At 37.0% G+C, this 121896-nt stretch overlaps 3 protein-coding genes across 5 annotated transcripts; 2 read left to right on the forward strand and 1 right to left on the reverse strand.

Moving 5' to 3' along the window:
• Positions 1 to 11397: 11397 nt before the first annotated feature.
• LOC121377034 (FAS-associated factor 2-like) lies at positions 11398 to 38897 on the forward strand. Its single transcript, XM_041504876.1, has 14 exons — positions 11398 to 11485; positions 13865 to 13933; positions 17857 to 17960; positions 21301 to 21416; positions 22250 to 22279; positions 24668 to 24768; positions 25837 to 25922; positions 27440 to 27531; positions 31286 to 31384; positions 32007 to 32088; positions 32937 to 33018; positions 34063 to 34152; positions 35620 to 35763; positions 38148 to 38897. The coding sequence occupies exons 1-14, from the start codon at positions 11426 to 11428 to the stop codon at positions 38325 to 38327; spliced, it is 1335 nt and encodes a 444-aa protein (XP_041360810.1). The 5' UTR covers positions 11398 to 11425; the 3' UTR covers positions 38328 to 38897.
• An 11945-nt stretch (positions 38898 to 50842) lies between these two features.
• Positions 50843 to 121315, forward strand: LOC121377638. 3 transcript variants are annotated; one of them, XM_041505706.1, is made up of 19 exons: positions 50850 to 50945; positions 58619 to 58665; positions 69341 to 69418; positions 70365 to 70673; positions 75804 to 75824; positions 81679 to 81699; positions 89591 to 89632; positions 93726 to 93773; positions 94681 to 94716; positions 95568 to 95600; positions 97676 to 97723; positions 99753 to 99797; positions 101053 to 101088; positions 103073 to 103120; positions 106808 to 107119; positions 109959 to 110327; positions 112776 to 112793; positions 118351 to 118405; positions 119924 to 121315. In XM_041505706.1, the coding sequence occupies exons 2-19, from the start codon at positions 58662 to 58664 to the stop codon at positions 119970 to 119972; spliced, it is 1572 nt and encodes a 523-aa protein (XP_041361640.1). In that variant the 5' UTR covers positions 50850 to 50945; positions 58619 to 58661; the 3' UTR covers positions 119973 to 121315. The 3 variants fall into 3 exon arrangements, with proteins under 3 accessions (XP_041361641.1, XP_041361640.1, XP_041361642.1); XM_041505707.1 differs by lacking the exon at positions 58619 to 58665 and having other exon boundaries at positions 50843 to 50945; XM_041505708.1 differs by lacking the exon at positions 93726 to 93773.
• Positions 63675 to 66457, reverse strand: LOC121377639 (zinc finger MYM-type protein 2-like). The gene is made up of 4 exons (XM_041505709.1): positions 65525 to 66457; positions 64887 to 65136; positions 64338 to 64573; positions 63675 to 64165 (listed from the first exon to the last, which is right to left on the reverse strand). The coding sequence occupies exons 1-3, from the start codon at positions 66219 to 66221 to the stop codon at positions 64504 to 64506; spliced, it is 1017 nt and encodes a 338-aa protein (XP_041361643.1). The 5' UTR covers positions 66222 to 66457; the 3' UTR covers positions 63675 to 64165; positions 64338 to 64503.
• Positions 121316 to 121896: the final 581 nt, after the last annotated feature.

Consider the following 121896-nt stretch of genomic DNA (forward strand, 5'->3'; position numbering starts at 1 on the left):
TACCGCACACGAGAGCTATCAGCTGAGCAAAAAGTTACTTGAGACTTTTTGCTCAGCTAATAGCTCTCGTGTGCGGGCAATTTTGCTGAGTTTTTCGACTCTCGTGGTCGTGAGGAAAATATCTATCGTGTCTGATATTTTTGGCCACCCGTGGCAAAAATCTCACCGTGTACGGGCTACGTGAGCTATGAGCTGAGCTGAGCTGATTTACTAACTGACCAATGAAAACACGAACATTGCGTTAGAGTGACGTCATCGCTGAGTCGCAAGCAAAGTAGCTCAGTACTTAGCCCATCGTGTGCGGTGAAATTGTTCAGAGCTATCAGCTGAGCAAAAAGTCTCAAGTAACTTTTTGCTCAGCTGACAGCTCTCGTCTGCGGTAGGCTTAAAGGTAATCATCTTGGTTTAAATGTGACCATCTTGGTTTAAAGGTAAGTATGTTTTAAAGGTAATTATAATAATCATCATGATTTAAAAGAAATCATCTACATTTAAAAGTAATCTAGTTCATTTAAATGTAATCATGTTCTAAAAGTCATCATCTTGGTTTAAAGGTAATCATCTTGGTTTAAAGGTAACCATCTTGGTTTAAAAGTAATCATCTTGGTTTAAAGGTAACCATCTTGGATTAAAAGTAATCATCTTGGTTTAAAGGTAAACATTGTGATTTAAAGATATCAAACTAATCATCTTGATTTAAAGGTAATCATCATGTTTCGAAGGTAACCACCTTGTGAAGGTAATCATCTTGGTTTAAAGGTAATCATCATGGTTTAAAGGTAATCATCATGTTTCAAAGGTAACCACCTTGTGAAGGTAATCATCTTGGTTTAAAGGTAATCATCATGTTTCAAAGATAACCACCTTGTAACGGTAATCATCTTGGTTTAAAGATAATCATTTTGGTTTAAAGGTAATCATCATGTTTCAAAGGTAACCATCTTGTAACGGTAATCATCTTGGTTTAAAGATAATCATCTTGATTTAAAGATAATCATCTTGGTTTAAAGGTAACCATCTTGGTTTAAAAGTAATCATCTTGGTTTAAAGGTAAACATCGTGATTTAAAGATATCAAACTAATCATCTTGATTTAAAGGTAATTATCATGTTTCAAAGGTAACCACCTTGTAAAGGTAATCATCTTGGTTTAAAGATAATCATCTTGGTTTAAAGGTAATCATCATGTTTCAAAGGTAACCACCTTGTGAAGGTAATCATCTTGGTTTAGAGGTAATCGTCATGTTTCAAAGGTAACCACCTTGTAAAGGTAATCATCTTGGTTTAAAGATAATCATCTTGGTTTAAAGGTAATCATCCTGGTTTAAAGGTAACCATTTTGTTTTAAATGTAATCATCTTGGTTTAAAAGTAATCATCTTGGTTTAAAGGTAACCATCTTGGATTAAAAGTAATCATCTTGGTTTAAAGGTAAACATTGTGATTTAAAGATATCAAACTAATCATCTTGATTTAAAGGTAATCATCATGTTTCAAAGGTAACCACCTTGTAAAGGTAATCATCTTGGTTTAAAGATAATCATCTTGGTTTAAAGGTAATCATCATGTTTCAAAGGTAACCACCTTGTGAAGGTAATCATCTTGGTTTAAAGGTAATCATCATGTTTCAAAGATAACCACCTTGTAACGGTAATCATCTTGGTTTAAAGATAATCATCTTGATTTAAAGGTAATCATCTTGGTTTAAAGGTAACCATCTTGGTTTAAAAGTAATCATCTTGGTTTAAAGATAATCATCTTGGTTTAAAGGTAATCATCTTGGTTTAAAGGTAACCATCTTGGTTTAAAAGTAATCATCTTGGTTTAAAAGTAATCATCTTGGTTTAAAGGTAAACATCGTGATTTAAAGATATCAAACTAATCATCTTGATTTAAAGGTAATTATCATGTTTCAAAGGTAACCACCTTGTAAAGGTAATCATCTTGGTTTAAAGATAATCATCTTGGTTTAAAGGTAACCATTTTGGTTTAAATGTAATCATCTTGGTTTAAAGGTAATCATCTTGGTTCAAAGGTAACCACCTTGTGAAGGTAATCATCTTGGTTTAAAGGTAATCATCATGTTTCAAAGGTAACCACATTGTAAAGGTAATCATCTTGGTTTAATCATCATGTTTCAAAGGTAACCACATTGTAAAGGTAATCATCTTGGTTTAAAGGTAATCATCTTGGTTTAAAGGTAATCATCTTGGTTTAAAGGTAATCATCTTGGTTTAAAGGTAATCATCTTGGTTTAAAGGTAACCATCTTGGTTTAAAGGTAACCATCTTGGTTTAAAAGTAATCATCTTGGTTTAAAGGTAAACATCGTGATTTAAAGATATCAAACTAATCATATTGATTTAAAGGTAATTATCATGTTTCAAAGGTAACCACCTTGTAAAGGTAATCATCTTGGTTTAAAGATAATCATCTTGGTTTAAAGGTAATCATCATGTTTCAAAGGTAACCACCTTGTGAAGGTAATCATCTTGGTTTAGAGGTAATCATCATGTTTCAAATCATCTTGGTTTAGAGGTAATCATCATGTTTCAAAGGTAACCACCTTGTAAAGGTAATCATCTTGGTTTAAAGATAATCATCTTGGTTTAAAGGTAACCATTTTGGTTTAAATGTAATCATCTTGGTTTAAAGGTAGCCATCTTGGTTTAAAGGTAGCCACTTTGGTTTAAAGGTAACCATCTTGGTTTAAAGGTAACCATTTTGGTTTAAAAGTAATCATCTGTTTCAGATGATATCGGTTATATCGACGATGAAGGTTTTCTGTTTATCGTCGACAGGATCAAGGAACTCATCAAATATAAAGCCTTTCAGGTATAACACAAATTCTACACAGACTGGGTAACCACAAATACTATTAATATTTGTTTAGGTGGTACTCTACTAAATATAGCGATCGCCTAATAGATGTTCGGTCTTGGATTGATACCTGGTGGTGGGTTAATTAGGATATATCTCGTTCCAGCCAGTGCACCACAACTGGTATATCGAAAGCCGTGGTATGTCCTGTCCTTCTTGTTGGATAGTGCATGTAAAATGCTACTAATGGAAATATGTAACAGGTGTCCACTCTAAGACTATGTCAGAATATCAAACGTTTGACATCATTAACCAGACCGGCCTCGGTGGCGTCGTGGCAGGCCATCTGTCTACAGGCTGGTAGGTACTGGGTTCGGATCCCAGTCGAGGCATGGGATTTTTAATCCAGATACTGACTCCAAACCCTGAGTGAGTGCTCCGCAAGGCTCAATGGGTAGGTGTAAACCACTTGCACCGACCAGTGATCCATAACTGGTTCAACAAAGGCCATGGTTTGTGCTATCCTGCATGTGGGAAGCGCAAATAAAAGATCCCTTGCTGCTAATCGGAAGAGTAGCCCATGTAGTGGCGACAGCGGGTTTCCTCTCAACATCTGTGTGGTCCTTAACCATATGTCTGACGCCATATAACCGTCTGTCAACTTTTATTTTGAAGTCTATCTTCTACAGTTTTGATTGAATTGTTCTAAAACATGGTACAATGATCCTCAAGGGAACCCTCACAAAGTAATATTTCCGAAATTTTGAATTTTTTGAAGAAATTTTTTTAAAATTTAAATTTAAATTTAAAAGTCTATATTCTCGCAGAGTTTTTTAATGGGATAGTTCTGAAATTGAGTACCATGATTATCTGGAGCAGTCTTCACAAACTAATAGAGAGATATTGTGAATTTATAAATTTTTATTAAATTAAACATTTAAAAACAAATTTAACATTAAAAAGTTAAAGGACTCCTAGAGTTTAAATCGGATAGTTCTGAAACTTGGTACAAGGATTTTCTGTGGCAGTCTTCACAAACTAATACTATAGAGAGATATTTTGAAATGTTTTATTTTCAAATTTAGTATAAACATTCTCTACAGTACATTTCTAAATTAATTAATTTCCCTTTATTTAAAAAAAAAAAAAAAACTTTAAAATTAAAACCTAACAATAAAAAAATTAAGTCTGTCTCCTGATGTTTTTTTTTATTATTCTGTACTTCTGAAGTGTAGAACATCCATTCTGTGTGGCAGCTTCCACCAACTAATAACTTTCTTTAAAAAAAAAAAAATATGAAGTGAATAAAAGATTGACCATGTCTCAAAATAGGTCTCATACAATTTTAATTCGACAATTCTTAAACGTGACACATGGATATTCTGAGGTGGTGTTTACAATGAATTGTCTATTACTGGGGATATTAAATAGCGGAACTCTTTTGGCCAGTAAGCCTCTTGTTTTATGTTATAATTTATAATGTCAGATTTGGCACAAGACTCAAGACTTTTATAATAATTAATATTGTTATCTTTTAATGTAAATATTGACTCGAAAGTTTTATGTCTCAGTTAAATAATGGGGCGGGATATAGCCTAGTGGTAAAGCGTCGGCTCGATGCGCGGTCGGTCTGGGATCGATCCTGGTCGGTGGGCCATTGGGCTATTTCTCGTTCCAGCCAGTGCACCACGACTGGCTTATCAAAGACCGTGGTATGTACTACCCTGTTTGTGAGATGGTGCATATAAACGGTCCCTTGCTGCTAATTGAAAAGAGTAGTCCATGAAGTGGCGACAGCGTCGTTAAATAAAATATGTCCTTCCTTCCAGTTAAATACTGACTCAAGACTTTTATGTCATAACTCATATTTTTAGCTTTTTTCACATGAATATTTACTCAGGATGTTTATGTCATAATTCATACGGTTAGCTTTTTTTTTTACATAAAATTCCTTTTATTTAAGACTTTTATGTTTTAATCAAGCTCGTAGGAACCAGATAAGGATAGGCGACCCTTTTTTCCCACTTCAGGTCAAAAATGATGTTTTTCGCCTTACTCTATGTAAACATAAAAATCGGGCTTGTGCCCCAAACCCCCCCCCCCCCCCCCTCCCCCCTCCCTGGAGACTCTTCTGGAGACTACTTCAGACGTGAATACATGTTCTTAAGGGCTAACATGCCCTATTTGTATATTATGTATTCTATATTAATATATTTGATATATTTATGTTTGAGTACATTGTTTTATTAATCCTCAACTATTATATGTGAAACGTTTGGTAATTTTTTAGGAAACCTGCTACATTTTTCCATTAGCAGCAAGGGATCTTTTTATATCCACTTTCACACAGACAGGACGGCACATGCCTCATCTCATTTTCCACACAGGGGCGGGACGTAGCTCAGTGGTACAGCGCTCGCCTGATGCGCGGTCGATCTAGGATCGATTCCCGTTGGTGGGCCCATTGGGCTACTTCTCATTCCAGCCAGTGCTGCACAACTGGTGTAACAAAGGCCGTGGTATGTACTATCCTGTCTGTGGGATGGTGCATATAAAAGGAATCTAATTAAAATTAGTTCCACTATTACATGTGGATCTAACACCAGCCAGTTGGAGCTCATGCCCACCAATCAAAACCTTACTTGCAGAATCCTGCCAGTGATTTAAAACTAACAACACTGCGTAGTCCCCAATGTCCAGGTAACATTTCGTCTGTAAATAATAATTTAAATATTGACCAATCACACTTCGCCTTTTATAACGTTATTTGGGAGCATACAAATTCTAAAAATATCGGGCGAGTCTATTTTAGTGGCCGCAGTACAGCGAACCATACCAATACGTACGGGGTGGGTTATCAGTCTTCAATTTTACATTAAAAATTATTTATTTATTTATTTAAAAAAAAACTAAATCAGTCTTCAGTTTTACATTACAAATTATTTATTTTATAAAATAAAACATGTTTTAAGGCATTTGTAATTCACACGAAACATGTCGTATACCCTCAGGATAATTCGGAATGTTTTCAAATTATTTTTAAATCACTGGCAGGATTCTGCAAGTAAGGTTTTGATTGGTGGACATGAGCTCCAACTGGCTGGTGTTAGATCCACATGTAATAGTGGAGCTAATTTTAATTAGATTGATATAAAATATCCCTTGCTGCTAATCGAAAAAGAGTAGCCCATGAAGTGGCGTCAGCGGGTTTCCTCTGTCAATATCTGTGTGGTCCTTAACCATATGTGTGACGCCATATAACTGTAAATAAAATGTGTTGAGTGTGTGGTTAAATAAAATATTGCCTTCCTTTCTTCAACGACAGTAGATATTGTTCTTCAGTGAGCTAACATGATAATACCCTGATACCTTTTCCTTACACTTCCTAGTTACTTTAGATTAACTGCTACCCAGCGGTCCTTCCACAAATGCCGTGGTATGTGCTACCCTGTCTGTGAGATGATGCATATAAAAGACCCCTTGCTACTAATGGAAAAAAATGTAGCAGGTTTCCTCTCTAAGACTATATGTAAAAAGTGCTAAATATTTGACATCCTATAGCCGATGATTAATAAATCAATGTGCTCTTGTAGAGTCGTTAAACAAAACAAACTTTAAACTTTTTCCCAAAAACCAAAATAAAACAACCTGGCCTTTCTAAGCGTCATTCAAATTAAGGGTCAGGAAGAGGGGATGGGGGTGGGGCAGATGGGTGGAGTGCACGCCGCCGGGTTTTTTTTACCGACATACAAAACGAATAAAGAATAATAATAAAAGCCTGTTCAAACACCTCTTACCATTTCCGGCGCCAACACCCCCTTGACAAATCCCTGGATCTGAGCCTGCTACGGTTGTAACCCACACTGGAATGCTGCGTCATTTGAACTGAAGAAAAGCGAACAGATCAGATAAAAGCTTGTTTCGTGAGAGAGCCAGCAAAGAAGATTGTGTTGGGTCTTGTGGAACACAAGTAGGCTACATAACTGGTAAAATCTAATTGTGAGAAACCGACTGGCAACTGAATGAATGAATGAATGAATGTTTAACGACACCCCAACACGAAAAATACATCGGCTACTGGGTGTCAAACTATGGTAATGCAAATAAATAAAGTGATGATCAACATCAATATAAAAATTCAAGGTTTAAACAAAAACAGTGTAAAGAACTGTGCAAAAATACAAATACAAATATCACAGAATTTTACGGATACTGAATTTTACTCTAAACTTCAATTTGTGCTGTATTGGCCATTCTCAGAGAGAATGTTACACCCCTGCACCACGGTTAGGTTACAGCACGCGCAGGGGACTGGCAACTGATGCTATTGAGAATGTTGTAGTCATCACCGATGACGCCCATTATTGATTGATAATGACAATATGACAGATTGTTTTTTGCAAGTACATATACATGTAGGTTGTGGTCATTTTCAGATATAAATTGTTTTAATTTTGTTCACGGGCATCGTTTTCAGTTTCATTTTTGATGACCTTGAATAATCAAATGATTTTAGGTCATGACGTTGACCTAAATTACCAAGGTCACTTCAAGAGTATATTAGATACTAAGCTGAGAATATAATACAGAAATATTCATGATCCTATGGGTTGACAAAAATCACTAATTTTGATTTTCATGTTTTATAATTATGACCTTGACCTTGAAAATAATATCAGTACAACACAATTCGTAATATATCTTCCACATTGCTATATCCTTTATCTGGATACCGATGATGATGAGTATGGTGCTTAAATCTAGACAAACATGAAAATCAGTGAAACATGACCTTGAAGGTCATCCGTACCCCCGATTTCGTGGCACCCCTTCTAAATCCAATATGCACCCCATAAGGATCATGTGTGCCAAATTTGGTGCTTAATTTCTTCACGTCAGTATCGTTTTATCTTGAACCATTTCAGTTACAAATGCAAGAGCGGCACAATGTAAAAACAAAATAGTGGTACGGCTCGAGGTTGGCAGACGTTGCGGTTGCGAACAAGCTTCATCATGTCAAGCCAGTCCTTGGAGAGTGGCAGTCATCCTCCAGGCGGTGCAGGAAGGATGAAGTAGTCTTGTGCCGTGCCCGCATCGGCCATACATATTTGACGCATTCATTTATTTCAAAGGACCCTCATCCTCTGTGTGAACATTGTCAGTGTTTACTGACTGTGCGCCACATTTTGGTGGAGTGTGATCATCTCAAGCCGACGATCGAAATGATATATTTGGCAACAGAAATGTTTTGGAATCTTTTAAATTGCATCTATACAAAGTTTTAAGATGTACCTGTTTTTAACTTCCTTTTACTTATATACCCCCCCCCCCCCCCCCCCTCTACTTAACTTGGTTTTATATTATTAATAAATGAGTAAAGATAACATGTATCAAAAACGACCATTTTTGACACCCAGTAGGAGCGAAGCGTAGTTTTGTGCTGGGTGTCATTAAACATTCGAGTCATGAATTCATTCTTTTCAAACGGACCAAATGTATTATTCCATTTTCACAGATCCAACAAAAAAAAAAAAAACAACAAAAAAAACAAAAACGGTCAAAACAATCGGCCGCACCGTCTGCACAAACCCCTTTTATGGTAAAGATAAGGATCTTGTTGTCGACTATTGTTATATACAGCGTTGAAGTTGTAGTACTTACTTGTTACAAACACATAAATGCAATTAAAGCTATATCAATCCCCAGACATGCATTGCCAGGTTAACTATTTACAGTCTTTTCCACATGATGCCATGTTAACTATACGTCTTAGACCTCATGATTGCCAGGTTACGTATACGTCACAGACACATTATTGCCAAACTAGTCATATCGTCGCACGACAACATGATTGCAGTACTTAGCATATAGAGTCACAAATGAGTGTGTTAGATTAACTATACGTCACACAACATGATTGCCAGGTTAAAATACGTCTACAGAGCATGATTGCCAGTTTAATACGTTTTTAGACACATGAGTTGCCAGGTAACTATACGTAACAGACACATGTATTGCTAGGTTAGCTTACATACGTCAAAAACAAAAAATTGCCAGGTTAACTATAAACGTCACAAACAAATGATTGCCAGGTTAACAATAAACGTCACAGATAAATTTTGCCAGGTTTTTCGACTAAACGTTATTTACAGCCTTGTACTTGCCAGCTGACTTACGCGTCACAGACACATGATTGCCAGGTTAACTATACGTCACAGTGTAATCGATTTCCACCGTACTTTTTTTATTGGACGTATGACATTGGTGACCTGGTCATCACCTAGGAGCAGCCAGTCGTATGTGTGTAAACATCTATGTGCTATCAAAAACAACGCATAGTGTTCTCACCAACGGGTGTGTAAAAAAACAAATTGTAGCACTGTGAATGCAACAAAAGCAAGGCACTGATATTTTATTATTATTATTTTTTTATTTTTTTTTATTTTATTATTTTTTTTTTATTAACTTAATTTAATTTAATTTTTATTTTATTATTATTATTATTTTATTATTATCATTATTATTATTATTATTATTATTATTATTATTATTATTATTTAGGCCTGATGGTTATATACGCAACAAAAGCTCTACTGGTCTACCAGTGGAGCTAATTTTAAAGGCATATTATCACAGACCACTGACCTATTTAATGGTCTAACAAATTATTACCTGAACAAAAATAATTTGATTTGTCCCTAAATGTACTTTATTCAACCATTTTCATAACCACCATTCTCCATTTATTAATGACATTTTGTAAAAATAATTCAGTTATGGAAATGGTCCATAATTCAAAAACTAAAATTGCTAAGAGAGATAACATGGATTTCACTCCATCATGGTTCAGTTAAGGTGATGCGATAGCTAGATTTAGTTTCCAACAATTAATGCAATTTTTATTTATTATCAATTTTTAGAGAAATAAGGTCCTTAAATCCGTGACAGTATGCCTTTAATCAGATTGACATCACAGTAACAGTTATTTGGATTTAAGATTATCTAGGTGATAACGAAGTACCCCACAAACACAGTTCCACACCCAGTGCCCTTTATGAATGGTCACTGTATTTTGCAGGGAGGGGTGTGTGTATACTAACGGAAAATTGGCACATAGACCAATTGATCAAATGTAAGGGCATCTCAATTGGGGTGGGGGGGGGGTGTTAATGTGAGGGGGAAGTGGCACTGTGTGTTTAGGATGAATCATAGTCACTTAGTACCCAAGTCATATCGTACCATCCATTTCGTACCATGCTGCCTGGTCATTTCGTACCTTGGTCATTTCGTACCATTGCAAAAAGTCATTTCGTACCCAAGTCATTTCGTACCCTCGTCATTTCGTACCATTGTGAAAAGTCATTTCGTACCCCAGTCATTTCGTACCCTAGTCATTTCGTACCCTAGTCATTTCATTCCAGTATATAGAAAACGAATTGACTATAGCATAAAAGCAGTGGGTTTTGTTTTAAAACTTTATTTTGACAGTTTGAAAACTAGAACACGTTATTGTGCAGCATATCGTTATTGATACCCATAATACCTGTCAACTGTTATTTCCATTTTACCTGACAAGAGCCGTATATGGTATTTACTACTAACTGCCAACTTCGATTTTGTGTGAAATGGCTCCAGATAATTAGTCAAAAACAACAAAACAACATAATGGACCAACAAAATATTATTTATTTATTAGGTCTTCTTTTCAAACTTGCTTATTTGCATCTTATTTGTTTAAGAAATAAACAATAACTGCCATTAAAACACTAACTACCTTACTGATTGCTAAATTAGCCAATTGCTAATGTTTATACAAAGTGGCAATAATTTTTAGTCTTTTGCTGATAAAATATCCCTTAAATTAACCACAAATTTGTAATTTAATGTTATTTTGTAAAAAACATTACCGGGGTGATTGTTATAAATTGTTATACCATGGTACGATATGACTTTCAGTTATGGTACGAAATAACCAAGGTACGAAATGACTAGGGTTCGAAATGACTTTTTGCAATGGTACGAGAAATGACTATGGTACGAAATGACCAAGGTACGAAATGACTTTTTGCAATGGTACGAAATGACCAAGGTACGAAATGACCAGGGTACGAAACGACCAAATTAGGTACGAAATGACCATGGTACGAAGTGACTAGCAACCTTTAGGATAGGTGCCTAAGGTGGGTTCCTTCCCCTCTTGCATTCAATTCAATTCAGTTGACATGTTACGAAATAACAACTGGTATATCAAAGGCCGTGGTATGTCCTATCCTGTCTGTGGGATGGTGCATATAAAAGATGGCGCTACAACAGCTTGCTCTGAATGTGCACGTAAAGTCCTTTTAGCCTAGCTAATCGAAAAGAGTAGCCCATTGAGTGGCGACAGCGGGTTTCCTCTCTCAATATCTGGGTGGTCCTTAATCATATGCCTGGCGCCATATAACCGTATATAAAATGTGCTGAGTGCGTCGTTAAATAAAACATTTCCTTTTGTTACGAAATAAATGATTGTCCGATACCGATATTATCCGATATGTTACGAACAATGTCGAAAATAACCGAAGTTGTTAAGTACGGAACCGGAAGTTGCGTTTTTGTAGACATTTTCATGATGGCCGACAATGATGATTTAACAAATGAACAGACTGAACAATTACTTCAGTATCAGGTTGTTATATTGTTAATGTTGTACATGACACACAACTTATTTAGTTAGATGCATGCTTGTTTTAAATGATGCAAATATTAAATATTTGCCACAAATTAATGATACAATGTTCACAATGTTAACAATTTCTGCCAAAATGAGTTTGTTCGTTTTCATCCAGTAACGTGATTTAGGTCAGCATGATCGTTATTTTGTTTAATGCAAATGAACTGTATGTAAATATGATATTTTACAGCGTATAATTTGGACAATCCCAACCAGTGCTGCCCAACTGGTATATCAAAAGCCAGGCCCACAGTATTAAGGCTGACAATAGTCACTCTTCGCAGCCTTGTTTTGGCATTGTACACAATTAATATATAACATACATGCCTAGCGTAATTTCACTTCAAATCCATATTTCGTAAATGTATTATTTTTAAATTACAATTTTTTTGTGAAACACAGTCACTAGGCTCACGTTTACCGAGCGGATTCTAGCAGCCAATTAAGCTGGCAGACAATTTCAGATGACACGCATGGCGACGTTCTAAATACTGGAATCGTACGCCTCATACACACTGATATGCTAATTATTAGTATTCACTATAACTTAAGAATTTCAGAGTTTAAAAGAGTATCTTTATATAAAAAAACACAAAATCAAAATAACAACCAAGACTCATTTTTATAAGTCTTAAAATTTCTTCGAAAGGCGTATGAGTCCGGTGTTTAGAACATCGCCATGCGTGTCACAATGGAAATAGCTGGCGATCAAAGTATTCACGGTATCTCCAAAGTTGCGAAAATGAAATCTGTTTTATAGATCTGGGGATAATGATAAGTACTCCAAATCAGTGGTTATACAAACCCGACCGATATGACTTTTTTTTTCTTTTTCAAATCAGTTTTTTTTTCGATTTTGTTTTTCATGCACAGTCATGTTTACAATGAGTTCAGGTTCGACTTAGCTACACATTCGCGTTGGTCACTGTCACTAAAAATAGTACTAACATTTTCTTATTAACTGAGGACCTGTTCTATAAGCTTTTACAGAATTTTCAGAATTTTTTTTTTGAGAACAGGTGTGCCACGATAATCAATTAAGTTTTGTTTTCATAAATTAATTGTACATTCAATTTATCACCCAAGATGTAATCATAATGAAGAACCTGACCACTTCCACTGTTTGTATAAACTATAATCGGTCAAAATGGAAACAAAATTATTAATTTTTATTTCTCTTACAAAAAGAAGAATAAAACATCACTACGGGTTGAAACTAGGGTCTGCGACTATAAATCATTATGGAATTAACAGTGTTATTGGTGGGTGAAAATTAAAGGAGGGGGCCACGCAACACTCCACCCTTCAAAAACAACAACAAATCCCATCCTGTTGTTTGTACATAATTTTATAATTTTTTTAGAATCGGGGCTTCTAGATTATGGTAGCCCCACTCCCATGGCTAGTGATATTCAATGTTGGGCTGGTAAATATTGACTGTTGCCATGCCCAATGGCTAGTGATTTTTTTGTGTGTGTCAAATGTTGCAGTTAAGTCTATTTTGTAAATATAAATATCCTGAACCCACCCCAACCCTCAGTGTTAGTATTTTTTTTTTAGCTCTATCTCCCTCTTTAGGTGACATATCTGATTATTACTATTATTTAGTAAAATTGTTTTAACTTAAAAGTAAAGTAAGGCTAGCGGATTTTTAATCGTTGCTAGTAAATTTTTAAAATCACTGATCCCATGGCTAGTGGATTTGAACAAAATTCGAGAAGCTCTGCAGAATTATTTTTTGTATCCCACTGCCCCTTTCCTTTCAGTCCTTTGAATGCCATCTCATTTTTTCCCGATCTGGTAACTACTTCTATTTTTCAACTTCTTTCACTGTCCACCTCCACATCCCAGTCCTTGTCTCTCCAAATGCGACAGATGCTTACTTAATAAATACAAAATGCATTTTCACTATTTCTGTAAATGCACATACCTCTAAGAAATAAATTTTTAGAGATGAACTCTGGTCTATTTTTGTTTTACCGGCTAGTAAAACAAAGTGGACATCCAGCCAATGCACCACAACTGGTGTATATCAAAGGCTGTGGTATGTGCTATTCTGTCTGTGGGATGGTGCATTTAAAAAACCCTTGCTGTTAATCGAAAAGAGTAGCCTTGAAGTGGCGGCATCAGGTTTCCTTTTTCAATATCTGTGTGGTCCTTAACCTTATGTCTGGCACCATATAACCTTAAATACAATGTGTTGAGTGCATTGTTAAAACATTTCCTTCCTTTCGCTTAAGCCGTGGGTTAGGCGAGACTGCAGATCTCAATAATGTGCTGGTTTATCAGAGATAAATGATCTACCATTAAACAAACGTTCCCTTTCTGTTGTAGGATTTGACTGGTATTGATGACATTGCACGATGTCGAGAAGTTTTGCAGAGACACAACTGGGATATCGAGGTGAGCGTACAGGACAGTTAATAGAACTATGTGCATCAGGAACTCGCTAAATTTGCGAATTTTACTAACAATTGGCAAATTTTATTTTAATTTGGAATTATTTAATAACTGACATTTTGTTGGAAAATAGCTATAAGTTTTGTATTTTTGAGATAATTTGCCCAAATTTTCTGATCACCCAGAGTTAGCCCGATAAAGTTATGTTATGGGACAACTGGGGAAACTATACATGTATCATATAATAGCTAGCATATCCAGTGTATTCAAAGTATGTGATATTTTTCATATATACTTTCAGAATTTAATAACTTTGCAAATTAGATGTAAATTAATCAAAGTCAAGGTGCTATGTTTATTGACATTTAAGCAAACATACTACGGCGACACTCTAGAATTGATGTATGCACTAGTTTATTTTTATATAAGGATATCTGACATCATTTCCATTCAAAAGGACACCGCATCACATATTCATATATGTTATTTGAATATTGATCGATGGCTGACTGGCAGGGCTAAAAATTTGTCTTTGTTACGAGAATCCAGGTGGATTCTCATGGAAGCAGTCCACGGGAATCCTCTGATTCTAAACATTTTCAGAGAAGAACTTTACCAACAGTGTTATAGAATTCTGTGTCATATGCTACTAACTGTAGATTAAACTAACTATGGTAACTAACTATGGATTAAAAAAAACAACCCTTACTATTTACTGGAAAGAATAACCAATTTGATAGGAGGGCCATTCCGTGGTAATTATTTAAGCCAGGACGTGACATTCTGACTCTTATGATCTCCTTCACTAAAAATCTTTTTTAAATGAAATTGCGGTTTTATCATTTATAGACTCATTATATATAGTAGTATAAGCATGTCAGGCCTAATTTTGTTTTTGTAAAAAAAAAAGACTTTTGAAGTAAAAAAATAAAATGTGCCAGGATGTGACGAAAATGGTCTTCACTTTTTTAACACTGCAGTAAATTCCAAAACTCTGCTCTCCTGATAGAATGTTTACTTATTGAAATACACTGTTTAATACAATATCCAGTCTATTTCTAAATGCAGTATAGCAATTTACTAAAAAAATATTCTTTATGATTTAACATTTACTTTTTAAAATTTCAGTACAAGCCAGGGCGTGACTTTTTGTCCAGTTCACTTATACAACTAATAAATGATATGTATATCAAATACTACTAATGAAACACTGTTGTTTTAAGTGTTTTTATCATCAAAATAAGTGCATAAAATCCTAATTAATTGAACCATTGTGTAAAAAAAAAAAGTTCTCATACAATATTCATATAAATATACTTTTATAACCAGTGACCATACTGTCAACAACATTGTTTATCCTGATGTTGCTAAGTTTGGTGATTTTTGTCTTACCTTTACAATACATGTACAAACTAAAAAGATGAAGTATAGGTATAACTTTTTTGTTAGCTGCGGCATCAACTTTTGCATTTAGCGCAACATTGATTGTACAAATGTAGCTACATTTCTCATAAATCACATGTCCTGCATCAGTAAAGCTTCATTTATAGTTCTGTCTATGAATGTTCACCTCAGTGCACATCAAAATTTGTTTTTCAACTTTATTATTTTAAAATTTTAATTTAATTTTTTGAAGTTATTTTTTTTTAATGTTTTAAAAACATTTTTAACATGTATTGAGATAGATATCTACATATGCACTATCAGTGACACCGAATAAGTTATGGTAGGCCAGACATTTAATTCTGTAGAATTCTTGTTTGCAATTTACCATACCGGTATATTTTAGAATAAATATATTATTATATTTTGCCTTGTGTTAATATTTTTATGATCATCTGATTTAATTGGAATTCAAAATATGAACCCCAGTCAGTACAGAAATTTTAATTTTTTGACAGTTTCTTCTTTCTGTTTATCATTATCTGATAGGCCAAACTATCAACAATGTATATTAATATAAACTGTTGATGGTTGACAATAGCAAAAATCTCAACGACAATTGGTTTGAATTCCCCCAACCCAAGTTTATCTTCCACATGTAGCTGTCAATTACATCCTTCACTGGAGAAATGTTTGCTTATATATATATATATATATATATATATATTCCAATTCATGTTTGGATACCTGTATCTGCCAGGAACATTTGGTATAAATACAATATTCTTTAAATTGGTGGATTATGAGTAATTCATTGTTTGGTAAAAAAAATAGAAGCATAGAATTAATTGATAATAGTATTTTTGTAACTACATAAATCCATGTTAAATATTCAAACATGCTCCCCCAAACATCCAGTTTCTGCGTTTCCGATTCTTAATGATGAGATCAAAAATACTGAAAATGAAAGTATTTTCTTTTAGGTACACATGCATTATTTAGTCATTTTTGCCAATTTCTTTATATATAGAGATTTAATACATTTTTAATCTTTACTCATTTTAATATGCCATCTTGAATGTCACATCCTGGCTCAAAGTTTGAGGTGGTTATTTTACTAATTTAATACAACAAATCATAATTATACCTTTTATTTATACTTGGAACATTGAGAAGAAGGAGAATTAAAAAGGATTTTTATTTCTGAAAAATAGTTTTTAAATAAAACTAACTTTTATATGTCAAATCAGCCAGGACGTGACATTATATATTTTGAAAAATAATTTAATATACCAATTATGACATGAAAGAAGGCAAAGTAGTATTTTCATATGCAGTATATTTTAGGTATAATGTCCTGATACCTAATTTTTAAATTTGACATAACAGTAATGAAATATTACCAAAAAACAAATGTCACGTCCTGGCTTACAAAAATTATTTTTTCAAATAAAACTGTAAAACCCATAAAACATAAGTAAATTGGCAATAAAAGTATATTTATATGTGCTTAAGGGTGTTAACTTTAAGCTATAATAAAAACTTAGTTTAACAGATCATTTTGAAATTAACCCACACCCATGGACCAAATACCATGGAATAGCCCAGTAACAGTCTATCCAATTTTAAAGCCAAAAAACCCCCCCCCCCCCCCCCCCCCCCCCAGGTTTTTTAGTTGTTGGTTCCATTTTTTCTTTTTTTAGGTGTCTTACCAGCCCTACGATTAATCAGCAAATGTTTCGCTAACATTCACATTGAACTATTTGATTGGTTCCCAATGTAGCCATTTCGTTTACTGTGAACCGCACAAACAAGTCTGGCAAAAGTTTTTTTGCTCGATCTGGCTGGATGCAGCCCTTTACTTTTTGAAGATTGCTTGTTGGTAAACAGCACATGGGATACTTTTGCCGATGTATTTTGCGCATTGGTTCAATGTTTGTATGGATATTACTGAAACACATTTCCACAACCGACAAAAAGATGTATTGATTAAAAAGAGCAGGTGATTCAAGGTTTGGAACATAATATCAGCAAACTAACATAGAAATGTCTGATGTATTACTAAATTTGGGAACACTTAATTACTGTCTATTGTTATTACCTGTATGTAAGAATTAAAAAAAAAAAATTGGTAAGATTTTACTCACTGATTATTCAGTTTAATAAATTTTTGGAAATATTTCACGTGAATCCAACTAGATTTGGATGTTTTATGCTTGCGAGAATCCTGGGGCAAATCGGATTTGGAGATCCACGCAAATTTTTAGCCCTGACTGGAATTAAAGTTGTATATATACAGTTTACAAAAATATGTTGTATTAATCGGCATCTGTACCTAAAGACCATGTCATTTTTTATTCCCAATTGTGGACTAAAAAATCCCCAATCTGAATGTAAATATTCCTTTTGTTTATTATTATATAAAGATATATTTTGAAAACGATATGGAAAACTTGACACGCCTCACCTATAACATTTCATATGACACAAATAGATATATTAATTTGAATATGCTGAGGTGTTAAACGTTTGTTTCTTTATAGACTGCTGTTCAAGACACGTTCAATGAACGTGAAGGGGCTCCACGGGTGTTCAACCAACCAGAACCTCGCCAGCCATCCATGAACCTGGAGCCGTTGGATCAGAGGTAAAGGGTTCCAGAAGAATGTGCAGCCAGGGTCCCATACTGACTTTATTCTGAAATGTAAATTAGAATGGCAAAATAGCCTTTAGGCGAAATCAATGGAACCTTGGTCTTGCCTTCCCAGAATTTATGTTACTAATGGAAAAGAGTTGCTCATGGAATGGTTTGGTTTGGAACTCTATTTAATAAACATGCCCCTATACCTCGAAGCTTTCAGGAAGGTCTGTCTAATTATCTCCTTATCCTTAACCATATGTCCCAACACCTAATGAATCATTTTGTTCAGTATCACATTGCAATTTGCTATATTAATTAGTGTGAGAGATCGCTACACAATTTTAAAACATTAACAGTGGTAGCTAATCAGTTTTCACTCAATTGACTACAATAATATTACTAATCAAAATTTTAAAAACAAAATATTCTCTGATATAACCCTAATTAAAATGTGTGACTGTGCCGGTAAACAAAACATTTTTCTTTCTTTCTTTCCCCAAAATTTAACATATTTCATTAATGCAAAAAACAAACTTAACTGCTTGCATGTTTCAGCTGGGCATCTTAAATTGTTTTTACCACCACTACAGTTTTAAAATAGCATATCCAGAATACAGGGCCGGACGTAGCCCAGTGGTAAAGCACTCACTTGATGCACGGTCAGTTTAGGATTGTGCCGGTGCACTAATTGGGCTATTTCACGTTCTAGCCAGTGCACCACATTTGGTATATCAAAGGCTGTGGTATGTGCTATCCTGTCTGTGGGATGGTGCATATAAAAAATATCTTGCTGCTAATTGAAAAATATACGGGTTTCCTCTTTAAGACTGTATTACTAAATATTTGAATTACTAAATGTTTGACATCCAGTAACTGATGATTAATAAATCAATGTGCTCTAGTGGTGTCATTAAACAAACTAAACAAACTCTAGAACACAGAACCACATGGTTTGCTCCTACCTGAAGCTTCTGACCCTTTTCATATAAAATCATCTTTCCATACATGACCTGACCTGACCTCTGATCAATGTAGAGCAGTGGTAAAGCGTTTGTCTGATGCGCGATCAGTCTGGGATCGATCCCTGTCGGTGGGCCCATTGGGCTGTTTCTTGTGCCAGCCAGTGATCCCTGTCGGTGGGCCCATTGGGCTGTTTCTTGTGCCAGCCAGTGATCCCTGTCGGTGGGCCCATTGGGCTGTTTCTTGTGCCAGCCAGTGATCCCTGTCGGTGGGCCCATTGGGCTGTTTCTTGTGCCAGCCAGTGATCCCTGTCGGTGGGCCCATTGGGCTGTTTCTTGTGCCAGCCAGTGCTTCACAACTGCTGTAACAAAGGCTGTGGTATGTGCTATCCCATATATGTGAGATTGTACATAAAAAAAAAAAATTCACTTGATGATAATTGAAAAGAGTAGCCTCTTTTATTATTTGTGTGTTCCTTAACCATATATGACTGGAAATAAAATATGTTGTGCATCATCAATTAAAATATACCTCATTGTCTTCCACATGTCCAGCCCTCTACATTGCGACTGATTTGGGGGTTTTAATTTGGCGACTAAAACATTTCATGCTAAGTGTATCTATACTACTTGTCAGGGCTTCTAGATTATGGTAGCCCCACTCCCATGGCTAGTGATATTAAATTTTGGGCTAGTAAATAACTACTATTACCATGCCCGACGGCTAGTGAATTTTTTGTGTTAAATGTTGCAGTTACGTCTGCATGTATTTTGTGAATATGAATATCATGCGCCAGCCCCAACGTTAGTGTTTTTAAGCTTTATCTCCCTCTTTGGGTGACATATCTGATTATTACTATTATTTAGTAAAGTTTTAGTTTTAACTTAAAAGTAAAGTAGGGCTACTAGTAAATTTTTTTAATCACTGATCCCATGGCTAGTGGATTTTAAATACATTCTAGAAGCCCTGTACTTGTGCACCAATACTATACTGTAGATGTTACATATAGTAGTGAAGTAATTGTCGTGGGTTTTCTTTTCAGAGTGTTCACAATAGGAAGACGCCCACCCCATGGGCTGGTACAGTGAGGGTATTACCTGTAGACGTGAAGTAATTGTCGTGGGTTTTCTTTTCAGAGTGTTCACAATAGGAAGACGCCCACCCCATGGGCTGGTACAGTGAGGGTATTACCTGTAGACGTGAAGTAATTGTCGTGGGTTTTCTTTTCAGAGTGTTCACAATAGGAAGACGCCCACCCCATGGGCTGGTACAGTGAGGGTATTACCTGTAGACGTGAAGTAATTGTCGTGGGTTTTCTTTTCAGAGTGTTCACAATAGGAAGACGCCCACCCATGGGCTGGTACAGTGAGGGTATTACCTGTAGACGTGAAGTAATTGTCGTGGGTTTTCTTTTCAGAGTGTTCACAATAGGAAGACGCCCACCCCATGGGCTGGTACAGTGGGGGTATTACCTGTAGACGTGAAGTAATTGTCATGTATTTTCGTTTCAGAGTGTTCACAATAGGAAGACGCCCACTCCATGGGCTGGTACAGTGGGGGTATTACCTGTAGACGTGAAGTAATTGTCGTGGGTTTTCTTTTCAGAGTGTTCACAATAGGAAGACGCCCACCCCATGGGCTGGTACAGTGGGGGTATTACCTGTAGACGTGAAGTAATTGTCGTGGGTTTTCTTTTCAGAGTGTTCACAATAGGAAGACGCCCACCCCATGGGCTGGTACAGTGGGGGTATTACCTGTAGACGTGAAGTAATTGTCATGTATTTTCGTTTCAGAGTGTTCACAATAGGAAGACGCCCACTCCATGGGCTGGTACAGTGGGGGTATTACCTGTAGACGTGAAGTAATTGTCATGTATTTTCGTTTCAGAGTGTTCACAATAGGAAGACGCCCACTCCATGGGCTGGTACAGTGAGGGTATTACCTGTAGACGTGAAGTAATTGTCGTGGGTTTTCTTTTCAGAGTGTTCACAATAGGAAGACGCCCACCCCATGGGCTGGTACAGTGGGGGTATTACCTGTAGACGTGAAGTAATTGTCATGTATTTTCGTTTCAGAGTGTTCACAATAGGAAGACGCCCACTCCATGGGCTGGTACAGTGGGGGTATTACCTGTAGACGTGAAGTAATTGTCGTGTATTTTCGTTTCAGAGTGTTCACAATAGGAAGATGCCCACCCCATGGGCTGGTACAGTGAGGGTATTACCTGTAGACGTGAAGTAATTGTCGTGTATTTTCGTTTCAGAGTGTTCACAATAGGAAGATGCCCACCCCAAGGGCTGGCACAGTGGGGGTATTACCTGCTTCTCTTCCCATATGAATACTGTACATATTACAGTAAAGTAATTATCGTGTATTTTTGTTTCAGAGTGTTCACAATAGGAAGACGCCAGCCCCAGGGGCTGGTACAGTGGGGGTATTACCTGCTTCTGTTCCCGTTCAGATTCGTTTATATCACAGTCTGGGACATTCTCAGATTTTTCTGTAAGTAACTAAATTACGGCTTCTAAAATTTTTCCATGCCAAATGCAGTCTGACTGTCATAGATTAATTTTTCACTGGAATCTATCAGTACTGCTGATTACAGCTACAAATTTTAATACTGTCTAATATTCTTGTCAGTACATTAGAGTTTAATTGTGTGGGGTTTTTTTGGTTGCCAAATCAGAATTAAACTGCATGTGGATAAATATATTGATAATACATTTGGCAAAGAAATCACTTGAGAATTAACTTGTGTAATGAGCCCTAGTACCACACTTAGAAGTTAGATTGTTCTCCCATTAACAGAAGGGTGCAATAAATCTCGAAATGCATACTTTTTAACCCACCCCTCAACATTCCTTATCACCTCGTACAACGTCACTTACGGGCGTGGTACAAGTCAGTTACCAAATAAACTCGTGGTAGATGTATCCATTGCACACTTTCCATGTTTTGATTGACAGCATATACACCCTTATGCTGCCGCATTTGGGACTTTCAGTTGTCAATCAAAACATCGAAAGTGCAGTAACTATGTATACCACGAGTAAGTAGCTTTTTCTCACTGGATAGAGCCTCAGAATTAACATGTAGCTGTTAACTAAATATGCTGGGGTGTTCTTTGCTTTTAAGGGAGTTCTGGGGTCTAATTCACAAAAGTCGCTTTGGCTCTGCTAGACAACAAAGCATCCTCTTTGCAAGTCTCTTTGCATTGCATAAAATTGAGAGAGTTTAGTGAATTAGACACCTGGTTGTTGATTCAGTTTACTTAGGGATGTCAGTGTCTGGTGCTTTCAGTTCAAGCATTTATTGTTCTGTTGTCGGTTTTTCAGATCGATTGATACGCCCTGATCCAAGGAGGAGTGAGTGTTTACTTTTAAATAATTAATTAATAATTAAAGTAATCTATTACAGTTTAATGGCATGCCAATGGTCTAGCTGTAGCAGTGCAAGTTTGTTCATTTCTCTATGAACATGAAAATGATGTCAAGGGAACATCACATCTGATTGTTTTGGTAGTTAATGGTCAAGAACTGAAAAAGAAATTAAAAATAAAATTTGAATGTTGTGGTGATTTTTATTTAAAGATATGTTTCAAATTTAATTAAAAGAATTGTCTGTCTGTTTTAGGTACACTGGGTTATGAAAAAAATCTTTACGTCCTTGGTTAAAAAACCCAAAAACATGTTTGGTCTACATGTAATTGTCAGTTTATGAAATCAGTTAAACTTAGAGTAAGAATGCTATAAAAAATAGTTTTTTGTTTTTTTTAAATTGCATTAAAGGGACAGAGCCTAGTTTTTAAACACTAAGGCATATTGTTTTACCTAGACTAGTTTTTAAACACTAAGGCATATTGTTTTACCTAGACTAGTTTTTAAACACTAAGGCATATTGTTTTACCTAGACTAGTTTTTAAACACTAAGGCATATTGTTTTACCTAGACTAGTTTCAATCTGTAAAAAATGGACACTAAGTTTGGTTAGTTTACAAACCGGTAAGAAATTTGGATACAAGAGAGTGAAACAAGAGTGTGATTTTGAAATACCCTTAAAAAACCCTCCATAACCATTACTTCTCAGAAGCACATGCGTTTTTTAAAATATAAAAAATGCATTTTATATACCAGGATGAACAGATAACCTTTGAGTGGCTGTACGGAAATGGATAATCTAAGGAATAAAATATAAGTAATGTTTGATTTCAGTGATCATAAACTGCTCTAATTGTAAAAAAAAAAAATGCCTTGGAGTTTGAAAACAGTGTCTAATTTTACTGCTTAGGTCTTGCTGTCATTTGTCATATAAAGTTAATGCTGAGTTACTATCATAGCCAAAGTTATCATAACATCTGTGCTGTTCGCTATTTCACCAATTACCTGCAGTGTTCGAGATTAAAATTTTGGGGCAGTATCCCAGTTGGATACTAACATTTCAAAATCTGGTATCCCACCTGAGAATTTAGTATTATATGGTATCCCGGTGGCATATTGGGGTCTTGAAGTCTGGTATCCAAAATTAAATTCTGGTATCCCCGGGATATCGGGATACTGTTAATCTCGAACACTGACCTGGTACTTCAAAATTAGAAACAGAATTGAAAAAGAAAGAATATAAGTTGTTCATGTGTTAGTGTATACATTTATCAAGTCTTTAAAGGGACATTCCTGAGTTTGCTGCAATTTTTAAGATGTTATTGACTAACAGAGACTTTTTAACGATTGTAATTACATATCAAATATATTTTTCTGCATAATATATTAGTGGTTGTATAGTAAACGTGTTTCTGATCGTTCTAATATTTGTACTAGGTTAAATTTCATTTTATTTCCTAAAATATTTGTTTTCGTACTTATTTCTTATTTGAAGAGAAAATCTAGTTTGGGATTCTTACAAATATTAAGACGACCAGAAACACATTTAATATACAGACATTGACATTCTAAACAAGAAAATATATATAATATGTAAGTTTAATCGTAGAAATATTTTATTAGTCGGAAACATCTTACAATGCAGCAAACTCAGGAATGTCCCTTTAACTAAAATCATACTTTCCGTAATCAATATTAAAAAGACAGGGAACCAAAAACAAATGTTTTTTTTTTTTTTTTAAGTAGTAATTCAGGGCTTCTAGATTATGGTAGCCGCACTCCCATGACTAGTGATATTCAATGTTGGGCTAGTAAATAACTAATATTGCCATGCCCGACGGCTAGTGAAAACAAAATAATCAAGGTCAAATGTTGCCTGCACCCACCCCAACACCCCAGTGTTAGTGTTTTTAAGCTTTATCTCCCTTTTTAGGTGACATATCTGATTATTAATATTATTTAGTAAAATTGCATTAACTTAAAGAAGGGCTAGTGAATGTTTCAAATCATTGATCCCATGGCTAGTGGATTTTATAAAAATTCTAGAAGCGCTGGGTAATTAAAAAGAGAATTGTCTTTTTAAATGGTATTTAAAATGTGGCTCAAATAGAGTTGATACAACTTCTTGAGCATTCTAGTAGCACTCGTGATTATGAATAACGTAGTTAGAATATTAAATGGCTCTATTTTCAATCCCTGCAATTAAAAAAATGTCCATGGCATAACCACATTGACAACATGGGGGAAAAAATCAAATATACTCCACAGCAAAAAATATACCACAGATAATTAAAAACTCCACAGCAATCTTCACGTCATTGCTGATTGCCGTGGGCAATTGCAGGGGTTGCATTTTAACGTCATGTTATTCTACAGATGTGACGGATCCTCTTGGTGATGTGATGAAGTTTATTCGCAGCTTTGAGGAGAAATACGGCTCTGATCACCCTGTCTTCTATCACGGAACTTACAGTCAGGTGAGAGTTATTATTATGGCTGTCCCTGACATAAATAAAAATATTAATAATAATTTGTCACTATCCATTGTTGTAATTAATTTACCATTATTTGCTCTGTCTCTCTCTCTCTCTCTCTCTCTCTCTCTCTCTCTCTCTCTCTCTCTCTCTCTCTCTCTCTCTCTCTCTGTCTCTGTCTCTGTCTCTGTCTCTGTAAATGCCCCAACTAGGTTGTTATGTATTTGAAATCTTGTGAAATTCAACACTGCATTTAATGAACTTTGACAATTTTTAAACAGCAGTTTTCTTATAATCTTTCTTTATAACAATGAATCCATTAATGTTCGTGATTTTAAGGTACAGTAGAATCTCATTGGCTCCAACGCCCAACGGTCGAACCTATCAGTATTCTCGAACCAAGAACAGAGTCCCAATTTTTCTCTGTAACAGACACTTTTTTGCGAGGTTTGTACAATTGATTTTTGTGTTACAGAAGCACCTGACAATGGCTGAATGCATGGTTCGAACTACCCAATGGGTCGAACAGACTTTGATGCACCGACAGTGTTCGAGCCAATGAAATTCTACTGTACATAATTTTACCCTTCGTACCCACCACTCACACTCACTCACACACAAACACACTCTCACTCTATCTCTCTCTCTCTCTCTCTCTCTCTCTCTCTCTCTCTCTCTCTCTCTCTCTCTCTCTCTCTCTCTCTCTCTCTCTCTCTCTCTCTCTCTCTCTCTGTGACTACCCTAGTTTTGCACAATATGTGAGTACTTTTTTTTTTTACAGGTACCCCATACATGTTTCAAGCACAAGGCTACCTGACAAAGTGGTACTAGATGAAATAAAATTGCATAAATTTTTTGCTCAGATGAAACTAGGTTATTTTTTAAAACCAACGCACACTCACATTTATCACCAATCACAGGACTTGTGGTGTTCACTTCTCTGTCAAAAGTTGGGTGCACCTCGAACTTTGACCCAGCTGGAACTTATTTGGTTTAGTACTACCATAAGCACCCAATGACAATTTACCAGCTCCAGGCTTTGATGTTGTGTGGTATTTTCTCTTTATTTAGGCTTTAAATGATGCAAAGCGCGAGTTGAAGTTTCTGTTGGTCTATCTCCATGGCGACGACCATGAGGATACAGATGAGTTTTGCAGGTAACATTTTTCTTGACTTTCATAATCATTGGATGGTAATCATGTGATATAAACAGAAACAAATGTGCCGCTCGGGCAATACAAGAATCCGGTCACTCGTTTTGTAAAATCAGTACAACTCACAAGCTCATATAATAATCTTTATATATTTTAAAGTATATTTTAAACTTTTAGTATTAGAATTATGGATTGTCTGTTATTTCTTTTACATTCATCGGGGTATCAAAAAAAAAAAATCATCTGCAAACTGTGTGAATCGGCAAAGCCGTTTTTCACAAATGTTTGCAGATTAGTTTATTTTTTCATACCCAGATGAACGTAAAATAAATAACAGACAATCCTTATAATTCAATAAAACTCAGTTGCTAATAATAACACAAAAAATTCATACTTTATTTTAAATTATTTTTGATCCGTAAACAATAAAACTCATTAAGACAGCTTGCCCATATAAAATAACGTCATCAGATATAAGGTTCCCTGATGACGTAATTTTTACATTCATCGAGAAATTAACAGACTCCCGATGCTATGTCTGGACCAATGGGATGACGTTATATTGTAACGGAAATTTAATTATGACATGCTAACTGATTTTCAGAACTTAAAATAGCGGCATCTGAAAATGAATAGCACATTTTAGACCTAGAAGGTGCAATAGAAATTTGCCTGCTGAAACCACCTGAAAGAATAGCAGGCAATTTTTCAAGAGACCGATGCATCTCATGAAGAACAATTTTAACATCCCGTACAATGGCAGAGATCACATTTTGATGGAAACTTTATTGTTGTCGTATTGTTGACTTGTACTAACATCCGTATACGTTCACAGCTAACCCTCAAATTGTAGTTAGACACATAGTAATTAAACGATGTGCTGGGGTGTTGTTAAACACATTACTTTGTTCCTTTTCTCAACAGCTGGTAATCCATGAAAGTATACTGAACAGCTAAAAAGTGCATTTATTTTTAATATGTCAAATATCCCCCCCCCCCCCCCTCCCAAAATGATAACCCTATTGAATATGGAATTATTTAAAAAGTATGAGGAGTAACTTTGATAATTCACACCCATTACTACCGATCTTCAGTGAAAACTTTAGGCCAATATGTCAAATATTGTCAAAATTGCAAGTAAAAAAAAATATGATGCTAGACAAAGAGAGCAATAAGTCCAATAAGTGTCGCATTTGTTGACTACATGTATGGTCCTAAAATTGTCACTGAAGATAGCAAATACCCATGTAGTAATAGATGTTAGTATGAAATAGCAAAGTTACAATCCCCATACTTCAAAAAAAAAAAAAATACAATTCCATATTCAGTAGAGTTATCGTTGTTTTCATGATAAAATTTATTTAGTAAATAGACTGTTAAAATGGGTTTAAAATGTTCATAAGACACTGATAATTTTAAGAGTCCCCAAAACTAATTGCATTCATAAAGAATAGTTTAAAATAAATTAAACAAATTTTTTTCTTTTTTGTTCACTATATTAAGCATTCTGTTCTTTACAGGAAAACGTTATGCAGTGAGCGAATGTATGACTTTGTGGCATCCAGAGTATTGTTTTGGGCATGCAGCACAAACAGTCCAGAAGGCTATAGAGGTAAACTAAATCATACAGTTCACGACCCAACTGTTAAAACAACTGGTAACTAACAGTCCAGAAGGCTACAGAGGTAAACTAAATCATACAGTTCACGACCCAACTGTTAAAACAACTGGTAACTAACAGTCCAGAAGGCTACAGAGGTAAACTAAATCATACAGTTCACGACCCAACTGTTAAAACAACTGGTAACTAACAGTCCAGAAGGCTACAGAGGTAAACTAAATCATACAGTTCACGACCCAACTGTTAAAACAACTGGTAACTAACAGTCCAGAAGGCTACAGAGGTAAACTAAATCATACAGTTCACGACCCAACTGTTAAAACAACTGGTAACTAACAGTCCAGAAGGCTACAGAGGTAAACTAAATCATACAGTTCACGACCCAACTGTTAAAACAACTGGTAACTAACAGATGGTTTGTAAAAGTCTCCAGGGCCGGGACATAACCCAGTGGTAAAGCACTCATCTGATGTGCAATCGATCTAGGATCGATCCCCATCAGTGGACCCCATTGGACTATTTATCATTCCAGCCTTTGCTCCACAACTGGTGTAACAAAGCCTAGGGTATGTACTATCCTGTCTATGACATCTTTAACATTCCTTGCTTGTAATAAAAAAAGAGTAGCCCATTGTGTGGCGGAAGCAAGGTTTGCTCTCACTATCTGTGTAGTTCTTTACCATATATGTGATGCCATACAGCACTTTAGATGGCATCAAAGTTGAGGCGATAAACGTTGTGCTAAAAATACATGTGCCCAAAATAATCATACCCAAATTAAGTACGAACCAGCTGACCTCAAAACCTCTGAAATGTTACATTTAACTGGATTAAAATAACTTGAAATGCATTTCTGAATATTGATAACTCTACACATGGGTGTCAATCTGGCTTTAAAAGTGTGTGGGGGGGGGAGACGTGTTAGTGTGTGTGTGCTAAATAAAAAGGGGGGGGGGGGGGGGACATTTATATAGATTGTCCCCCAGCGTTGAAAAGTGTCCACCACCGATCCACCACCGATCGACGCCCATGACTCTACAGCAGCTGTTAATGACAGTACTGAACTAAAATGACCTTTCTGCATCTCAGAAATGACATCCTTGTTGTGCCCAAATTAGTGAGATTTAAAGCTGCATTTAAAATGTGTTGAATGTGTTGTTAAACAAGATATGTCTTCCTTTTCTTCCCGAAAGTCTGTAATTACCTCAGCTGAAAAAAAGAAAGAAATGTTTTATTTAATGATGCACTCAACACATTTTATTTATGGTTATATGACGTCAGACATAATGGTTAAGGACCATACAGATATTGAGAGAGGAAACCCGCTGTCACCACTTCATGGGCTACTCTTTTTGATTAGCAACAAGGGATCTTTTATATGCACCATCCTACAGACAGGATAGTACATACTACGATCTTTGATATGCCAGTCGTGGTGCACTGACTGGAATGAGAAATAACCCAGTGGGCCCACCGACGGGGATCGATCTTAAACCGACTGCGCAGCAAGCGAGCGCTTTACCACTGGGCTACGTCCGGCCCCTATCTCAGCTGAAGTCAATAATGTAGAAACAGAAATAACACAACAAAATCTAGAACTCTCTGTTGTTGGTTTGGCCGGATGAAATCCTGTTGTTAGTTTACTTGATTGTTGGTGTGTGGACTGTACAGTATTGATTTTATGACAGACAGTGAAAAATGTTGATACTCCCATAGTTAACTGTACATCGAACCCAATCTAATTAAAATTAGCTCCACTATTACAATGTGGATCTAACAGCAGCCAGTTGGAGCTCATGTCCACCAATCAAACCTTACTTGCAGAATCATGCCAGAGATTTGAAAATAATTTGAAAATATTCTGAATTATCCTGAGGGTATACGATATGTTTCATGTGAATTACGAATGCCTTATTTAGACCAGTAGAACTAATTTTAATCAGATTGCTAACAACACTGCGTAGTCTCCAATGTCCAGGTAACATTTCGTCTGTAAATAATAATTTAAATATTGAACAATCACACTTCGCTTTTTATAATGTTATTTGGGAGCATACAAATTCTAAAAATATCGGGTGAGTCTATTTTAGTGGCCGCAGTACAGCGAACCATACCAATACGTACGTGATGGGTCATCAGTCTTCAATTTTACATTAAAAATTATTTATTTATTTATAAAAAACCCCCAACTAAATCAGTCTTCAGTTTTACATTACAAATGATTTATTTTATAAAATAAAACATGTTTTACGGCATTCGTAATTGACATAAACATGTCGTATACCCTCAGGATAATTCGAAATATTTTCAAATTATTTTTAAATCACTGGCATGATTCTGCAAGTAAGGTTTTGATTGGTGGACATGAGCTCCATATGTAAAAGTGGAACTAATTTTAATTAGATTGCATCGAACCAACAGTAGAGCTGGGGCGTAGTGAAACTATTCAATATTGACACCAGTCTATATTTAATCAAATATTTTCCCCACAGAATTGGTGTAATTATTTCAGATATAGTGTTTCTGTGTGCAAGATTCTGATCTCTCAAACCAGTCTTTGTGGTGTTATAAATAAAATATGAATACATCAGCAGTGTTCGAGATTAATTTTTTTGGCCAGTATCCCAGTTGGAAAGAAATGTTTTATTTAACGACGCACTCAACACATTTTATTTACGGTTATATGGCGTCAGACATACGGTTACGGACCACACAGTTTGAGAGGAAACCCGCTGTCGCCACTACATGGGCTACTCTTCCGATTAGCAGCAAGGGATCTTTTATTTGTGCTTCCCACAGGCAGGATAGCACAAACCATGGCCTTTGTTGAACCAGTTATGGATCACTGGTCGGTGCAAGTGGTTTACACCTACCCATTGAGCCTTGCGGAGCACTCATTCAGGGTTTGGAGTCGGTATCTGGATTAAAAATCCCATGCCTCGACTGGGATCCGAACCCAGTACCTACCAGCCTGTAGACCGATGGCCTGCCACGACGCCACCGAGGCCGGTATATCCCAGTTGGATACTAACATTTGAAAATCTGGTATCCCACCTGAGAATTTAGTATTATATGGCATCCCGGTGGGATACTGGGTTCTTGAAGTCTGGTATCCAAAATTAAATTCTGGTATCCCCGGGATATCAGGATGCTGTTAATCTTGAACACTGATCAGGGGTTGAAATGTAGTTTTTTTACCACTATTCCAAAGGAATAGTGAATTTAAAAAAACACTTTTCCGTCTAAAAATGTACTATCCCTTCAATTATTAATGTACCACTAGTTTTCCTGACTGTGCAACCTTCGCCCTGTACAACATTGCGTAACGAACAATTGTTTATATACCAGTCTACGCATTACTGCGTACTAGTTGGAATTACAAACGATCTCACTCCAAACATTAGTCTCGATCAAAAAGACGTTTATTTTGTACCGGTATGTGCATGAGAAAGGTCTTAATAGTGCGAGGATTTGTTCTGCAGAAAAATGTAGCTGAAGAAAAAGTAAGCAGAATAGTCGCAGGCGATTTTCAGTATTCCATGCTTTATTTTCACTTTCATGACGGAATAATGGAAGAATTGTTTTACTATTCTGTTTCGAAATTTACTATTTGCGGAATAGCATAAAATTCTACCCCTGTACATATGGGAACTTTACACATTTTAGTTCCATTTCATGTTTGTTGCACCATATTTTAAAATATTGGACATCGTACACCGACTACAACATCATTTTTCTGTTTCAGTGTCTCAAGCGTTGCGTGAAAACACGTATCCATTTCTAGCGTTGGTCGTCTTGCGAGATAACCGCATGACTGTCGTGGCAAAGATTGAAGGACTCATAGGTAAGTGGTTTGGAAAATGTTTTATATGTTGATACTCTCATAGTTAACTGTTGGTCGTCTTGCGAGATAACCGCATGACTGTCGTGGCAAAAATTGAAGGACTCATAGGCAAGTGGTTTGGAAAATTATCTTGTATCAGCTTGAAATTGTCCTGTGTAATTCTTTAGTAGTATCATGTTTTATTACCCACATGGTTAAAAATATTTTGGTACATATCAGTTGTCCAGTGTTTAAGCCAGTTTAGGACCAATAGGCATTTTGGTAATTCTTTGCAATATTAAAGACCATGGTATGTGAGGTTTTACCTGTCAGAAAGTGCACATAATGTAGCAGGTTTCTTCTGAAATTTTTGTCATATTTATCAAATGTTTGGCATCCAGTAGTCAATGGTTAATAAATCAATGTGCTCTAGTGTGCTCTAATAACTTTTAAATTTTAATTCATAATTAGTGAACTTTAGTTTAAAATTTGAGACCATGATGTTTTTATTCAGTAAATCTACTAATTTTTCTGTTTCTTTTCAACTGAACCTGATTTCAAACAAGTGGGATTTTCCTCCATGTTAGTAGACTTTCTGTAGATTTTTATTAACTTCATTTACTTTGTTTCTCATTTATTTCAGTAGATACAGGAGATCTAGTGACAAGACTGGAGAACATTATGCGAGACAATGAAGGTTCTTTGATAGCAGCCAGAGCTGACAGGTAGCAATGTATATTGTCTGTTTTTTATATGATAGAAGGTGTTGTTGTTTTATGTTTAATCTGGAGCGGGGGCGTAGCCCAGTGGTAAAGCCCATGCTTGAGCCTTAAAACTACATGTACCTATAGGTAGTACTAAACCAAATAACTTCCGGCTGGGTCAAAGTTCGAGGTGCACCCAACTTTTGATAGAGAAGTGAACACCACAAGTCCTGTGATTGGTTATAAATGTGAGTGTGTTGGTTGTAAAAAAAATTAGTTTCATCTGGGCTAAAAATGTATGCAATTTTATTTCATCTAGTACCACTGTGTCAAGTAGCCTTGTGCTTGGAACATGTATGGGGTACCTGTAAAAAAAAGTACTCATATTTTGTGCGGAACTAGGGTAGTCATAGACGGTACCCGTTATCTCAGAAATGAGCAGCTTGACACACACTTTTTTGTGATTCACTTTAAGGGTGAGGGGTGGTAGTATTTATATCCGTGGCGTTTATGTAGATTGATACGTTGCAGGTAGGAGTTTTAGCCACATATGTTACTATTGTCGTCTATGGGATTTGATTTGGTAGTATACACCCTTTAACCTTAGTTTAATTGATTCTGTTATGTTTCAAAGAAACCAGTGCTCCATAACTGGTGTATCAAAGGCTGTGGTATGTGTTGTCCTGCCTGTGTGAAAGTGCATATAAAAGATCCCTTGCTTCTAATGGGAAAAATGTAGGAGGTTTTTTTCTAAGACGTCATGACAGAATTACCAAATGTTTGACATCAAATAGCCGCTGACGACGATTATATCGATGTGTTTTTGCCGTTTTGAAAACAAAATGTTCACTTTTTAAACTTTGTTTCAGAGAAGAAAGGAGCTTTAATCAAACCCTCAGGCTGCAGCAAGATGAGGCATATTTAGAGTCGCTAAAGGCCGACCAGGAAAAGGTATGTTATGTTGTAGGGATTAATGTGCACATTCAGAGCAAGCTGTTTTAGCGGACGTCTGTCATGGGGACAGGTGCTGGCCAAGCGGCTCCTCCGTCCAGGACAGGAAAACGGTTGGGGTGGGTGGAAGAAGGGACTGCCTGCACTGGCAGGTGCAAGAGAGCACCAGTAGCCTAACCGGGGTCAGTAGCTGGCGGATCGGGAAAAAAAAGGTAATGAATGTTCTCCCTTTTATAGGTTACTTCCTATAACAGCATGTTTTAAAACTATTTTGTTGCCTCACCTTTACAAGATATACATGTAGGTATTGTCTTTTCCATAGCAGTGGCAGTTTTGCGTTTAGGTCAGTTTCTCACAAACTATACGCCCTAGGTCAGTAAAACATTTGTATGGTTTATAGTGGCACCTATAGATGTTCATCACAGTGAACACAGTCACATTTGTTTTGGTTCAGTACACATTAATATGTTGCTTATAATTATTATAGCTGTGATGTTTCAGTATATATATATATACGTGTATATATATATATATATATATATATATATATATATATATATATATATATATATATATACACATACACATACACATACACATACACATACACATACACATACACATACACATACACACACACACACACACACATATATATATTAATATACATATATATATATTATATAGTGATTTCCCTAGAAATTAGGCAAGGCATGGTAGACCAAACACTTTTGAGGCATTTTCGGGGCACATTTTTTTCATTAAAAATACACAAAAATTAATTGAAATAAAAGATATAAAAGGCATATTTTATTAATTAATAATACCTTTTTGGGTGTTTTATAAAGTCAGTTATAAAATTAATTACTGAAAAAGGCTTGTTTAATCTCAAGGCAGCATGGTGCTGATTGAGGCAAGATGGTGCTAGACTATTGAGACATGGTGCTGCACCATGCTAAAAAAAGCTAGGGAAAACACTAATATATATACAGACAGACAGACAGACACACACATATATATATATATATATTTTGTGTGTTAAAGGAACGAAAGAAAAGGGAAGAGCGTGAAAAACAAGAGGTTTTGGAACAGAGAGTTCGAGATGAAGAATATGAAAGATTACGTCTTATGGAGGTTGGTATCCCAGAATGCACTTCTACGATTAACGAGACAGTCCCCTACCTGTCGAACTGGAGGGGACTGTACGTTTTGTCTCTGTCTGTCTGTCCGTCTGTCTGACATATAGTTTCCGGACTTTTGTTTCACAATGCCTCAAGACAGTGAGCTGAAAGTTTGTGTGTAACTTTATCACAGAGATCAAGTTTGACTTTTCATGGCTCATTTGTGACAGAGTTCTGATCCTTGAACTTAAGAGATATGCAAAAATGTGTTCTAGACTTTTTCTTGCAGTCTCCGAAAATATGGAGCTGAAATATGTGTGTAGGTTTATCTTGTACAGTAACAGATCCAAGTTTAATTTTCACAGGGCTATCTCTGCCATTCGCCAAATTGATGTTTTGTTGGAAAATAACTGAGTTTTGCATTTGTGTTTAGATAATTTTGCAAAAAATTTTGCTCACCCAGAGCTAGCACTGTTTTATGTCCATTTTGTTCACATGGTTATTGCCCAGTCTGTTTTCCAGACATTTTGTTCACATGGTTATTGCCCAGTCTGTTTTCCAGACATTTTGTTCACATGGTTATTGCCCAGTCTGTTTTCCAGACATTTTGTTCACATGGTTATTGCCCAGTCTGTTTTCCAGACATTTTTGTTTTTCTTTTGCAATGCCTCAAAATATTGAGCTCAAATATGTGTATACAGTAGCTTTATCATGTACTGTAACAGATCAAGTTTAACTTTCATAGTGATTTACCGTCACAGAGTTTTGGCCCTTGAACTTAGAAGGTAACAAATTTTGTTCAGGCCCAGTAGGGACATGTTTTGGTTTAGCAATTTAGAGGGGCCAAAAAACATCCCAGTGTATTGTTTGTGCAATTAAGGGGCGGGACGTAGCCCAATTGTAAAGTGTTCACTTGATGCGTGGTTGGTTTTTGGTGTTGGATCGATCCTCGTCGGTGAGCCATTTGGGCTATTTCTTGTTCCAGCCAGTGCACCAAGACTGGTGTATCAAAAGCCGTGGTATTTGCTATCCTGTCTGTGGGGTGGCGCATATAAAATATGAATAGTTACTAATGGAAAAATGTAGCGGGCAGGGCTCGAAAGTCGCCAACAAATATGGTGGCCCCCCAAAAATAATAATGGATGTTGGCAAATTATGATAAGCGAACCATGAACCACGAGCAAGATTTATATATGCAACACATTTATTAATAGTGGCTCATACAATGTATGTTATAGCTCTAAAGAAGATCGACGAAATAATATTATTTTCTGATATTTAAATCATCCAAACGGGACATTGGTCACATTTGGCGACCTGGCCACAGGCCGCTTCGAGCCCTAGTAGCAGGTTTCTTCTCTAAGACTATATGTCAAAATTACCACGTTTGACATCCAGAAGCCGATTATTAGTAAATCAATGTGCTTTAGTGGTGTCGTTAAACAAAACAAACTTTAACGTTGTTGTTTTGTTTGACCAGGAGCGTGAAAACCGGAAGCATGACCTGATGAGAGAGATACCGGATGAGCCAGCACCGGATGACCCGGACGCAATACGAATCATGTTGAAGGTCCCCAGTGGGATCAGACTGGAGAGGAGGTTCCTAAAGTCTCAGTCACTCAAGGTCGGTGGTGACAATAAGCCATTATTGCCCTGTGATGAGATCGATGCTGGGCTGTCTCAGGCACTCGCCAAATTCACCAGTTGCAAGTTTTAAAAACAGTTCGGCAAATTTTATGTTAATTTGGCAGAACATTTTTTTTTTTTTTAAATAACCTGGTTTGTGCAATTTTGTAATTTTATGAATAAATTGGGCGAAACGATTTGCTCACCTTGAGTTAGCCTTGCTATTTGATGTTTTATGGAGCAAAAAAATAAATATATTGCCAGCGGCCACGGTTGATATTTATTTTTTGCACTCTATAAAAAAAACAAATTGCACTGATATTGGTCTCATCACAGTGCCATAATTGTTTTATTACTTCAATCATTTAATATAACATATACACAAACTAGGCCTATATACAAACAGTTGAGAACTATGCTGTCTAGCAAACAAGCAAGAGGATTCGTCACAAGTGTTTTTTAATGTGGAAAATATCAACCAAGTCTACGTTAATACTGATACTTATACACGAGTAGCGAATTCTATTTATCCTATAACACTTCTAAAATAACATTTGAATTAAGTTTTTAGTAAATCACAGTATAAAGTCGCCACCATCGATAATATGACGTCATCATGATTAACACAAATTAGTTTGACGTCACACATTTTAACTAAGTCTTTGAAAAAGTTACACTCAGGTATACAGGTCTTGTTGGTTTGTAAATAACTGACCCATCCACAGCAACATATTACCTAGAGACCTTGTAAATTTGCATACCATTAGTAACAAGGTTAATACATATACAGAACTTCACATACGTTGTTTTCACTTCCTATTTATTGCACAAGTTTATTTTGCACAAGAATATATATACCATGAGACCGCGTAGAGGTTGAGTGGTATGTACTTTCGAAAAACAAACGAATGCAATAAATAGGAAGCAAAAACAACATATGTGAAGTTCTGTATTTATTACATACCTTCTTTTATGTTTTACAAAAATGGTTTTTAGTTTAACATCATAACAACACTTTCTTAAATCTATGATCAAAACTCCTTTCATGGATTTGCTCAGCGTTCAGAATCATGATCTGCAGCAGCCGTGTGTAATGTTTCAAATACGATGCGAGTCATTTGTAAATCATATATGACATCAGTAAATAAAAGGCGTTAACTGCAGTAAAAATAAAAAGGGAATTCCCCTTTTAAAAGTTCCAGTCCAGATTGCATATATGTGCAATACAAAATAAATTTATCACATTTTTTAAAATGTCTTTATCACTATAGTAAGATTGAATAGGTATGTAATAAACTAAATTATCACATGGGTTTATGACATAGATTTCATGGATAAGTTATAGGATAAATTGCACTATGACATCATACATGAAACATGACATCATCTGTAAGTATTTACTGGCCAATGATAAGAGGATTCCCCGTTTTACACCAAAGCTGTCATGATTTATGGGTTTGCAAAACCACAGAGAAGTCGAATATGATCTCAAACTGAAAGAGAAACGCACATGGCATAAAATTAAGCAATCAGAAGGCATGTAGAGTATGCTTGAGTTACTCAAGAAGTCTTGTGCACCTAAGATTTGGTTAAAGTATGTGATGTCAAACTATGTTTGTGCCAGTTGTGATGATGTGATATTACCGATAAAGGCAACTTTAGAACTGTAATTTACTAAATATCGAATTAAAATGTCATAGGATAAATAGAATTTGCCACTCATGTTTTTTTAAATGTAAAACATCAACCTCGTCTAGTTAATGAGGATTTGTTCCGGCAAAGCGACAACAAATACCATCTTTCACATGCAATAGCCGATGATTACTAAATAAATGTACTCTAGTGGTATCGTTAAACAAAACCAACGTTTAACTTTTTACAAAATAAAAAGATGAGATATAGATATTACTTTTATGTTTGGGGTGGCTACGATCTCAACTTTTGTGTTAACTTAAAAGTTTCACGTTCAGTTCAGTTTCTCACAAACTATAAGCCCTAGGACAATGAAACTTGGTTTATAGTTGCATCTATGGATGTTCAAGGGGCGAGACGTAGTCCAGTGGTAAAGCGCTCGCTTGATGTGCGGTTGGTTTGGGATCGATCCCCATCGGTGGGCCCATTTCTCGCTCCAGCCAGTGAACCACGACTGGTAAATCAAAGGCCATGGTATGTGCTATCCTGTCTATGGGATGGTACATATAAAAAATCCCTTGCTGCTAATCGAAAAGAGCAAACCATTTCCTACTATGAATGTTTATCACAGCGGACTGAAAAGGTTTATCGTAAGCGAGACGTTTAATTCTACAGAATGTTTTTTTGATAATTTCTTTTTCCAGCATTTTACTGAACTTAATGGTTGTTGTTTTGTTTTTTTCTTTTCAGTATTTATACTACTATGTGTTCTGCCACAAAGAATGTCCAGACAATTTTTCAGTTGTTTCCAACTACCCGCGGAGAACTTTAGAATGTGAACCCACCGACTCTTGTCCCGAACCTATGACATTCGAAAAGGCCGGTCTTGGAAAGTCAGAAATGCTTTTTATTCACGACCACGAGGCATAACGTCTGCTCTAGAAGGATTGGATTAAGTGTTGCTGCCTTGAAAATTGGTTCTAGAAGAATGGTATACGTGATTTCATCATCAGTGGTGGAAAGATTGCTTTTATGCACAAAAAAAGATGGAAGTGTTCTGTTGCAGACAAAAAAAGAAGAAGAAAGACTTGAAAACGAAAACTTGTTTGTGGTGTGAGGTGGGGTTGGATGGGGTTAGGATCGAAACCCCAAAATGTAATGGTATACCTTTGAAATGTTACAAAATGGGTGCAAAGACAGCAGCTTTGAGCAACTTTGATGCACAGAGAGAAAATTATAAGAAAAGTGAATTACCTCATGGTAGTTGGAAACCTAGACGCTGTGTTGAGTACATTTGTTTTTCTTCTTCCACAATACCACACGGAAAAGAAGTAACATCGTTTGACTAATGAGGACTGGAAAGTTGTGGATTCATTACCCTCTTGTTTGTGTTTCGTCTTCTCTGTTCATATCTGAATGGTTTTATGTAACAGGGGAAGGGGTGTAGGTTCTTACATGTACATGTTTTTTTTTTTTATCTATTAAAGGTATTTCGCCCTTGATAAAATTTGTGAAATATTTCTATAAAATAACAAGTTTCTTGTTTAAGTATTTACTATGCATTTCTGAATGCACCTTCAGATGTCTCCTTGTAAACATGCAGCTGTAAAACGTTTTGAGGCCTGTACTGGTGCACACTATAAAACAGGCACACGCTGTAAAGTGGCCATCCTCCTACAGAATGAGCTGGAACCATACACAGTGAAACTCCTCTGAACCGGACACCCTGTAAAGTGGCCATCCTCCTACAGAATGAGCTGGAACCATACACAGTGAAACTCCTCTGAACTGGACACCCTTGGGACCAATAAAAATGTCCGATATTAAGAGGGAGCCGGTTTAGAGAGGTTAAGTTCTGTACTGGTTTTTAACCTTCTGACTACTGCAGGCGAGATATCTCGCCCGACGTCACGTCAGTCGATATACTGTACACTGTATACAGTGCATTCCCCAATTCATATTTCCCGCCGTTTTGCACACGACACTCACCGGAAACGGAAATATAATTAAAGAAAAAAGATTTTTTTTCAAAATGGTGGGGTTTTTTCAGTTGAAAATACCTTGAAATTTTGAGTTCAAAAAGTGGTTTTCGGCAAGTATTTTCGCTTGACAACAATGGCGGCACGTCGCGGTAATTTTCAGGGATCGATAGCTGATTGTAACAGCTAATTTGATAATAAATTTGATCGTTTTACCAACAACGAAAATTACCAAATATTGCAATATGAATCGTAGTTCGGGTTTTTTAAGTAAACACAACTTTTTCGATTTTTTGCCTAATTTTAATCACCATTAACCGATCTAAAATAATAAAAATTACAAAAAAAGACACGAAAATAATACTTACCAATTCATATATGAACTTTATTTCATGTATTTATGAAACATTTAAGTGAATATATGTGAGTAAAAATTATAAACGTGTACCCACTCAACGTGGTTTTTGTTAAAAATTAATCCAGTAGTCTAAAGGTTAAAAAGCGACTCTGTAAAATGTCCGGTTTTGAGGGAAGTCCGTTTTACAGAGGGTCCGGTCTTGAGACGTTTCACTGTATATCATGGTCAGGATCAGCTCTTCCCTGACAGTGAGTCATGGCAGCATAACCTCATGACTATCAAAACATCTTTTGGAATCAGTCTTGTGTACAGATACGGTATTAAAAATCCTTATGGCAAATTTGTAATCATCATGTATGTTACAGCTTTTATTAAACATTTAACAACTTTTATATTGTATTACTGGCGAGTGTATTTACATGTAACATCATTCATGTTTTGGGGGAGGGGGAGTGGTAGGAACCTTCCTTTTAAAGGTGAGGGACCTTTAATTCCATACTGGCAAAAGATGTTCAGATGTTTCTTAACATCTGTCTTAAACATCTCAACATCTGTCTTTATATGGAGTGAGTTATTAACAGCACAAAGAGTAAACTCCAAGGCTTTCTATTTGGTTGTTATCATTAAAGGTGCTTTATCTTTTATGACATATTTCTTGCAATTACTTATGGTTTCATGTGCAATATTTCTTCCAGTTACTTACGGTTTCCTGTTTGGTGCATCTATGATCAGGTATTTTCTCTTTAAAACTAGTCAACAGGGGCTCGAAATATATAGTGGCATGCTAAAACTAAAAATATACCAAACAAATTGCATATAATGTTTCAAAAGGCAGATGTATGCAGAATTACCTACTCTGCTATTGTATTTTAGTTTGTTAATACTCTAAACTGCATGTATATATCTCAGAGGTCCTAATTTTCCATATAGTTCCAAACCAGTGATAGAAATAAAACAAAATTGTTAATTAATCCACCGGACAAGTACATCTAGATATGTACTTGTCAGCCAATGTTTTCACTTATCCAAATAAATGGTTTATTTCATCAAACAATGAAACTGCATTGAACATCTTTTCTTGTCCATAGGACAACTATTTAAGGGACATACCCTAGTTTCAACCTGTGAAAATTAACACTAAGTTTAATTAATCTACAAACCAGTAATACATTTGGATAAATTTACAATTGAGTGAAACATTAGTCTGTGACTTTGAAATGGTGAAATACCCTCTAAAAATAGACTAAAACTTGACTCCATAACTGTTATTTCTCAGACGCACATGCATTTTTTAAAATATGAGAAATGCATTTTGTGATATTAAAAGCACCAGGATGACCAAAAGCACTTCGAATGTAGGGAAACTGATAATCTAAACCATAAAATCTGTAAAGTATGATTTCAGTTACAAAAACGGCTATGATAGTAAAAAAAATATGCCATAGTGTTTAAAACCTAGGGTATGTCTCTTTAAGGTAAAATATTGTTTGTCCAAACACATTTTCATGCCAGGACATATGGACAAATGCTTGTTTCAAATGCTGCAAAGCTTTCCCTCACCCCATGCTGTCTTATTTTTAGCAGGATATTTTTTTTTTCTTAGCATGACATCAGGACTTTAGAATTTTTATAAAGATCAGTGATTTAAAACATTTATTAGCCATGATTAAAAATTCACTAGCCCTACTTTACTTTAAGTTAATAAAGGTTTACTAAATAATAGTAATAATCAGATATGTCACCTAAAGAGGGAGATAGAGCTTAAAAACACTAACGTTGGGGTTGGGGCAGGATATTCGTATTTACGAAATAGACTTAACTGCAACATTTGACCAAAACAATTCACTAGCAGTTGGGCATGGAAATAGTAGTTATTTACTAGCCCAACATTGAATATCACTAGCCATGGGAGTGGGGCTACCATAATGTAGAAGCCCTGTTTGGCATGGCAATAGTAGTTATTTACTAGCCCAACATTGAATATCACAGCCATGGGAGTGGGGCTACCATAATCTAGAAGCCCTGTCTGGCATGGCAATAGTAGTTATTTACTAGCCCAACATTGAATATCACTAGCCATGGGAGTGGGGCTACCATAATGTAGAAGCCCTGTCTGGCATGGCAATAGTAGTTATTTACTAGCCCAACATTGAATATCACTAGCCATGGGAGTGTGTCTACCATAATCTAGAAGCCCTGTCTGGCATGGCAATAGTAGTTATTTACTAGCCCAACATTGAATATCACTAGCCATGGGAGTGGGGCTACCATAATCTAGAAGCCCTGTCTGGCATGGCAATAGTAGTTATTTACTAGCCCAACACTGAATATCACTAGCCATGGAGTGGGGCTACCATAATGTAGAAGCCCTGTCTGGCATGGCAATAGTAGTTATTTACTAGCCCAACATTGAATATCACTAGCCATGGGAGTGGGGCTACCATAATCTAGAAGCCCTGTCTGGCATGGCAGTAGTAGTTATTTACTAGCTCAACATTGAATATCACTAGCCATGGGAGTGGGGCTACCATAATGTAGAAGCCCTGTCTGGCATGGCAATAGTAGTTATTTACTAGCCCAACATTGAATATCACTAGCCATGGGAGTGGGGCTACCATAATCTAGAAGCCCTGTCTGGCATGGCAGTAGTAGTTATTTACTAGCTCAACATTGAATATCACTAGCCATGGGAGTGGGGCTACCATAATCTAGAAGCCCTGTCTGGCATGGCAATAGTAGTTATTTACTAGCCCAACATTGAATATCACTAGCCATGGGAGTGGGGCTACTATAATGTAGAAGCTCTGTCTGGCATGGCAATAGTAGTTATTTACTAGCCCAACATTGAATATCACTTGCAATGGGAGTGGGGCTACCATAATCTAGAAGCCCTGTGACATATTTCTTTTGGTCTTCTATTTTTAAAAAAATCCTACATATATTTGACATCCTGTTACTAGCCCTGGTCTAGCATTTTATTGAAGTTTGAAACAGTGGGAGGTCAAATGTTTCAGATTAGTAGGTTACCATCTTGATCACATGCTTAAAATATACAATATATTAGTAATTCATTCCATACTTATTGCTGTGTTTATAATCCAACTAAGGTTCAAACATGCTGTCCTGGGTACACACCTCAGCTATCTGGGCTGTCTGTACAGGACAGAGGGTTAGTGGTTAGTGAGAGAAAACGGTGCAGTGGCCTTACACCTACCCATTGAGTCCTTAAACTTGCTCCGGGTGGGAGCCGGTACCAAGAAGTGAACCCATTACCTATCGGCCTCTGATGGCTTAACCACTATTTTATTTCAATTTATTTCTGTGCTTATATCCAATTAAGGTTCAAGCACGCTGTCCTGGGCACACATCTCAGCTCTCTGGGCTGTCTCTCTCCAGGACAGTGGGTTAGATGCTAATTGTTAGTGGTTAGTGAGAGAGAAGAGGGTGTAGTGGCCTTACACCTATCCACTGGGTCGTTAAAACTCGCTCTGGGTGGGAGCCAGTACCGGGCTGTGAACCTTGTACCTACCAGCCATATGTCCGATGGCTTAACGACGATGCCACCGAGGCCGGTCTTAACCACTATACCATTGTAATTTATTTTATACTGTGTAGCCATTTGCAACAGTGAATGAAATAGCTTCTCAGTTGTTTGATGCACATTATACTTGTTTGTTTGTAGTGACAATTATTATCTTTCAAATCCATCTTATGATTGCCTTATCCTTGTAAGGACAAACATAACAAATTAAAATATTAAAATAGGCTGGTGTTGGCTTATTTAACTATACTGATGTCTAAAAGAAACAATACCAAGACTCTTGAGAGACTAGAGCGGGACGTAGTTCAGTGGTACAGCGCTCACCTGATGCACGATCGATCTAGGATCGATTCCTGTCGGTGGGCCTATTAGCCCATGAAGTGACGATAGCGGGTTTCCTCTATATATATCTGTGTGGTCCTTAACCATATACCTGACGCTATACAACCGTAACAAAGGCTGTGGTACAATGTATTTACTATCATGTCTGTGGGATGGTGCCTATAAAACATCCCTTGCTGCTAATCGAAAAGAGTAGCCCATGAAGTGGCGACAGCGGGTTTCTCCTCTATATATGTGTGGTCCTTAACCATATGTCTGGCGCCATATAACCATAACAAAGGCTGTGGTACAATGTATTTACTATCATGTTTGTAGGATGGTGCATATATAAAAGATCCCCTTCTGCTAATCGAAAAGAGTAGCCCATGACGTGACGACAGTGCATCGTTAAATAAAACATTTCTTTCTTGAGAGACTATATACATGAGAATAGCCTTTTTGGCATGTTGTGAACAACATTTCATTCCATAAAAGCACAAGCATACATGTATTTAACCAGCAATTCATTCTCTTTATCTAAATTATAAAGGATGTAAACCAATTTTTCTTGGTATGGTTTCTTTTGGATGTCTGTATAGACTAGAAAATCAAAATGTGAATTTAACGGAACCTATTTGATTATAATATTGCTTATTTGTACCGTATGTGGAATGTGTGTGAGAGTGCATGCGTGTGTGTGAAACTGAATGTGTAGAAAGAGTCTGCTACAGGTTTTGTACCGTATGCGTGTGTGTGAAACTGAATGTGTAGAAAGACGTCTGCTACAGGTTTTGTTTAACGACACCACTAGACCACATTGATTTATTAATCGTCGGTTTTTGGATGTCAAACATTTGGTAATTTTGACATATATAGTCTTAGAGAGGAAACCCGCTACATTGTTTCAAGGGATATTTTATATGCACCATCCCACATACTATGGCTTTGATATACCATTCATGGTGAACTGGTTGGAACAAGAAAACCCCCAATGGATCCACAAACGGGGATTGATCCAAAACTGACCATACATCAAGCGAGCGATTTAAACTTGGCTACGTCCCGCCATAGATGTACGGGCTTCCATGGGGGTGTTATGGAGGAGGCTGATGTTTGTCCATATTAAACAAAAATGCCCGAATCTGGATAACAAGTTTTTGATATTGGCATTACTGGCAAACAGCAAAATGAGGCGGCTTATGTTTCCCGCCCCTAGAAATAAACCTGTTGTAATTTTGTAATGGTTGAAATTCCATTTTGAATGAGGGTTATGGTTATTTGTTTAAAATATGAGATGGCAGCCAAATGCATCTAAAAGCATGAGAATACTGTTCTGCGTCTACAGGGCTAACTGTTATTGGCAGTAAATGTTAAGGTAAAGTAAAGTTTGTTTTATTTAACGACACCACTAGAGCACATTGATTTTGTTATCTTATCGGCTATTGGACGTCAAACATATGAACATTCTGACGTGTGTTTTTTTTTAGAGGAAACCTGTCGCCACTCTTTTACGACAGGCAGCAAGATATCTTTTATTTGCGCTTCCCACAGGCAGGATAGTACAAACCATGGCCTTTGTTGAACCAGTTATGGATCACTGGTCGGTGCAAGTGGTTTACACCTACCCATTGAGCCTTGCGGAGCACTCACTCAGGGTTTGGAGTCGGTATCTGGATTAAAAATCACATGCCTCGACTGGGATCCAAACCCAGTACCTACCAGCCTGTAGACCGATGGCTATCCACGACGCCACCGAGGCCGGTCCTTAAGATAGAGATGAATTTTACACAAGAAATTGCATTTCAGGACAGCTACTTTTGCTGCTGCTGGTTTTGCTGCTGATACTGCTGGGAAGGTTTATTTTTACTTGCACACTACGCTACTTTAGCTATGGATATTGGGGTAAAAAACATGTCGAGTAAATTCATTGATTGTATTCGATGTATTCTAACGGCAGTCGTGCATAATTGTGGGGACCATCCAAATTACACTGATCACCTGTTGCATAAGTTTTAGATGTGCACAAATTGCTGACATATATTTGGTATATATAAAGGTTGAGTAGTGTATGTTGGGTATTCAGGGTAGCATTGAACCATTGGACAATATTACACACTTAAGGCATACCAAAACCTCTGTATACATGGTACATTTTTAAAGTGTAAATGTCCTTATATATGAGTGTGGTATATATGTCCTAAAATCTAAAATAAATTAATTAAACTGCTGTTTAAACTTCGTACATGAAATGTTAAATTTCAAAGTAACCTACCTATACAGGCCCCGCCCTGCAGGTTATATAGGCTGTTTGTACAATGGTAAAGGGGGGCTGCTTGAAAAAAATTGTAACATAATAAATAAATAAATAAATAAATAAATAAGCAAATAAATAAATAAAAACAAATAAATAAACTATAATTAAATTAATTTAAAAAATAATAATAGAAAAAAATATATATTCCTCACTTGAGAAACGAACGGTATAAATTCTACCCTTTAGTCACAGACGCTAACGACTGAGCTAATTAACAGATGTCAAAAAAACTTGTTATTTAAGCCATATAATAATATGCGCGACGAAGTAGGTCAATCTGGAAGCGTTGACCTTTGTGAATGCATTGGCGCTATCAGACAGCGCGGGACGAGAATTCCTGTTTACACCTATTTAAATCATTTCGTATTTCTGTTACACTTTGAGAATGTAAATTCTAGAAAGTAAAGTTTTTTTTATTTAACGACGCCACTAAAGCACATTGATTTTTTTTATCTTATCATCGGCTATTGGACGTCAAATATATGGTCATTCTGACACAGTTTTTTTAGAAGAAACCCGCTGTCGCCACATAGGCTACTCTTTTACGACAGGCAGCAAGGGATCTTTTATTTGCGCTTCCCACAGGCAGGATAGCACAAACCATGGCCTTTGTTGAACTGGTCGGTGCAAGTGGTTTACACCTACCCATTGAGCCTTGCGGAGCACTCACTCAGGGTTTGGAGTCGGGATGTGGATTAAAAATCTCATGCCTCGACTGGGATCCGAACCCAGTACCTACCAGCCTGTAGACCGATGGCCTAACCACTACGCCACCGAGGCCGGTGTAAATTCTAGAAGTTCCGTAGAGTATTTTATTTTTCGACTGCCAACAAAACATGATACCACCACAGTTATAACCATTAAACATTCAGCGCGGTAAAATTAAACACACTACCTCGAGTCCTTAGAAGTGGTAGGTTTTGTTTAACGACACCACTAGAGCACCTTGATTTATTAATCATCGGCTATTGGATGTCAAACATGATTTTGACAGTTTTAAAGAGGAAACTCGCTACATTTTCTCATTAGTAGCAAGGGACCCTACACTTTCCCACAGACCACATACCACGGCCTTTGTCCAGTTGTGGTGCACAGGTTGGAACAAGGAAAAACCCAACCAGTTGAACGGATCCTCCGAGATGGTTCAATCCTGCGACGTAAGCACCTGAAGCGAGCACTCAACCGACAGAGCTCACGGGCGTTGCTAAGTAGGATGGGACCAATCTAACTAGGTCAGGGCCGAGTCAGTAGGTCAGCTCTAAGTAGGTCAGGGCCGAGTCAGTAGGTCAGTCTAAGTAGGTCAGGGCCGGGTCAGTAGGACGAGGTCATGGAAAGTAGATCATGAAACCCGGTAGGCCTCCATACTACTGAAAGCTTGTATGTCGATGCACACGATCCTAGTTTTGATGCTAGACGTGCAAAGCTTTCTCTGCAGTAAATATATTGGTGCCAAAACATCCTGCACATAATGCAAACCACCGACAATTGTATTCGATCTTGTACATCTGAAGTAATATCGTACAGATGCAGTTATTTATAAACAACATTTCATGGAGATCCAAGAGAGATACCGTGATTACGCTTCTGTTTCACAGACGGTTCACAGGATGGAAATTCTGTGGTTTCTTCTACAGTCTTTCCGATAGACACAGGGGCGGGACTTAGTCCAGTGGTAAAGCGTTTGCTTGATGCGCGGTCGGTCTGGGATCGATCCCCGTCGGTGGACCCATTGGCCTATTTCTCGTTCCAGCCAGGGCTTCACAACTGGTGTAACAAAGGCCGTGGTATGTACTATCCTACCTGTGGAATGGTGCATATGGTTGTAAGTCATTAACTGGTCACCCTGAAAAGGTGGAGCCGTTGCAGTTTTTCTAAAACACCCGTTTTTAAATGTTGCTACAGCCCATAATAATGATTTTGGTATCGGAAGAAAGGGAAATCTGTCTAGTTTAATGTTGAAAAAAAAAAAAAAAAAAAAAAAAACCCAGGAAGAAAAACTATAAAATAATTTGTGAGTTATGTAGAAAAATATGAATTAAGTCAGTGTGGGAGCATGCAGGCGGAGGGGGTGGTGGTGACGGAGGAAGTGGTAGTGGCTGTATGCATTTATAACTACAGGCATTCTATTGGTGTTAAACAGCTTTAGTTTCAGGTTTTACCACTAGATGTCAGTTAATAGCTACAGAAGACAATGGTGGGGAGGTAATTATACATGTCAAGGTAATTTTCTTTAAGCCATGCAGCTCCAAGCCTTTGTCTTGAAATTTTAATGACGAATTTGCTCATTCTTACCATTACTCAATGGTAAATGATTACTCATGATACATGATAATACTTATGATATATCAGTTAGTGAAAGGGTAATTAAAGTAATTGACTATTCTGTTTTGTCAAGAAGCCACGGTGTTCCAAATCCAATGCAGTTAGCTAGACAAGACATATCATATGGTCATTTCACCGTATTTCAGTTGGATGAAGTCCCAACAATGGTTGTTATGTTTTATACTCATGTAGAAAGTGGAAACACATTAATGTACTAACTTCATTCATAAAGAATCTGATATAATATCTCTCATTTTGGTAGTCGGATGTCGGTCAAATATTCATTTTCTTAATTGACCAGTAGGTGGCAGGACAATGTCACTCAACATGTGAAGATGTCTAATTGCAGAGTGATTCAGCCACATCTTCTACAGGATAAATATTTTTGTGGGATTAGCATTCACATTTTATTAGAAGATATTGCATCTAAATTCAATTATATATTTCATTTCAGGTTTATTTCAATGATATGAGATGGCTTCTTCATCTGTGCTGATATGCCGTACTTGCGGAGACACATTTTCACACAGATGATATGTTTTCTTGAATAAAGAGTCAAACAAAATGTTTCCCATGCGTTTTACTGAATCTTTAGGGTGTCATAAACACCAGTGGTTGAAATTCAAACAAAGAAACTGGGAAGTTGTCACATTTTTTAGGATAATCTCTTCTAAATGGACATTTTAAAAGATTTTGGTGAGAAAAATTAATTGAAATTCCAGTCATAGTTCTAGGATGGAACAAACAGTTCAGACCCACGTTTTTGTACAGATATTTAGATAATTTTCTCAGGATCATTTTGCCACAAACATTATTGAAATCAGATGGATATTATTGTGTCTAAGGCCAATTATGTCAGGGTAGGTATGATCTGAGAAAATGCCAAAAGCGTGTGCAGTGTAATTCATTTTGTATTAAATTTGTTAATAAATTTTTTTAATATCTTTGCTAATTGATGGAATTTTTTATTTCTGTTTTTAGTTTTCTGACCACTAGTGTCCTAGGTATTCATACCAAGAATAGTGAAAAAGTTGTCATGTTTACCCTGTAACGCAAATTAGGACCAGTTAGTGATTCACGACCATATAATCGAAAAGAGTAACCCATGAAGTGGCGACAGCGGGTTTCCTCTCTCTATATCTGTGTGGTCCTTAGCCATATGTCTGACACCATATAACCGTAAATAAAATGTGTTGAGAGTGCGTCGTTATATGAAGCATTTCCTTCCTTCCATTAGACGCAATGATTTCCGTGCGATTGCCCGAGTTAGTTACTATCTTTACTGCTGAAATTTGGGCAATCATTAAATCCCTGGAATTTTTTTTAAAGATTATTATGCACCCAAATATATTATCTTTACAGACTCACTTTCGTCTGTCCAAACTTTACAAACAAAACGAACTCTTTATTACTCCATTGGTCATATTACATGACATGACAGAAAACATTTGTGAAACAGAGAGAAAAATAAATAAATAATGTACAACACTCTAGGGATTTCCTGCAACACGGTATTTAAGCTTTAAGAAGTTGTTTTAAAAATGATTGTTACAAATTGAGATAGATTTCTTAATACTGGCAAACTTTTACTATTAAATAGTTCGTGAACTTTTAAAATATTTGGCCTGAACTAAATTTTTGACTTAATATATTTCTTACGAGTATCGACAAAAAATGGACAGATAAAAAGATAATGATATTCATCCCTGATTCATTTTGATTACGAACGGTACATTCCTTCCTTCTCGTGGTCTATTTTCCCACCTGCCCTTTTCAACAGGGAGTTGATGGTTACCTAATCTCAATTTTGTAACTGGTATTGATAATGGAACTTCGATTTTCATTTTTAAAAAATGAGGGTTCCTAATAAAACCATTAATTAAATCTCTTAATTTATATGTGAACACCACCCACCCCCACACGTTTCTTGTAAGCAGATTAAATGTGAGATGCCACACATGTTATTGGAGTACCACTTGGGTGTGTGTCGATTACCTATCAATTTTATTAGAAAACGTTAACATTATTGGCAATAGAAATTTATTTGGTACATTGGAACCTCGACAGCGGCCTCGTTGTCTCGATCAAAACCAGTCATTTGCATATCGAAAGTCCTGGTTCGACAGTAGGCTAAATCAAACGCTTGTACTTTGTTAAAAGAACCATTTTAAGGAAAAGCAAGCGTTATAATAAATATAAAAATTTGTAATTTTTATGATCTAACTGGCCTTGAGCATAGATATATATATCTTAATATACAATATTTCGGTCTATAAAAATAAAATGTTATGCAATGCCTACCTAGGGGCCTACCCTAAATAATTTGCCTCAAGAAAAAGAAGACAAAAAAATATATTTAAGCCTACGTACATCTACATACCGGGTACCCTAATTTACACGAAACAGGCCCGTATGAGTGGGTTTTTTAAAAATATTTTTTATCCTATTCTTAATAAATAAAAATATAAATATGGCATGTGCTTCCCACTAAAATAGTGTACCCCTTACTCCTGCCCTAGAGATTGTGCCCCCAGGCCTTGCTGAATTGACCCTGGTATCTGCTTTAAAAAAAAAAAAAAAAAAATCCCCGTCAGAGTGACGTCATTGCGTTAAAAGCATCTGCTAACACAGTAACAGGGTGGATAGGCGAAGCAGTTTGGAGGTGTGTTTTGAGGAATATTTTGTGAAACCAGAACGTCGAACACAGTCCATTGTCAGTATTATTTATTTATATATATATATATATATATGGGTGTTTCCATTTCCATTTCGTTTACAACCATTTTTCGTTCTAAGTGATAAAAATGACAGTCACAGCGGGGTGTCATTTTGTTGAAGAAGTTCAAAAAAATAAAATAAATAACTAACACTATCGCGAGGTTATATTTCTCGTTTTTGGGGTGTGTGGGTTTTGTTTTGTTTTTTTCTCTCTCTATATTAATGAATAAGTAACAAATAATGGTAAAGATTAGCCTCCTAAATATTTCACAGAGTCTGTAGCGCCACCTGCATTACTAAATGAAAACGAGGCTTGGCGCTGTAAACAAAGCATTTTTGCCCATTGATTAACATGGGATGTGAATTTGTTTTTTCTTCTAACAATTCAGAATCGGTCGCAACTTTTGTTCTCTCAGTATTTGTGGTCACCAGAGGGGTCGTAGAGTGGATTGTGCTGCTTTTTATACATTTTCGAAAGATACATACTATCGACGTCCCAAACTGCGTTCACCTAACGTCAAAAACACGAATAGGCTACGATATTTATGGAAATATTATTCTACATTTTTCAGCTACGATACGTGAAACAAAATAGATGCAATCAACTAACGTAAAATATCAGCAATGTGGATGTAAAACAAATCCATTCTAATAAACAAAAAGTGAAACACCCTCCGGTAAACAGGAAAGAGTGCGATGTTTCTAACTGCGTTCAGGCGTATGCGTTTGCAAAAAGTATCGTAATTTTTTTCGAAAACGATAATGTGTCTAATCTTTGGGCAATTTACATTTATACATTCATAGCAATTTTTAACTTCCTCAGACAAATAGGGATGAAGTTATGGGTGGATTCCAGAAATTTGCAGTTTCATTTAAATGTTTCAACTTTTTACCCCACAAAAACACATTTAGCATCGGAAGACTGTGGTGGACTTTTACTATGTTATGTAAGACACCCTATATATTGCATACACCAAAAATCGCTTCTGTAGGAATTAATTCCCCTATTTTCATAAAAGACCCCTACGTTAATTTAATCCATAAAAGAATGGTCAAAACAACACATCTTGATTGTGAATATATGTATAAAACTGATAGATAACAATTTGATTGAAAAAAAGAAGAAGAATTAATGCACTAAAACAAATTTGCCAGCCTCGACAACGTGTTTTTGTGGTTGGGGGGGGGGGGGGGGGGGGGGGGGGGGGGGGGGGGTACGGGCCAGCGTACACTTTTCTTGAAAATGAAAAATGTCGATCAACATTTTTAATTTTGGGGATGTACACGTTTAGGTGTCAGTTTCAGTAAACATGTGCGTTTGCCGATTTCAAATTGTAGGGTTCGTCTAAAAAAATTAAAAGAAAAATCTTGCGCTGTACGAAGAACGTTCGGTTGAAGATACGGTACTAGTCTTTCGTTAAAACCGGTTTGATCTTGACAACGTATTATCGACAATCGTACCTTCCTATTTCAGAATTAATATTTTATAAAGTGTTAGTAGAACTTTTAAAGTTTAGTTTGTATACTAGTAACACATTAATCATGTATATATTTTAAAAATAAAATATACTAAAGTAGACAATGAACGTTTTCACTTCTTAATTTTACGTGTTAAAATCGACAAATTCAAATAAATATTCTTTCGTTTGGAAAGGGTATTAAAGTTAGGGGTGGGGGGGTGTGTGTGTTTAACGACATCAAAGTTAGAGCATATTGATTTACTAATCATCCGACGCCATACAACCGTAAATAAAATGAGTTTAGTGTGTCGTTAAATAAAACATATCCTATCCTTCCTTCCATCTGCTGTTGGATGTCTAACATTTGGTAATTTTGACATATAATCTTAGAGACGAATCGGGTGCATGTGCAGGGGGAGGGTATTGGAGGTCGAAAAGCTTTTAAAAAATGAAATGTATTTTCTGGGGGAGCATGTCCCCATATAAACTTCGCTCAACACAGTCTATAACCCCAACCCCGCTGAAATCCCTGCACACGCGCCTTGGAAACCTGCTACATTTGTTTTTAGCAAGGGATCGTTTATATGTACCATCCCACAGACAGGATATCACATACCGTGTTCTTTTATATACCCGCCGATGGGGATCGATCCTAGACTGACCGCGCATTTCCAAAAAAACACCTTTTTAGGTCTAAGTAATGAATAAAAATAACATGTAGTCTTGAAAAATGCTACGTAAATCGAACACAGTACCCTCTTCCTCTACCCCTAGAGCGTTACGTAATTATTAACACCCCCTTACATGTAACGCGTATGCCAACAGCTGGCCACTGTCAAAATTTCAAGGCAAATCCCCCACCCACCAACCCCTGGAAAGGCGTTGTACCATACCTCTATGGATATAAATATGTTCTGGAGATATGAGACGACCCCTCAATCAAGACAGTTAAATTTGTTAACAAATTACGAAATCTCACGTGATCTCCACACTTGTGATAAGCCAATGAAAACCGAGATCGGTAGGAGCCCGTCAAAAGTGTCCCACTTTCGAAATACTGACTTTGTTTTTGACCTGGATAAGCCAGCGTAGTGAAACCAATGCGGAGTGCGGCGTCATATATGCACCAAACGTAATTGGATTTTCTGTTCTATATGCTTAAATAATAAAAATATTCCGGATACTGCCGCTTTAATATTTTTTTAAAAGGAAAAATTCAATTTGTCAGCGTTCTGGTCCGGTCCGCGTTTTATCAACACATATCGCTAATACTTGATGTCAGTACTGATAGGCATTACGTTTATGCCAGTGAATAGTTTGTAAAATATCTTCTTTTTTTTTAATGAATTTATTCATAATTAACACAATTTATACATCAAAACTATTTATAATGGTTATGAATGGATTATGAATACTATTCAATACAACTGAGGCATAAAAATGTAGCATACCTTTTACAGATCGAATATAATAATTGAAAACAAATTCTGACAATAGGAGTCTTAAAAATCGTAAAAGTTAAATGCTTTGGCCTTGTTGATCTGGCACGTGTGAGGTCATGTGACACGCACCGAATGTTAATTCATCTTCCTCCATTTTAAGTCAATGTCTGCGAGTCATGTGGACCCGATATCGGTAATTTTAAGGAATAAACAAAAATGACTTAGTAAAATTAATGGTTTTAGGGGTTTGTAAAGTTTTGTAGTTAGATACTTACTTTTCTGAACTTTATTGTTTATGAAAATGTTTCTGAACTCCGAAGACAAACCTCATACATCGCTAATGACAACAAATCGGATGTCGACTGCGCGAACAGAACACGAGAAAACAAAGTGAACGGGATTTGAAGCATAACGCAGTTAGGGACGTTGACGATATTATACACTCATGTCACCTTAGTCTGCGCGGCACAAAGGTCTGCGCATGTTAATGACGTTACATTACGTCTTGAAACAAGTGTTGGAGTATGTTTGTAAACAAACAAACAACAATTAATTTAAGGCCAAAAAAAATAATAGGTGTGTTTCCGATTGCATCCCCCAAAAATTTAGGGTAGGTAGGTAGGTTTTTTTTTTTTTTTTTTTTTTTAAATTGAATACTATCATAATAATAATAATAATAATAATAATAATTATTATTATTATTATTATTATTATTTATCATCATTGTCATTATTGTTATTGTTGTTGTCGTTGTCGTTGTCGTTGTTGTAGTAGTAGTAGTACTGGTATGCACTGTTTGTGTATTTCCTTAAATTAATGGGACATTTGTATTAATTTCGTTGTTCTTAATTTAAATACTTTCTGCAAACATTTGAGATGCATTAATAATAAGACATGTTGATTTAAGTGAAGACGAGAATTAAGCTGAATTGATACGATTATATTTAATCGAAATAACCTGTACCAACGCTATGTTCGTACATTCGGTTACTTCCGTGACCGACCAAGCTGTTCGGTGGTAGCTAATCAGGGGAAGGAACTCTATTACAAAAGCTTTTCCATAATTTCTCGATGTTTTTCGGAAGGGAATTACATGTGCAAAATGTATCGTATAATAGTACGTAAACAATGTGCAAGGAAGGAAATACTCTTGTTTGGTGATGTTGTCCTCTTTTATTTTTACTTTTTTTTTTTTATTTCTTTTTTTTTTTATTATTATTTTTTTTAAAGAAAAATTAGGGTCGGGGGGGTAAAACTAGGGACGGTCGGTCGACCGGAAACACACCTATTTTTTTTTTTTGCCTAATCCATAAAACAATGGTCAAAACAACACATCTTGATTGTGAATATATGTATAAAACTGATAGATAACAATTTGATTGAACAAAAATAAAATCTGAATTAATGCACTACCATAACACTAATTTGCCAGCCTCGACAACGTGTTTTTGTATCACCTGTCAACACGTGTCTGTCACCGATGTAATGATTAACCAAGGATATCAACTTACACAAGTTTACATAGAAATTTCAATACATAAATTACTGTAATTTATGAATCCGTAAATGAAACAAATGTTTTATTTTATTTGTTAACGTAAACATCCAAGCATACTTTGAATTTATCTCCGAGTGACACAACGCAATATGGCTGCCCAGTCTTTGATGATGATGATGATGATAACTAGTTTAACGTGCCCATATACCACTAGGGTTTCGAACACGCCCATCCCGAGTCCGACCTCCGATAAGATGGGTGGCCTGACTCGGGATGGAAGGAGGGGGGGGGGGGGGGGGGGGGGGTGAAAATGGGCAGAATTTTGAAAATAGCAATTAATAAAAAAGTTATAAAAAAATTAAAACAAATTAAAAGGTTACAAGCCAAAAATAAAAAAGAATTGACTGCTCGGCCGAATATTTATATAATTTGGAGCATTTTAGAAGGACAGTCCAAAATTAAATAAGAGAAAGAAGAGAGGATCGGACTGTTTAATAATATTTAAAAAACGGAAGTAATTTCGACATAAAATTTTGAACGCCGATCTAAAAGTTTAAAGTCCGATCGATATGTCCACGCGAGTGGCCTCATTAAGGCCGTTTGGGTGCACAGCTTAAAAGGGAGGAGATGGGTTGCATCCCGTCAAGAAAACCCCTAGATTGACAGTCGATAGACGTTGAAGGTGTAGTGCTGTGCTGAAATACAGATCTTGAGAAGCCGGATCCGTCTGAACGAGAGAGAGAGAGAGAGAGTATCAGACTAGGGTATAGTCCAGTCGTCATGGGTTGGTATAGTGATGTGGACGGGCCCGACTCCGGAGGATACGAGATGGTATCACTATAAAGCAAGGTAAAGTCTAGAAAAAGAGTAGTAGGGGCCGACCCCGCTTCCTATTTCTTCTTAGAGTGGGGCGGTCAATCTTCCAGTGCTGCTAGGACAGGCTCGGACATGTAGAGACTAAACACGAATAACCGTGGCGTTCTGCAGAATGGCCGTCATACGAGTCACGAAAAAAACGGTCGACAGTCAGACGGAGAAATGACGTGGAGGCAAGGAATCTCGATAAAAAAGAATCCAACCTGGTGGTGCAGGCTGTCGAAACGAGAAGCGTTCCAGCGTTCAATCAGTTCCAATGGCCGCATACATCCCAGTAGAAAACTTCATTTCGCTGACAAAAACAACGAAATGAAGGACCCCCAAGTCGAGCACACGAAAGCACGTGCAGTGTGCACAAGCGAAACAAACACGTCTTACCACTTGGAGCTCCAGACTGGGAATGCCAGGCTTTGAACTTGCACTCACAGCATGGCTTGCACTTACAGCATGGCCTATTTTAGCTATAGTCTAGTTACAAAAGTATCATTGATTGTCCTATATGTAACGAACACTATTTGTGATCATTTACACAGTTAATAACAGAAAACATTTGTTGAATAATGATCAAAATTTTTGACATTGGCTTTTTTTATATTTTCATTTTGTGTTGTCCAAACTAAGGAGCATGGAACACCATTTATATTTATCTCACTTGCATAATTTTTTATTTTTTTTCGGAAACAGACTATAACAGGAAGTGTTTGTTGTTTAGAACTTACAAAAAGTCGGATCCATTATTTGTTGCTCTTTCTGTAAACATTAGCGACAGAAGTGGTTGTTTTAATGTTTGCTGCGCAGACTTATGTGCCGTCATGCAGGCCAGTAAATACAGGTGGGGTGGGGGGTCCCACTAAAAATTTGCTCATTACTTGAGTTTAAAAGACATTAAAAGTAAAATAACTTTCAATAGTAACATGTTTATTGTTCCATTGTATTGTGGCGGTGAAACAAATATTTTTAAAGAAAGATTTTAACTTTAAAATATAACACAAATGCTTAGGTGCGCAGACGTAGGTGCCACCAGTGTGTGTGCGTGTGTGTGTGCGTGCGTATATATATATATATATATATATATATATATATTCTTCAAAAAAAGTAGGGGAACTCTCATAAGAATTTACAATTTCCAAAATTGTAAGGTATATTGTCTGTGGGGAATGGTTATATGATAATAGTGAATTAATTGGTCAAACATTACAACCGGTAGTTCAGTATTTCAAAGATCACCAAAGATCTTGAAGGACGATTGGGGTGAAATTTGAAAGTTGACGGGTTTTTTATCAGTAAATTGCAAATTCAAACAATAAAAATTACTAAAAACAAAACAATAACAAGTATATGATCAACAGAATGAAAAAAGATTGACAGAAATAATGTTCCACAGTGATCAATCGACCTTCCTGGAAATTGTCAAAATCGAGAATGACACCCCACGCACATGTACGGGGCAACTGCGTGATGCATGTGCAAACTATGGAATGTGAAACAACCAGATTTTAAAAGAAGATGACATTGACGCATACATGGGCGTGGAACGGGCAGGGGCGCGCCCTTGCCCTCTCACCCGCATTTCCTCCGTCATTGTTCTCCGACTGAGACTGCTGTACAGAAAAGTCCAAAGTATATGGAGGGAGCATGCCTAAAGGTCCTTCAAACCCCATGTAACCCCCTCACCCTCCCCGTCAAATACTCTCCTCGGACCCTGTGTTGAACCATCTTATTCCAGATCATTGCTAATAATAACAAACAAACAAACAAACAAACCACAAAAAACCAAAACATCTGGGAAAGGAGGCAGCTATTATATGTCAAATCATGTGAAATTATATGAATTAGTCAAACCTGTCCTAGCGACCACCTCTAATCAGCGGTCAGTGCGTCACCTGTCTTAAGCTGCCACTATTTTCCCTCCCATACGATTTTTTTAATGTAAATGCACTGTAATATGCGGTCACCTGTCTAACGCAGTCAGCGGCCACCTAAATCAGATCCCAAATCGCTAAAATATCTGCCCTCGTTCAGCCAGCAAACGTTTCGCTAACGTTCGCGAACTATTTGGTTGGTTCCCGACGTGACCATTTGATTTAACGCGAGGCGCCTAAACCAGTCTAGCGGACGTTTTTCCGCTCGGTCTGGCTGAACGCAGCCCAGTATTAAGCGACCACAGTAAATGTTTACTATTATTATCCCATACCACGACATTTGACATACCAGTCGTGGTACACTGGTGGGAACGAGAAATAGCCCATTGCGGACACTGAGGGGCGTCGATCCTAGACTGACCGCGCATCAGGCAAGCTTTTTACCATTGAGCTACGTCCCCGCCCATTCAGTAGTTTATCAACCTGTAAATTGTAAATTTGAATATGCTTTCATTCTTGCTTTTTGTTAGGAAAACTATACTTTCTGACTGTGAGTAGATAACATTCTCAACTATGGGTGAGTATTGTTGTTTTAAATATATTATGTTCAGCAATATCGGTGGCGCAGTGGTTAAGCCATCGGACTACAGATTAGTAGGCACTGGGTTCTCAGCCCGGTACCGGCTCCAATCCAGAACGAGTTCTTAAGGGCTCAGTGGGTAGATGTAAGGCCACTAAAACCTCTTCTCTCTTACTAACCACTAACCCACTGTCTTGGAATGACAGCCCAGATAGCGGAAGTGTGCGCCCAGGACAGCGTGCGTGAACCTTAATTAGATTATAAGCACGAACATAAATTGAAATGAAATGTTGTTTTGTGTGCTTTTTTGTTTGTTTTTGCTTCAACTTACTACTACTACTACTACTACTACTACTACTACTACTACTACTACTACTACTACTACTATTACTACTACTACTACTACTACTACTAGTAATAGTAATACTAGTAGTAGTAATAATGTTGTAGTATTTTATTATTATTATTAATTCGTTATTTTATTATTATTATTATTATTATTATTATTATTAATTTATTATTGTTTGTAACTTTTTCTTAAAGTCGCACACCCTAGTTCCATCCAGCGAAAATAAATTATAATTTGGTTAATCTACAAACCTGTAACACACTTAGATCACGTTTTTATCAAATGGAGTGAAAAAGCAGGTTTTATATCGATAAATACCATGGGAATCCCCATGTCCCAATTGCTTGAAATAATTTTGAAAGTTAGTATTCTGATGTCACCGGTAGATGTCGCTCGAAGCACAACAATTCCTACGTCACGACAAATTTCACAGAGTGCGCACAGACTTGGGGTGCGTTCTTTTCACCTCTCCTGGACATGTTCCAACTGTTCTGTCCTGGTTGTATCCCCTCTCCAGATATCGTAAGACTTAGCAAAATTATTGGTTTTAAGGGTTTGTAACGTTTTGTATTGAGACACTTACTTGTCTGAACTTTATTGTTACTGAAAATGTTCACGAACTGTGAAGAAAAATCTCACAAATAAACAACAACAAATCGGATGTTGATTGCGCGAACCGTGCACGAGAAAACAAACCGAACCAAAATGATAACGGTCACGTGGTATACCAACGTCTGTGACATTGAAATGGAAATATCCCGTCTAAAAATAGATTAGACCTTGTCTGCTCAACGGTTTTTTCTCAAACGTGCGTCCGTTTTTAAGAAATACGAAAAATGCATTTTGTGGTATTACAAAAACCAGGATTACCAAAAAACACTTCAGGTGAATGGAAATGTATATTCTAAATAATAAACAGTGAGTAAAGTGCAATTTTATTTGTGAAAAAATGGGTTTAATAGCGAAAAACAACGCCGTAATGGTTAACAACTAGCCGTAACTAGGGCGTGTCCCTTTAATAAGTTCTTCAACATAAAATTTGAAATGTTTTGTTATTTAATAAAAGTTTTGTTTTTCTTTTCACAAGCCAAACTAGATTTATTCAATTTATGGTATTACCTATCAAATTCTACATACCTAGCTAATAATGTTCATTGTTAACAAAATCAAACCTATTAGAAAACAATATTTATGTGCATTATCACTCACTGTGTAGCTATTTCGATCTTTTCCCTTCACAACCATTGATATATCAAAGTACATATAAAAGACCCCTGAATGTTTCGTTTTTCGGTAGTAGTCCATGGTATCGGGGCATCGGTATTTCTATCTCATTATATTTAATTTGTGGTTCTTAACCATAATGTCCCGACATATCATTTGAACTTATGTTCGTACTTATGTCCAGTTAAGGATATAACACGCTGTCCTGGGCACACACCTCAGCGATCTGGAATGTCTGGCCAGGACAGTGGGTTAGTTGTTAGTGGTTCGTGGTTAGTGAGAGAGAAGAGGGTGTAGTGGTCTTACACCTACCCATTAAGTCTTTAAAGGTCCACGTTTATCAAAAACGTAATTCACTATTGTTTGATATCTACGTATACCTTTTACAATATATATATAAGTATCAATAAAATAAATTTAAAAAGATTTACTCGTTTTTAATATATTCGCAATAAAAAGTCCCATCGCTTGCCAAAACGCCCGTCGAATCCAAGAGCTAAGTCGCGTGACCCCGTGACACACTAACCGGCATAACATGAAAACACTGTGTGTGTGTGTGTGTATGTGTGTATATATATAGAGAGAGAGACACGCACACACGCCCCAATCCCAATATAAAATCCTGCCTACGCCAGTGGAGGGTACCAAGCCTAGAACGAAAAAAGTATGGGGCTTGTATTTCATAATCAAATACAAACTTTCTGTGCGTGTGTGCGTGTATGTGTGCGTGTGTGTATATATATATATACACACACACACACACACACACAAAGTTTGTATATATATATATACACACACGCACTGTGTGTGTGTGTGTGTGTGTGTGTATAGAGAGAGAGAGACACGCACACACGCATACACACGCGCGCTCGCCTTCTATTCCGGACTTCGGATGCAAATTCAAGAACAAAAGAACGAGCCATGCAGTAATTAGCTCCGTCTACACAGGCACGCAATCTTGCCCCTACTGTCTACACCAGCATGCGATCATACCTCTACTGTCGGCCAGTGGTCACCGTTTAAACAATGACGGCATTTCCCCAGTAATTAGGACACCACAGAAAGTGTTATGAAATAAAAGTCGCGTGCAAAGTCGCGTACAATCGTGACCCTAGTGTACGGCAAAACCAAGAAGAAGAGGAGGAGGACCGGATCCAGAAAGAGGCCGCGCGCGCCAGCGGCCAGGGGTGGGTGGGGCAAAGCCGGCAACTCAAGTGTCAGCGGCGATTCCTTCTGCGTCGCTGCCCCAGACCCGACCCGACAAGCCTGCCAAGCCAGCTGCATTCCCACACGTTGTGGTGGTCGACTCCCCAGCCAGCCCGATCCAGGATTCTCCAACGGCTCCAGCTGCAACTTCTGTTCAGCAGAAGAAACCACCTGTCGAGCCGGCCCGTCAAGCGGCCGTTGCAAAACGGAAGGCCACCACTCCGCCAACTGAAAGTCAGGACAGGGACAGGCCTCCCGAACGACAACAGGGTGCGAGCGACTCGTCTACTCGCTGAGACCTACAGACAGCCAAGTTGCGTCACCCCGCCCAACATTACCGACGACGTCTCGGAGTTACAGCCGGGTCTAAAGGAAAGGTACTTTAAACTGCTGCCCACACCATACGGAGGAGAAGACTTCGCCATCCACCACACGGTGCGCGATGCTAAGACTCCTGGTCTCATCGTGACCTACCGCCATGAGGGAATCTATAGACCAGGCCTGCTCGTTGCTCAGATGGACAGCGCAACTGCATGTATCCACAGGATGATAAAGATTCTCATTGGCAAGTCATCGATCTACGTAGCGAATTGGGAAGATAACTTCCACATTACGTCTTCCAGGATTTCATAACATCGCCGTAGACAACTTTCCTACCAATCCTCCTGCCAACATCCTCTTCCTCTGTGAGTATAGACTTAGTCAGACTTTAAATGTTTGGGCCGCCATTTCAAAAACTTTTTTTTTTTTTTTGTAAATAGTCTGGCACCCTTTACTTTTGGCAGTCCGTCTAAATTGCTCCAATCACCTTCAATTTTGGATGAGCAGTCAATTGTTTTGTTTGGCCTTAATTTTTAACCAGACTTGGTTATTCTCGACTTTACACAATTTTCCAAATTCCGCCCATCTCAAACTTACCCTCCCCATCCTGCCCCGGAATTGGTCACTGGCGAAATCGGAGGCTAAGTCCGGGGTAGGCGTGCCTGAAACTTCATTGGATATGGGCACGTTAATACAGTTTTGCATTCCGCACACCTGTAGTAAAGTATTATTATTTGTATGCGTTCATACCTGCATTGCATCATACCGATCTGTCTAAAACAATAAATTCAGATCTCTGTTGTATGTGATATTAATCAATAAAATAATGCTATTTATTCTGCTTCTTGTTTTAAATGCGTTCTGATCTGAACACATATTTTTATTACAGTCAAATGTTTATATCCCATTTTAAAAAAGTCGGGACTGAACGTGTGTCCTCCTTCTCACAGGTAGGTAGGTAACTTATATACCACTTCCTCGCCAATCGAGATACCATTCGAGTAGATGTACAAATGTTATGAGACTAAAATGTCCAAACTAGCGTCCGTTAAGAATCGGCTGTTTTTCGAAAAATCCTTTTCTGCTGTCGGCATGTTGACCTGCTAACAGAAGGCCGGATTCTACAAAACAGGTCTCATCGACTGAGCAGTGGGGGGTTTTCCTAAGCGTTTTACAAAAAGTCACTTTATTAACAACTTTGATGGTATTTTGTTTTTTTATTTTTTAATACTGTAATGTTTATGTATTTGTTTTATATACAATGTGCCATAATTGTGGACCTTTAAAACTCGCTCTGAGTGGGAGTCGGTAGTGGGCTGCGAACCCTGTACTTACCACTGGTAACTACAACACCACCGAGGTCGGTAATATCCGACGTCAGGTCAGGTCATTTCAGTGTTTAACGTGCACATTCAGAACAAGCTGTTGTAGCGCATGTCTGTCCTGGGTGCTCGTTAAGGGGAACTAGATGGCGTTGAGATGTCAGACGTCAATATAACTTCGGAGTTCCAAACTGCGCATGCGCGACATTCCGAAAACAGAGCTGGTCAAAGGTCAATATTTCCTAATACAAACCTATCCCGAATTACCCCTATGCTATTGGATGATGATTATATTCTAGGTAAAACTTCATTGAAGGTTTTACCACAGAAGTAAAACCTAGTCACAGGTTTTACCACAGAAGTAAAACCTCCAACGCAGGTTTTACCACAGAAGTAAAACCTCGACCACAGGTTTTACCACAGAAGTAAAACCTCGACCACAGGTTTTACCACAGAAGTAAAACCTCCAAGTCAGGTTTTACCACAGAAGTAAAACCTAGTCACAGGTTTTACCCTTTAAACTAGAGTATAAAATGAAAACATTACCCAGTTTTAACTTGAAAATAAATAATCAAGCAAACACGTTTTAACTATTTATTTTAATGGAAATTAAAAATGACAGTATAATGTTTGGATTCTGTGTCAGAATGATCCTTTGTAGAACCATGTGCCTGTGGAGTTGTCTCTGTAGATGCCGGTGTGACATGTGGAACCATCTCTGTAGCTGCCGGTGGGACATGTGGAGGTGTCTTTGTAACTGCCGGTGGAACTTGTGGATTTGTGTCTGTAGCTGCCGGTGGGACCTGTGGAGGTGTCTTTGTAACTGCCGGTGGAACTTGCGGATTTTTGTATGTAGCTGCCGGTGGGACCCGTGGAGGTGTCTTTGTAGCTGCCGGTGGAACTTGTGGATTTGTCTCTGTAGCTGCCGGTGGGACCTGTGCACGGATCTGTGAGGCCGACTTTGGCTGCAGGACCGTATGCATGTTCTTTGTGTCAACATACAAAAAGTCAGACACCTCTGCCTTTTGTCGGTCTGAAGGACGTTTATATGTGCGAACAGCATCACTGCGATGACCTGAAATTATAGAATTATAACATACTTATAGGCAAACAATATGTTTGAATGTTTTTTTTTTTTTTTTTTTTTTTTTTTAAAAATCAAAATATATCAACAGTACACTTCAACCCTACCGCGAGCTTTAATCACTGACATTCTGTGCAAAGAATTCCACAGATAATATATATACCAGTTTGTTCACAAATGAGTTGTTCATCGATGTTCGCCTGAAACAGCCGTGTTGCTGATGTGGCCCTCAACGAGTGGTTGGTCTTCCTTCCAGTTATCCCTGCTGCTTCACAAAGTCTCTTTACTGTCGCCTGCAGTGTGTTGTGACCCACGGGAATGGATGAAAACTATGCATCTTTTTTCACATTTTTCAGTGGAGTGAAGTAAAATGCGTCACATTTCTGTGCAACAGTCTGACTAAAATTAAATTGTAGTAATTCTTTCATTAATATTAACATTTATAAAATGTGTTACCCTTTGAAAATGTACAAAATCGAATTTTGTGCAGATAACCTTTACTAATTTAGTCAAGAATCAAACATTTTGTTTACTTAAAACAAACAAAAATAAACCAAAGCACCAATCGTAAAGTACCAAGACAATGTATAAAGTGTGCCACTCATTCAAATTATCAAGTGTTTTTCTTTTTCTTTGTTTTTAACTTACACCTGCAAATGGGTGAGCTTCATTAAGTTTCTCCGCTATTAATTTTAAGTGAAATTAAACGTACCAGTATTTCTTGTATTTGGTAAACAGTCTAACGTAGCATCTTGATGGATTCGATGGGTTGTCATAGGCTCGAACCTCCTTGGGTAGTACTTTCCGGTGCTTTATACCTCCCTGGTTGCTTTTTGATGCATCCTCCTTGTATAGCAAATACGACCGACCACATGTGTCCACAAAGGGTCCACTTATCTGGGGATTCTTTAAAAGACGTAATTGGCGATGCTCGCTTCCCCCTCGGAGTGAAAAGTGCAGTGCTGTCAAACAAAACGTTCATCTCGATAGATATATATAAAGTGGCATATTCTGACTATAACCCAACCGACAGATTGTTTTTAAATTAATTTATTTTTTAACCAGCGGTGTGTGTGTGTGTGTGTGGGGGGGGGGGGGGGGGGGGGTCCGCAACAAGCGGTTGTGGGGTGTTGACAACTACTTGTACATTAGAACAAATGGGGGGGGGGGGGGACGAAAATGGAAAAAAATAAATTCAGGGAGTAAAGAGGGGGGTGAAAAGCCTCAGACCATCTGGATCCGCGCCTAACAATACTGTTTGAATTAAAAACAAAACAAAACACACACAGAAACAATACCACCACACCCCCAACAGTACACATACACAATGCTACTAGCATCCTTACTTACCTGTCAAGTAAAGGATCATGTCCAGCAGTTGTTGGGGGGTGTTATCTCCTAGAAGACCCTTATCCCAAAGCATGTTTTCTTCACTTTCGCTTATAACTTCTGTTCTTTTTCTTGTTGACGCACCCAGTCCTGCCGCCGACCGCTCCTTCATCACCGCATCCAGGGCCGCTCTAGCTTCTTTAAAAGCGGCGTCTTCAAACAGGTTGGAATCAGAATTTCGACATTTCAAATAAGATTGTATAGTCCCGAACAAACCATACAAAGTAACTGCAGGATAGTCCGATCCATCTTGTTTGTTAACTTCGAAGATAAAATATTTCAAAGCAATATTTAAATTCTTTGGAGTCATTGTGACGATGTCTCCAGTCAGGCACTCCCGTGGAATTTGTAAATTGTCTGTAATGGACCTGTTATTACGTTCATCCTGCCATCTTTTAAATACGGTTAGAACCCAATCATACTTGTACCTCGTGGACTTCGAAATACGTGTATCCAACTTTTCATTCATTTCAGACTCCGTTAAAGGTTTTTTGAATCGAAAATGAAAAACATCATCTTCACCGTCTTTGCAGACTTCGTCAAGTGCTTGGCTTAACAATAAGTCATCTGCATCATGTAAATGTTGCAGACTCTCAGATGAATCCAGCGCTTGACTCAAAACTAAATCTTCGCTTGGGTCCATGACAGTCCACTGCATTTGCGAATATGACCACGCGGTGTACCGCACGAGAAATTCCAGTGATAGTCACGTGACTTCTCTCGACACATGTGGGCTGACCCAACTCGTGCACGTGCATAGGTGAATTCAATGAAACTGTCGACTGTTCTATTTTTTCGACGAGGGAAAGATTGTTGGGTTTTTTTTTTCCAAATACAAATTGCTTTATCATAAAACGCAGAATAAACAACACTTATTAACGATTTGTATGTTGGATAACGCACTTCTCCTTGGTTATGGTTGGGATAGTAAAACCCGAGGGAAGACAGGTTTGTGAAAGTAAGACTTCGGGCTTCGCCCTCAGGTCTTACTTTCACAAACCTTTCTTCCCTCGGGTTTTACTATCCCAACCATAACCTCGGAGGCGTGCGTTATCCTATACGAAATGGCTTGTTTACGTTGAAAGTACAATGCCGGCGTCTTTTAAATAGATTGGTCTGTAAATACTTGCAGGATGTCATTTGAATTTTGTAAACTTATGTGAATGAAATGTGACAGTTATTGTTTTCACAAGGATGTTTATAAATTTATTGATTTGTGAATCAATGTTTCGGGTTTGATTCTGTTTGCCGCGTGGCGTTGATCATTTACTAAGTGTCCTTACAGGTGCGTGTGAAGGGGTGCGTTTTGGGGGTTGACTCCCTCCCTCCCCCCTTGCTCAAGCATATTTTCTTCTCTTTTTTTTTTTCAATATATTTTCCAGGGGAGCATGTCTTGACCCCCTTTATAAAGTTTGTTTGGCATATTATAGACCCCCTCCCTGCTAAAATTCCAGCACACGGGTCTGCCTAAACAGATTTCGTCATATTACACCTACAATAAATCTTTCTAGCTTCGGTATGACTACGATACGCCCCTGTTATCAAATGCCGATTTGTTGGTAGACAGTGACAGGTTCTGACGAGGTGAGCAGGGTTTCATTCTCCTGTTTTATACAAAGCGATGGAAATCTATTAGCACTGGCGAAACCTAGGGGTGGGCTTGCCCTATCCTATCTTTTCCCCCACAACCATCTTTTTTTATATATATTTTCCGGTCGCTTCATTAATAACTAAGCGAGTGTGGGTACCCACCCCTCTCCCACCTCTCAATAAAATCCCACTGGGAGTTTATTATTATTTAAGGATACCCTGATATCTGCATTAACATTGACACACACACACACGTGCGCGCACGCACACATACACACACACACACGCACGCGCACGCACACATACCCGCACACGCACACATACACGCGCGCACACGCACACATACACACACACGCGCACACGCACGCACACATACGCGCACACGCACGCACACATACACACACACACTCAGATGTCTTATTTTTTTACATTTAAAAACAAAAAATTCGAACGAGAAAATACATGTGGTAAGAGGCCTACTCGATTCCCGCTTTCAAAAGTATGAAACATTGACCCGTGACCTCTCCCAGAATCCATTGAGCTAACTGGAAATAATCGGAACTCCGGAGTGTTCTGTTGTGTTCAGTGGTGCGTCATCAAATAAATCGCAAAATATAGAACCGCAATGGTTAACGAACAAATTATACACACTCGGCATATAATGCTCCTAGTGCCAAGAAACACTATATTCAACAGGGTGTGTCTTCTTTTCTTTTTTGTTTGTTTGTTTGTTGCTGTTTCTTTTTACCACACTTACAAAGTGTGTTCCTGTATTTAAAACCTCACTATGAGTGTTTAATTAGGTCAGTGCCATATCGTGATCAATAACACCATATAGTGATCAAGAACACTATCCCTGTTGAAAAATGACCATTTGCATATATAGTTCGATAACTTCACTTGATAATACATAATAGTATAACAACATTTTAATGAGATGAGTTATAGCTGTCCAGTCGCTTGTCCTGGGCCCAGTTTCACAAAACATCGTAAGCCTAGTTTTGCATGTAAACGTAAATCTACGACTAAACCACAATTCTTATTACTGTTATTGTTCAAGAAGCACTGTTGTCGTTAGTGCTTAAGAATTAGTAAATAACGAGTAACAAATATAGTTAACACATAGTAGAACACATATTTCATTTTTTTTTTGTCTTTAAAATACTCCAGCTTTCGTAATGATGTGATTTTCTGCGCGAAATTGATGCCAAACGCGCAAACGTACGACCGGTATAACTGCTAGACTGCGGTGAGCTAAGCTTTTGTGGGGGAGGGGGATGTTGTCGAAAATGTATTGACAAAAAAAGAAAAGAAAAAAAAAGAAGAAATTTTGCTGGAGCAGATGCCAAGAAATCGCTCCTAAGGTAGTGTATATATATATATATATATATATATATATATATATAAAACAACAATCATTCTTGCATTCTAATACTATGCAAAATAATCCTTAAAACAGTCAAAACATTATTGTTTAAAATTGGCTTATTTTGCGATTCGCGTTTAAAGCAATCCAATTCCCCCCCCCCCCCCCCCCCCCCCCCCCCCCCCCCTGGTGGCGGGATTTAACTCGGTCGGTTGAGGTGCTTGCGTCGCAGGATCGGACCACCTCAATGGATCCATTCAACTGATTTGATTTTTTTTTTCGTTCCAACCAGTGCACCACAAATGGTCAAAGACCGTGGTATGTGCTGTCCTGTCTGGGAAAGTGCATATAAAAGATCCCTTGCTGCATTAGAATTTTTTTTTTTTTAGCGGGTTTCCTCTGAGTCAGAATTACCAAATGTTTGACATCCAATAGTCGATGATTTATTAATCAATGTACTCTACTTGTGTCGTTAAACACAACAAACTTTTGGACCCTTCTCATTGCTAGGGGTGTAATGCTATACTCGAATATTTGTTGCAGAACAGCGATCTCTATCGTAGTTACATTCGTATTCGTCACTAGCTGAACCGAATACACGAATATATATTCGGGGGGGGGGGGGGGGGGCTACGCACCCGTCGCAACCTCTACCCTTTGCGTAAGGGCCTGCCCCCCCCCCCCCCCCACACACACTTAAAAAAACTCTTCGACGGGCCTGCATTGCGAACAAAAAAAAATCTATATAATTAGAAAAATAAGAAAGACAAATGGGCTGTACTGACCGAAACCTTTGATCGTTTGCATTGTTTTATTTCCAGGAATGGCCCGTGTCCGGCTCATCTTTTCCGTCACTGTGCTTTTACTGCTGTTTCTCATTTCTCGGATTTCCAGTGAAGGTAAATTGTCCAGGTTACCTGGAGGCTGTAAAGTTTCTAATTGTACAATGTTGATATATATATATACACACACACACACACACACACACACACACACACACACACACACACACACACACACACACACATACACACACACACACACACACACACACACAGATATATATATATATATATATATATATATATATATATATATATATATCTTCATCACAATAGCTAGGGTGCAAGATGCATGCCCACGTTTTAAAAATGCTCTGCTAGAGTCTCAAAAAGTACTCGAGTACTCTGGAACGGGCCGAGTCCAGCAAGACTCGAGTCCGTTCACAGGACTCGAGTACCCGTACAAAGAAGAACACTCTCATTTTATTATATTTTTATCGCTATTTTCCCATATGGTTGCCGCCGGTTACATTATAGGGCTATGCCATATGGAATACTCGAGTCGACTTATGGAGGCCCTATGCTCCGCCCTCTCAATGACATCATCCAGGTCTTCTACATCATGGTACCCCCCCCCCCCCCCCCACTTCCATGGTTAGTAATATTCAATGTTGGGCTGCTAAAGAACTAGTATTGCCATGCCCGACGACTAGTGAAATGTTTTTGTCAAATGTTGCAGTTAAGTCTATTTTGTAAATATGAATATCCTGCCCCCACCCAAACCACCCAATGTTAGTGTTTTTCAGCGTTTGTATTTCCCTCTTTATGTGACTATTATTTAGTTAAATTGTATTAATTTAAAGTAAAGTAGGGCTAGTGAATTTTTAATCGTGGCTATTAAATTTCAATGATCCCATGGCTGGTGGATTTTATACAAATTCCAGACGCCCTGCACCATCATTTCAGGAATGTCGAAGTGAGCACTTATGTACAGGTGATTAGTAACATTATTTGTTTTTAAAATTGAATGTCCTTTTTTTTTTCCTCCTTTTGTTTTTTGCAGATGCATTGAACACCGAAATTAATTGCCATCGTGCTGGGCACAGTGGGAGACGAACGCACATCACGTGCGAGATAATTACTACAACAACAAACACAATTAAATTGCTTCGAGAGGGCGTGAATGTCATGGAGTGCAGCATCAAAGAGAAGGTGTGTAGGTCGGTGTTGGGTACCCGTCACTACAGTGCAGAGTTTACCTCGCCCACCATAATCACTCTCACTATCCATCATTTCTCTACCGAGCTGGATGCCGTGCAGTGGGCATGCACCAATGGAACAGGCGCAGCATATTGTGTTAAACACTACATAAGTAAGCAACATGGACCTTTCATTTTACTACTACTACTACTACTACTACTACTAATACTACTACTATTACTACTACTAATAATAAAAACAACAACAAACAAACAATAATTTACTTTGCTTAATCATGCTAAATCTAGGTGAGTTGAAAAGGAAAACTCCTAGTCCGAGTACTCTGACTGTAAGAGAGCTAGACGGACATGTGGAAGGTTATACGCTCTCATTACTGCGAAAACCCCCAACAAAACCTATTTCTGCTCCCAATTTTTGACGCAATATAGAATAAAACTCAAAAATAGTTGTTGACGTAGAATATCGGCTTTTTCCTATTCTGGCCACAGGATAAAACTAATCATAGGCGTACGGGATCACATTTTTATAAAGCGGGGTTGGGGAGGCTGATTTTTGCCCAAATTAAACGAATGTGCCCGAATCTGGATAACAACGTTTTTCATATCAGCATTACTACTAACAGGGCCGTAGCTAGGATTTTGTGTGTGTGTGTGTGTGTGTGTGTGTGTGTGTGTGTGTGTGTGTGTGTGTGTGTGTGTTTTTGCCCATGTTATTTTGTAATATTGTGCATTGACTTTTTGGGACATGGGTGTATAACGGAAGAGCCGGTGGTTGTTAATGGGTTCCTGAACCAGCTGTTCGGACCGGTACTACAGCCAGATGCAGTCATATAGCAAAAATTTGAGATGGAAATGTTCTCAATTTTGGAGTGAAAATAAATGCTTATATAATGTTTGTTTGCAGTGGTGTATGTTGTTAGTGCCAACGAGAACCGGTTCTATTGCCAATCGTCATTTAAATTTGGTCAATTTAACATGGATTGCAATTGCAGATGATACTTTCCTGTCCTGGACTGAGGAGCTGGTCAAGGCCGGCACCTGCGCCCAGGACAGGCGTGCGCTACAACAGCTTGTTCTGAATGAGCACATTAAGACGTATGACCTGATCTGACCTGCAGATGACATCTGTGTAATGAGACCCGGTTTAACTAAAACAGTTTGCATTCACACTTAAAGGAACATTCCTGAGTTTGCGTCAATGTTTCAGATGTTATTGACTAGAAGAGACTTCTTAATGATTGTAATTACATATCAAATATATTTGTCTGCATTAAATATTAGTGGCTGTATTTTAAATGTGTTTCTGGTCGTTCTAATATCTGTACTAGGTTAAATTATTTGAAGACAAAATCCATTTAAGGCGACCAGAAACATATTGAATATACAGACACTAACATTCTAAACGAGAAAATATATTTAATATGTAAGTTTAATCGTAGAAATATTTTATTAGTCGGAAACATCTTACAATGCAGCAAACTCAGGAATGTCCCTTTAGACTGTTTTAATTATACCAGTTTAACTAAACCACATATCGAATTGTTTTAGCTATACCGGTACAGTAAAACGATCGTATTACACTTACATTTTAAACTGGTTTAGTTATACTAGTGGGGCAGATATGTGAAACAGATGTTCACTTCTGGCAGAAAGTTTGAAATTTCGTATACAGGGGTATTTTGGTCAACTAAATTAAAAAATTGATGGATCAAAGATGTCTGACAGGCTGGTTAGCCGCAATTTTGAATTTAAATATGGCCGTCATGACAAAATACCAATTGCTCATATTTTGGCTTCTAAACCACATATGATATTGGAATTTGGTATATAAGGGTATTTTGGTTTGCTAATTAAAAAAAAAAAGGAAAAAAAAAGTTGGATCCAAGAAGTCTGACAGTGTTGTTAGCCGCCATTTTGAATTTAAATATAGTTGACATGGCAAAATATCAATTGCTCATATTTTGGCTTGTGAACCACATACGAGATTGGGATTTGGTATATAGGGGTATTTTGGTTTACTAATTTAAAAACATTGATGGATTCAAGAAGTCTGACAGGCTGGTTAGCCACCACTGTGAACTATGACAAAATATTAATTGCTCATATCGGCTTCTGAACCACGTAGGAGGTGGATGTTGACAGGTAACCATACATATCCATGTACAAGGAATCTTCAACATCAAAATGGCCTTCATGGAAATGACAATATGATTAAACGATGCATATGCCCTCAGTGCACTCTGTGGTACATCTAACTAATTTTTGCACAACATGTGGGATAGCCCACATTACTTCTCAGTGGCTCGTCTTCTCACCACTTGAACGTTTTGATCACGAAAACATTGTCCTAGTTGCGTGCATTGCAGATTCGCAGTAAAACATTTACACTTTCATACACATCATTTTTAGCACTTGAAAAAGATCAAATCACCACAACCTTTAAATGCCTCTGGCATCACTGACCAAAATGGACACCAGCCACCTTCCTCATCTTTAACCAATCCCCAGTCTCCATGTGACGGAAGTTGAAGGTTAGCAATTTGGATCTGACACCAGATGTGACCGGCTGGATAGCCAGCTCTCTTCACATGTTGAAGCAGTGTCTCCGAAGTTAGCGGATCAAAGGCCGTGGTATGTGCTATCCTGTCTATGGGATGGTGCATATAAAGGATCCCTTACTGCTAATCGAAAAGAGTAGCCCATGAAGTGGCGACAGCGGGTTTTCTCCCTCAATATCTGTGTGGTCCTTAACCATATGTCAGACGCCATATAACCATAAATAAAATGTGTTGAGTCCGTCATTAAATAAAACATTTTCTTCCGTAGTTGGCGGAATATTTTCCACCTGGCGGTTTCCATGAGCTTCACTTACCTCTTTTTGAAGAGAATCTGTGTTCTACTATGTAGCAAACCTCTGTATGCCACCCATGTCATCATCTGTTATTTCCATTGGTGCATGTGAGAGGGGGTTGAACACTTGTCCCAAGTTTGGCAGGGATATCCCAGGCAATCTTTTTGCTCTTCCACACAAGGCAGAAATGGCATCACATCCTGAGACAGCATGTAGAAACAAAAGCCCCCATGAATCGTTAGCACCAAGGCGATCAGCAATGGTGTGAGCAGCAATATACTTAATCTTTATTTCATGCCCAAATGCAGTTCACATTCACCCATCACACCTATGTGGTCCAGGAGCCGAAATATGAGCAATTCATATTTTGTCATGGATGGCGGCTTACCAGTCTGTCAGACTTCTTGGATCCATCAATTTTTTTAATTTAGTAGACCAAAATACCCATATATACAACATTTAACACATTCTGCCAGAAGTGGACATCTGTTTCATTTTTTGTTACATATCTGCCCCACTATACCGGTTTAGTTAAACTAGTTTAAAGTAAAAGTATGGACGCAGCTTATTACTTAAGTATTAGTTATTATTCCACAGCAGAAGTATGAAGAAGAATAAGTTTGTTTTGTTTAATGACACCACTAGAGCACATTCATTAATTAACCATCGGCTATTGGATGTCAAACATTAGGTAATTCTGACACGTAGTCATCAGTGGAAAGCCGCTACATTTTTCCTAATGCAACAAGGGATCTTTTATATGCATTTTTTCCACAAATAGGAACAGAACTATGAAGTAAGCATTTACAAGCAGTAACAAAATTGCAAAAGAAAATAGAAGTATAAGAAAAACCAACATAGAAGTAACAAAAAACACCCCAACAACACCCAAAACCTGTATCTCCAAGAATATTTTAAATGGACAAACTACTACATTAAATAAACACACGTCAGATTAAGTATATAAAATAAATTAATAATATTAAATTGGTAAAGGTTACATAAAGACTTTTGTTACTCATGGGGGACATATTTAGCATATTTCCTCATTGAGAAAATAGAAATAGAAAGATATAAACAAACAATACGTTAACTTCTTAGAATATGTGTGTCAAGTGGAAATAAAAGTAAAGTAAAGTTTGTGTTATTTAACGACGCCACTAGAGCACATTGATTTTTTTTATCTTATCATCGGCTGTTGGACGTCAAACATATGGTCATTCTGACACTGTTTTTTTTTTTAGAGGAAACCCGCTGTCGCCACATAGGCTACTCTTTTACGACAGGCAGCAAGGTATCTTTTATTTGCGATTCCCACAGGCTGGATAGCACAAACCATGGCCTTTGTTGAACCAGTTATGGATCACTGGTCGGTGCAAGTAGTTTACACCTACCCATTGAGCCTTGTGGAGCACTCACTCAGGGTTTGGAGTCGGTATCTGGATTAAAAATCCCATGCCTCGACTGGGATCCGAACCTAGTACCTACCAGCCTGTAGACCGATGGCCTAACCACGACGCCACCGAGGCCGGTCAAGTGGAAATAAAGTAAATGTGTAATATATAAACAAAATACTTAACTCGGTACCAGTAACAACGACTGCAGACCGGGCTTAACTGTCAGAAGTTTCATGTGTGATAACAGAAGGAGAAGTTTGTTTTGGTTAACGACACCACTAAAGCACATTAATTTCATACCCTAGTTGTTAAACACTAACGCATATTTTTGACTATTATAACCGTTTTTGGTAACTTCAATCATACTTTACTTAGATTTTATTTTTTAGATTATCAATGTCTGTACATTCGAAGTGTTTTTGGTCATCCTTGTGTTTTTAATATCACAAAATGCATTTCTCATAGTTTTAAAAACGCATGTGCGTCTGAGAAGTAACAGTTATGGAGTCGAGTTTTAGTCTATTATAAGAGGGTATTTCACCATTTCAAAGTCACAGACTTTCACTCAGTTGTAAGTTTATCCAAATGTGTTACTGGGCCGCGTTCCACGAATCGATCTTAGCCGTAACTGCACAGCTGACATATGCACTTAATGTGATCTTCGCGCTAAAATCGCTTTGAACGGGTCTCAGGATTGTAGATTAACTAAACTTAGTGTTAATTTTCACAGGTGGAAACTAGGGTATGTCCCTTTAATCATCGGCTATTGGATGTCAAACATATGGTCATTTTGACGCAATCATAGAGATAAAACCCACTACATTTTTGCATTAGTAGCACGGGATAGCACATACCACGGGCTTTGATATACCAGTCGTGGTGCACTGGCTAGAGCGAGAGATAGCATGTCTGATAACAATGCCTGCTTAAAATATAAAATAGGGTTCACCTTTAAGATATGAAAATCATGCACTAATGTTAAGATGTGAAGTAGCTTGCTTTGTGGTAAATCGTTGTGTTCAATATATCACCAGAACAAGAAGAAAACGTTAGAGGTAAGTACTGCCTTGTGTTGTCGTTCTTGTCTTTTTTTTTTTTTTTTTTTTTTTTTTTTTTTTTTTTTTTTTTTTTTTTTTGCTTCTTGTTATTTTCTTCTTCTTGTTTTTTTTTTGGGTTTTTTTTTTACATTTTACTTAAAGTTCTGTTCTTTCTTGTTGAGCCTTAAAGGTCGAAGCTCAAAGGTGCATTACCATTTAAAGATTCGTTTTACTTTGTGTAACATATAGTGCTAAACATACGGGAATAAGCTACGATGTCACATTTGGTATTTTGATATAATTGAATTTTAAAGTATACAACTCTGTAGTTCATAATCGTGACATATTTATACCTAAGCAAGTGTTTTACGAATAAGCCGTACTGACCTACCATCATTACATAATTTTATTTCATTGTGTTACTGTGACACTGACATACACGAGCTTGATAACATTGATTTTCTGTTTGAACATCGCAGGTTATTCACTTGTATTTTATGTGTTTGGTAATATGACCTCTGGATCACAATGACTCCACGTTATTTTCGTTTCATTATTAACTACTTTATATTTATTGGCAAAATTTGCCTCAATACCGTGGTTTGATATAATTAACTCTATCAAAAGTGAGGTGTATTACTATTACAAGTTGAAAGTTCTCCCGTGTCACCCATTTTGACGTAACGGCGCCGATTAGATGCATTTTAAATATATTTATATCGTGTGAATGAGCATGTTATATTACTGGAGTAGATACACAAAAAGTACAAACTCTAAATATGGGTTAGAGAAAGATAGTCGAAAAATATGCCAAACGTGGACATCGTAGGTTATTCCCTGAGAGTATTGCTGATTCAATACATGTCCCCTACTGGGTACAATTTGTTTTCGTATCTCCTAAATTCAAGGGCCATAACATTGAAAAAAAGTAACAAAAAAACAAAACAAATTCGAAACACCTATATGTGGGGCAGACGGGCAGGAAAGAGTAATTGACTAAAATGGTTGTTGTTTGTATCGGGTTTGTTTTTCTTCTTCTTTTTGTTTTGTTTCGTTAGGTTTTTTTTGAAAATATATTCATCCTAATCAGATTCAGCACCAAGTAAGTAAGTAGGGGAAGCTTGGGAGAGTTGGATCACGTGGAGAGTTGGACCACCTCTAATTTCACTGACATAGCAAGTTGTTGGGGACAGGTGCTACCATCTACTTGAAGCACTAAGCATTATCTTTTTATTGATGTAATGGCCTTGAACATTTCAGGCTGTTGTCCACATTTTTTTTCACAAAAAGTGAATTTGTTTTACTCTAAGGTAAGCAATGTTCTATCTCTTCAACAGCATATAGAACACTGTTCTGGTGTATTCTGCAAGATATGTGTGACAGTCCTCTCCCATCAAAAATATTTTAGAAATCCATATAGTCACCGCTGAAGATCAAAACTTGGTTGAAATTATAAATGGCGGGAATGGTGAGAGTTGGGACAGTCATTTACAATTAGTGAATAATCCTTTCTCTAAATCCTATTACTTTGACTACATGTTATTAAGGATCAGCAGCAGCAGCTAGTGGGTGGCAGAATTACTGTAGGTCTAGATGGAAATTGCAGTTTAATGCAAGTATATGGACCAAAGTACAGAGGTCGCAAGAGGGGATAATAAGTTTAACCAATACTCCAGACCGTAGTAGTATCGCTGAGGCTCTAGTTGCCAACCAGACTAAAAAAAACCGGAAGTTCAAACAACCAGTCATACCCAGAGCAAAAAATAGGTTGTTAGAAAATCAAGCAAGGAAATGCCCAACTCCATCAACTTCATCAGAAGAAAGTGATTCTGATGATGTGAAATTCACAGAAAGTGGTGATAGCGATGTTGATGACCTAGATTATGAAGTTATTGAAGGTGATTTTGTTGTAAAATTTGAGTCAGCCAAATCGCGTTTTGTGCATTATAATAGCACGGATTGATGTCATTGAGGGGGACGAGTGTGAAGAAGTTTCTTAAACAAGAATTCAGTCAGCAGATGACACATACATTTGTTATCAACGAGAATGATCATGCATCATTTCCTAAGAACGACATCATCAAGAAGCTTCCTGCGCCTAGACAGCTTGGTGGCACAGTTGGTCGAGCAGGAACATTTACATTTTCTTGTGACTTCACACGATGGGATTTCCACTCTTCCCTTTATTAAAGCATCATTAAACCTATTACCACTGTCTGTGAATTTCACATCATCAGTATCACGTTCCTCTGATTGTTACATAAAAGTACTTTAAAATGAGACCAAACACATAGTGTAATTCTGTTGAAATTTGGTATCTGATTATTTTACCAATCAAAGTTGATTTATCCTAGTGCAGTGCTACTGGACCATGTAGCCGACTAGTGGTCGTGGGATAGACTGATTCTCATAATTCTGCTTTTAAGCTTCTCTTTGGGGTCTGAATGCCTCTATATAAGTTTGGGAATGAATTGTGTCCATTTTCCTTCACCGGGTAGTTGCTGCATTCTGTACATTTTTTGTCCCAAGTGTCCCTTGTGTGGCCCAACTCTCCTTGAACATGACCCAAATCTCACCACCCCCAGGGAGAGTTGGGCCAAAATAACACCTTTTGAAAATCACCTGCCCCTTCTACAGGTTGGCATGCATGCGGAATCAGCTGGTACAGATATGTATGTTAATATCAGTATATGTCACAACCACATGAAGCAATTATCGGTCATGAATACAGAGGGTGCAATATGTTAAAATGTAAAAAGTGGTCTAACTCCCCCAAGCTTCCCCTACTGTATCTTCAAGAATATATATATATATATATATATATATATATATATATATATATATATATATATATATATATATATATCTCTGTGTGTGTGTGTGTGCGTGTGCGTGTGTGTGAGAGAGCATGTGTGTGTTTGTGTGAGTGTGTTTGTCTGTGTGACAGTGTCGTCAAGTCGGCTGCCTTGTCTGCTTTCAAGTAGGCTTTCTTCATGAACCTAACATCTAGCACACTGCTGAAATGTTTAGCAGCTCGGAAGCAGCCATTTTCCGTGGCGTACTTTGCAATTTCCGCTCTGGTTCGAGGAGAAAAGTGGTTGTTGTCGAGCTTTCGTATCACTCCACGTTTAGTTGTGATCTTATTTGGTGTTGTTGCCAGAGATTCTTCTACAGTCTTATTGACGGCTGTCATTCTGGCAGCTTTTTCAGGAATCGATGCCATGGACGGATCCGGTAAACCCACGGTGAATCGCTTCTCGATGGTTATAAATTTCAACATTTATTTTGCTAGTAAACTACGGTATTAACAGTTTAAATCGGCATTTTATAAAGACACGTTTAAAAATTACCGCATGACATTTGTGTTACTTCAGTCATACTGAGTGTATAATGCACATCTCATACCTGCATACTGACCACTAAATGTACGCTATGGCTATTAATTAAAACAACACAACATGTCACACACGGCGTGTAAGCACTTTTAAACGCTGACACAAAACCTTTACTTTTGAAGAGAGTTTTTATGTTTATTATCGTTGAGTACCAGCTAGGGTCGCAATACTCTTCGTATAAGCTCAGGGCGACCAGCCTAATGAAAATATGTTTCCGGAATTTTCTGGTATTTTCATTTTTAAGTGCGTGAACGCCCCTTTCAAAACAATAGTTTAAAGCACGCGAAAACGCCATTTTCAACAACAAAAAACCCAAAAAAAAAACAACAACATTTAAACAGTGCAATATTTGACATATTTAAAAAGATAACAAAAGCCAAAGCAATACATAACAATACAAAATTGTATTATATATTGGAATGTTATGTATTCAGTAATAAAAGAATAAATCAATCCACATAAGTGGCAGAATTTTTCTACTTCCTTTTTAAGCATAGCCCTACTTTATGGCTTGTCTAGTTTACAAAACATAAATATATTCATCAGTGTAAATAAAGTTACTATACCTAGTACAGCAATTAACAACATCACACACACACACACACACACACACACACACACACACACACACACACACACACACACACACACACAGAGAGACAGACAGACAGACAGACCAAACATCAAAAATCATCACCAAAAAACCCCCCTAAAAGCCCCACTTTATTAGCAAATAGTATAGTACAATTTCACTCCCACCTACAGATTAGTAATAAAGTGACAAATTTGGGACCAATGCTATTTTTTATGTAGGTATATTGCCACATTTGCACTATTTCATCAGTGGGGTCGAACTAATTTGTGGTTAACTGAATCGGGGACGAAACGTCTGGTACCCACATTAAGACTGGCTATCGTTCTGCATTACGCTTACTTTACAATTAGAGTAGCACTTTTCGCGGCAAAATCTAACATTATTTTTTTTTTTTTATAGTTTAACTTACTTGAATAAAACAAGATCGGTAGGTATATTAATTAATTAATATTAATGTCATGAATGTGTCAGAAATTACTGGTAGCTAAATAGTATTTAGTGAATTGCTGCACGTGAAAGGATAGGAAAAGAACTTAAGTAGAGAATTGTGGATCCATTTCTTTTGTTTTCGTACGATCGCAAGTGTTCTACTATATGTTCTGGTTTTTACACACCGTGGCTAAGTTGCATGCATCGCCATAGAACCGATGTCTGTCCCGTTGTAATTACTATTTGATATTCGAAATATCTTTAAAATGAATACATAAACTACATAACAAGTAAGACACATTTCATACATGGCTTCAGTTTACTCGATTGTCAAAAACTTTTTCATTGGTCGGCTGTTGACAAATACAGCCAATAGACAAACGTCTTACTAATAGCACGAACCAGTCGATAATAGTATTAAAGGGACATTCCTGAGTTTGCTTATTGACTAACGGAGACTTTTTGACGACTCTAATTACATATCAAAAACTAGTATATTTTTTCTGCATAAAATGTTAGTGGCTGTATATTAAACGTGTTTCTGATCATTATAATAGTTGTACTAGGTTAAATTTCATTTTATTTCCTAAAAAAGAAATTATTTGAAGACAAAATCCAGTTTGGGCTTCTTACAAATATTAAGACTACCAGAAACACATCGAATATACAGCCACTAATATTTTATGCAGACAAATATTATCTGATGTTCTAAACAAGAAAATATATTTAATATGTAAGTTTAATCGTAGAAATATTTTATTAGTCGGAAACATCTTACAATGCAGCAAACTCGGGAATGTTCCTTTAATACCAAGTTCAGGTTGCAATGGAGAATGCAGAATGATAAATTCGGGATTTAAAAATATAGAAAATTAAAAATATATTCAGAAATAGTTGCTTCCAAAAAAATTAAAAATAACGATAGCGAATTTGGCATTAATTCCGGAATTCCGGAATTCCGGATATGGGTTAAAAATTCCGGAAAGTTCGTCGCCCAGTAAGCTACATCTGATGTCGCTATACTTTCGACACGCAGTTTGGGCTACTGTTGGTATATCGCAATACATTAATGACGCAATACATAATGGATCTACAGTATACAAAAGGAATTAATAATATTAAATTGGTAAAGGTTACATAAAGACTTTTGTTACTCATGGGGGAAATATTTAGCATATTTCTTCACTGAGAAAATACAAATATAAAGTTATAAATGAACAATACGTTAACTTCTAAGAATATGTGTGTCAAGTGGAAATAAAGTACAATGTGTAATATTATGTAAACAAAATACTTAACTTGGTACCAGTAACAACAACTGCAGTGGGTGTGATAACAATGCCTGCTTAAATATAAAATAGGATTCACCTTTAAGATATAAAAATCATTCACTTGTGTTACGATGTGAAGTAGCATGCTTTGTGGTAAATCGTTGTGTTCGATATATCACCAGCACAAGAAGAAGACGTTAGAGGTAAGTACTGGCTAGTGTTGTTTGTCATGTCTTTTTACTTCTTTTTTGTTTTGTTTTTTGTTTTGTTTCTTGTTATTTTCTTGTTGTTTGTTTTAATTTTTGACATTTTTTCTGTTTTTTGTTGTTCAGCCTTAGTTCAAAGGTGCATAACCATTTAAACATTCGTTTCACTTTGTGTAAAATATAGTGGTAAACCAACGGGAATAAGCTACGATGTCACCATTGCTATTTTGAGATAATTGAATTTTAAAGTTTTCAAGTTCATAGTCGTGACATATTTATACCTAAGCAAATGTTTTAGCAATAAGCCGTAATGACCTACCATCATTACATATTTTTATTTCATTGTGTTACTGTGATATACACAACCTTTATAACATTGACTTTCTCTTTGAACATCACAGGATATTCACTAGTATTTGATGTTTTTGATAATCTGACGTCTGGTTCACAATGACTCCACATTATATTTGTTTCATTATTAACTACCTTCTATTTATTGACCAAATTTGCCACACTACCGTGGTTTGATAATTAACTCGACCGAAAGTGAGGTGTATTACTAATACTATTAAAAGTTCGCCCGTGTTTCCTATTTTGACGTAACGGCGCTGATTAGATGCATTTTAAATATGTTTATATCGCGTGAATGAGCATGGAGCAGTTACATAAAAATAACATACTCTAAATATGGGTTAGAGAAAGATAGTCAAAAAATATGCCAAACGTGGACATCGTAGGTTATTCCCTGAAAGTATTGCTGATTCGATACATGTCCCCTACTGTGCTGAGAGTATTGCTGGTTCAATACGTCCCCTACTGTGCTGAGAGTATTGCTGATTCAATACATGTCCCCTACTGTGCTGAGAGTATTGCTGATTCAATACATGTCCCCTACTGTGCTGAGAGTATTGCTGATTCAATACATGTCCCCTACTGTGCTGAGAGTATTGCTGATTCAATACATGTCCCCTACTGTGCTGAGTATTGCTGGTTCAATACGTCCCCTACTGTGCTGAGAGTATTGCTGATTCAATACATGTCCCCTACTGTGCTGAGTATTGCTGGTTCAATACGTCCCCTACTGTGCTGAGAGTATTGCTGATTCAATACGTCCCCTACTGTGCTGAGAGTATTGCTGATTCAATACATGTCCCCTACTGTGCTGAGAGTATTGCTGATTCAATACATGTCCCTTACTGTGCTGAGAGTATTGCTGATTCAATACATGTCCCCTACTGTGCTGAGAGTATTGCTGATTCAATACGTCCCCTACTGTGCTGAGAGTATTGCTGATTCAATACATGTCCCCTACTGTGCTGAGAGTATTGCTGATTCAATACGTCCCCTACTGTGCTGAGAGTATTGCTGATTCAATACATGTCCCTTACTGTGCTGAGAGTATTGCTGATTCAATACATGTCCCCTACTGTGCTGAGAGTATTGCTGATTCAATACGTCCCCTACTGTGCTGAGAGTATTGCTGATTCAATACATGTCCCCTACTGTGCTGAGAGTATTGCTGATTCAATACGTCCCCTACTGTGCTGAGAGTATTGCTGATTCAATACATGTCCCTTACTGTGCTGAGAGTATTGCTGATTCAATACATGTCCCCTACTGTGCTGAGAGTATTGCTGATTCAATACGTCCCCTACTGTGCTGAGAGTATTGCTGATTCAATACATGTCCCCTACTGTGCTGAGAGTATTGCTGATTCAATACGTCCCCTACTGTGCTGAGAGTATTGCTGATTCAATACATGTCCCTTACTGTGCTGAGAGTATTGCTGATTCAATATGTCCCCTACTGTGCTGAGAGTATTGCTGATTCAATACATGTCACCTGTTGGGTACAATTTGTTTTCGTAGCTCCTAAATTCAAGGGCCATAACCCTGTCAAATATGGGTATATGGCTATGAAAGATAAACCTGATCTGGAAGAGTACATGTAAAGCTATATATATATATATATATATATATATATATATATATATATATATATATATATATATATATATATATATATATATATATATATACATACATACAATTCTAGCTCAATATCGTCAGGTATTCAGAAGAAAAAAAATCCAACCATCCAGAAAACTTATATGTGGAACAGACGGACGGGCAGATGGGCAGGAAAGAGTATTTGAGTAAAATGGTTGTTGTTTATATCAGGGTTTTTTTTTTCTTCTTCTTCTTGTGTGTGTGTTTGTTTTTGTTTGTTTGTTTTTTGTTTTTTTGTTTCTTTTTCAAAATATATTCATCCTAATCAGATTCAGCACCAAGTAAGTAAGTACTGGATCTTCAAGAATCTGTGTGTGTGTTTGTGCGTATGTGTGCGTGTGTGTTTTTAATTAATTAAATATTTATTATTTTATGGGCATTTGGCAAAATAGTGGTTGATTCCTTGAATCTCTATTTAGTGCCTCATGAGTAGTAGGGAGGTCTATATACCCCCATGACCTACTTTCCCGTGACCATGTCCTTGGTGTGTATTGGGCAATGACCATGGTGTTCAGGTGCACAACCTTGGTGTGTGAGTCTGACCTTGGTGTGCAGGTGTGTGATCCATTTAAACAGGGTCAGTGCCCGCCCGTGGCCTTGATCTAGTTAGAGTGACCGTTCTATCCTGTTTGTGGATGGTGTATATAAAATATCCCTTGCTACTAATGGGAAAGTGTAACGGGTTTCTTCTCTAAAACTGTCAAAAGTATGTTTGACATCCAATAGCTGATGACAAAACAAACTTTAACACTTTATCGCTTGAAGACTTGGCCCGACGCAAGACTGTGTACTAATTTTAGCGCTGAATGTTGAATGGTTAATTGCTTACATCCGGCAAGTGGTGGTATCATGTCGCTAAATAAAATACTCTACAGAACTTCTCGAAGTTGCATTCTCAAAGACACTAAGCCTGTGAGAGAAATACGAATGATTTAAAGATGTACAAAGACCACTTCTTGGCCGCGCTGTTAATCGGCCAACCTACGTATCGACAGTCACAAAAGAGAGCAACAATGCAGTCACAAAAGAGAGCAACAATGCGGTCACAAAAGAGAGTATTGCATGGTTGAAGCTTTATTAACTAGCTTAAATCGGAGATTCAATTTCCGCCCTGTGTCGGCATAGTGGTAAGTACGTTAAACTACGAACGTCTTCGTTTCCCAGGTGGGATACATACATATATATTAAATTATTTATTTATTGAAAGTTTATTTATGTATTTAGTATGTTAAGAAATGTTTTCAAGCAGAACCCATCTACTATACAAGCAGCCTCTATAACCTGCAGGGTCGGGCCTGTATAGATGGTTGTGAGTTTGTTTTGAAATTTTACGTTTCATGTACGAAGTTCAAACAGCAGTTTAATTAACTTATATTCGATTTTAGGGTACATACCCTCATATATATTCACATTCATATATGAGGACATTTACACTTTACAAATGTATGCCTTTCTAGATAGCTTTTAATGTCACTGATAAAGAGGTTGTCGAAGTAATGCATATATGTCAGAAAGCGAGATTACGTGTCTTTAAATAACTTCCATTGTAATGTCTTCATGTTTCTTTTGATGGCATCTTGGGACATGTCTTTTCTCCCTAGCGTTTTCTCTTGTTTTTGAAATACTCAGGATTGATGTTGAATTCACTCTCGATCATCAGACGTACGCCTTCGTTTTCCAGATTGGGCGACGACTCTTCATTTCCCTCCTCGCACGTTTTAAATTGCAGATGTCGCTGGAAGTCGCTCTCGTCTTTAAAGATAGACCACACGTATCGCAAGTCTTCATCCTCTTGATTTTCTTTTTCAGATATGGTTCTACTTCATCACGTTTGTTCTTTTATACATTCGGACGGTCCCGTCTCTAAACCACTAGTTCAAAGGCGCCAACGTTTGGGCGTGTTCGGTTTCAAGTCCATGTAGAGGCTGTGGGTAGCTTTCTCAAACTGTTGCATCAAATGATGAGTGTTTTACAACGTCAGAACTTGCTGCTAGTCAATGGGGTTGTTGAACAGTGCCAGGTAATGGTAGTGTCTTCTTTGTGTCAAGGTTTTGCTGTGATAGAGGTTTTGGTTGATGGCCGAGAGATTTCTGTGGTGACTTCCTTCCATGAACAGGTCGGTGATGCGAGGATCTTATTGGAATACACATCAAGTTGTCCCACATGAGATTTCTGACTTTGGGATCCAAATAACGATCCTTTTCCAAATTCTCTGGTATGCCTTGAACAAATTTCACTCGAACGGTTGCCCCAATGATGTCGAAGAGGGTTTACCATCGTTTGTAGAGCCAGATGATGTGTTGAGGTGGTGGGAAGATTTGACTATCCCATAGCAGTTTGTATAACAAAAATGTCTTTCTACACGAAGTGGTTCCCAACACCCCTATGGTGAAGGGATGTAACAATCTCAGGGGCTTCTGTTGCTGATGGGGAGGTTTATTTTCAGATTCCAAGAGTCCATATTTATTTCGTACGTGCTGAGTTAGGTCATGGGTCCAAACATATTTTTGTTCGCAAATGTGACACTGATTCATGATCTTGTATGTTCAGATACTCGACGTGAAATAACGTTGTCTGACCCATATGACTCCTTTTATAGTTTGTTTAGAAATGTTTCTGCAGTTTCGGGGCTTTACAACCCATATCACTTTGTGTTGTTGTTATTGTTTTGCTGTTGTTTCCGTTCAAGATTGGCCTTGGCTTGCTCTACCACCTGTTGCGTTGGGGAGACTATGACCTCATTGGGTGCTGAGGGCTTGTTCTGTTCCTCTTTTCCTTTCTTCCATGTAGGATCGTAAAGTTCTAAACACCAATCCACACTGACCTGACATTTCCCGACTCCCTGAATTTCTTAGTTAGACTGAAGTTTGCCTTCAGCTTGCAGCTTGTAGAAATGAGTCCACTTATCAATGTTGGGAACGTACAGCTTGTAATGGTCTGACATGTTGCTTCTCTGAAGATTCTACCTCAAATGACGAGTTTTTAAAACGATTTTACTTATATACCTTCTTCCACCTACAACGTCCTGTGACTTTCTCATGTTATTTTAACATTTGAATTTGTGTCTGTCTGTCACACAAAAAGTACCAAACATAAATGAACTTGCCCTCTCATCCGATTTATAAAATTCCCACCCAGAACCAGACTGAGCCAGTCCAGGGACACACTCACGGACACATATTTACACTAGAGGTACACATTTTAGACTACAGGGATACACATACTACTCTACTTTAGCTATCGATTTTGCTAAAACATATGTCATGTAGAGTAAATCCACTTATTGTATTCGATAGGTGAAGCATCTAACTGCAGTCATGCATAACTGTGTGAATGTATGGACAGTTAAAACTACATAGTCTCATTGATCTCACGTTGCATAAATTTTAGATGTGCACAAATTGCTCACCATGGCATATATTTGGTATACCCCTAGCAAAGGTTCAGTAATATATTATGTGGCGGGTATTCAAGGTACCGCTGAACCATTTATTGGCCAATATTACACAATCTCTGTATCTTTAATAGGTTACATCTACATACTGACTAAAAACTAAATCATAATACACCCCTAAAGGAATAATAAAACTAGTTGTAATCAAATCTTCTCTATATACATGGTGCATTTTTAAAGTGTAAATGTCCTTACATATGAGTGTGGATATATATGAGGATATGTACCCTAAAATCTAATATAAGTTAACTGCTGTAAAATTTCAAAACAAACTCACAAACATCTATGCAGGCCCCACCCTGCAGGTTATAGAGGCTGCTTGTATAGTAGTAGATGGGTTCTGCTTGAAAACATTTCTTAACATACCAAATACATAAATAAACTTTCAATAAATAAATAATTAAAACAAAAACAAAAATATTCCACCTCGGAAACGAACTCAGAACCTCGCGATTCTTAGTTTAACGCAGAAACCAATACGCCGAGACAGGGCGGAAATTGATCTCCGATTTAAGCTAGTTAATAAAGCTTCAACCACACAACGCTCTCTTTTGTGAATGCATTGTTGCTCTCATTTGTGACTGCATTGTTGCTCTCTTTTGTGAATGCATTGTTACTCTCTTTTGTGAGTGCATTGTTGCTCTCTTTTGTGAATGCATTGTTACTCTCTTTTGTGAATGCATTGTTGCTCTCTTTTGTGAGTGCATTGTTGCTCTCTTTTGTGAGTTCATTGTTACTCTCTTTTGTGAGTGCATTGTTGCTCTCTTTTGTGAGTGCATTGTTACTCTCTTTTGTGACTGCATTGTTGCTCTCTTTTGTGAGTGCATTGTTACTCTCTTTTGTGAGTGCATTGTTGCTCTCTTTTGTGAGTGCATTGTTACTCTTTTTTGTGACTGTATTGTTACTCTCTTTTGTCAGTGCATTTGTGCTCTCTTTTGTGACTGCATTGGTGCTGTCTTTTGTGAATGCATTGTTACTGTCTTTTGTGAATGCATTGTTGCTATCTTTTGTGAATGCATTGTTACTATCTTTTGTGACTGCATTGTTGCTATCTTTTGTGAATGCATTGTTGCTACTGAACGACTTAGGGCTATCGATACGTATGTTGGCCGATTAACAGCGTGGGCCAATAATTCCTCGTTAAATCATTTCGTATTTCTGTCCCACGCTTAGAGTCTTTGAGAATTAACTTCTAGAAGTGCCATAGAGTATTTTATTTAGCGACTGATAACAAAACATGATACCACCCCTTGCCAGATGTAAGCAGTTAACCAACAGTCAGCATGCTAACTAAAACACACTACTTGGCGTCGGGCCGAGTCCTTAGAAGTGGTAAGTCAAAGTTTGTTTTGTTTAACGACACCACTAGAGCACATTGATTTATAAATCATCGGCTATTGGATGTCAACCATAATTTTGACAGTTTTAGAGAGGAAATCTGCTACATTTCCCCATTAGTAGCAAGGGATGTTTTATATACACTATCCCACAGACAGGATAGCACGGTCCCTCTAACTAAGTCAGGGACACGGGCGGGCGTTGACCCCCTGCTCAAATCGGTCACGCATCTGCACACCAAGGTAGCACACCTGCATACCAAGGTCATTGCTTAATGTACAACAAGGTCAAGGTCATGGGGCATATAGGTTTCCCTACTGTCATGTTGTGTTTGTTTTGTGTTTTGTTTTCTTTTTAAGTTCACATGCTAAGGAGAGCTAAATATTACTATCTATAAAGTCCCAGAGGAGTGATGGGGATCTAGAGTTATAGCTCCTCTTAAACAGTGAGGTTTGATATTATTAGTAGTGGTAGTGTAGTAGTAGTAGTAGTAGTAGTAGTAGTAGTAGTAGTAGTAGTAGTAGTAGTAGTAGTAGTGGTAGTAGGGTGGTAGTGTAGTAGTAGTTGTAGTAGTGGTGGTGGTAGTAGTAGTAGTATTAGTGGTAGTGTAGTAGTAGTGGTAGTGTTGTAGTAGTGGTAGTGTTGTAGTAGTAGTAGTAGTAGTAGTAGTAGTAGTGATAGTAGTAATGGTGGTAGTAGTAGGTAGTAGTGGTAGTAGTAGTAGTAGAAGTAATGTTAATAGTAGTAGTCGTAGGATCGTTAGCAGTAGTATTAATGGTAGTTATTGTTATACTCTTATTTTAGTATATTTAATTACATAACCTTTTTTTGTTTTTTGCGAAACAATAAATTTTGCACTTTTAGAATTAAAATATTCTTTGATTTGGTATAAAATAAATTGAGTGGTAACTATTTAATTAAACACCCCACGGATCCCCACCAACATACATTATACTTAAATAAAAGTATAATATATATATATGTATGTGTATGTATGTATGTATGTATGTATGTATGTATGTATGTATGCATGTGTATACGTATGTCACATTTATTGTTCTAATCATTTTGTTTAATATATTACCAGTACAAACATCACAACCACTACCACCGACGTCCACAGAAGCTGGTAAGTACTTGATCTACTGTTTCTGTCTCCTTGGTAGGGTCGTGTCTGCCATTTGTATGTAATACATATAACAAAAGAAAACCCCTTTTAAATGGTAATACAAGCACTTATGTCTGTAGTATGTCCGATATGCATTCTATGCAATGGTTATGTGTATTAAATATAAATAAATAAAGTTAAAAAGAACGGAAAAAAGAGTTTACTTTGATATGGTAATTGAGGTACGTTTGAGGTGTGCTCTGTGTCTTATAATCCAACACATTTTCATTTGGAAGACTCCCTGTCAGTATCATGCTTTGTCAATATATCTATCTATTTTCATATCAAAAGACGCCATGTCAGTATTATGATTTGTCAGTGTCCAAGCATTCATACCTATCTATCTATTTTCATTTCAAAAGACGCCATGTCAGTATCATGCTTTGTCAATGTCCAAACATTGATACACATCTATCTATCTATTTTCATATCAAAAGACGCCATGCCAGTATTATGCTTTGTCAATGTCCAAACATTGATACCTATCTATCTATTTTCATTTCAAAAGACGCCATGTCAGTATTATGCTTTGTCAATGCCCAAACATTGATACCTTGCTATATACCTATTTTCATTTCAAAAGACGCCATGTCAGTATCCAGACAGTGATACCTATCTATCTATCTATCTATCTATTTTCATTTCAAAAGACACCCTGTCAGAAGTATGCCTTGTCAATGTCAAAACATTTATACATAGATCTATCTATGTATCTATCTATGTCTCTATATATCTACACACCTCTCTCTCTCTCTCTCTCTCTCTCTCTCTCTCTCTCTCTCTCTCTCTCTCTCTCTCTCTCTCTCTCTCTCTCTCTCTCTCTCTCTTAATTAATATTATTGCATGGCCAAACATAAAACAACTATATTTCAAAGTTATATTAACTTACTGTAGCACAAAGCCAACAGAAGCTAGTAAGTACTTTGTCTGTTGTTTTTGCTTTCTTGGTGATGTCGTCTCTATCATTTGCATCCAATTAATGTGAAAACAAAAGAAAGTTAAGAATTTGTATTATTTTTATTTTTTTTACGTGTTCTAATAACTCATTTATACACATAGGCATACGGGCTCCTATTTTTTTTTTTGTAGTGGGGCCTTTATTATTTATTATTATTATTATTATTATTATTATCTGTACATAGATAGCTGATTTAAGTTAACTAGCTTCAACCATGCATTCTTTTGTGATTGGAACCGGAATTTGTAAGTTGGCCGTTTAAATGCGCGGGGCGAGAATTCCTTTGTCCTTATTGAAATCATTTCGTATTTCACGTCTTTGAGAATGTAACTTCTAGACGTTCCATAGAGTATAGTGACAAACAATAAAAATCAAAACATGCTTGATGTAAGCATTTAACCATTCCATATCCAGCGTTCTAAAATTAAATACACTAGGCCTATGTGGTGTCAGGCAGAGACCTTGGAAGTGGTAGGAAATTTGTTTAATGACACCACTAGAGCACATTGATTTATTAGTCATCGGCTATTGGATGTCAAACATAATTTTGACAGCTTTAGAGAGGAAAGTCGCTACACTTTCCCATTAGTAGCAAAGGATCCTACACTTTCCCACAAACAGTAAAGCACATACCAAAGTCTTTGTCCAGTTGTGGTACACTGGTTGGAACGACAAAAAAAACCCAACCAACTGAATGGATCCTCCGAGGTATCTTAACTCAGGAGACATTTGCTACATATTTACATAATTAATCATAACAATAACAAAACCCTCACCAAAAAAAAAAAAAAAAGCATATCCAATTCATTCATTAAAATTAATAGTTTTTCACACCATTTAACACATTTCACAGTTCGCCATCACTGTTCATCACAATCACCACCGTCATCACCATTCGTTGATCACCATAGACATAACCATCTTCCGTCACCACCATTCGTCGATCACCATAACCATCACCTTCCTCCAGTCATCACTGTCGCCTATAGGGTGTATACTACCAAATCAGATCCCATAGACGACAATAGTAACGTGTGGCTGAAACTCCTACCTGCAGCGTATCAATCGACATAAACGCCACCGATATAAATACTACCACCCCTCACCTTTAAAAATTGGGAGGGGGGGGGGGGGTGAAGCTGCTCATTTCTGAGATAACGGGTAGCGTTTATGACTACCGTAGTTCCGCACAAAATTGGAGTACTTTTTTTTACAGGTAAACCATACATGTTTCAAGCACAAGCTATTTTCAAAGTTCTGCCCATTTTCAACTCTATCCTCCCCTCATCCCGAATCAGGCCACCGATCTTATCGGAGGTCGGACTCTGGATGGGCGTGTTCGAAACCCTAGTGGTATATGGACACGTTAAATTGTTATCTATCTATCTATCAAGCACAAGGCTACTTGACACAGTGGTACTAGATGAAATAAAATTGCATACATTTATTTTGTTTGCCCAGATGAAACCGTTTTTTTTTTTTTTTACAACCAACACACTCACATTTATCACCAATCACAGGAGTTGTGGTGTTCACTTTTCTATCAAAAGTTGGGTGCACCTCGAACTTTGACCCAGCCGAGTTATTTGGTTTAGTATTACCTATAATCATTCATAGATGACATTCCGGTCGACACCATTCCTGGTCATTGAACATCATCACCATCGTTTAATTATCGTTGTCGCTATGATCACATCCCCATCATCACTATTACTGGACTGAACATCACCATCACGATCATCATGAACACCATTGATCACGAATGACCATCATGGTCATGATCATTCAATGATCACTGGCCTCGCCATTCACTGATCACATCACTTCATTCTTCATCATGAACAGCATCCTTATTGCCAGCTACTTATAAACACACATTGAAATAACATATACAATGAACAATATACTGTCACATCTTATCTACGTCAACGTGTATAATTATTCCCATTAAACAATGTCCGTATTACACAAGTAACATAATCTTGAAATACATCACACTTAATTTAACATTTCATTAACAGTAACATTTACATACAACTACTAATGCATTTATACAACAGTGTCTAAATTAAAACACAAATTCGATAAACTAAAATATATTCTACTTACAGTTGTCTCCAACCCAAAATTAAGCAATTCGAAATATTTAACAATATTTCCACAATGCTTCTCTCACCAAAAACTGAAGTGTGTGTACACTAACTAACGACCGCCGGTAGTAGGGGTGCATAGTAGATGGTTACAAGTGCCTCTTAACAATGCCAGAAGTAACTACTGAACACTTCCCGAAGTGGTCAGACTAAGCCCACAGCTAAAAGCTGATGGGGAATGGCAGGTGTGTGGCACAGATAGCCACAAGAGACAAGCACCTGTCGCGGTTGGAGAGACAAGGACTAGGATGTGGAGGTGGACAGCGAAAGAAGTTGAAAGATAGGAGGAGTTGCCAAATCGGGAAGAAATGAGATGGGGTTCAAAGGAGAGAAAGGAAAGGGGGCAGTGGGATTAAAAAAAAAAAAAAAAAAAAAACAAAGTGTGCACCAGCGTAAACCACACGCACATTTGTTTTTACAAAAACCTGTACTGGCAGTTAAAGTATAACACACAATTTCTCTTAGCAAGCTACGACTCGGGTGTAATTTATACCTTTAATTACCAAAGTATTTACAATGAATAACTGCAATTTATACTTTTAATTACCAAAGTATTTACAAAGATTACCCTTGAGCTATATTCCTATACAAAATTACAATCAATTAATTCATTTTACTAGTCATTCTTTTATGCATACACATTTACCTCACTAATATTTTTTTCCATGATTCTTTGCAAACAATTGGTAAAGAAACAACGACGGTGACCAAGCTATATTTAGCCACAAAGTATTTGGAAAACCGCTGTCCAGTACAACACTTTTTAAAACTATTATTCTGAGTTAATTGCATAAAGATTCTACGCGGGATTGATTAATTTGTAATTGTTTATTACAAATAAAAACAAAATATTGTAGTTTTAACTTTAACATAGGACTTTTAAGATTCGTTCTTTATATTGAATATAGGCTTGTGGCAAACATTTAGTGTCCTCTGTTTCTTCCAGCCTCGGAAAGTCAAGTCATCACAAATACACCAGAAATAACAGACAAAGGTATATGAATATTTCGAAGATATGGGGCCGAATTTACAAAGCCTGTTTTTCTTAAACGCAGGTGTTATTATAAACATTGTAAATGTATGTAATTGCACACGTGTGTGATATAAACAGACTTTGTAAATTTGGCTCATTATTTTTAATGATAATGTTGTCATATGTTTGACAGGAAATAACTTATACTGGGCCCACATTTTCTAAGCCATCATAACGCTAAAAACTACAGCACACGTCATAATGACATCATAGCTTACGATGATTTCACCATTTCGGAGGCAAAGATTGCTTCGAAAATATGGACCCAGACTTATAAGTTAATATACTTATACACACTTTCACTTGCCTGACACATTTAATTGTCATATAAGTTAGTTATACAGTGGAACTTTGTTAATACAAATATTTCCAAGCCAATAGAAAATCTACATTTATATTTTAACAGCATTTCAGCATATATCGCCAATCATTAAGTTACGGTTTCATAGTGAAATCAGTTTCCTAGCTCATTTCTAAACAGACTTGTCGATTTATTTTTTAAAATTTTGTAATGACATATTTGCTTCATTACAAAAGCTGTAATGTCGAGGTTGACTGTTGCATACATAGATATTAACGCACTGGCGTAGGGAATAATTAAATCCTTTCTGGCCTCTCAAATTGTCTCGTGCCGTTGCTGGGACTTGAACCTGTAGCACCGAATCGCCCGCAACGTGCAGACTTGCCACGACACGTTCTGAGCTATCTAGAGATCCATATGTATGTATTATTTATGCATATATGTATGTATGTACAGGTATGTATGTATGTATGTATGTATGTATGTGTGCATGCATGCATGCATGTATGCATGTGTATACGTATGTCACACTTATTGTTCTAATCATTTTGTTTAATATATCACCAGTACAAGAATCACTACCACCAAAGTCAACAGAAGCTGGTAAGTACTGTTTTTGTCTCCTTGGTAGGGTCGTTTCTGCCATTTGTACCTAATACATGTCAAAACAAAACAAAATCGCTTTTAAATGGTAATAAACCACTTATGCCTGTTTAATATGTCTGATATGCATTCTATGCAATGGTTATGTGTATTAAATATAAATAAAGTTGAGGTACATTTGAGGTGCGCTCTGTGTCTAATGATCCAACACATTTTCATTTTGAAAGACGACCTGTCAGTATTATCCTTTATCAATGTCCAGTGATACCTATCTATCTATCTATCTATTTTCATTTCAAAAGATGACCTGTCAGTATTATGCTTTGTCATTGTCCAAACATTGATACCTATCTATCTATTTTCATTTCAAAAGACGCCCTATCAGTATTATGCTTTGTCAATGTCCAAACGTTGATACCTTGCTATATATCTATTGTCATTTCAAAAGACACCCTGTCAGTATTATGCCTTGTCAATGTCCATGTCCAGATATTGATACTTATCTATCTATCTACCTATCTATCTATCTATCTATCTATTTTCATTTCAAAAGACGCCCTGTCAGAAGTATGCCTTGTGAATGTCAAAACATTGATACATAGATCTATCTATCTATCTATCTGTCTATCTATGTCTCTATCTATCTACACTTCAGTCTCTCTCTCTCTCTCTCTCTCTCTCTCTCTCTCTCTCTCTCTCTCTCTCTCTCTCTCTCTCTCTCTCTCTCTCTCTCTCTCTCTCTCTCTCTCTCAATTAATATTATTGCATGGCCAGTAATAAAACAATTGTATTTCAAAGTCATATTAACTTACTGTAACAACACACTAATAATTTTGTTCAATATATACCAGCACAAGAACGAAGCACAAAGCCAACAGAAGCTAGTAAGTACTTCGTCTGTTGTTTGTTCTTTCTTATTGGTGTTGTGTCTATCATTTGCACCCAATTAATGTGAAAACAAAAGAAAGTTAAGAATTTGTATTATGTATTCTAATAACTCACTTATACACGTAGGTATACGGCATAGGCATATTTTTGTAGTGTGGCTTTTTGCCCGAATTGAACGAAAATGCCCAAATCTGGATAACAAATTTTTTTCATATTAGCACTGCTATGAAACAGCTATATAGAGTTGTAAACAAATCACTACGCATTTTCTACATGGATTAATTTTATGAGAATGGACTATACTCATCCAGGTTTTTGTAATACCCTAAAATCAATCAGTTTCTCATAACTCTAAAGTGCACGTTCGTCTGAGAAGTAATGGTTATCGAGACAAGTACTAGTTACTTTTACATAGTATCTCCCCCCCCCCCCCCCCCCCCCCCCCCCTAAACATCACAGACTTTAACCTGTCTCTGTCATACCCTTATGCAGGTTTGTAGATTAACTAAAGTTAGTGTCCAATAATACAGGCTGAAACTAGGGTCTGCGCCTTTAAGTTAAAAATGTGTGACGGTTCACCGCGTATCTCGACTGACGGTTATTTATTTATATATACATGCAATCAAAGTATGTGATATTTTTCAGATCACATACTTCAAGAATTTGGTAACTTTGCATATTACATGTAAATTAATCGAGGTCACGGCACTAGGTTTATTGGCATTTAAGCGAACGTACTAGGGTGACACTCCATAATAGACGTATTCATTCATATTCGTCAGACAAAGCCGTTTCAATAGCATCTTTACATTGAAAGCTGCCCAGCCATTACTGGTCACTGAACATCATCACCATCCTGGAATCATCGCAGTCACTATGTTCAATCACTGGTCAAATTCCCATCATCGCTATTACTGGACTGAACATCACCATCAGGATCACCACTTTTCACGAATGACCATCATGGTCGTGATCATTCACTGACCACGGGCCTGACCATGCATTGTTTACATCATCACTTTAATCTTCACCATGAACATCATCCTAATCGCCAGCTACTTATAAACGCACACTGAAATAAAATAAACAATAATTAATATACTGTCACATTTTATCGACGTCAACATTTCACATGGTGTTCAATTATTCCCATTAAACAATGTCCGTATTACACAAGTAACATAATCTTCAAATACATCATACTTCATTTAACATTTCATTAACAGTGACATTTACATACAACTACTAATGCATTTATACAACAGTGTGTAAATTAAAACACAAATTCAATAAACTAAAATATATTCTACTTACGGTTGTCACCAACACAGAATTACACAGTTCGAAATATTTCACAATGTTTCTCTCACAAGAAATTTAATGTGTCTGTGCAAAACCAAAGTCATCTCTACTCTGTCGTGACTCTGAAAGCTTACACAAAAAACTAAAGTGTTTACCAACGTAAGCCACACGGACAAATTATTTACAAAAATCTGTACTGGCAGTCAAAGTATAACACACAATTTCTCTTAGTTGACTAGTTGCAGTTTATACTTTAAATTACCAAAGTATTTGCAATAATTATCTGCAATTTATACTTTTAATTTCCAAATTATTTACATTAAATGTTCTAAAATAAACATAGATGTGAAAAGATTACCCTTGACTTGTGACAAACGTTTATACGTTCACCTATATTCCTAAACAAAATTACAACCAAATAATTCCATTTACTACTAGTCACTGTTTTATGCGTACACATTCACCACACTAATTTTTTCCCATAATTCTTTCCAAAACAACTGACAAAGAAACAACAACGGTGGCCAAGCTATATTTAGCTACAAATTATTCGGGAAACCCGTTGTCGTCCAGTACAAGACGTTATAAAAATATTATTCTTGAGTTAATTATTTGAAGATTATGCGTGGGATCGGATAATCTGTAGTTGTTTATTACAAATGAACACAAAATATTGTAGTTTCACCTTTAACATAGGACCTATATGTTTCGTTCATTATATCGACTATAGGCTTGTTTCAAACATTAGTGTCCTCTTTGTTTCTTCCAGCCTCGGAAACTCCAGTCATCACAAATACACCAGAAATAACAGACAGAGGTATATGATTATTTCGAAGATATGGGGCCGAATTTACGAAGCCCGTTTTTTTTTTAAACGCAGGTGTTATTATAAACACTGTAAATATATGTAGTTACACACGTGTGTAACATAAACAGGCTTTGTAAATTTGACTCATTATTTTTAATGATACTGTTGCAATATGTCTGAGAGTTTAAATTTCAGGGAAATAACTTATACTGGGCCCATATTTTCTAAGCCATCATAGCGCTAAAAACTAGAGCACACATCATAATGACGTCATAGCTTACAGTGGTTTTACTATTCCGAAGGCAAAGATTGCTTCGAAAATATGGGCCAAGACTTTTAAGTTAATATACTTATACACACTTTGAAGTTAATATACTTGACTTGCCTGACACATTTAATTGTCATATAAGTTATACAGTTGAACTTTGTTGATAGAAATGTTTACAAGCCAATAGAAAATCTACATTTCTATTTTAAGAAAGCATTTCAGTATATATCGTCAATCATTAAGTTACGGTTTCATAGTCAAATCAGCTTCCTAGCTCACACCTCTGCACCACGGTCAGGATACAGCACGCGCAGGGGAGTTAGCTCATTCCTAAACTCCCTGTGCGTGCTGTAACCTCACCGTGGTGCAGAGGTGGCCAATACAGCACAAAGCCCCTTGTTTTCTTCGAGATACAATTGGAATTTGAGTAAAAGTCAGTATCTATCTGTGATATTTGTATTTTTGCACAGTTCTTTACACTGTTTTTAGTTAAATCTTAAATTTTTATATTGATGTTGATCATCACTTTATTTGTTTGCATTACCATAGTTTGACACCCAATAGCCGATGTATTTTTCGTGCTGGGGTGTCGTTAAACATTAATTAATTCCCATTTCTAAATAGGCTTGTCGATTTTTTTTTTTATTTGTACTGACACATTTGCTTCATTACAACAGCTGTACGTTTGTGGCGTTCTTCTTTCTTGGGTTAAAAAGATGTTTTGTCAAAATAACATACACTTATAATATAACGTATATATTTTATATATTAACAATTGGTGTTAATTGGTGTTAATTTTAATATTTACATTTTATGAATATACTGAAAATGTTGACATAACAGTAATCTAGATCAGTGAACCTTGACACTCGCATGTTGAAAGAAAACTATAAAACATAACAATGAAAAATACACGAAACGAAAAAACAAATGGCTAGTTCTGTTGTATGTCAAAGAAAGTTTGTTTTGTTTAACGACACCTCTTGGGCACCTGCTATCCTATCTGTGAGATGGTGCATATAAAACATCCCTCGCTACTAATGGAAAAATGTACGCATGTTCTTCTGTAAAACTATGCCAAAATAACCAAAATGTTTGACATCCAATAGCCGATGATTAATAAATAAATAAGCTCAAATGGTGTCGTTAAACAAAACACGTTTTATATTATTATTATTATTATTATTATTATTGTTATTAATATTACTTGAAGTTTTATGTCTGTATGTATGTACTGATGTATGAATATCTATATATTGTATGTATATCGACGTTGACTTTTACATACATAGATATTAACGCACTGGTGCAGGGGATTATTAAGTCCTTTCTGGTCTTACAAATTGTTCCTTGTCATTGCTGGCACTAGAACTTACGACACCGAATCGCCCGCAATTTGCTGACTAACCACGATGCGTTCTGAGCTATCCAGATATCCATAAAAAGGATGCTATTTAAGTCAACCACATCCATGGGGCCTACAATCCACACGGTCGATCCCATTTATGTGCATGACACAGAGGGCAGACCTGGCACTGGCTAGTATGTATTGATGTATGCATATCTATATATTGTATGTATGTCGAGGTTGACTGTTACATACATAGATATTAACGCACTGGCATAGGGGATAATTACATCCTTTCTGGCCTCACAAATTGTATCGTACCGTTGCTGGGACTTGAACCTGTGACACCGAATCTCATGTATGTATGCATGTGTATATGTATGTCACACTTATTGTTCTAATCATTTTGTTTAATATATCAGCAGTACAAGCACCACTACCACTACCACCAAAGTTAGCAGAAGCTGGTTAGTACTTGATCTACTGTTTTTGTCTCCTTGATAGGGTCTTTTCTGCCATTTGTACCTAATACATTTGAAAACAAAAGAAAATCCCTTTTAAATGGTAATACAAGCACTGATACCTGTTTAATATGTCCGATATGCATTATATGCAATGTTTATGTGTATTAAATATAAATAAATAAAGTTAAAAGAAGAAAAAAAAGAGGTACGTTTGAGGTGTGCTCTGTGTCTTATAATCCAACACATTTTCATTTGGAAACGCCCTGTCAGTATTTTGCCTTGCCCAAACATTGATACCTATCTATTTTCATTTCAAAAGACGCCCTTTCAGTATTATGCTTTGTCAATGTCCAAACATTGATGCCTATCTATCTATCTATTTTCATTTTAAAAGACGCCCTGTCAGTATTATGCTTTGTCAATGTCCAGACATTGATATCTATCTATCAATCTATCTATCTATCTATCTATGTATCTATGTATCTATCGATTTTCGTTTCAAAAGACGCCCTGTCAGTATTATACATTGTCAATGTCCAAACATTGATGCCTATCTATCTGTCTATTTTCATTTCAAAAGATGCCCTGTCAGTATTATGCTTTGTCAATGTCCAAACATTGATATCTATCTATCTATCTATGTATCTATCTATTTTCGTTTCAAAAGACGCCCTGTCAGTATTATGCTTTGTCAATGTCCAAACATTGATACCTATCTATCTATTTTCATTTCAAAAGACGCCCTGTCAGTATTATGCTTTGTCAATGTCCAAACATTGATATCTATCTGTCTATCTATCTATTTTCCTTTCAAAAGACGCCTTGTCAGTATTATGCTTTGTGAATGCCCAAACATTAATACCTATCTATCTATCTATCTATCTATCCATCTATCTATTTTATTTTAAACGACACCCTGTAAGTATTTTGCCTTGTCATTGTCCAAACATTAATACCTATCTATCTATCTATCTATCTATCTATCTATCTGTCTGTCTGAATATGTACATACCTAACTATACCTCAGTCTCTCTCTCTCTCTCTCTCTCTCTCTCTCTCTCTCTCTCTCTCTCTCTCTCTCTCTCTCTCTCTCTCTCTCTCTCTCTCTCTCTCTCTCTCTCTCTCTCTCTCTCTCTCTCTCTCTCTCTCTCTCTCTGTCTCTGTAAATTTTATTTTATTGTAGGGCCAAAAAATACATTTGAAAGTTATATTAACTTACTGTCAAACAAACTAATAACATTTTTTTAATACATACCAGCACAAGACCCAAGCACCAAGGCAACAACGGAAGCTAGTAAGTACTTCGTCTATTTTTTTGTTATTTTTTTTTACAACGCAATCTAATAACTCACTTATACACATAGGCGAACTTCTTTCTCCCATTAAAATTAGTTGTCTTCTGAAATTTGCAGATGTTAAAGTGACTGGCCCTAGTTTGTAAACACTACGACGTATATTTCACTATTAAAGACGTTCTTGATAATTTAAATTAGAAGTACTTACATTTTATTGTTTAGAATATTCATTTTCGTACACCTGAAGTGGTTCTGGTCATCCATGTTTATGTAATACCCGAAAATCAATCAATTTCTCATAACTCTAACAGCGCACGTTCCCCTGAGAAGTAATGGTTATCGAGACAAGCACTTGTTACTTTTAGACAGTATTCACCCTTAAACTTCACAGACTTAAATGTCAAAGTCTCTGTCATATCCTTATGCAGGTTTGTAAAGTAACTAAATATAGTGTCCAATTATGCAGACTGCAACTAGTGTCTGCGCCTTTAAGTTTAACAAAATGTATGATGGTTCACCACATAACCGACTGACGGTTCGTGCGAATGTAAAAAAGTTTATTTATTTATTTATTATTATTATTTTTGTATTGCTCCAGATCAAGGTGACAATGTGACAGTATTTGTAACATACTCATGTACACACACACACACACACACACGCACACACACACACACACACACACACACACACACACACACACACACACATATATATATATATGTGTGTGTGTGAAAGAATAAATGAATCAACGAGGGGAATTTGTTGTTTTGTTCTTTGATTTTTGTTTTCTTTTTGATGGAGTAGAAATACTGTTAAAAACAAATGAGTAGTTAGCAGACAGACGTATCTTTTTAGCTTTTTTTTTTTTTTTTTTTTTTTAAATAAAAAGATCAAGCAACTTACCCTAGCAGTCATTAAATTGTCTATACTCGCAATTTTGTAAATAAATTTATTTATCCCATTCAAATTTTGAAAATAGCTTTTATTATATTAATGCAGAAATATCTTTTGAGCATTTTCATGGTGTAAATGCAATATTTAATAGTAATTGTTGACCAGTTTACAGTTTTAACCAAATAAGTATGCATCTTTCCAAAAATAACTATATTTAATACCAAAACGTTAAGTGTTCACCAACGTAAGCCACAGTCCAAATGCTTTACAAAAAATCGTATTGTCAGTCAAAGTATAACACACAATTTCTCTTAGCAAGCTATGACTCATAGCTGCAATTTATACCTTCAACTATCAAGGTATGTACAATGAATAGCTGCGATTTAAACTTTTAGTTACCAAAGTATTTACAATAAATGTTATAAAATACACTTAGTGGTGAAAAGATTACCCTTGACTTCTGACAAAAGTTTATATGTTCAGCTATATTACTATAGAAAATTACAACCAAATAATTTCATTTACTATTCATTGTTTTATGCGTACACATTCACCACACTAATCCTGCCCCCCCCCCCCCCCCCCCCCCCCCCATAATTCTTTACAAACAACTGGCAAAGCAACGATGGTCACCAGGCCATAACTTATTCGGGAAACCCCTGTTGTCGTCCAGTACAAGTCTTTACAAAAATGTTCTTAAAGGAACATTCCTGAGTTTGCTGCATTGTAAGATGTTTCTGACTAATAAAATATTTCTACGATTAAACTTACATATTAAATATATTTTCTTGTTTAGAATAACAATATTTTAGGAAAAAAAGATGAAATTTAACCTAGTACAGATATCAGAACAATCAGAAACACGTTTAATATACAGCCACTTATATTGTATGCAGAAACATATTTGATATGTAATTACAATCGTTAAAAAGTCTCTGTTAGTCAATAACATCTTAAAAAGTGCAGCAAACTCGGTAATGTCCCTTTAAGTTAATTATATGAAGATTTTGCGTGGGATTGATTAATTTGTATTGTAGTTTCACCTTTAACATAGGTTTCAAACAGTGTCCTCTTTGTTTCTTCCAGCCTCAAAAACTCCAGTCATCACAAATACACCAGAAATAACAGACAGAGGTATATGATTATTTCGAAGATATGTGGCGGAATTTACGAAACCTGTTTTTCTTAAACGCAGGTGGTTTAGTATTGTAAATGTATGTTGTTACATGCATTTAAGACATAAACATGCTTTGTAAATTCGGCCTGTAAGTTTTTACCGTTCTTCTTTATTTGGTTAAAAAGAGGTTTTGTCAAAATAACATACACTTATAATATAACGTATATTCTACATATTAACAAGTAGCAGTTGATGTTAATTTTATTAATTACATTTTATGAAAATATTGAAAATGTAATCTAGATCAGTGAACCTCGACACTCTTATGTTGAAATAAAAATATACTAAACGAAAAAACACATCTCTAGTTCTGGTGTGTATCAAAGAAAGTTTGTTTTGTTTAACGACACACATTGAGCACATTGATTTATTAATAACATGGAATTGCATCATGGGATCATCTGCCATTACAATTCACCATCAATGTGAATGGTTTGACCAAATGCAATATGGCCAAAATCACATACTGCCATATTCTTAATGATGCAATTTCTTGTAAAACTCAAAACTGCAGTATATTTGGTCATCTACATGAACTTGATATTTTTTATAATCAAATTGTTAATGCATCAAAAACTTAACATTTGATTAACATAAAACTTTGGTGCTTTACTTCGCTCAACGGCATATTCGCTGAAGTGCAGAATCGAAAGAACCTCAAACGACTTACTTTCCCCACATGCGTTGTACAAATGTGTATGTCAAATGTGTATGTGTAAATCGCTGGCACAAGCTACTGTATATTATGTAATCAGTTTTGTGTGTCATGTTTAAATATGTTCTATGGATCACTGATCTGAAATAAAACATCTATTATTATTATTATTATTATTATTAGTATAGTGAAGTGCTGAAATACTAGATGTTTTTAAATTTACTTTTTAATTTGATTTATTTAAATTATTTGTTTATTATTTGATTTGTTTTAATATAATATTTAACCTTCTTTTTATGTTTTGTATTTTATTTTTCTTCTATGTTTGTTGTTGTTGTTGTTTTACCCTGCATGTTTTAGCGCAAAGGAAACTTAAAGTGAGACACTCAGATCTATTTCAATAATATATTACATGTTGAGACACTGACCAGCAAGAGTATTAAAAATTCAAAATGATTTTAATAACTAAATACAAAAAAAGAAGAAGAAAAAGTAATAAATATGAATACACATTTAATTTTATACTGAACAGTTACTAATTACCTCCAAATGCATTCTATATTTGTAATATAAAATCCAAGCAATACCAACTACTTTTTGATGTATCATGTACGTATGGAAATGTTTGAGATATTCCTTACATAAGTTGACTTTGTTTTTATGGTTATTGCCGAGATAATCTGAATAGAATTTCTAGTGTTCAAGTTTTTTCTTCTTTTTTTTGTTGTTGTTGAAGGATGGCAAAACGCTTTATGGCTGTGTACATTAAAAGTAGCAGTTACCTATTCATTAATTGGATATAATTTTTCCTTTTCTTTTTTGTCATTGATTAAATCTCCAAAGGCAATATCAATTTTTATCTGACCGATGGAACCAACTGAGGGCATTATCAATTTTTTACGGAAGGTCGTGTGACTGGTTTTCAACATATAAGAATGTAGACATATTGTGCGATCAAAAAGTTCCGATACTACACCCTAAAACAACATAAACTGCTGGATCTATTTTTGGCCGCCGTCCCCTTCGAAGTAGCCACCTTGTGCAGCAATACACTGCTCCTAGTGCTTCTGCCATGCTTGGAATGCTCCCTGGAAGTCACGTTCTTTAAGCAATTAAGTCAAGCACCATCTGCGATTCGTGCTGGAACACCTCCATGTTGTCAAAACGGCGACCCTTCAGATTGAACTTCATCTTGTGGAAGAGAAAGAAGTCGCAGGGAGCCAAATCCGGCGAGTAGGAGGGGTGAGAAATGACGATAATTTTGGTAGAAAAACTTGCATGTTTTCAACGTTCTGTGAGGGGGCGCATTGTCATTATGGAGCACCCAATTGCCATTGCAACACAGTTGAGGTCGTTTGCGTTGAATGTCCTCCCTCGTACGCCTCAGAACGTTATTGTAGAACTAGGCGTTGATAGTATAACCCTGGGGGATGAATTCATGGTGCTCAATCCTGCGAATGTCGAAGAAAACAACGAGCATGCTCTTGGTCGCGCTTCCAACCTGCCTCGCCGTCTTCGGTCTTGGAGAATACGGTCTCTTCCACTGCGAAGACTGCTGTTTTGTCTCTGGGTCGTAGCCGTACACAGAACCCTCGACACTGGTGATGATCCTCGACATGAAGGTTGGGTCATCCCGGACCTGTTGAAGGAGTTCCTCGCAGACTTCAACATGGTGCTGCTTTTGCTCGGGGTTCAGAAGCCTGGCACGAACTTGGCAGCGACGCGGTGCATGTTGAAATTGGATGAGGGAATTGTATGAACTGTTCCAGATGACACGTGATGGTGATCCGATGATCCTGATGCACAATTTGTTCAATTTCTTCGACATTTTCGGGGATTGTGCTCGTGGAGGGTCCTCCAGTGACGTTCTGCCCCTCTTAAAGCGAAAATGCCACTCAAAACACCTCGTCCGGCTCATTGCTTCATTGCCGTAGGCTTGCTTAAGCATTTCCGGGATCTCCGTTGCTAATATCCCGAGTTTGACACAGAATTTGATGTTTGTTCTCTGCTAAAATTTCAGGTCCATAGTGAAATCGCAAATAAGCAAGTACGCGTGGTCACAAAAATTCGTGTAACAGATCCCGATATTAAACATGTGACGTCATGTAGCATACGGAAGAACTAAAGTCACTGATCGCTCCTGCTGCACGTCCATGGCCATGTCGCGCTCCATTCGTTTGCAACAGGAACAGTCTCGGAACGTTTTGATTGCAACTCGTAATAAACACTTATGGCACTCTAATGAGAGCGATATGATGTTTTATGGTTTTAAGGTCGCAAGTGATAGTAGTCAGAATAATGGTCTTTATTACAAGTTAGTTTAGGAGACAATTAATAAAATGGTGCTTACACATGATTATGTTATTTGATGCTTTTTCAGTGGGCACTATCACAAACTGTTCGTGTAGTGTATCTAGACTTTCTATCAAAAAAGGGCTTCCTGACATAATTTGGCTATTTTTAAAACTCTTTTAGATGTGTATTTTGTCACGAATACTTTTGGGCAATATCACGTATTTCCCGTCTGTGATATTACTACCAGTATATTAATAAACTAAATTGTTTGACAGCACACATTGTTAACTATGGTTAATTGGGGTTCCATTTTTGTGCAAGACCCGGTGGCTTAGTGGTTAACGTTGCGGTCTGTCTAGTTGCTCAATTGTCTGAATTGATCTTGTTCCATATCCATATATCTAAAAAGTTTATTTTGTGTATTTGACACATGGAGAAGACAAGACATTAATACAAAAATTAACGCAGGCAAACACATACAAGCACTAACTTGAACAAAAACACTAATACGGGAACCATTTATGACATTAATCATCGAAAACATGAGTTATGACGTCATGCGTATGTAGAAATTGTCTAGCACCGTGCAAAAGCTGGATAACCCTATACACACACACACACACACACACACACACACACACACACACATATATATATATATGTGTGTGTGTGCTGGGTTTTTTATTATTTACAGGTAAATGGATGGTCTTTTTGGAATGTTGGAATCGTGGATTACCTGGAAATGCAACTAAATTATCTTGCATGATTTATCCCATGGACGCACGCAGGAATATATCTTTGTTTCGACCCGATGGTAAAGAGTCTGTAGTCTGTGACACCAGATCATCTCAGTGTCATTCCTATGGGATGTCAGGACAGTACAGCGCCACCTTGGTGAAGCATAACACTCTCGCAGTGACCATGTATTTGTTCATCCCCAAGAGGGTTGCAGGAGAGTGGATATGTGCCGATGGAATATCAGCACAAGACACATGTAACAAAGTGGGTAAGCTTTTTTTTCACGTAGATAACCAGCCTTTCTGCCAGAGGCTACGAAGGGTAAAATTACGTACCCCTAAAATCTTGGAAATTAATTAGATACATTTTCGTTTGTAAATTTTAGAAAGATTATACATGTACCAAGTAATCTATTTGTAATAAATGTGTCAAAATTCATGAAATTCAGTGTTGAATTTCAAAAGATTTCAGACCCATAACAGGGATTCATCCAGACTTTCTGTGAGTCCGAACATAGGCTCCTGCCCCCCCCCCCCCCCCCCCCCCCCCCAGAAAAAATAAAATAAATGGCACTGAAAATTCCCAACGTTTATGCTAAACATTCACAAACTAATCTTTAATTGTGTCTGTTCTAATACATTAGCGGCCTGAAAACATATCCAAATTATGACTTACCTGCGCTAATTTCGCCAATCCCATTTGAAATGGGATCCAGACGAAATATCCTGGATAAATCCCTGCATAACCACCCAATAGAGGTACTGATGGTCTGTTTTGATACACCAACCTTCCTTGGACTGAAATTAGACTCGACACTAACTTGGAAGCCCCACATTGAAACCATGGAAACACGAGCTGTCAAGAAACTGTCCCTGATGAAAAAACTTGCTGGAACCAACTGGGGTGCCAACTCCAGGATCCTCAAGCAGGTGTATACAGGAACCATTCGACCTACAATTTAATATGCCTCTACAACTTGGATAACCGCTTCCAAAACACAAAAGAACAAGTTAAATAAAGTACAACACTTGGACCTCAGAATTATCTTTGGGGCCATGAAAAGCACTTCGATCAGTGAAATGGAAAAAACAACAGATCTCGAACCTCTGGAATCCAGGCAACAATGCAAGGTCCTTATCCAGGGAGAAAAGATGAAACGACTGCATTCACATCCACTGCATCGAAGACCAGGAAAAAACAAAGAACAGACTAAAACGATAGTCTCAACCACCTGACATAATTTGTAAAAGAAAAATTATGATTGCATCATCCAAAATGCCTTGCAGTGTGAGAAAGTCTCCGCAGATGTCTGGGTGCAAGCACACCTCAATGAAATCAGGCTGTATGTTCCAGAACTTGCCAAAAAGGTGGAGCAGCCACCACCTCTTTAGCTAACCCTCACCATAGAAATGATTCATGAGCGTTATCAAAGTCAACATGGATCCATGCCTTCACAGATGGTTCAGCAGAGAATGCCATACGAAATGGTGGAAGTGGAGCATATATCAGTTATTCAGATGGATCCCCTGTCTCCCTTTCCACCCCAGTTGGCCGAGGAAGAAGGACAACATAACATAGTGCTTCTCACTGACTGTCTGCACTCCAATCACTTTCATCAGGACACACATACCATATCACCAAACTGCTGCAAACTAAGCTAAACATCCTTGCCCAAAGCCGAAAAGTGACCCTCCAGTGGATTCCAGCACACATAGGAGTTGCAGGCAATGAAAAAGCTGACCAACTGGCCAAAGCAGGTAGCTGCCTTCCACAAACCCAATCCTCCATATCATACGGTGATGCCAAGACTTCTAAAACGGAAGTTCAAATGTGATTGGAAGACCAAAAACAATGGATACACCCCTGACAAAGACTGCATAAACCAATTAGACAGAAAAGAACAAACCCATAATTATCCGTCTGCGAAATGGACATTGCTGGCTGAAAAAAACACCTGAAAAAGATGTGAATGTGGTGCTGAAGAACAAACGCATACTACAAAACTGCCCACACCTGGAAGTGAACAATCAGAAAGTTTGGATACAAGACACACCCCTCAATATCAAACTCTGGGGACTTCTCGACGACCTCCGGAAGACGTCACATTTCGTCATCACATCCGGATTATTGATTTAATACCTCCAAATCTTGATTGACCGCAGAAGAAGAATGGTCTGTTTTGGTTTTATTGCGTATCCTCAAATTATTTTCTGTCAGAACATATCGTCTAGAATCTCATAGGTACGGGGCTAAATGTATTCAGCTGTTACGTCTACTAACTTGTTTCCTTAGATTCCCGACCCTATCATACGGAATATCGTCAAGATATTTCAGACAGCGACTATTATTTTTGATTATGCGTGCATTCAAAATTACTCTTTAAAGACCGGCGCCAGTTGTTACACCCACGTTTTTGTATCCTTAGATTCCCAAACTTTTCAGTCATGATAATTTTAGGTGCGCGCACGTGTGTGTGTGCGTGTGTGTGTGTGTGTGTGTGTCTTTGTGTGTGTGTGCGTTGTCCATCTCTTTCTCTCTGTGCATCCCTCTCCTGCCTGCCTGTCTGTCTGTCTGTCTGTCTCTCTCTCTCTCTCTCTCTCTCTCTCTCTCTCTCTCTCTCTCTCTCTCTCTCTCTCTCTCTCTCTCTCTCTCTCTCTCATCATATATGGTGTGACGTATGAAATGGCATGCCTAGTGTGCTGTTTTCACAACTTTGTATTTTCAATCCTTGTGACACAGAAAGAGGAATTTATAAATGTATTTTTCACCCATATTCTCTCCCCACCCAAATGTCTGCATACATGTTTGTACAGGGGTGGGTATTAGCTCAGTCGCTTGAGCGCTCGCCTCAGGTGCTTGCTTCGGTGGATCCATTCAACTGACTGGGATTTTTCTCGTTCCAACCAGTGCACCACTACTGGTCAGAGGCCGTTGTATGTGCTTGCCTGTCTGTGGGAAGGTGCATATAAAAGATTCGTTGCTGCTAATGAACAAACATGTAGCGGGTTTCCTCTGATGACTACGAGTCAGAATTACCAAATGTTTGACATCCAATAGCTGATGATTAATTAATCAGTGTTTTTTTTTTTTTTTTTTTTTTTCAACAGATGCAGCGACAAGAGAGGTCGTAAGCTATTCAGGCGGGGCGACGACCTTCATTGAGTGTCTGGGTGCTGCGTATGACCACGAACCAGCTAAGTTGACATGTGTGGTAATGGGCTTGGTGAGTCAGGGAATCTCCTGGTACCGACCCAACGGAGGAATCAGCCAGAAGGTCGCGTTCTGTGACGAGGACGGTAGTGAGTGCCAGCTGCAGGGATACGGTAACCGCTACGATGTCCATTACGACTCGCCCATGCAGCTGACTCTGACCATCTTCTCATTCGACAAAGACACGGATGCAGGCAAATGGACTTGTTCTGATGGGGTACCACAGAGTGATGTGATTTCATCTACTTGTTATAAACCTCTAATCAGTAAGTAAATTGTGTAACATTGTGACTTGTTCTGATGGGGCACCACAGAGTGATGTGATTTCATCTACATCTCATAAAGCTCAGATCAGTAAGTAACTTTTATAACAGTGTGACTTGTTCTGATGGGGCACCCCAGAGTCATGTGATTTCATCTACATGTCATAAAGTTCTGATCAGTAAGTAACTTTTGTAACAGTGTGACTTGTTCTGATGGGGCACCACAGAGTCATGTGATTTCATCCACGTCATAAAGTTCTGATCGGTAAGTAACTTTTGTAACAGTGTGACTTGTTCTGATGGGGCACCACAGAGTCATGTGATTTCATCCATGTCATAAAGTTCTGATCGGTAAGTAACTTTTGTAACAGTGTGACTTGTTCTGATGGGGCACCACAGAGTCATGTGATTTCATCCACGTCATAAAGTTCTGATCGGTAAGTAACTTTTGTAACAGTGTGACTTGTTCTGATGGGGCACCACAGAGTCATGTGATTTCATCCACGTCATAAAGTTCTGATCGGTAAGTAACTTTTGTAACAGTGTGACTTGTTCTGATGGGGCACCACAGAGTCATGTGATTTCATCTACATGTCATAAAGTTCTGATCGGTAAGTAACTTTTGTAACAGTGTGACTTGTTCTGATGGGGCACCACAGAGTAATGTGATTTCATCCACGTCATAAAGTTCTGATCGGTGTAACAGTGTGACTTGTTCATAAAGTAGTAATGTATGTGTGGCTCAATGTCAAATATACTTAAGTGTGTGCGTGTGTGTGTGTGTGGTGTGTGTCTGTGTGTGTGTGGTGTGTCTGTGTGTGTGTGTGTGTGGTGTGTCTGTGTGTGTGTCTGTGTGTGTGTGTGGTGTGTGTCTGTGTGTGTGTGGTGTGTGTGTGTGTCTTAAATATATAAATAAATAAATAAATATATAGATATAGATATACATATATGTTAGCTTCCCTTGTTGAATGGAACTCTTCTGCGCGAGTAGCACTTCCATGGACGATCACTACACTATTCAAAACAATAAACACATACACATACGCCTAAACCTGACCACGTCTAGCGCTATACGTAATCAAATATATATTAGAATTAAGTTTTACTTTTCTGATTGAAAAGTTGTTCATAAATGGCTGATTGCACGGTAAAATAATATTGTACTTGAACTGGTTCATCTACATGTGTCTATCTATCTATCTATCTATCTATCTATATATATATATATATATATATATATATATATATATATATATATATATATATATATATATATATATATATCAGATATGGGGTGATTACATGACAAAAGAAATTGATTACGATTACGATTACTTAAGAATGTCATGATTATGATTACGATTACGATTACAAGGAAAATGTGGCAGACTCTTTGCTTTTGTTAGTCTTAATGACTGCAGACGGACAGCGCACAACCGTAATCTCTTGTCTGTAAGCTTGACTGGGCAGCCAAATTCACACACAGCATATATAACTCCTTCCTCCAAAGCATCACTACAATCGTTACAGTTTTAGGTAACCATTGATATAAAGTAATATAACCCACAAATTAAAAAAGAAAGATTAAAAGAAAAGATTTTTTTTAGTGTTCTACCGGTTCAGAAAATATTTCGCTCCAGCACTTTCTTGCCACGTGACTTCTGGAGAATCAATTATTTCAGTCAATTTGTAAATTAACTGATTCACTTGACAGGTGAAAAGCCATAAAAAAAAAACCCACAGGACAAAACGTCATAGGAAAAAAAGGTCACAACTTTTAATTAAAAACAAATATATTAGGCCATGTGTAACTGACTCCTAGTTTCTTTCGATATTAGTTTGGTCGTTGTTTTATTTGAATAAAACACCAAACACATTATAGATGAACACATAGATACGTTTTAAAAACATATTTACTTATAATAATGGTTTGAAATGCAACACTAGCCCGAAATGAAAATATAGAAAACAATATATCGAGTTTGAGCCGTGACGTCACTGTTACCGGTGACACCAGAAAGAAAAAAAAACATGTTAAAAGGATACAAACTCAGGATAGTTCCTTTGCTCAGTGCTGCACCCAACTACTAGCACTGTTACTTGAGTTGTTACCAAGCATATCAAAGAGGTTTGGTTAATAGGCATGTTTTCATAAGCTTATGTACGTTATAACATAATATAACCATTTACAGACATAATGGAAGGTGTTGGTTGTTCCAGCCAGTACACAACGACCGATATATCAAATGTTGTGGTATGTGCTATCCTGTCTGTTGGATAGTGCATATAAAAGATTCTTTGCTTCTAATGGAAACATGTAGCGAGTTTCCTCTCTAAGACTATGTGTAAGAATTACCAAATATTTGACGTCAACAGCCTATGATTAATAAATCAATGTGCGTTAGTGGGATCGTTAAATAAAGACAAACTTGAACTTTATATCTATTGCAGAATCAATACCAGGCAGCAGTGAGTACTTGTTTGTTTGTTGTTGTTTTTTGTTGGTTTTTTGTTTTGTTGTTGTTGATTGAGGGCTTTGGGGGCGGGGGGGGGGGGGGGGGGGGTATTGGTTTTTGGGTTGTTGTTGTTTTTTTGTTTTGTTTTTTTGTTTTTTGGGGAGGGAGGAGGGCGTTTTAGGAGAGTGGCAAACTGATCGTCTTACCATAAAATAATTAATACAGTTTATTTAAAACGTCATGTGATTGATCGCCTAACACCACTTCAAGAGAGTGACCTCTAGCTGGCCTTGATACGTGGATACTTGTTATTACACGTGTGCTTCGAATGGTTTTTATTAACTCGGTTATGTGGAACAATGAGGATAATAAAATAAAGTTACAATTTACAGTTACGGGCATCGTCCTTTTACGAGAGATTCGTCTAGTTAGACCACGGTTCGTCTTAGTTAGATCACGGTTCGTCTTAGTTAGATCACGGTTCGTCTAGTTAGATCACGATTCGTCTAGTTAGTTCACGGGTCGTGTAATTAGACCACGGTTCGTCTAGTTAGACCACGGTTCATCTTAGTTAGATCACGGTTCGTCTAGTTAGATCACGCTTCGTCTAGTTAGATCATGGTTCGTCTTAGTTAGATCACTGTTTGTCTAGTTGGACCACGTTTCGTCTTAGTTAGGTCACGGTTCATCTAGTTAGATCACGGTTCGTTTTAGTTAGATCACGGTTCGTCTAGTTAAATCATGGTTCGTCTTAGTTAGAGCACGGTTCGTCTAGTTAGACCACGGTTCGTCTTAGTTAGAGCACGGTTCGTCTAGTTAGATCACGGTTCGTCTTAGTTAGATCATGTTTCGTCTAGTTAGACCACGGTTCGTCTTAGTTAGACCACGGTTCGTCTAGTTAGATCGAGGGCGTGGCAGGAGATCTATTACACCCGTCACTCAACGGCCGCCATAACCGTTGTCTAACTAGACCTAATTCACTAAACTCTCGCAACTTTGCGGTATCGCAGTGCAATGCAAAAAGACTTGCTAAAAGGATGCTTTGCTGTGTAGCAGAGCCCAAGAGATATGTGTGAATTAGGCCCCTGGGCAATTTCACGGTAATGGAATTACGAGTTGGAGAGCTATTTCAGGCATTAAATTCAAAAGTATATGTCGAAATTACTTCTTTTTTTTTTTTATATTATTAAATAGTCCGATCCTCTCTTCTTTCTCGTATTTATTTTTGGACTGTCCTAAAATACTCCAAATTATATAAATATTCGACCTAGCAGTCAATTCTTTTTATTTTTGGCTTGTGACCTTTTTTTTTTTTTTTTATTCTGTTAATTTGCTATTTTCAAAATTCTGCCCATTTTCAACTCTACCCCCGATCCCTCCCCTCCCCTCCCCGAGTCAGGCCGCTGATCTTATCTAATTTCTTTTTGACCACCCGAGCTAATCTAGCGACTAAATTTAATAGTAGAATTTTCTTTATTGATTATATTAATTAGAGATTAATTTTGGATGTAAATTTCAAAATTGTCCGCTTAATTGTTTTCTGTCCCGGGACGAGCCCCTGGCATTATTCGCATTCGCATTAAACTCAGCTAGTCCACAAAGAAAAATTATCAGAATGCTATAACTATGTAATACACTAGTACTGCACTAGATGTTGTTATAGACAGAAGTGAGACTCCCTACTGCAATGTGTAGTGCATGCGTACTTAATTAAAGTTTGGTAACGGAATTAATTTGAATTAGGCAAAGCTGACACCATTTTTACGGGTACCGCAAAACATCGACAAACTCTGTGAAGTATGATGAAATAATTTATTCATATTCATGATGAAATGATGACCTAATGACTTGTGATTAACAAAATATAAATTATATTACAAATTATATATATATATATTTTTTCTACAACGTTGAATGCCGGTAATGGAGTTGCACAATTCGGTACGGAATTACCGCTCTGAATTTACATTTGAACAAAATAATTTATTTACTTTAAATTTGGTTTGCAAATATTTTGCATAATTTAATAAGTTTAATAATAATAATTCAGTATACTTCTTTTAAGCATTGATACTAATATTACAATTGATAACTAGTTTTAATATCAGTAACATATACACGTAATGGTATACGAGTGGAGATGTAAACCAGCACTAAACTGTACATGTTTAGCAGCAACTGAAAAACTTCTTGAACAGTGACAATGCTAATTACAAAGAGAATGACACCAGGTCAAAGGAACATTGGCCAATTAAAATTAGACTGACCGCCAAACATCTACATGTAGATTGTATTAAGCGAAAGACATTGCGCCTAATAATAAAATTCTTCATATATCTTAGTTTCTGGTAACAATCAAACATGCTATCTTTCCATTTAAAGAATTTTTCTCCCATTTAGTTTCCTTGTAAAGACAGCACGAACACAATAAAATGGTTGCTTTCTTTCTGTCCATCATTTAAAAGCATAATGTTGGTGATTAGAATGATACTTTCCATTTTCTGGATATCCTGTCAATACATGTACAGTCAATATTTGCAAATGAATACAATCGAATTAAAGTTTGCTTCAAGTAAATATGTTAGATTATATTTTCACTTTCTGGGCTCTTTATATATGTTTACAGGGCGTGAAATGGCGGTCTTTGAAAATAAGTCCATTTTTTAAACCTTGGAAGTGAAGTAAACATGCACCTGCTAAAATTAACCCAAAATCGCAAGTCAGTTTTAAAAACAACCCAACAGATATGTACACGATCATCTCATCTTCTATTTAGCTGAGGCTGAGCTCGTGATTCCGTTATATTTTAATTTTATAATGCTCTAAAATACATCTCAGAGGTTCTAAGTTTCCCCCACACTGTTCCAAACCCTACATTCACCACATGCTGTCTTATTTACAGCAAGTCATATTTTTCGCAGCAGGCCATATTACTTTTGGTAGGGTGTGGGGTGTACCTTTCGAGACTTATACAAGACCCACGGAGTATATTTCAAAATGGGGCCGATGATGGGTCTGAAAATACATGTATTTGTGGGCACAAACCTTCGGGTTTTTTGTTATTGTTTTTGATATTGGTTTATTTTATTTTTTATTCATTTATTTTATTTTTTAAATTTTATTATTATAATTATTATTATTATTGTTATTATTATGTTAAATTTTTTCGGGGTGGGGGGTGGGGGAGGTGGCGCATGCTTTCCCGAGAACAGTTACAATTTCACATGTTAGAATACGTCATTTCAAGTCTTCTGAACAGAGTGACAGGGAAAAGTGGCGGTGTGCCATGATCTCTGTGGCCCCTTGCTCCGCAGCCCTTGCTATAAGCGTCCTTTTTAACGCTGCTATAACTTCCTCAATAGAGGAGGTGCCCTTTTCCAAATGTTGCAGCTGATTAGTAATGTAATGGAAAATGAAGCGAAACTATTTGATTATATTTAATTTTAGTTTGTTTAGTGTTTTTTTGTGTTCTTTTAAAAAATAATTATTTTATTTTTACGGATTTATATTGTAACTTTATTACTAATGTTAGTGAACGTGTTACTTTTTAAAACAATGTTTTAATTTACTTCCCGCTGAACTATATGTGACTTGTAGGCGTAACTTTCTTTTGCCATTCAGCACTTTCTAAAATTTAGGTTAGACACGCCCGTGGTCTAGCTATGGGATACACCACGAGTAAAATCAGAGGGACCGACACCAAAGCGTGGTGCAGGGAACGTTACTATTTCATATACACAGAGTTATGGACGTCGATTCCTACAATTATATCATTGGTTGGTCGCGTGATTACTTGTTATCGCACTTGTGCTTCGCATGTTTTTTTATTAACTTGGTTATGTTGAATATGGATAATAAAATGGTGGATGTCATGAAGAAAAAAAAAAAACCGTGTTTTCAGTTCGCAGGGTTTCTGCCATATGGTAAAATGGGTATGGCGCCATACCCCAATTTAATTTGTTTAAGTTGACCTTTTAACAAAATGAATGACTCTTATCATTACTGTATGCTTTCCTTAACCCTAACCCTGAACCTAACACATTTTCTTTCTTGGGGAGGTCTCCCATTACCCTCTGTCGACTATTGTTGCATTCGGCACACACATTGTAAATATTTAATTCCATAGCGCCACACCCCCAAACATATATTTCTGGCAGAAACCCTGGCATGGCCCCGTTCTTATAAGCTTCTTGTAAGTCTAGCCTCGAGACTCTTAATAGAGTCTGAGACAGTAACGTCATGGTAACGCCATACCAATTGCATGCGTGTGACGTCATTTGAGATTGAGTCTGGACTTTTTTAAAAGTTTCATTAGCACGGACCCAATACCGATACACTGTTTTACCAGTAGGCCAATATATTATGATTCACAAGGTGAACAATATTATTACAATGCACTATGCCTGTACAGATACCCAGCAATGACTGTTTGAAGTGTGTTAGCTCAGCTTAAACTGTATTTACGTGTTTATTTATAGACCGCAAAGGTTTCAAGCATGCCCATCTCGGGCTTGGCCGCTGACATTGCCAGTGACTAAGTTCGAGACAGGAGGGGTGGGTGGGGGAGATAAGTTTGAGGTGGGCGGAATTTGGAATAAAAACTTTTATAAGTCAAACAATGAGAGCTGAAAACATTCTACTCATGTGACGGTGTTCCGAGTCATGTCTGGAACAAAAAACTTAAGTCCAAAAATAAAATTTGAATGCTCAGTCAAAAAAGGTTTTGAGGTGATTTGAGCAATTTTGACGGGCTGTCAAAATAAAGTGCGTCGGACTATTTATATATATAAAACAAAATAAACATAAGTTTTTGAACAGGTACCGAAAATATTAAAAGTCCGACTGAGCGCTTACCTGGAGGCAAGAGGTTGTGGAAGGTTGGCTGAAGTGGGTTATGTTATCAGTAACAATCCTGATCTCTTGGCCAACTGAACCGTGCATTCTAATGCAAGCGCAATGCACTGAAATTGCCAAATAAAACCAGTACTACACAGGTACGAGGTTTGCATAATAAACTTCAATTTATAACAGATATTTTTGTCATTTTATTACAATCCATACTCTAAATTCTGTTGGTGCCCTTCTCAGTGAAATAATTTGTAATATATGCTTTGCGACATGGTACACATCGTTTGCAAAATTTAATCGAAAACTATTAAGTAAGAATATAATATGAATACATGTACGTGTGTGTTTTTACATTGCTATTGCCTGATCGTAAATTCCATTGCTCTCATTTTCTTGTAAGCAATTTACAATAATGGCAACTATATTGTTGTCGAGCAGTGTTTCTGCCAGAAAGAAATTTTGGGGTATGGCGCTATGGAATTGAATGCAAACGCAGTCAACAGAGGGAGGGTCCTTCCCAAGAAAGAAAATGGGTTAAATTTAGTGTTAGGGTTATGAAAATTGTACAGTAATAATAAATAATTAATTTTGTCAAAAGGCGCCATACCCATTTTACCCTCTGGCAGAAACCCTGTCAAGTTCAGTTCCTCTGCGAAGTAGAAGCAAAGAGTAAAAAGTCATGTTAAAAATTAAAACATCTGTTTGTTCTTCTTCTTTTTCAGATACATCTCCTCGCTTACTGTCGCATACTTCCTTCATATTGCAACTTATTGCTACGTAAGAACATGTTTCTATTTAACGTGTATTGTACTTCCATCATGTTACTGTTTATTTCCATGTAAGAATATATATGTCATAGTTAATAGTTGGGGCTTTTTTGTTGTTTTTTGTGGCGGCATCATATATCACACTTAAAGGGTAGTGTACCATCTGGTTATGTTAATGTTTTTTAATGACGTTTTGTGTTAAACGTGACACCGACCTCGATGGTGTCGTGGTTAAGCCATCGGGCATAAGGCTGGTAGGTATACTGGCTTCATAGCCCAGTACCGGCTCCCACCCAGGGTGAGTTTAAACGACCCAAATGGGTAGGTGTAAGACCACTATACAGACTTCTCTCTCATTAACCACTAACAACTAACCACAAACCCACTGTCCTGGACAGACAGCACAAATGGCTGAGGTGTGGGCTGATGACAACGTGCTTGAACCTTAATTGAATATAAGCACGAAACTAAGTTAAAAATAATGAATGAAAGAAACAGGTCCACGCTGTCAGAGGAAAACACAATTGTGTATTACCCCATGAATGAGTACCATGAAAGTGCATGTTATGTATGCTAATCAAATGTATGTAATAATTATGTCGGCGTATAGCATATGGTTATTCTGGAATATAACATGGATTATAGAAATCTTCTTTTAGATTTGGAAAAGAAAGAGAGAAAAACACATACAAAAAACAACCTCATCGTTGTATAAATTGTCGTGACGTATCCCCCCCCCCCCCCCCCCCCCCCTCCCGATTCTGTCCAAATGGTCATCCAAACATTTATAACTAAACATTGTTTTCAGATTGGAATTGTATAACGTGCTATTTAGTGTTGTTTCAATGATCCAACGTCGTTCAGATAATAGAAAGTATATCGGTTTGGCACTACCGATGTGACGATCGAATATAAACATCCATAATCGATTGTGTAGGAAAATGTTAACCGTAACGTTACATCCAGTTTATATTATTAAATTGATGTAAACATGATGAGGTTGGAGTTTGTTTTAATTTGCACATAAACCAAAACAAAAGCAGAAGACATTGAACAGTTATTAAAGGTAAAATGAGTCATGTGTACCGTCTATATCGTGGGGAACATAACAATTAGTGTCTGGTTCTTCGAATTAAAATCCTTCTCAGACTTTATAACACCAGATAATTTGAGAATTCGTAATAAAAACAAAACAGACCATAAGTACCCCTGTTAGGTGGTTATGGGTTTCAAATCTTTTGAAATTGGACACTGCATTTCATGTACTTTCAAGAATTGTAAACAGCAATTGTCTTACAATAATCGTTCTACAAATATGAAAATGTATTCATTAATTTATAAATGTTAGGCTACGCAATGTTAACCTTCGTATTCTCTGGCAGAAACCCTGCTTCGCATGCTGGTATAAATCTATCTAATTGTAACAGTTGATCAGTTGGTGACAACCGATCATAACCGATTGCCGAGGATGAAATTCCAACTGATTCTCAACACCAGATTTATTATATTTGTTTTTTTTAATTTCCAGATTCTGTACCATGATCATCACCAAGAACCAACTCTGTGATATCTTCTAGTTTGTCAGCTGGTTGTCTTCAGATAGCACAACAGCATCTCTAACGTGTCTGTCAATTCTCCAATCTGGATTGAACGCCACTGTCCCAACAATAGTGGCATCTCTTTGAGACTACTCCAAGATTTTCTTCTTCATTTTAGTTCTGGTGACACATGTCGGGCAACTACTCACATACTCTATCATATGGCAATAGTAATTTTAAAAACTTTAATAGCTCAGTTGTGTGACATACTCTATGTATAGCAATAGTAATTTTAAAAACTTTAATAGCTCAGTTGTGTGACATTGTTCCACATACTCTATCGTATGGCAATAGTAATTTTAAAAACTTTAATAGCTCAGTTGTGTGACATTGTTCCACATACTCTATCGTATGGCAGTAGTAATTTTAAAAACTTTAATAGCTAAGTTGTGTGATATTGTTCCACATACTCTATTGTATAGCAATAGTAATTTTAAAAACTTTAATAGCTCAATTGTGTGACATTGTTTTACATACTCTATTATATGACAATAGTAATTTTAAAAACTTTATCTTATAGCAATAATTTTCTTTTTAAAACTTGAATAGCTCGATCAGCTGTGTGACATAGTCGCACATACTCTGTCATATAGCAATAGTAATTTATAAAAACTTTAATAGCTCAGTTGTGTGACATTGGGTTATACAAATCTGGATAATGGGGTAAACAATGTGTGTGTGGGTATGTATGTGCGTGGGTGTGGGTGTGGGTGTGGGTGTGTGTGTGTGTGGGTGTGCGTGTTTATGTATATACACTCAAACTTCATTATCTGGACCTCTGTAAACTTGAGTACTCAATATATCTCGAGGTCCAATGCCGGTCCAGACAATTTTCCTATGTAATGTTACAAAACTAAACACTGTTATCTCGAGCATGCTAATCTCGAGTACGAGGCTTATTTCGAGCATATTGTGGTATCCCTAGGTGCATTTTCCTGTTGTTTTTTCTTGAAGTATATACAACATTTACACGTAAAATTACTCTTTTTTAACTTATATTTAAGGTATTAACTTGATATGCCATTTCCTTCTTCTAACTATGTCAAAAGAAATTCACACACAAATAGGGTTATTTTAAAATAAAACACGACTATACTGTTTAGTGTCGTTACGTTAACAAACATAAATTTATGTTTGCGATAATTTGCATCAGCAACTTCTATGTTTATCTCGAGCTACCGATATCTCGAGATTGTTGGATCGGTCCCTTCAACATCGAGATAACGAAGTTTGACTGTATATGTATGGGTATGTAAAGTTATGTATGTATGCATGCGTGTGTGTATATGTATGTATGTATGTGTGTGTGTGTATATATATATATATATATATATATATATATATGGGCATACATGTGTGTATGTATGTATGCATGCGTGTGTGTATATGTATGTATGTATGTGTGTGTGTGTGTGTGTGTATATATATATATATATATATATATATATATATATATATATATGGGCATACATGTGTGTATGTATGTATGCATGTATGCTTTTTTTTTCACAGTGTCATAGCCAGCACATTTCTTGTCCATCCAAGCAGTATGACAATGATGAAATGTTTGTTTAATCTCTGGAGCCAGAATGAAGCTATCTACAGTTTAAACATATATTTCTAGGCATGACTAAACATGATAAAATTATCAACCAAAGCGTCCAGTTAAATTTGGTACATGTAAATATTATTATATATAATTGTCAAAGTGAGTTTGCAGATGTTTAACTCGGAAATATTTTTAAACTGATCAAATGTAAGTTTAGATTAAAACGTATGGCTATGATGAGATGATTATTTCATTTCTGAAGCCAGAGGAAGCCAGATACATTTTAAACATGTATATGTCTCAAGTTGTACTGACTTTTAGACATGATCTGATGATTAGCCACAGTTTCCAGTT

This window comes from Gigantopelta aegis, chromosome 7 (genome assembly GCF_016097555.1).
Source record: "Gigantopelta aegis isolate Gae_Host chromosome 7, Gae_host_genome, whole genome shotgun sequence".
NCBI classification, from domain to species: domain Eukaryota; kingdom Metazoa; phylum Mollusca; class Gastropoda; order Neomphalida; family Peltospiridae; genus Gigantopelta; species Gigantopelta aegis.

What these genes read in the sequence shown, in the direction of transcription:
- LOC121377638 (XM_041505706.1), top strand. An exon ending in ACCAGAAATAACAGACAGAG is followed by an intron (nt 97,724 to 99,752) that starts GTATATGATTAT and finishes TTAATATATCAG; the next exon opens with CAGTACAAGCACCACTACCA. An exon ending in ACCAAAGTTAGCAGAAGCTG is followed by an intron (nt 99,798 to 101,052) that starts GTTAGTACTTGA and finishes AATACATACCAG; the next exon opens with CACAAGACCCAAGCACCAAG.
- LOC121377639 (XM_041505709.1), bottom strand. Translation starts at nt 66,221, where the DNA reads ATGCAGTGGACTGTCATGGACCCAAGCGAAGATTTAGTTTTGAGTCAA. An exon ending in CATGATCCTTTACTTGACAG is followed by an intron (nt 65,137 to 65,524) that starts GTAAGTAAGGAT and finishes TTTGTTTGACAG; the next exon opens with CACTGCACTTTTCACTCCGA. An exon ending in ACCAAATACAAGAAATACTG is followed by an intron (nt 64,574 to 64,886) that starts GTACGTTTAATT and finishes ATTTAATTTTAG; the next exon opens with TCAGACTGTTGCACAGAAAT.
- LOC121377034 (XM_041504876.1), top strand. Translation starts at nt 11,426, where the DNA reads ATGATGGCCGACAATGATGATTTAACAAATGAACAGACTGAACAATTA. An exon ending in AACAATTACTTCAGTATCAG is followed by an intron (nt 11,486 to 13,864) that starts GTTGTTATATTG and finishes TTTCTGTTGTAG; the next exon opens with GATTTGACTGGTATTGATGA. An exon ending in GATACAGATGAGTTTTGCAG is followed by an intron (nt 25,923 to 27,439) that starts GTAACATTTTTC and finishes TGTTCTTTACAG; the next exon opens with GAAAACGTTATGCAGTGAGC.